Source organism: Stenella coeruleoalba, assembly GCF_951394435.1.
Source record: "Stenella coeruleoalba genome assembly, chromosome: 19".
Lineage (NCBI taxonomy): Eukaryota > Metazoa > Chordata > Mammalia > Artiodactyla > Delphinidae > Stenella > Stenella coeruleoalba.
The window spans coordinates 35,248,783-35,392,961 of NC_137165.1; the positions used below are offsets into that span (position 1 = coordinate 35,248,783).

A 144,179-nucleotide genomic window follows, 5' to 3' on the forward strand; every position below is an offset into this window, starting at 1 on the left:
AGAATTCTGTGAGTCTGAAACTTTTTTTTTTTAATTAATTAACTTTTGCCTGCATTGGGTCTTTGTTACTATGCGCGGGCTCTTTTTAGTTGCAACGAGTGCGGGCTACTCTTCGTTGTGCACAGGCCTCTCATTAAGGTGGCTTCTCTTGTGGAGTACAAGCTCTAGGTGCACAGGCTTCAGTAGTTCTGGCACATGGGCTCAGTAGTTGTGGCTCGCAGGCTCTAAAGCGCAGGCTCAGTAGTTGTGGCCCACGGGCTTAGTTGCTCCGCGGCATCTTCCTGGACCAGGGCTCGACCCCGTGTCCCCTGCATTGGTAGGCGGATTCTTAACCACTGTGCCACCAAGAAAGCCCGTGGGTCTGAAACTTAATGAATATTCCATTGTGAATATTTCCAAAATCTAACAATGGAAGGGCAAAAACGAGGCCCTTTGATCATTTTTCTTTTTTTCATGGCTAAGGTTTGTTTGACTAATACCATAACAGAATTTGGGACACAGCCATTTTGTAATTATCCGTTAACTGTGTATGAGAATAATGAATCAACTTTGCCAACTTAATGCTAAATTTTTTCTCCTAATTTACCTTCTTAATAATGGTTTATCATCTTCAGTGAAAAATGTAACAGCTTTTCCTTTATGCCCGGCTCTTCCAGTTCGACCTAAGAGAAACCAGACCATTAAAAAAAACCTACTTTTGGGAGGAATGGGACCTTCAAGAATCACATATACAAATCACTGGATTTTCACAGCACTAAAAACTTGAGCATGCTGAAGGGACTGGTAGTGGTGCTAAGAGAGGTGAGTAGAGGGGTGGGGCACACGACTCACCTATCCTGTGGATATATTCCACTGAGCTGGTTGGAAAGTCATAGTTGATGACCAGGTTCACACCTTTAAAATCGATCCCTCTGGCTAGCAAGGCTGTACAAATAAGAACCCAGATTTTTCCTGCTCTGAAGCTATGGACTGTGTTATCTCTCTGGTTAACAGAACATATATTAAATGTTTTAGTACCACTCTAGGAATGGAAAACAAGTACTTCATAAATTTACTGCCAATTAAAAAAAATTTAGTTGTTCTTTATTGCTTTGAAAGTATGCATTTGACTTTACCTGTTGCTGAGTTCTGTCTGCATGAATAACATCCACATTAATACCTTCATATATGAGCTCATGAAAAAGTTCTTTAGCCCTTTCAATGGACTGAACAAAAACAAGAACAGGTGGATTGAAACCCTAAAAGAAAGCATACATAATCCATAATCAAGAATATAACTGCAGTATTTCATATGATTTTAGTTCATTTTAATTTAGAAATTGACAAATTTCTTAGACCAGAGGTCCAAGCCTGCCTCTGTCTTCCTCACCATCCATTCTCTACAGTGTGGTTCGTTCTCTTGTTGTGGAGTACAGGCTCTCCATCTAATTCCAATAATCTTGTCTAATTAATTCCCCTTCATCTTTCTACAGCAATGGATGCCCACTCTTTGAAATAATCATCTGATTGCTTCTGTGCTTCACAACATTTTTGTTTCTTCTTAAAATGTAATAGCTGTCATTTTTTTAAAAATAAATTTATTTATTTCATTTATTTTTGGCTGCATTGGGTCTTCGTTGTTGCGTGTGGGTTTTCTCTAGTTGCGGTGAGCAGGGGCTACTCTTCATTGTGGTGTGTGGTCTCATTGTGGTGGCTTCTCCTGTTGCAGAGCACGGGCTACAGGTGCATGGGCTTCAGCAGTTGTGGCTCACGGGCTCTAGAGCGCAGGCTCAGTAGTTGTGGTGCACAGGCTTAGTTGCTCCACGGCATGTGGGATCTTCCTGGACCAGGGCTCGAACCCGTGTCCCCTGCACTGGCAGGCGGATTCTCAATCACTGTACCACCAGGGAAGCCCCAATAACTGTCATTTTAATCTGTTATTTATCCTAACTGTGGGTATTCCCCAAAGCTTAGTCCTTGGTTCTCAGTTCTCTCAATATAATCTTTATCTTATCAAGTTCCATAAAATCTCAGTTATCAACCAGCAGCCCTAAGCAAATGATTTTTATTTTTTACATTAATATCATCAAACCCCACCTCTCTCTCAAACCAGCTTTCTATATTTTTGACTGTCAGCATTAGGGCTTAACCTTATTATTTTGGTCCACGCACCCTTTCAGAATCTAATGAAAAAAAGCTATGAAGCTTTCTAACAGGCAACCACACATTCACACAAAATGTTACATATAATTTCAGAAGGTTCACAGAACTCCTGAAGTTTATACATGGCTAAAAATCTCTGGTGTATAATTCCATTTGAGTATCTGTGAAAACCTTAAATTTCCTACTGCCAAATGATATCCTTAAGAACATTAGTAAAACATGCACATAATAGCATTTATTATGTGCCAAGCACTATTGTAAGTACTATATTTCTATTAACTCATTAATAAAACAAAAAACCCCACTCTAGTGTCCTATTCATTAATGCCCCAGTTCTCTAAGAAACCAGGAGAGTGATGGGGGGAGATTCAGGGGCAGATATATACAGGCATACTTTGTTTAATTGCACTTTGCAGATATTGTGTTTTTTACGAATTGAAGGTTTGTGGCGACTCAATGTTCAGCACCATATTTTTCCAACAGCATTTGCTCACTTCACGTCTCTGTATCACATTTTGGTAATTCTCACAATATTTCAAACTTCTTCATTATATTTGCTGTTGTGATCTATGATCAGTGAGTGATCTTTAATGTTTCTGCTATGACTCAGTGAAGGCTCAGGTGTTGGTTAGCATTTTCAGCAATAAAGTATTTTTAAGTTAAGGTATGTACATTGTTTTTTAGACATATGCTATTGCACACTTAATGGACTACAATATAGTGTAAACATAACTTATCTATACACTGGGAAACCAGAAAATTCCTGTGACTCACTTTATTGTGACATTGGCCTTACTGTGGTGGTCTGGAACAGAACCCGCAGCGTGCTGGTGTGGAAAAAGGAGGCATTCAGGGCAGCAGGTAGGTCTTTCCCTGGCCTACCCCGAGCTGGGAACAGAAATCTTAATATATTCTGAGAGGAGAGCCTCTCCCCTTCGAGACAAGAGTTGCTCCAATGTGCTTCTTACTGATTTACCACTGGATTACTAAATATGACGCAGGAATAGCACTCAACCTCCCTTTTTTTTTTTTTTTTAAGTTTCTAAAACCTTTTATTTCAGCTTAAATATGGAAACAGCCAGGGCACGGAGGGGGGCCCACCCAGGAATCCTGTGGCAGGACCCCCTCAATAGCACACAGCTCAGCGACCCAGGCCACAGCACTGATCACCCTACCTGGGGACAGGGAGGAGAGCTGGGGGCCCTGCAGCCAGTTCTGGATGGGAGTTAGGGTGTGGGCAGGGAGAAGCTGGGACAGAGAGACCCCCAAGACTGCCAGCAGGAGGCAGGAGACCCAGCAGAGCCCCAATCAAGCGTCTGCCAGGAAGTTAAGTGCTCATAATAAATCCGTCTTCCAAGGCTAGTCATACAAGTAATTGCTAGTAATATTACACCTAGTAATACAAGGCTTGGTGAACATTAACAAAACTCACGAATGTAGTCCAAATATACCTTTTTAACAAGTTCTCTCATGGCCAGAAGTTTTCCAGTCTCAGACCCAACGAAGAGAAGCTCTTGTTCTACGGTCTCTACTGCAGAATTCCTAAGAAGAAAACATCCCTTGTAGTTTGCAAGAGCCAATTTTTGTTTCCCCCCTTGAATTCTAAATAAATGAAAAAATTTACACACAACTCCAACAGAATGACCTTTTCCACTGTCAATATAAGTACTGAATTATTTATATTTTAACTTAAAGACAAAGTTGTTATTTTTAAATATTTTATTCATTCTTTTTAATCCAAGTATAGTTGATTTACAATGTTATATTAGTTTCAGGTGTATGGCAAAGTGATTCAGTTATGTGTGTATATATATGTGTGTGTGTGTATATATATATTATTTTTCAGATTCTTTTCCATTATAGTTTATTACAAGATACTGAATATAGTTCCATGTGCTATACAGTAGGACCTTGTTGTTTATCTATTTTATATACAGTAGTTTGTATCTGCTAATCCCAAACTCCTAATTTATCCCCACCTCTGCCTTTTCCCTTTGGTAACTGTAACTTTGTTTTCTATGTCTGTAAGCCTGTTTCTGCATTGTAAATAAGTTCATTTGTATCATTTTTTAGATTCCACATATAAGTGATATCATATGATATTTGTCTTTCTCTGTCTGACTTACTTCACTTAGTATGATAATCTCTGGGCCCATCCATGTTGCTGTATGGCATTATTTCATTCTTTTTTATGACTGAATAATATTCCTCTGTGTGTGTGTGTTTAAGTGTGTGTGTGTGTGTACACCACATCTTCTTTACCCATCATCTCTCAATGGACATTTAGGTTGCTTCCATGTCTTGGCTATTGTAAATAGTGCTGCTATGAACACTGGGGTGCATGTATCTTTTCGAATTATAGTTTTCTCAGGATATATGCCCAGGAGTTGAGATTGCTGGATCATATGGTAACTCTATTTTTAGTTTTTTAAGGAACCTCCATACTATTTTCCATAGTGGCTGCACCAATTTACATTCCCACCAACAATGTAAGAGGGTTCCCTTTCTCCACACCCTCTCCAGCATTTATTCTTTTTTCTTTTTTTAATTTTTATTGGAGTATAGTTGATTTACAATGTTGTGTTAGTTTCTCTAGCATTTATTCTTTGTAGACTTTTTGATGATGGCCATTCTGACTGGTGTGAGGTGATACCTCATTGTACTTTTGATTTGCATTTCTCTAATAATTAGTGACGTTGAGCATCTTTTCATGTGCCTACTGGCCATTTGGATGTCTTTGGAGAAATGTCTATTTAGGTCTTTGAATGTTTTGTTATGATTATAAAAATGTTATCTCAAGAAAATTAAAAAAAATAAAGACATAAACAATAAAATTACCCACAATTCTACCATTTTAGAATAAACTTCGACATTTTGCTGTGTTCTAGTCATAAATTTTCATGTGTCTAATTACTTACAGAATCTTTCTAAAAGTAAAATTATTGGGTAAAATGAGAACGTTTTAAAGGGGGTTGTTACAGATGCCTAAATTTTTTTCTTAATGGTTAGCAAAGGTTTATTTATTGACAAACAGTTGGGGTGAGGTATCTTTAGGCTTTATTAACACTCTATACCATGTATAAATACTTTTTCCATTCTGTTATCTGCCTTTATAATTATGTTTATGGTTAATCTGTTCTATTTTTCTTTTTATACACAGGAGTTTTATGTTGAAAGTAGACAGGATATTCTTTACTGTTTCATTTGGCTTCTGTTTTACTTAACATGGTACTACAGGCACCTTTTCATATAGCTACAATCTTCACTCTGACCATTTCATGCGTTGCATTATAGTATATCAAGTGGCAATATCATAATTTCATAAGACTTTTCTCTATCATTTAGCATAAATGCTCCCCAAAATATTTTTAAAAAGCAATTATAAATCAAGTGGCTCAGTAACATCAGCTTCCTTCTCTGTGGCCCTACTTTGTTAAGCCATCAACGAGATTAAATCCTTTGGGTGGCCACAGAGCTCATGTCATACTTTGTGGATTGGAAAAACCAACTAAACGCATGAGGATAGGAATATTAATATGACAATATGAGAATCTCCCTTTGGATTATTCTAAAATAGAAAATGCTTAATCAATCTTGACTTTAAAGAATATATTTCTTTCAGTCAAACTCTTTTTATCAATCTTAACCCACACAACCTATCTCTTTTAGTCTAAAATAATGACTTGTGTTTTTTTAAAAAATGAGTGGGATAATGTGGAAGAACAATTACCTTGCTCCAATAGAAACAGTAATGATATTATCCAAGTTGAGTCTGCACCACTGCTCAACATCATAGGCAAAAGTTGCACTGAACATAGCTCTTTTGACCTTGTGGGATGTGCAGGCCAAGAAAATGGAAGCCAGCTGGTCTCTGAACCCAGTTTTGCCATCTTCAAACAGTTTATCTGATTCATCTACTACCAGCCATTCAACACTAAGAAATAACAAAAAAAAAACTTGTGGGTATTGAACTGAAAGATCCAAGATGCTCCACTACCTGTGGGAACAAATGAAGAAGTCCAACCACAATGATGCTTCTCAGATCTACATATCATACCAGAAAAAGTATAAGAAAAATAAGCAAGAAAAAGGTAAAAACAAAATAAATATAAATTAATGTACCTATTCCATTAGCCCCAAAGATATGAGGTTCCACTGGCAATGACAGAAGCTCAGATAAACCTTATGAACGCCATCACCATTGCTGAAAGATGTGAAAATTTCTAGGCGAATTCTGTACTAACTGCTTATCGGAATCTGTTAACTTTCTTCCAGACCAGGATAGTTACTTTTCTATGAGTTTAATGAAAACCATTTTTCTCAGCATCAACATAGCAAGCTCCAAAGAGCAATAATACAAGTAACTGAGGACAAAATATAATCAATTTAATGAAAAACACACATAAAAGACATTATTAAAGTAATGTACCTTGTTAAGTCTATTCCCGGAGGATCTTGCTTTAATAAATAGATTAGTCGATTTGGAGTAGTCACAAGAATATCTGTAAGGAAAAATAAATGGTACAAATTGCAAAAACAACATTCATCCCTCTTGAATTAGGGGATTAAGTCTCCTGAATTTCCGTTAATAACCTCAGGTGGGGAGAAGTGGTTATATGCACTACACCACCAACAACACAATAAGCTAATATACATATTTTTTAAATCCATCATAGCACAAACTACTATATCCTTACTCTCCTTTTATCTGATTTGCTTTCTCAGCTTCTAAGAGGCAAGAATACTATAATCCACCAATTTGCTTAACAAACATTTGTTTGTTTTTCAGGAAAATACTTTCCTTAAATGCAACTTTACTCAGAAGCTCAAGATAAAAGACAAGTAAAACAGATTCTCTGGCTGATCTAAGAGTAGGGATGTAAATCAATCTTATCTGCAGAATATTTCCATGGCAGATTAACAATCAATAGAATAAGCAGGGATTCTCAACCTCAGCACTACTGGCATTTTGGTTCAGACAGCTCCTTGTTGTAGGAGGCTGACCTGTGTGTTGTAGGATGTTTAACAGCATCCCTGGCTTCTGTCCCTATACTAGTAGCACCTCTCCCCAGTTGTGATGACTTAAAATGTCTCCAGATATTGCCAAGTATCCCTGGGATAGAGGGTGAGGTGGGGGTGAAGGGCAGAATCACCTCTGGTTGAGAACCACTGGTATATATTTATATATCTACTGGGTGGGGGTGAGGAGGAGATCTCTTTCAGCTTTTCTAAAAATCCAACTAACTACACTTGAAGAACTTCTAGGTAGCAATTAGGATACTTGTAATTTCTAACTCCCTTACATCTCAAGCACGAAGCCCCTTACCAAACTTCTTAGATGATTTAGGTCCAAATTTCTTGGCTGCAACTGCTGCTTTGTGGATCATGTGTATCCTGAATCCTGTTCCCTCAGATATTTTTACTAACTCTCGGTGAATCTGAAACAGAAAATGATAAAAACATTAGCTGCTAAAATACTTGGATAAGATGTATAGTCTCTTTTTCATTATTAACAAAATAAATCTAGTATCAACTCATGAATACCTGAAATTAAGCCCATAATAATCTGTAGATTAACCTGGAATCTCAGCATTTTGGAACGTCAATACTAAGTAAGATTCAGTAGTTTCTTCCGGTCTAGTAAACTAGTTCCAAGAGATAAAACCAAAACTCTTCCATTCTGTTACATATTGTTTGTAGAATACAGTACTGTTACAAAACTATTTCATACTTAGCATGTATTTTATATTAAGCACATTGGGAGGGTAGAGTGGATCATTGTATAGTTTTACTTTCTCAAAAACTGAGATGAGGTTTCATTTTTCTAGGTGAGGAAAAAAAGTTTTAGAGGGGAACTATATATGATAGTAGCCTTCCAACTTCAAGGATCTTAGAGCATATACCAAAGTATAAATGTTAAGAACAACATATTTTATAAAACTGAAAAGACTTAAAAGACTGGCCCACATGCAGTAAGACACAGAGAAGTGTGCTTTGAACAGAATATGTGACCATGAGAAAGACACGGGCCTTACTCTTTTGGACCTTTCTATTACCCTCAAATAAGAAAGATGACTGACAAACACAAACACAACCTCTTCAGAAAGTACCAGTCATACCTGGCTGGCAAGTTCTCGTGTTGGTGATATAATCAGGGCTCTGAAGCCTTTGTTTGTGGGTTGTTTCAGGTGCATTAAAATAGGAATGCTAAAAGCCAAAGTCTTTCCAGATCCAGTAGGAGCAGAAGCCAGAAGTTCTCGACCCTAAAAAGAGTATATTAAGTAAGAGTACATACATTTTTCAGAGCCCAGTCAAATAATGCTACCAGCCATAAAAATAACAAAATTATACATAATAAATCCAAACACTCACATTTCCATCACTCTTCTAACTTCTCCGATATTTGCTTTTCTACCCACCCCTGCTACAACCGCCCCAATAGAGTTTCTGAGCATTATTACTAAAGTTCATTTGAACTGGGTAAAGAAAGTAGATAACTAAAACCCAAAGATGATTCACAACCTTATTTCCATTATTTCAATTTTTCTTTCCCCTAAACCTCTTTATCAAAGCAAAATTACAAAACCAACTTTTTGACCTGATATCTGCATTGCTCCATCCTTAAAGAAGGTTTTAATAAATAACAGAATGGCTAAAAGTAAGAAATAAAAAGTGGTGAGGGCCTCCCTGGTGGTGCAGTGGTTGAGAGTCCGCCTGCGGATGCAGGGGACATGGGTTCGTGCCCCGGTCCGGGAAGATCCTACATGCCGCGGAGCGGCTGGGCCTGTGAGCCATGGCCGCTGAGCCTGTGCATCCGGAGCCTGTGATTTTTTTTTTTTTGTCACTGTGATTTTTAAAGCTTTAAGTTAAGGTCACTACAGAAACAACCTTAAATGAAAACTAAAAGCAAATTTACTATAATGTCAGTCAACAACATCATTCAAATATATTCTTATTTCAGTTCCCAAAGAAAATGAAAAGGGTTAGTATGGATGAGGAGAGAGGGAACTCATATCCTTTGGCTACTAGAACTGAAGGCCATCTTGGTTATGTTGGGGAAAAAAGTCAGCTCTCACCACTACAAAAAGAAACCTCAGAAAAACTTAATTTCCAAAAGTCTAAGTTAACTCATACCTCTATCAACAACACATAAACAAATTATGGTATATTCATACAACAGAATACTACTCAGTAACAAACTACTGATATATGCAACATGGAGGAATCTCAAAAACTATATTAGAGTGAAAGAAACCAAAAAGAGTAAATAATGAATGATTCCACTTACATGATTCTATAAGAGGAAAAACTAAAACATGGCAATAGAAACCAGAAAAGTGCTTACCTCTGGGCGGGGGTCAGGTGAGGACTGAATGGAAGGGGTATGAGAGAACTGGCTGGAGTGACAGAAATGCTACACATCTTCACTGAGTTGATGGTTACATAGGGTATGCACTGTTGAAACTCAATGAACTGTGCACTTAAAATCTATGCATTTTTTTGGTACTTAAATAGACTTCAATAATAAAAAGTACTGGGATAAAAACAAAGTCAGGTTATATACAAGAATTCTGTATTTCTGAAATAGTTCTTGAATATTACAAACTAAATCATGGATGAAAAAACAGAACATAGTCCCTATCCTCAGAAGATTAACACTCTTAGTTAAATGGAAGAGATGAATATAATTAATGCAAATCCATAGTAAAGTGTAAGACAAATGTTGCAAGAAAAAGAAAACACATGGAGAACTGGGTGGTAGGGGAAACAGTGTTGGTAAAGGAAAAAGATCACATCTAGCAGTAGTGATCAAGACAAATCTTACGGAGGCACAGGTATTAGAGACGGACCTTGAAATCAAGGGTAGGATTTCAACAAGGGGAGATAAGGCAGAAAGGAACATTTCAAAGACAGAGGAAAGAGAATGAACACACACACACATACACATGCACGCATACTCACTTACAGGCCTTCATACTCACATGCAGCATAACTGGAATGGTTTGCATTTGGATTGGCGTAGGTATCTGGAAGCCTGCATCTAGAATGTTCTGAAGCAGTCGAGAATTGATTTTAAATTCCTGGTCAAGTTGCTGAAATGTAGCAATTGGGTCAGGAAGATCAGTTCCTTGGACATGAATTTTATGTTTATTCCGGAAGAAGTTTATCTGAAAAGTGAAATAAAGGAGTCGCCATGAATGTGGTCAAATACCATGTCAGATGTTGTAAAGCAACAGTAACGGTTTCTGGGATAAGCTTTAGTAACATATGAAACTTTCTGGTTAAATTCCAATCCCTACAAGATACAGATATTAGGTATAATTCGTGCCCTTTCATAGAAGGAAGACCTTCATAACAATGAAACCTATCTATCCACACTTTCCTCATATTAATGTCAATGTCATGAATAATGTGTTATTCACATTAATGTGCTACTGTCACAGTCACAATCTTATATAAACTTCTAGAAGGCAGGCACTGAATCAATCTATTGTCTTTATGTGGCACTTAGCAGACAAGTGCCAATGCTTTTTAATGATTACCCTAAACTCTACTTATTAAGACTGAGTGCCAAAAGCAGAATCAAGTGATGCTGATTTTTTTGTTTTCCCATTCTCTGATCCAGACAGCCAAATTCTAGATTCGGGATTACTAACTGAGCCGAACAATACTCTCCATCTGCAATACAGCAGGAGAGCAGCAAACACGACAACGGCATATTTGTTGTTTCTTCTGAATTCTACTCCTCCTAGTCCCAAGTCATAAAATAGGTTTCTTAAGAATTCTAACTCTCAAATCCCTGTCGGAGGAAATCCTTCTAAACCAGTGTGAGCTTAACATAAAGGAGAAAGGGGGCCAATTTCATGTTTATCAAAAGGGAGTAAGAAATTTTAAAAATTTAATTCTAAACACATCATCAATTTGGACCTAAGTGTCAAAATTTCAAGATACTTTCAAGAATTTTAAACTTTAAAAATTTCAGCCACAGCACAAACACTACTTTGCTTTAAGTTTCCATTAAAGTAAAATCTAATCTAATGTAAGTAATCTTCTAAACAAAACCATACTCGCTTTTACCACCAGAATAACTCAAGGATAGCGAAAAAGTCATTAGGCCAGAAACACAATTGGGTGAAACCATTTTTCTAACCTTTTCTTTTCTGAGCTGCTCCAACTTTCCTGAAGTTAGTTTATTTTCTCTTTTAACTTTTTTATCTTCAATCTTTGCTTCCACAGATGATATCCACTGTATAGTAGAAACTTCTTGAGACGTAATTTCTAAAATATATTTTTAAAAAATTAAAAGATTTTAAGTGCAGCATTCTTAGGTGGCACACACAGGCCATACCTTACCTTCACACTAAACAAAAGAAAAAGTACGAGTGGTTGCAACTAGATGAAAGAAAGTAATAGGAGGTATAAAAATTGGGAAAGGAGGGCTTCCCTGGTGGCACAGTGGTTGAGAGTCTGCCTGCCAATGCAGGGGACACGGGTTCGTGCCCCGGTCCGGGAAGATCCCATGTGCCGCGGAGCAACTAAGTCCATGCACCACAACTACTGAGCCTGTGCTCTAGAGCCCGTGAGCCACAGCTACTGAGCCTGAGTGCCACAACTACTGAAGCCCGCGCGCCTAGAGCCTGTGCTCTGCAACAAGAGGAGCTACCCAATGAGAAGCCCACGAACTGCAACGAAGAGTAGCCCCTGCTTGCCGCAACTAGAGAAAAGCCCGCACAGCAACAAAGACCCAAGGCAGCCAAAGATAAAAATTAATTAATTAAAAAAAAAAATTGGGGAAGGAGAAGCAAGTTGTGTGTTGGTAAAATCAGAGCTCTGAAGCTCACTCTTTCCTTTTTCTTCTTTTTAGTTATTTCAGCTTTGTAATATGTACCTAAATGTACACTTGAAAACAATGAGGGATTAATTCAAAAACTATTTAAACAATAAGAGATGTCAATGAGGCAGCCAGCTTTTCTATATCCACAACCAGCTAGAAAATAAATACGATGCAAGAAAAGATTTCACTTATAATAGCAATAAACACAACACAATACTTAAGGACTACTCAATATTATAAAGAGAGCAATTCTCACTAAATCTGTAAATAACACTACCTCAATGAAAAGTAATGATAGGATTGTTTTGGTAACTGGAATAGCTGACTTTAAAGTTTATATGGGAAAATAAATATGTACGAATACCTAAAAAATTCTAAGAAGAGTAATGAGCAAAGACTACTTCTGGAATTTCTTTTAAATTTTTTCAACTTCACCGATGTACAACCAACACAATAAACCGCATATATTTAAAGTATACAACTTGAGGCGTTTTGACATTATGTATGCACCTGTTAAACCACCACCACATTTAAGACTATTTCTATCACTTCCCAAAATTTCCTTGTGGCCCCTTACAATGCATCAGTCCATCCCTAGGTAATAACCTGTATTCTTTCTTTCTTTCTTTCTTTCTTTTTTTGGCTGTGCCGCACAGCATGTGCAATCTTAGTTCCCTGACCAGGGATTGAACCTGTGCTCCCTGCAGTGGAAGAGCAGAGTCTTAACCACTGGACCACCAGGGAAGTCCCCTGTTTTCTGTCACTGTTGACTAATTAGCTTTTTTTTTTCCTGGAATTTTATATAAATGGAATCATATAGTATTTAATAAATTTAGTCTGGTTTCTTTCACTCAGGATAGTTATTTTGAGATTCATCCATGTTGGAGCATGTATCAATAATTTTAACTTTTTATTTACAAGTAGTATTCCATTGTATGGATATACAATTTGTCTATCCTCCGCTTACTGAAGGACATTTGGGTCATTTCCAGTTTTTGGCTGTTACATATAAAGCCACTATGAACACCTGTGTACAAGTCTTTGTGAGGACACACGTTTTCCTTTCTCTTGGGTAAATTCTAGGAGTGGAATAGGTGGGTCACATGGTAACTGCATGTTTATTTTTTAAAAACTCCTTTTCAATTTCTACCAGAAAAGTCTACTAGAGTTTTAACTGGGTTTGCACTGACTCTATAGATCACTTTAGGGAGAAAATATCCAGTTGCCCAATCAATAAAAAGAGTATGCCATACCACTCTACTGGAATTTATAAAGTAAGGCCACGTTAATTAACACAAGCTGGTACTGGTGTAGGAATACAGAATTAGAAATCAATGAAATAGAATAGAGTCGGAAGACCCAAATATATATGGGAGATAAGTTACAATAAAAGTTGTATTTAAATCCAACAGGGAGAAGATGTAATATCAATGTATTAGGACAATTAGCTAGCCATCTGGAAAAAAATTAATTAGTCCCGCATTCATTCCTTATACCAAATAAAATCCCAGAGGGTCAAAGATTTCAATATAACAAAATGAAACTACAAATAAGAAAACATGGGAGAATTTTTGAAAAATAAGCTTAATGCTTAGAATGTAAAAACAAACCCAAAAAACCATAAAGGAAAAGATAAATTTAACGCATAAAATGGCAACAAATAAATAAATAAAGACGATAAGTGACAAACTAGAAAACATATCTGTATACATAGTATGCTAGAATAGAGCTAACTTCCTTAATATATATAAGGCCTAACAAATTAAGAAGAAACAGATGAACAATGTTAACAGTAAAACGGTGCAACAGTACGTGAGGAGGCAAATTAATATAAAAAGGAAACTCTCGTACATGGCTGGTGGGCATCACCAATTGGAATGACTTCTTTTTTTGGAAAGACTTTTTAAAAAAATAAAATTTTGCTCCCTTTTATGAGACAGTTGGCATTAATAGACCTGAATCATTATTCATCCACAAGATCTTGAATTTTCCAATTAAAACTATATATATGTCTATCCACACTTGTTGCTAAATGGTTATAGGACATATCTGTGTGTTTCTGGCTGCCCAGGAAAACAGGGCAACCTAAGCTTGTGTCAGGTCTTTTTTCAATTCATCTCGGTGGAAGGCTTTATTAAACTTCCTTGTAGCCAGGAAAGTAACATGACTTGTTAACTATGAAATTCCACTTCTAAGAATTTATCAGACAGATATACTCGCACATACACACAAAGTAAAACATTTATTGCAACGCTGTAACAGTAAAAGTGAGGAAACAAACTAAAAGTCCATCACATAGGAACTTGTTAAATCACTTATGGAATGGACAATGGGATACTATGCTATGTTAAAATGAACAAGGCAATGTACTTCCTACTCATTCCAAACAATCTCCAAGATATATTGTTTTTTGTAAAAGGAGTAGGGGTAGGAAAGGTTCAGAACAGAACAGCATACAGAGTACACTATCATTCACGTTTTTTAAGCGAGGTATAAATACATGTGAATAGAATATCTCTAGGAAAATACCTAAGAAATTGATTAACAGTGGTTGCCTCTGGAGAAATAGGGGACTAGAGACAAAACAGTGGAAAGAAAATTTACTTTTCACCATTGTATAACTTTTTAAAACCATGTGTAAGTATTTAGTTTATTAAAAAGGTAAAATGGGGCTTCCCTGGTGGCGCAGTGGTTGAGAGTCCGCCTGCCGAAGCAGGGGACGCGGGTTCGTGCCCCAGTCTGGTCTGGGAAGATCCCACGTGCCGCGGAGCGGCTGGGCCCGTAAGCCATGGCCGCTGAGCCATGGCCGCTGAGCCTGCGCGTCCGGAGCCTGTGCTCCGCAAAGGGAGAGGCCACAACAGTGAGAGGCCCGCGTACCGCAAAAAAAATAATAAAAAAAAAATAAAAAAGGGTAAAATGGCTAGGAAACTTAATAGATGTAACAGACAAAGAAAAAAGGTAAATACTCCTATTTTTGAGTACAGAAAAAAACCTTGTGAAAAACAGGCAAGATGTAAAAACAAACAAGTCACAAAACTTGAAATGTAAATATCCAACAAAGCCTATGAAAAGATGTTCAACCTCACCAGTTATCAAGAAAATACAGGGGCTTCCCTGGTGGCACAGTGGTTAAGAATCCGCCTGCCAATGCAGGGGACACAGGTTTGAGCCCTGGTCTGGGAAGATCCCACATGCTGTGGAGCAACTAAGCCCATGCACCACAACTACTGAGCCTGCGAGCCACAACTACTGAGGCCGGCGAGCCTAGAGCCCGTGCTCTGCAACAAGAAAAGTTACCCAATGAGTAGCTTACGCACTGCAATGAAGAGTAGCCCCTGCTCGCCGCAACTAGAGAAAGCCTGCGTTCAGCAACAAAGATTCAATGCAGCCAAAAATAAATAAATTAAAAAAAAATACAAATTAAAAAATAGTTTCACTCATGAGATTGGCTAAAATGTTAAGACCAACAGTATCCAGCATTGACATGGCTGTGGGAAGTCATTTTGTATCTGTTCAAAGAAAGAAGTGTGCATATCCTTTCACATAGTGAATTCACATTTAGGATGCTAATTACAGAAATACAGCACCTGTACAAAAAGATATATGTACAGGTATCTTATTGTAGCAATATTCGTAATCACAAATACCTGGAAACAACCTGAATGCCATCAACTGACAAATAGCTGTATACTGTCTGAGGTGTAATCATAAGCTTGCATAATTTCTGTAATTGAAAAAAGAAAAAAGAAAAGAAAACACATCAAGCACTAACCTGAAGTCATCTTCTTCCTCTTTTTCTTGTTCTGCTCCCTCTTCCTTTCAGTTAGGCTCTCCTCATTTTTCTCTTCATCTTGTAGTTCCTGATGAGTTCTTGATGATTCACTCTCACCTGGGACAGACTTCTTGTTTCCAAAAAAGTCCAGTCCCTGTAGCACCTCCGAAGAATCAAAGTCATATTTCCTTTTTCCTATCTAAAACCCAGAAAATTTCAAATGAAATCTATAGACAGACTGGCACTGTTTTCACCCTAGCAGTGTTGGCAGTAAGGGTGTGGGTACAATGACTCCCCATCTTTTTTATCTTTCACCAAATATTTGTTTGAGCTGACAAGTGTGTGTTTGGGCAAATGGAATCCAAGATGATACCTTTTCTGACCTTATAAAAGTAATAATAATAGTCATAATAGCAACTAACACTTATAAGCATAACACATGCTGTCAGGCAGATTTCTAAGCATGTTTAGATATATTAAATTCCTTCTTCCTTCAACAACCCTAACGAAGTAAATAGCAATATTACAGATGAGAAAATCGAGGCATTAAGAGGTTAAGTAACTTGACCAAGGTCTCAAAACTAGTAACTGGCCGACCCAGGATTTTACCTAAATAATCTGGTTCCAGAGTTCAAACTCTTAACAACTACGCTATGCCGTCAGACAGAGAAAGAAGAAACACACGTGTTGCACACACACACACATGTCCCTAGTCCCAATACCAAGAAATCTTGATATTCAAGATTTTCCACAATTGGGCCCTAACTACTCCCGATTTATCACTCACTAATTCCCTATGTAAGATCTCCCATTTCTAAATCGCTCTTCTCATTGGTTACTTAACACGCCATGGAGTTGCGGGAATAAAAAAAAAAACATGCCCACTAAAGGCATACGCATGCCAAGACAAACCTGGAGAGACTACAGTGAAATCATCTGTTCTCTCCGTTTGGGATTTTTCAAATTCCTTTCCATCAGTTTCGGAAAAAAGATAACTTCTGAAAGTAGGATTCTAACTGTGCTTTGAATAAACTCAGAAAGGAGGCCGGGAGGAAACGTTTCCTTGCTAGACCCAACAAAGTCTACAGAATGATGGGAAAAAGAGTTCATTCAGAAGGCTGCAGTAAGCTGAACGCCAAGGGAGGGAAAATGCCCCACAGCCAGGCCACGGGGTCTCCGAGTGCCGGCTCCCCCAGCAGCCAGTTCCTTCTCCGGCACCTGCCCCTTCTCAGTTACTCAGGCTTCTGACACCTTGCACACAGTACCTTGAATCGGGCAGCGTCCGCCGAGAAGCGTCTCACGTCGAATTTGGCCCCCGCGCCGAGCCGGCGAAACAGATCGTGAGCATCCATCTTTTCCCAGAAAGCTCCGCGGTCCCACAGCGCCTGCGCAGAGGACTCCCCTCCCGGAAGGCTAGACCTTGGGCGGAAGTGGCTCCGGGGGGCGGAGCTTGGCGGCAGTGAGAGTCTGGGAGTTTTTATCGTCTTACAGTGCGTCGTTTTTTATTTGTTCTTTAAAAAAGTATTTATCAAGATCCTCTTAAGCCGGGCACTGTTCTACACTTTTAGGGATAGTTTGGTAAACAACACCCCAGGAATCTCACCTCGGGAAACATATTTTAGTGGGGATGGAAGATGTTAACAAATAAATAAGCAGAATAATTCCTGAAAAAGTGCTATGAAACAAAACAGTGTAATTGATAGAGAAAGGGAGAGGAGCCACTTTTAGGTAGGTTAGTTAGGTTCATTCTGATGAAGTGATATTTGATCTAAGAGGAGGCAGCGTTTCCCAGATATGGGAAACAGCATTCCAGACACAGGAAACATTGTCTGAAGAAGGAAAAAGTTTTGGAACATTGAGAAAATAGAAAGAAGGAAGGCGAGGGTGACTGGAGCCAAGTTGCAGTGAGGGAGTGGTACAGATAGGGTTGAAGCGACAAGTGAAAATCAGATCTCATAGGCTTTTTTTTTTGCGGTACGCGGGCCTCTCACTGTTGTGACCTCTCCCGTTGTGGAGCACAGGCTCCGGACGCGCAGGCTCAGCGGCCATGGCTCACGGGCCCAGCCGCTCCGCGGCATGTGGGATCCTCCCAGACCGGGGCACGAACCCGTGTCCCCAGCATCGGCAGGCAGACTCTCAACCACTGCGCCACCAGGGAAGCTCTCATAGAATTTTATAACAGGGTCATGGTAAGGAATTTGGATTTTAATCTAAGCATGCTAGGAAGCTATTCAAATTTTTTTTTACTGAGAGTGCAACATGGCTTAGTTTATTACATTTTGTATTTATTTTCATTGTATTTGTACTGTACAAAATTATTTACTTATGAGTTGCCTCCCCCTTCTAGAATGAAGTCTAGGAGCACAGAGATCTAATTTGCTTCACTGCTGTATCCCCAGTTCCTGTGTGCTCTCAATAAATATTTGATGAATGAATGAGTGAATGCTTTGTAAAAGATTACTCTGGCTATTTGGAGGATGGGCCATAGAAAGGGTAAGAGTGGAAACAGTTCAGTCAAAGTAGAAATGATGATGGTGGCTGGGATTAGGGTGGTATCTGTGCTGATGGAGTTAAATGGATAGATTTGGGGTATATTTTGGAGGTAGGTCTAAATTCACCTGATGAATTTCATGTGGAGGTGAAGGAAAGGGAGGAAATACTCCTAGGTTTTTTGTTTGAAATCCGGGGTAGGTGGCATGCCATTTACTGAGCTAGGAAAAACTGAAAGGAGAACAGCTTTTTTGTGTGTGAGGTTGAGGCATGGGGGGTGGAATCAGTTTTTATGTTTTGGGCATGTTAAGTTGCCTCGTTGACCTTAAGTGGAGATGTCCAGGTGGGTAGTTGATTCCATGAATCTGAAGCTCAGGGGAAAAGGTCAGGGCTAGAAAAATAAATTTAGGAGTCATCAACATATAAATGGTACAATGGAATCATACCAAACAAGCATTTAACTTATTAAAATTGAGTTATACATATTCAGCCAGAGAGTGTAAGAAATACTTTACATTGTGTGATTCCTTTACACTCAAGTAAAGTAAGTGTGGAGTGAGGATGAGATGAGAGATGTGAGTCTGCTGTACCCTCAGATGGAGTCAGTCCCCAATTCTCTCATTGTGGGAGCAGCTTGCTGTTCCAATTGTGTCTGCTCTTTAAAAATAAGTATTTTTCATGAAATGTGGCTCCTGAATGAAAGCCCCAAGTACTTTTTCATCTATTGCTCAATAAAAACAATTTATCTCAACATGGCAAGGGAAAAAAAATCAACTGAGTTTTTTAGGAAATGGAGTGTTAGTCTTCAGTTTGGCACATAAGTATGGCCACAATCATGTGTAAAATCAACATGTATGAAACCACAACTTCTGTAATTTATAAGTGATTTAAGTAGTTTCCAAGAGTAATTACACTTCATGAGTTTTTTTTTTTTTCTTTATGAGCCGACTTTAGAACCCAATCCCTATGTAAGTGGTCACAAACCCATATCTAAAAGCACCGTCATAAATGTGATCACTTAGAGACATTGTGTGACTAGGGAAGAGAAGGGGACCCAGAACTCACCTTTAGAGCACACCAGCATTTAGAGATTGGGTAGAGGAGGATATAACTATAAAACAAAAGTTTGAGAAGCAATCAGTGAGGTAGGAAGATGAGGAATGTGGTGTCCTGGCAGCCAGAGGAAAGTTTCAAAAAGAAGGTAGTGATCAGATGTTTCAAAGGCTGTTGAGAGGCTGAGCACGAAGAAAAAAGATCACTGAATTTGGCAACATGGAGGTCACTAGTGACCTAATATCAGTTTCAGTGGCATGGTGGCTGGAGATGATTGAGCGCTAGAGGTGGAGAAAGGGAGACTGTGATGAAGCCAACTCTTTTTTTTTTAATAAATTTATTTATTTTTGGCGGTGTTGGGTCTTTGTTGCTGCACGCTCTTTGTTGCGGTGCACATGCTTCTCAATGCAGTGGCTTCTCTTGTTGCAGAGCATGGGCTCTAGGTGCACTGGCTTCAGTATTTGTGGCTCGCGGGCTCTAGAGTGCAGGCTCAGTAGTTGTGGTGCACGGGCTTAGTTGCTCCACAGCATGTGGGATCTTCCGGGACCAGGGCCCAAACCTGTGTCCCCTGCATTGGCAGGCGGATTCTCAACCACTGCGCCATCAGGGAAGTCCCTGAATCCACCTCTTTCCAAAGGTTTAACTGAGAAGGAAAGCAGAGAAGTAGAGTAGTAACTAGAGGCAGATGTGGGTTCAAAGGTGAGTTTTGCTTTTTTTTGGTATAAACCTGGAGCAAGTTTTCACAAACTCCATCTTTTGGTTTGTGCCTTTTTCATACTTTATTACATTGTTTTTTTAAAAATCACAACAGCAGTATCAAAGACAACCTATGTACAAACATTTTACAAAAGAAATATTGCTAGTATCAGCTGTAATAAGGGCAAGCTGAAGAATAGATGCTGAGTTTCTGGGCCAAAGTCTGCCCTCAAAGACATCTAAAATGTGTTCAGGCAGCTGAAACAGGCTTCTTTCTGATGACAAGCATGTGTGGTCGGTAATATTAATACAAACGATGGTAAATGAGGATACTACTGGGCCCAAGTAGCGAACTCCTCATCAGGAAGGCCACCATACAAGTGGAGCTAATCCAATAACCTAAACCCAAGACAGTAAAAGCGCTGTTTCCCATCTGAACGCATTTAAGCCTTCAGCAATGATTGCGTCACGTGTAAACGATGCTGGGTTGTCATACAGACACTTGATTCTTATACATAACCCTATGCCAAACTTCCCTTAACTCTCGAGTCAGGTTTCTGGTTGGACCGAAAGGGGAGGAATTTTAGAAATGCTTCCTTCAGGACAGAAGTCAGAAAGAGAGGTGATCCTGAGAACAGGATCTATTAAATTTGGTGGCGGCGGGGGGAGGCAGGAATTTGGGAGGAGGAATGACTCCTTGGGGCCAAGAATGAAGCAGCGTGACTCACTTGGGTCTGGGACCTTGCTGAAATCTGATCCCCACCCCACCCCAGCCCCGCCGGTATCTACAAGCTCGGTTCCTTTCTCATCTCCCCCAGTTCCTTCATCTCCACCTTCTTGTACTTCCCCGACTTCCTCCGGTTGGTGATCACCAGGACGGTCACGCCGGCGACCAGGGCCACCACGACCACCGCGATGACGGCGATGAGGCCGCTGGTGAGGCGCTTCATGGAGAACTGGGGGGACTTCTCATCCAGGAGGTAGATGAGCGTCCGCTCCAAAAGCAGGGGCTCTCCGCGCACGCGCACGTCGAGGCCGCGGTGGCCGGTGAACAGCGACTCGCCCTTGACGTCCCTCTCGAAGCAGTAGGTGGCGTCGGCGATGTCAGCGGCCTCGGCGATGTCCACGTCGCCGGCGACCTTCTGCGACGTGTTCTGCTGCAGCTCGATCTGGATGGTGGGGTGCTCGTAGTGCACGGCCGCCACGAACTTGGGGTGCAGCGGGTCGCGCTCCCGTAAAAGCCGCCGCAGCTCGGCCTCCAGGTCCGAGGGGTTGAAGGCGCGGGCGGCCGGGCGGTGGCGCAGGTCGATGAGGATGGGGTGGGTGCGCACCAGCTCGTCGCAGCGCAGGCTCAGGTCGACCTTGTCGGTGCGACGCATGCCCACCGAGTTCACGCACCACCACACGGACGTCTGGTTGCACTAGCGCGCCTTGAAGCGGCCCTGCTGGTCGCAGTCCGGGTCGTACAGGCCGTCGTTGTCCAGGAGCGCGTGCTCGCTCGGCCTTACCAGGGCGCGGACGCTCTTCCGGGCGCTCACGCGCGCCTTGAGCAGCAGGCACTTGGATGTGAGCGTGGAGCAGTCGACCTCCAGGCCCGAACCGAGCACGCGGCACAGGCAGCGGCCCCCTGGGCCGCTCCGGTCGCACACGGTCATCTTGCTGGTGGGGCACGTGCACTTGTCCTGCGTGGCCGCTTGATCGATCACCGCCGCCAGTAGTAGGAGCGGCGGCAGCAGCAGCTACGGCGAAAGCAGCGCGAGGCCCGGACCCTGGGCCATGGTGGGGCGGGGCGGAGGAGTGCGGAAGGGGCGCGGGCTGGCGAGCGCTGGGGCCTCTTCCGAGCTCGGGCTCCGCTGTCTGAGAAGGTCTCCAGGTGTCTGGGGTTTTGCTTTTTGTTTTTGATGTTTTTAAGGATGGGTGCTAGGGAATATTTGTAAATTGCAAGGAATGGTCCAGTGAAAAGATGGAAATTTTGATGTAACAGAGAAGGGAGAAAATAATGGGATGGGCGTGAGATGAGATTTTGTCAGGGAGTGTTGGAGGGCTGAGGAGGGAAGAAATTATATGAAATAACATCCTCAAAGAGTGGGAAAATGAACTTACTGGGAAAAAGCAATAATACCGATGGGCAGTGAATGCTCATTTGAGTTGGAAACAATGAATTAAAAAAGAGACTAATCAGCGTGATTCAGCTACTTAGATAAGGGTGTGAAGAAGTTGTATTGCTGGATTTAGCCGGGGTTAAAGTATTTTCAGGTAAATATGATAGAGGATTATGGCAGAAGTCCTTGTGCGCCCTCTCCCGCCTCAAAAAGGTCCCCTGGGATTGATAGTTCAACAGAGATTTGACCTCCTGAAACCCAAGAAGAAAGGGGAAAATCGCTGGGAATGGCAGTCTTATTCAGAATAATACTCTGGGTTAGATTAATAATCCAACTTGCTTCCCTTCTTTCAGAGGAAGGAATTGTATGGAGTATTGAATATGTGCTCTATTTTACTTTCATAAGCATATAGTTAGAGTAAAACGAGTCTGAGTTTAAATTCCTCCCAGCCTCTCCACCTGCCAGCTGTGACCTGGTCAAATTAACCTCTCTTGGTCTAATTTCCTCATTTGTAAAGTGAGGATTATGATACCTACAGCAGGATGGTTATCAGCGTTAAGCTGAGCTCATAGGGCAATGGTGTATAATGGAAAAAGCATGGGTTTTGGGTGTCAGAAAGACTTATGTGTGAATCCAGTTGTATTATTTAATAATTTGACCATTGTAGGCAGGTTATTTCACTGTTCTGTGCCTCAATTTCCTCACTGGTAAAATGGGGATTATAGCATTATAATATCCTATAATCCTACCTTGAAGGCTAGGAGTAACACTGGTTCCCCACACAGAGATCAAAATGGTGGGAATTGGCTTAGGATTCTATCTGTCTATCTACATTTATCCATATTAGAAATATGTATTATATATATGTGTGTGTTGTATAAAGCTTTTGGAACAAAATCTCAAACACAGTAGGTGCTTAATAAATATTAGTCCTTTTCTTTCTTGCAGTCCATTCTCTTAGAGCTATAGTTCTTGGCCTTAACAGCACTTTAGAATCCTCTGAGAAACTTAAAAAACAAAAGAAAACTTGGTCCAACCCCCAGAAATCCTGGTTTCATTGTTCTGGAGGAGCTCTCTGGCCCGTAATTTTTGAAAGCTGCTCAAGTGAATCTAATTGCACTCAGGATTAAGAATCACTGCTAGAATTATCTTTCTAAAGCCCAAATGAGACTATGTTGCTTCTCTGCTTAAAAATTTCTCATGATTTTCCACTGTCTACTGAGTGTAGTCCGAGCTCCTGTGACTTGTACGCCAGACCCTTAGCAGTGATTCTCAACTCTCTCAGGACACATGACACACTCCCATAAATAACTTCAGCTTGAGTTCAACTGCCCCCAACCCTTTTACTTAGCAGTTGTGTGATCTTAGGCAAGTTACTTATCCTCTGTAAGCTTTAATTTTATCATCTGATTTTGCCTTTGCTTCTTCTAACTCTGAACCTTTGTACACGTTTTTTTTTTTTCTTCTTGGAATGTCCTCTCTCTTTTTCCTCTCTGGGAAATGCCTTATATTCTTTGAAATTCAGTTTATATGACTTATGGTTACCAAAAGGGTAAGGGGGGGCAGATAAATTGGGAATTTGGGATTAACAGATACACCATACTATATATAAAATAGGTAAACAACAAGGACCTACTGTAGAGCACAGGGAACTATATTTGATATCTTGTAATAACTTATAATGGAAATGAATCTGAAAGAGAATATATATATGTATAACTGAATCACTTTACTGTATACGTGAAACATTGTAAATCAACTATACCTCAACAACAACAAAAAATTCAGGGGCTTCCCTGGTGGCACAGTGGTTAAGAACCCGCCTGCCAATGCAGGGGACACGGGTTTGAGCCCTGGTCTGGGAAGATCCCACATGCTGTGGGGCAGCTAAGCCTGTGAACCACAACTACTGAGCCTGTGCTCTAGAGCCCGCGAGCCACAACTACTGAGCCTTCATGCCACAACTACTGAAGCCCACGCGCCTAGAGCCCTGCTCTGCAACAAGAGAAGCCACTGCAATGAGAAGCCCATGCACCGCAAGGAAGAGCAGCCCCTGCTCGACGCAACTAAAGAAAGCTGCATACAGCAATGAAGACCCAATGCAGTCAAAAATAAATAAATTTATTTTTAAAAAATTCAGTTTATATGTTGTCTGCTCTGAAGCTTACCCTGAATGTCCCCTCCTTGACATAGTCCCTCTTCTTTCTTTGAGTTTTCATGCCACTTTGTAAATGCCTCTATTTTAGCTCTTTTCCTGTTGCATTGTAATTTTGTTTTCCACATCTGTCACATACCAGACTTTAAGCTTTTTGAGGGCTGGGCCTGTATCTCGTTTATCTTCATATTATGTTGGCCTAGCATGGATACTGTTTCATACTTAAGTGGTCAATAAATCTTGTTGAATTAATGAAGTGAAATAAAATAGACAAAGATTCCTGAAACTGCCAACCGTGTGGATTTAGGAAAGGACCTATATCTTTTGCTTGGTGCTTTGTAATAAATTTTGGCTGAATGAGCGAATAAAGTCAAATGAAACTGTCAGACTGATATCATTTTCTACCTTGACAATGTCCAGCTGACTCATTAAGGGACCATTTCCTCTTGGGGAAAAAAACAAAGCAAAACAATTAAAAACCATCGTCAATAAAAGTGGTGAGGAAATTGAATCATGGTTTTGTATAAGTGGAATTTCTCCAAAAACCAGTATGGTCTGACTGGTAGACACACATGGTTTCTCAACTGTAGCAAGTGAGAACACAAATTTTGTATAATGCTGCAGTGGGAGCTGGTTGGGATATCTTGTTGTTATGGACAGAGTGATCACTTCATGTCCTAAAAGTATGTTTTTGAAAATCTTTCTCTCCTCCACTCCCTGCTTCTCATTCAACAAACTTTGGCATTGTTTTCACAGTGTGATCGGCATGGACTTGGGCTTAGAGATGCAGAGATAGACACAGTCCTTGCTCTCAAGTAGCTTAAAGTCTGCTAAGGATAGGGACTAAAGTCTGTTAGAGTCTGTTTTCAAACAGAGCAAGAAAATTCCCTAAGCACTGTATAAGTTATAGGAGGTAAGGGAGTGTTTTCTCAGTGGTGGTAGGATGGGATGGGCTTTGTAGGAAGTTAGGAAAGTTTTATAGAGGAAATAAAGCTTGCAAACCCTTAAAAAAAGATGTTGGCAAATTAGACAAGACGGGCAAGTCTCTTTTAAATAAAGGGAACAGTAGCAACAAATGTAAGAGGGTATGAAAATGCCTGTTGTGGGACTTCCTGGTGGCGCAGTGGTTAAGAATCTGCCAGCCAATGCAGTGGACATGGCTTTGAGCCCTGGTCCTCTGGGAAGATCCCACATGCCACGGAGCAACTAAGCCCATGTGCCACAACTACTGAGCCTGTGAGCCACAACTACTGAAGCCCGCACGCCTAGAGCCCGTGCTCCGCAACAAGAGAAGCCACTGCAATGAGAAGCCCGCGCACCGCAGCGCAGAGTAGTCCCCACTCGCCACAACTAGAGAAAACCCACCCATAGCAACGAAGACCAAGCACAGCCAAAAAATAAAGAAAATGCCTGTTGTGTTTGGGGATCTATTAGTGGTTCAACAAAACCTGAAGTGGATGATGCAGCAAGAGGTGGAATCAGACAGGTGGGTAAGGACTAGCTCCTGTACACCTTATGGGTACGCCAAAGAGCTTGGACTTGATCTTGTAGGCATTGAGAGCCATTAAAGGATGTCAAGTTAGTGATATAAACAGCTTTTTAATTTTAAAAGATCACTCTAGCAGCAACATGGAAGGGAGGCAAGCCTGGAGTCAGGGAAACCAGAAGAATATCACGGTAGTAGTTTAGTGAGGGAAGAAGGCAGTAGCAAAAGGGAAGAGGAGACAGGAGCAGATCTAAAGGACATTAAGGTGGGGACATTGATAGCACTCCCTTAGTGATTAGATGTAGGAAGACGGAGAGAGAGAAGCCTAAGGTAGCTCCCAGGTCTCAAACTTTGGTGACTGGGTGAGGGGGCCTCTGTTTATGGGGATGGGGAATATTGGAGGGCTAGGATAGTGTGAGAACAACATAATAAAGTTTAATTTTGAGAAGGTCTGAGTTTGAGATTTCTGTGGAACACCTGAGTGGAGTTTCTAATGGTCATTTGGAAATAGGAATTATTTCTTTGCAAAGGGAGCTAGAAACTTCTAGATCACAGCTTCAGGGTCTTAATTAAAAATAAGCTGAGGAGAGAGTGATTGGCTATAGATAATAAACACAGCAGCCATTCACACAGACAAAACTCTCACTTTCCCTGGGGCTAAGTTTTCAATATCAAATTCTCAAGCCTTACCCATAGTCTTGTACTTTAGAAATCCAAAGCAAGTACTTAAGGAATCCAGATTCTTACACTTTTTGTACATTTCTGTTTTGCCATCAAGAGTCCAATGTACAAAATGTTAAGAGTCAAAAGTATAACATGTTCTTTCCAGGCTTTAATGGAAGTTTAACGCAATATAAATGTAACCACTCAAATATGCTCGTAATCAGGACAGAATTCAAGTAAACATCGCCAGGACCAAAGCTGACCTCACGGTGGCACTCCAGTCTTGTCGGAATAAAGGGCTCTGGAATCATCTTACTAAACTCTTAAGTGGACAGTCCACTCTGAAGTAAAGAGTTGGCATAAACTCTGGGTCCATAGGCCACACAATTAAACTACCTGGGGAGAATTTACAGGGAAGGATATCCTTTTGTTTTTAAATCCGCTCTGACCTAAGGCTGGATCAACAGTACAGGGTATGATATGGCAGCAGGTCTCCATCCAAAAAAAGAAATTTCACCGGGGTTCAAAACTAACCAAAATAATACCCTCATTATTAGTTATTAATAGCTACCATTTATTGGTACCTACTGTGTGCCACATACAGTTCAGAGTGCCTTTCATATTATATGAGCTCACTGAACTCTCATACCAGCTCCGTGCAATTGATAATTATTCTCGTTTTTCTGAGGAAGAAGCTGAAGCTCAAAGACATTAAGTCACTTGCCTCTCAAGTCATCCAGGTAGTAAGTATCCATGCTGTATTTTGAACTCAATCTGTATGATTCCAAAATTTGAGGTCTTTAAGCAAGGCTGCATGGCCTCGTATTATTGATGCCAAAATTAAAGCAGTAACAAATGAAACTTTGTGGTTTTCTTTGGGTATAGACTGTTTGGATTGAGGTGGTTTAAATAATACTGTATTTAGGGAGATCTAGTGAGGACCCCTATTGTGAATTTGAGGCCTCTTCCTGAAACTCTTCACCACCTATAAGAAACAGGATATTTACATATTCACAAAGTATGTCCCACAAGGTATTTATTAATTACAAAGAGAAAAAGAGCAAATTTACAATGGAGAAATCTTGCAGATGCTATGTTAATACAATAAAGTATAAATGAGAAAGCAAATGTGGTAAAATATCAATATCTGTGCCACAGAGAGATTCTTTTCCTTTTACAGTAGAAAAAACAAGGGGACAGGGAGGTTCTGTTGACAGGATTGGTCAGCGGTGGAGCAGAGGACTAATTTCTATCTTTGATCTCCATCTGTGAAAGCCCAAAGCCCACAAAGGTTTCCAAATGAAATAGTTACCTTTCTAAGGGGTAGAGAATTATTGATGAATCCTGGACTCTATATAAAGGAAGACTCCCAAATGAAAGACACAAATAATAAAACTCCAGAATAATGTTATTATACTGATTATAGACGGTAGAGATGGGAGTTAGTTGTCCTTACTCCTCCAATGCTTAATCAAGAGTGTCAAAGCATATTTACAAAGCATTTTTTAAATGCCTTACAGACTTCAAAGCCATAAATAGCTTCTCTGTCTCTCTAGGGCTAAATGCCAGCATTTTTGTACATCCTCAGTCTAAGAGAATTAACCAATCTGTCTATTTCTTTAAAGAACTGTTCTTTTAGTGAGAAGGAAAAGATGTCTAGAGAAGCTTTTTGTTCAACATGTCGGTGTTCGCATGATTTACAGTATAATTAACCAGCCCTGTAGCACCAGCAGACCAGCTCCTTTTACTATTCATCATGTTTCCAGTGACTTCAGATCATCAACTCTGTTGGGAGGAAATACCTCCTCCTTAGAGATGTAAAAATATTATGTCCCTGATCATTCCCACAGCCAGAATGTGATCCATCCTCATATAAGTATTGTTTTTCAGATCTAAGGGATTCCTCCCCCACCCCATTATTTTTGCACATCATTACTCTCAGAGCTAAAATCTAATTAAATAAATACATGCAAAATCTAAAACTACTTAGGAAGAATTTTGTTATTCAATTGCTTATAATTACCAGAACACATTTGTTAAGATATGAAAGTCTGGTAACTCAAAATCTAAAACAAAATACCTATGTAAACAAATAGGTAATAAATGTTATCACAGATCTATTTTAGATCTCTATATTAAAACCTTATTAGGCATCTAAAAAACTTCAAAAGTGTTCACTTTGGGCCCAGTAATTCTACTTCTGAGAAGTTACCCTAAATATACACCTCCAACAATATGAAAGTACGTATGCATGAGGTTAATTATTGCAGCACTGTTTGTATTTGCAAAATAAGGGACACAACCTAAATGCCCATGTAGAGGAGAGATGTTGAATAAACTATAGTACAAGCACATAATCGAGCACTACACATCTGTAAAAAAGAGTGAAGAAGACGTTTGCAAACTGATAAGGAATAATTTCTAGGATATACCGTTTAGTGAAAAAAAGCAAAGTACGAAAGAGTATCTGTAGTATGCTACCTTTTGTGTAAGAAAAAAAGGGAAGTGAGAAAAATACACAAGTGCCTGCATTTTGACCAAAAAGCAAACCAGGAAGGATAAACCAGAAATTAATGAGATTACTGTTACTTACAGGAGGTGGTTGGGGATGAGTTGAAAGGGTAAGTAGAAGGTAGAAAGTGACATTTCTCTTGAATACTCCTTTTTATATAGTTCTGTCTTTTGGATCCATGTTAATAATTCATATATTAAGTAAAACACACACACACACACACACACACAAATAGGGGGAAAGCCTGAAAATGGAGCACAAACAAATCAACCTAATGGTTTTAAATGAATAATATAAACACATTGAAAAGCACATTTTTGTGTGGGAGGGAAAACTAACTCAAACCAAGTAACTTTAGAATATGATATTTTTTGCTATATACTCTCAGACTAAAGAAAAAATGAACTGTAAATGAATGTTAAAATGAAATTGGTTTGTTTTTTTGCAGTGGTTGGGTTTTGTTTCGTTTTGATAGCAATTCTAAAACTACTTTCTGTGTAATCTGAGATTGAGTGAAGAAGTAAATGTATAAAATATATTATAAACAATGAGATTCAATTTTCTCACTGAGAGAAAAGAGAGTTACAAATATGGAAAGAGAGAAGAGTAGAATGAATTCTATAGTATTGGATTAGAATTGGACATGACAGCCCTGTCCACTGAGAAAGCCCAGAAGCAATGACACCCCAGGAGCAATTTGGTTTCTAAACTCTGTTTGCTGCTAAATGGAGCCAGGGCCCCTTGGAGGACTGGCGGATTCTAGAGCTAGAGCTGGGAAAGAACAAGATGAACCTTGAACATCGTATTAAATTAGTAAATTAGGAAATGCTCAAAGAATGGTAGGACAGGTCAGAATGACAAAAAGAGCTGTACTGAAGGGATTAGTACCAGCCAAATCTGGGACAATTAAACATAAAAATAAATACTGATAGTCATGTATTACAACCCACCGCGTAAAATAAGAACACATAGGCATATAAATAAATGAAAGAGTAAATAATGTGGGGGAAGGGAAAGTGAGTCTCAATAGAATGTCAGCTAATAAATTTAGAAGGAATGATGGAATTAGAAAAATCACTATTTGGCAACCATCATAGTAATAATTGAATAATCAATGGATGGTAGAATGAGTAGGTGAAATCTGGATGAGGAACAGGATATTTACATAGCTGCAAAGCAAGTTCTCACAAGATATCATTATTATTATTTTAATTATTTATTTATTTATTTATGGCTGCATCACGTCTTAGTTGCAGGATCTTTCGTAGTAGCGCGCGGGCTCTTTGTCGAGGCGCGTGGGCTCAGTTGCCCCACGGTGTGTGGGATCTTAGTTCCCTAGCCAGGGATCGAACCCGTGCCCCCTACATTGGGAGTGTGGAGTCTTAACCACTGGACCACCAGGGAAGTCCTCTCACAAGATATTATTAATTACAAAGAGAAAAGTAGTAAATTTATAGTGGAGAAATCGGCAGGCGCCATGTTAACAAAATGATCAAAGTAAATGATAAAGCAAATGGGGTAAAATCTCGATATTTGGGAAATCTTGGTGAGATGTATACGGGAATTTTTGGTACTATTTTTACAACTTTTCTGTAAGTCTGAGATTACATAAAAATAAAAAGTTAAAAAGAAAAGCTTATTAAAGCATTTCTGAGGAGTTTGCTAGGCTATAGCAAAACAAAGGTTGTAATCAATGTATAGCAAGTTAATTCTGCCTGCCTCCTTGGCAAAATGGTGTATGGAAAGTCATTGTTGGGAAGTAGGAGGTGGCAGGAGGGCAAAAACCTTATTAGATGTTTCCTTGAACAAAATTTTTTCAAAAATTCTTTTTGAAAAGATGTAAACCTGTTGAAAAAGGGTTTTTGATAGCAATTTAAAAAACTATGCATGTATAACTGAATCATTTTGTTGTATACCTGAAGCTAACACAACACTGGAAATCAACTATACTTCAATAAAAATAAAATAAAATAACAAAATATGTAGCTAATTAAAAATGAAGTTTTTCTGTACTTAAAACTAAGCAAGAGAGTTCTATAACCATTTAAAGACTATTACTCACTCAAAATACTCTATATATAAAAAGAAAAGCACACTAAAACATAGGTAATTAACTGAAATAAAAATCAATGTGACATTCAAAAAAAATAAAATAAAAGGCTCTCTAGTATGTGGCAGAGACAAATTCTGTTTCTAGTTGGTAAAAAAACATAATTGGGTGAAAATTTAAATGCCAGGAGACATAAAAATCAAAGAAATAAAAAACTTTTAAATGGAGTAATTTCTGTTTTCTTCCCAGATAGTTCATTTAATAGAAATTTCTGATTATGATGGCAGTTATAAGTCTTTGATGTTACTGATGCAGAGACATACTCAAAACTGTTTTTTTTTTTTTTCTGTCACTTAGAAAGATTGAAAACCGTCCTAGGTAACAAATACTACTACTGCAACGACTTGCCAGATACTATTCTAAATATCGTTCGTACATTAACCCATTTAATCTCACTGCAACCCTGGGCAGTAGATACTATTATTAGACTCAGTTTACAGTTGAAAAAACCAAGGTTCTCAGACTTTCTTGATTAACTGTGCTCTTAGTGTCTTCAGTAGTTTTTTCATGGCAACTCAGGCCAAAAGAAATAACGTAATAATTCAATTTATTGAGTTGTTAGAGCCAAATCTCTTAACATCTATTTATGATTTCACAATTTAGTAGCCATTAAAAATACTTATGAATTGAAAGAGAAAATATATTCTTATTTTCTTGTAAAATAATCACGATTACTTGCTAATGGGATAGATGAGCCTGTTGAGGTCTGTACTTCTCAAACCATGAGCTCAGATCAGACACGGCCACACTCATTTTCTGTTCCACACCAATATTCATGCAGTACTTGCTTTTCATCACAACTGCAGAAAACCCAGCTTCTCAAAGACATAACAGCAAAAGGATAATGGTCTAAGGCTGAAACCATGATTTACTGTGTACTAGAAGTTCACATGAATTCTGACAGATGTTGAGTGTCACTGTGTTGCTCTTGAAACTTTAAAAAATATTCTATGTTCTCCCATAGGCTTGCTGCTGTGGCACCTTGTGGTGCCTTGGGGCACAGTTTGAGAACTGTAGAGCTAATATAGAATTATTATTCAGTCTGGGGGACAAAATTCTTGGGGGAAAATCAAAATCAGAATAGTATGAACATTAACAAAGTGTAGAAAGAGTTAATATTAAAAAAATCTTGTTCTCCATGCATCTTTTCAATGCATGTCTTTTGTTTTACCTGATTGCTTTGGGATAGATTACTTTTTAAAAAATTTTATTCAAGTATAGTTGACTTACAATATTTTATTAGTTTCAGGTGTACAACATAGTGATTCAATATTTTTATAAATTATACAGCATAGACTTCTATTTTGCAGATAACAAAACAGAAACAGAATCATCTGGAATGAACAATAAAATGTTCACATCATATAGGTCAAAGGTAAATGCTGGCATTTAAGGAGTGGGAAGGACAGTACACAATAAATGTTTCGGCTGATAATATATGTAATAAAAATATTTTATACCACCAAGTGCATAGAGTGAACTCAAGGAACTTGGCAAGTTTAACTGAACCTCTCTTTTAAGCAAATTTATTACTTGAAAACATGAATGTTTTAAACCAGTGTACAAGGGGCTTGATTATTTTACAAAAGAGTATTATTCAAGATTCCTTGGCACATCTAAAGTATGATGTGGTTCACTGAAATTAAAATGTATGCCGAACTGTTTTTGAACACATTAGTTTATGAAATATCTCTGTTGTTTACATTGCATTTTGAGTTTTCTGTCTTTTAGGAGGATAGACAGCAAAATATTCATCTCCTAATTGTCAACAGAGGGAAAATGAAGCACAGAGAGAAGCAATGAGTTTATTTAGCATCATGCAGTAAGAAATGAGAAGGCATCACCTACTCATCTGGGTTGTAAAAAATCATGTTAAAAAATCATGGATGGCATGTTAGTACCTAACGGCCATAGTTCTTTTCACAATAAGGTGATGATATGTAACAATCAATAAATAAAATCAAAAGTGCCCATTTGTACAAGATTTTGTATGAGAGTGTATGTGATTGTTGCCCAAGAATTTAAGTCTCAATTCTATTGACTATACTGACATAGTCAAGATAATGCCAGAGTATCCTGTGAGTGATGTGATGAAAATAGACTTAATGACAGATGGAAGGAACTGCTTACTCCTGTTTTACTCTAATGGCCACGATAAAGGGTTTATTTTGATTAGTGTAACTTCAGTTTATAGTAATAGCATGAAGAACCAAGAAAGTTTCACTTCACTTCACATCATCATTTTGACGGCAGATTGACTCAACGAAACTGGGGTTCCCGGAGCACTGAAGAAGATAACCTTAGCTATCTCTGCAAAGGTATCCTGCAGCCCAGACTGAAATACCTTCCTTGGGGACTCTACTATTTTGATTATGGAGAAATTCCCAAGCAATGCCTCCCATAGCCAACTGGGAGCTCCCTGTTGCTCCCTTCCTTTTCACTGTTCAGGCTGAGTACCTGGCATTCTTTAAGGTAGAAATAAAGGCATTTCCTTGGGTCCTGGGAAAAAGCAGGGGACTCTAAGATAATCCCAGTGGAGAGGTGGTCTTTTTTATAGATCTCAATACTAGGTCTGTTGTCCTGAACAGTTGTCTTCAAGACTGTGAGCCATAGTTCACTACCCAAAGTTTGATTTAAATATCATGATTAATTGACTGCAAAAAGAAGATGGGGGAGGAATGTGAAAGGGTCTGTATAACAAAGAACCATAAATCATCTCTGGTAGGGTGGGCCCCCTATCATGCAGCCTGTGGGCTTGCCAGGGAGCTACAGGGAGAAAGATGAGACAGAATAGGGTCTTCCAGCTGCAGGGCTGCCGGAGCCCCAGACCAGGAAAGCTGTTTACCCCCAACCAAGTCCTTCCTGAGGTATCATTCACTTATTCATTTAGTAAATATCTATCAAGTGAGTGCCTACTAGGTGCAAGGCACCATTCTAGATGCTGTTGAAGCGGGAGGGGGCGGGAGGGGGGAAGTAGGACCAAGATGAGTAAGACACAGCACCTGCCTTACTGTTTAGTGGACATGGTTATGACAAGGACTCTGCTCTCTTCTTTATCATAAACACTGGTACCTAATTAGGTATGTACTTCACTTTACGAAACAGATGTATTTCTGAGCCTTTCTGGCATTAAAGTGAATTTCCATCTAGTGAATTTCCCGTACATTCTCCATAAAGCTGTCCCTGTCACCCTCAGCTTTCCCTACATTCCTGGAACCCTCTTGTGTATACACTGTATCTTTCTCAGTAGGCCCTTTTGAGGCAGCTGTCCCAGAGTGGAAAGTGGAAAGAGCATGGGCTCTGGAGCTGAACAGGCTCAAATCAGAATCCTACCTCCACTACTTAATAGCCGTGTGTGATCTGGGTTAGTTTCACCGCTAAGCCTCAGTTTCTCTTGTAAAATGGGGATAAAAATAGTTCCTATTCATTAAGACTTTGTGAGAATTTAGTGAGATAAGGTATGCTGGCATTTAGAAAATGCCTGGCATATAGAAAGCATTCAGGAGTGGTTAGTCATCACTATTAGGTGCTTTACAGGTGATTGTTTTACAGGTGAGGAAACCGAAGCTCATTAAGATTTAATAACTTAGGTACATTATAACTTGGAGGAAATACGGCATAGCTTTTAAAAACTCTGGAGTCATATAGACCTCATTCACATTCCTTTTCTGACATTTATCATGTATACAATCCTGAACAAATAATTTGATTTCTCTTAGCCTTCATTTCTCTATTTGTAAAATGGAGATAATTGCTAATAATATCTACTTCACGCTTATTATGAGGATTAACTGAGATGATGTGTGTAATTGGCAAGTGGCAGGACCTGGATTTAATGGCTCTGAATCCCAAGTGCTTACACTTTTCTAATAAACTCACTCACCAGCTCCTTTGCTCTGTGAGCTAGAATTCTAAAGAGTTAGTGGATGTAATCAACACTTGGCAGATTTTTTCCGAGTGCAATAAAGTAGTTTGTTTTCCTCTTTTGATGATTGGTTTGTAGTTTTTCACAGATATGTACTCACACACCCATAATCTTGAACTAGCCTTTCCCCTCCCCATCGGTGGAATGTATATATATATATATATATATATATATATATTTTTTTTTTTTTTTTTTCCAACCTCATAGAGGAATAACCAACATCTCAAAGGAACATACTACTGCCTTCGCCCACATGGACTTTTCAAAATGCTTGCCTTTGAAAGAAATCATCAGCCCAGAGAAAGCATTACAGGGACTTTCTTGCATTGAGGAGTAGGACTAAAATTCAAGTTTGTGGAATGAAACCCAAGTGAAAGGAAAAGCAAGAGCTCGCCTTCTTCTTCCCAGCAAGCCCTGCCTCCAGTTACTGCCCCTCCCCACCCCAGGAAGGGGAGAGAGCCCAGCTGTAGGGTCAAGTAGTGGTGACCAGGTTAGCAACAAGGGCAACAGAGGGAGGAGACAAAAGAACAGAAAGTGGCAGCGGCTGGCTGAATGCCTGAGCATGTTTCTTTGCTGAAAGAGAATGGCGGGACAGCGATTCAAACTGCGAGAGAGGAGGGTGGAGGGGGAAGAGGACAGCTAATGGATGGGGTGGCCCAGCAGGGGTCAGAGGTCAGGAGGGCACTCAGGGAACTAATTGGCCACTCTTCACATATTCACTTTCTGCTTCTAGCCTACAGCTGGGCCTTGAGGGAAAGCGCTGGGGTTGGAGCTGGCTTTATTTTTTTATGCCCCGAGATTTGAGGCCAACTGGTGAAAAGCAAGTGAGACAAGAACCTTCTTTCCTTTTCTAGGAATAGCTGACCAGGGACAGCCTTCTGCAAAGGAAAATGCTGAAGATTCCACTTCACTCATTCATTCATTCATGCATTTCTTCTTCCTCCGCTTCTTCTTTTTCTTCTTCTCCTTCCTTTACCTTCTCATTCTTTTCCTTCTCATTCTTTTTTTTCTTTTTTCTCATTCTTCTTCTTTTCCTTCTTCTCCTTCTCCTTCTTCTCCTTCTTCTTCTTCTTCTTCTCCATCATCACTATCTCCGTATGTTAATTGGATGCCCCAGGAAATGTTATGCTGGGCACATTCATAAGATGGGAAAGGATTATAGACACCTTTAGCTTGGATCATAAATGATTAGAGTTAGGCCTGGGCTTTAGGGGTCATCTAGTTTCATCTTGTTTCAGACTTATGGAAATGAGGAAAGCAGTTTGCTCAAACTCACAGAGAAAGGAGTAGAGAAGGGAGTAGAGCTCAGGTCTTCTCCCTCCTGGTCCAGAGATTTTTCCATGACACTCTTCTCAGAAACATATTAACTTTGAAAACTTGGGCAGACTGGTTAACAGCTCAGCCTCTGGGTCAGACAGCCTGAGCTAGAATGCTGGCTACTAGCTCTGGGACCTTAGGATTATTACTTAATCTTTCAAAGCAGCAAGTTGCTCATCTGTAGAAAAACAGGGTTGTTATGTGGATTAAGTGAGGTAAATGCATGTAAAGTGAGGATATGCTTCAATAAATGTTAACTATTACTACTGCTATTTCTTCAGAGCCCAGCATAGACTGTGTTTATGGTGATAAACACATAACACAATGAATACTGCCTCTTTCTTCTCTTATAATCTCCACGGGCAACCCATTCCAAGATGAAAATTCTCATTCCCCCTTAGTTGAGAGACCTGTGAGGATCGGAGGGACATTTTGGAGTCCTGTCTGAACCTTCTTCTGAAGGGCTGGCCAAATTTGGAAGGAGCTGACTTGGGTCAATACATGCAAAGGGCTTAGAACAGTGCAGGGCACCGTTAGCACTCAGTAAAGGGCAGTTGTTGTTGTTATTATTATTGGGAAGGAGGGAGCTTTTTGCCTCTGCAGAGGGTCAAGCATTAGACTGGCTTACCCTTTGTCAGGGATGTTGGTTGGGACATTCATGGATCAGATGGAGGTTGGCCAAGATGAGGTCTGAGTTCTGTGAATTTTCTTTCTAACTTCTGTGTAGTTTAATAGAATCAGTTTGCCTAGCTCTGCCCAGAGTTCTGAAGCAGACTGTCACTCTGGTACCGCTGCACGTGGACTCTGGAGCAGATAAAAAGATGAACATACGAAAGAGACCTAGATCATCTATGAACATTGGCTCTCCCACCCCAGAGTGGGGATTTACATCATGGACACCACAGGGTCACAGAGTGATATGAGCTTCTATCCAAAACATAATTTTGAAGTTCCCTTTTGCCACCTTTCCTTTTCAATTCATTGATCGATTCATTCATTCATTCATTCATTATTGAAGTATAATTTAGACAATAAAATGCAGATCTTAATGTTCAGTTCAGTGAGTTTTGATAATTGTATACACTTATGTAACCTCCACTCAAAACTAGGTAAGGAACAGCTATATCACCCCAGACAGTTCCCTCTTGCTCCTCTCCATTCAACGCCCCCAGGCTTCCTCTTCTCCTTGCTAGGCAATCGTGACTTCTATCACCCTAGTTTCATTTTGCCCGTTGCCAGACGCCACACGTTTTTGTATCTGCCTCCTTTTGTTAAACATGTTTTTGAGGTTCATTCACATGGTTCATGTATCAGTAATTCATTCCTCTTTTTAATTGAATACCACTCCATTGTATGAATATACCATGACTTATCCATTTTCCTGTGATGGACATGTGATTTTTTTCCCCAGTGTTTAGCTGTTGTGAATAAGGCCTTTATGATTATTCTTATATATTTTCCTGAGCCCCATTGCATTTATATTTTAATTATAAAATATATACAGAACAGTCCAGAGATTATTCCAGATATTCATATATCACCACTTATATTTAATAAATGTTAACATTTTGCCCTATTCAATTTTTTTTTTTGAATAAAGTTTACAGATTTGGTTGCAACCCACTCTGCATCCCTCCCCACTCCTATTCTTCACCTCTCATCCTTCAGAAGTAACTACTTTTCTGAAGTTTGTTTGAATCCATTCTGTGTTTCTATGTGTTTGATAATATGCCTGTGTGGATGGACCTGTTTTCATTAACATGCTAGATACTTGGTGGGCCCTTTCCATCTGGAAAGTCATGTTTTACTCCTAAGAAAGTTTTCTTGGATTGTTTATCTGAGAATTTCCTCTCTTTTGTTTTCTCTGTTCTCTCTTTCTGGAACTCCCATTACTCAGATATTAGACCTCCTGGATTGGTCCTCTTATTTTATTTTCTCTTCTGTTTTTTTTTCTTTGTCTTTTTATTCAACTTTCTGGGAATTTTTTCAACTTTATTTTCCAACTCATTCATTAAGTTTTCCATTGATGTTATCGTATATATTTAAAATTTCTAATTTTTTGTTTTTTTAAATTGTCTGAATGTTCCTTTTACAGTTTCCTGCTCTTGTTTTACGGATGTACTATCGACTCTTACTTCTTAAGAATAATCATCGTAGTCTTTTTCATTTGTTTATATTTTGTTTGTTTATTTGCTTTTAGCTTCCTTTTCCTGAATAGAATCTGTTTTCTCCAGGTTGCTTTTTCCTGTTTGTTTTGGTCTCTATTGTTCATGTTAGAGGTCTTCCTTAGGGGTCTGGTGATTCTTGGATGCTCTCTAATATTTAAATATGGGCAACTTAAAAACTGATTGAAAGCTCTGAACTTGAGAGTTGGGCTTGCCAGTTATGGGGCTCACTGTAGATTTACCTGGCTGTGCCATTTCCTTGGGTGAACCCCTGACGTCAGAAGTGTTAAGCTTTTTCTCTTGGACTAGTCAGAATCCCTAGGGGAGCATTGCCCAACCTCCTTCCTGGAGGGTAAACGCTTCCTTCACTTCACCAGCATTTGGTATATGAACATGCACTTAATCCTCTTGTTCTCCATATAATAACCTGCCCTCAGCTTTGTCTGTTGTTTGCTTTTCCAGAGACTCTCTCTTTTATTCTCTTCAAAGTCCTGGCTGCATGAAGCAAGGAGAAAAAAATCTGGGAACCTATTGGCTTTTGAAAGATTTCCATCTGCTCTAGATATATTTCACTCCATCTTCCCTCATCCTCATTGTTTGAATTACTTGGTAGAATAACATGGGTTACTTCCCAGCTTTCTCCACTTCTGGATTGGGATTCAGCTTTCTTAGGTTTACTGAGCCAGTTATCTCTCAATTATTTGCTTTCCAGCTTCCAAAATTTCCAAAATTTGCTGTAGTCTCCTTTTCCTTTCTCTTTATCCTTGTGAGTTTATGCCTTTTGTAAAAAGAATCTTTACTGTCATCTTAGTGGTGACAAAAGTCTCTCTTATTGTGATTTTAAGTTACATTTCTCAAAATATTAGTGAGGTCTAGTACCTTTGCATATATTTTTTACCCATTGGGTTTCCATTTCCACCTGTTCATATTCTTTGAACATTTTTCTCATAGGTTGTTGGTCTCTTTCTTATTGATTTGTTAGAATTCCTTATATAATCCGGAACTCATCCTTTGTTAGTAGCATTCATTGTAAAGATTTTCTTCCCCTCTGTGGTTTGACTTCTAACTTTGTTTGTAGTGTTTTTTCCATTTCAATATAATTAATACATTAAACCTATTTAATGTATTAAATCTTCATTTTAATACAGTCAAATTTATCCTTTATAGTATTGTGCTTTGGAGGTCTTACCTAAGAAATCCTGCCCTACCCCAAGGGCACAAAACTATTCTCCAATATTTTCTTCTAAAAGCTTTAAAATTTTGTCTTTTTATATAAAAGGCTTTAAGTTGCTCTTTATATATAGTGTGAGGTAGGAAGCTAATTTTATTTTATTTTTCCTTTTTTTTTTTTCTTTTGCTGTACGCGGGCCTCTCACTGTTGTGGCCTCTCCCATTGCGGAGCACAGGCTCTGGACGCGCAGGCCCAGCGGCCATGGCTCACAGGCCCAGCTGCTCTGCGGCATGTGGGATCCTCCCGGACCTGGGCGCAAACCCGCGTCCCCTGCATTGGCAGGTGGACTCTCAACCACTGTGCCACCAGGGAAGCCCTATTTTTCCATTTTGATAATCAATTGCTCTGGTACCATTTATTGAATTGTCCATCCTTTTCCCAGTGACGTGTGATGCCATTTCTATAATATACCAAATTCTCATGTTCATGGGTCTATTTCTGAGCTCTCTATTCCATTCCATTGGAGCTACTTATCTCTCTGTGTGTCAAAATCATGCCATTTAAGTTATTATAGCTTTATTAAAAGATTTTTACATGTGGTAAAGCAAATGCCTCCTCCTTCTTCTTCAAGATTGTCTTAACTATTCTTGCCTCTTGTATTTTAAGATTAGCTTTGTAAGTTTCCTATACACAGATACAGCCAAGTTGGTATTTTTATTGGAACTGCATTGAATCTATAGAGTAATTTGGGATCAAAATATAATATTGGGGGACTTCCCTGGTGGCACAGTGGTTAAGACTCTGTGCTCCCAATACAGGGGGCTCAGCTTCGATCCCTGGTCAGGGAACTAGATCCCACATGCATGCTGCAACTAAGAGTTCGCATGCCACAACTAAGGAGCCTGCAGCAACTAAGGAGCTGGCAAGCCATACCTAAGGAACCCACAAGCCACAACGAAGGAGCCCACGTGCCACAATGAAGGAGCCTATGTGCTGCAACTGAGGAGTCAGCAAGCTGCAACTAAGGAGCCTGCCTGCCGCAACTAAGACCTGGTGCAACTAAATTAAATAAATAAATAAATAAATATTTTTAAAAAAGAGAGAGAGAGTGTCTCTCCTAAATAAATAAATAATATTGGGTTTTCCCATCCATGAACATGGTATATTGCTCTATTTATTTAGACCTTCTGTCAGTCAATAAAGTTTTATTTTTCTCCATATGGATCAACACTTCTTTTATTAGATCCGCTACTAATACCTTTTAGTTTTTGTGGATATGGTGACAGAAACTCCTAAAGATTACATTTTTTAATTAGTTTTTTCAGGTATATAGGAATGCTTTTGATTTTTTTGGTATGCTGATCCTGAATTCAGCAACCTTGCACAATTCTTTTAATAATTCTGATAAGTTATCTACAAATTCTCTTGGATTCTCTATGAGGACAATCATATTGTCAACAAATAGCAGCAAATTAATTTTTTTCCTTTCCAATCCTTATACTTTTTGTTTGTTTTTGCCTTAAAGTTTTGTCTGGGATATCCAGTAAAATACTGAATGAAAGTGGTAAAAACTGATAGCTGTTAGTCAAAGGAACATACTACCTGAACTGTGATATGTCACCAGAACTATTGGCTCTAGAGCTATGTTGTACCTACTAGATCTGTACCAGCAAAATGTCTTTGGTGTTTGAGAATAGGTATTTTTATTCTCTTTTAATAGATGAAGAAACAGCAACTCAATGAGGTAAATAACTTGCTTAAGACCACACAGTTAATGAGTGGGAGATTCAACCCCAAATCTGATTCCCAGTTGAATGTTATTTCCATGATTTTCCTTCTAGCTATCTATTTGTGCTAATGTGTCACCTTTCTCAGATAATGTACTGCATTTAAAAAGAGATATTCCAGAGCAAACAATGCCTTTATTCAATTAAATGACTCTAATAGTGGGAGTTTTAGGCAGATATTCTGTTTTGCCTAAACAGAAGACTTGGCCTACTTACAGTTTTTTACAGATTCATAGACTTTTAGAGTTGAATGGTTTCTTATCTTATCCAACCCCTTCTTTAATGAGTTATGCCTATACTACATTCCTGAGAGATCATCCTCCAGCCTTTACCAACTGTCAGGGTGGGTTCACCTCACTGTCAAACAGTTGAATAATTCTCAAATGGATCCACAATCTGCCCACTGGTCCAGAGAGCAGTGTGTTTTCTCCTGTCCATAACACCTGTCCATGTATCTGTTCTCCTTAGGTCTTCCCTTTGAGACTATTCATTTCTAGGATATTTGCTATTGTCTGAATGAGATAGTTTCCAGACTTTTCATTATCCTGATTATTCTCCTTTCAATGCTTTCTAATTGATCCATGTCCCTTTTGAAAAACAATGCTCAGACTTTAGGGTGGGGTCTGACTGCAAACAAAGTGGGACTCTTATGTTCCATGATCTGGACAGTTATCAGACACACCATTGATGCAGTCTAGAATTTTGTCTTTTTAGCAACTATGGCACATTGCACACTTAAGTTTAGGGTTAGCTAAGCCCACACATTTTTCATCTGAACTACATTACTGAAAATGTGTTATTTGTATGTTAAAAGAGAGAAAAGGGACTTCCCTCGTGGTGCAGTGGTTAAGAATCTGCCTGCCAATGCAGGGGACACAGGTTCGAGCCCTGGTCTATGAAGATCCCATAGGCCACAGAGCAACTAAGCCTGTGCGCCACAACTACTGAGCCTGTGCTCTAGAGCCTGTGAGCCACAACTACTGAACCTGCATGCCACAACTACTGAAGCCCGTGTACCTAGAGGCCGTGCTCTGCAACAAGAGAAGCCACTGCAATGAGAATCCCACGCACCTCAACAAAGAATAGCCCCCGCTCGCCGCAACTAGAGAAAGCCTGTGCACAGCAATGAAGACCCAACACAGCCAAAATAAATAAATAAAATTTTTAAAAAGTGTTCCTACTTCATAATCAACCATCTATAAATGTGCTAAAGCTTGCTCTCCGTATAGTGTGAGGTGTGGACTTGGAAAATGCAAGGAAGAGTTGTCCTGAATTACTAATCATTTAGGCCAGCAGCCATGCTAGGTTTTTTTTTTTCTTCCATCTCCTATACCCTCTCCTGGAGCTCTCTAGGTCTAGGTCAGAGCCAAGTCTGTGGGGAGGGAACCAGGACAGAAATCTACTCTGTTATGGAGACAAATAAGGCATCACCTGCAGCTTGGAATCTGCCAACAGACTACCAGGAAACACCTGGTTGGTCAGGGGTGGGTGAAGTCACTTGGGACTGCTGTCCCAGGACAGGATAAAATTCAAATTTCAGAGCATTGGTACTTTGACATTTTTGATTATAGAGTTACAATTCAATTTCTTACACGAAACCAGAAATCTCATGATTTTTTTAAGAAATGATGGAAGGACCGTAGGAAGGGAAGGGGAAGCAGGAGTCAGAGTCCTCTGCTCAGCTTTATATCACCTGGCTTAGTGGGGTTACCATCCACCCCTCTATGTGACTATCAAAAAGAATCTCAGGGTATGTCTTTGAGACTGAAATCCTAGCTACCCAAATCTCCCTTGCCCTTGTTCTGCTCACAAATCCATACTTACAAACTAGTAAACTTTCTCCCACCCCAACACATATCCCTCATCTTCACCAAATATTTGTAATTTTGCCTGGACTGTATTTACAAGGGCAGTGTTGTGTGACTGCAGCATTGACAATGCAATAATAAAAACTGGAAACATTCAATGGTACTTACTATATGCCACCCGTTCTTCTAAGCACTTTATATATGTTAACTCCTTTCGCCTTAACAGCAGTTCTTTGTGGCAGAGACTGTTATTATCCTTGTTTTACAGATGAGGACACTGAGGCACAGAGATGTGCTTGCTCAAGGTCACACAGCTAAAAGTGGCAGGTGGGAGCAGACTCCAGGCAGTCAAACTCCAGTGTCTGGGCTCTAAACCACCATGGATGCTGCCCCTCTAAACTGTGAAGGGAGCTGCAGTGGATACCATACGTGTGAGAACTGCAGCCCCAAGCCTGCGTTTCTGCCCCAAAGCTATTCTTTGGTAAACGATTTCCTCTTATTATAATCACTAAGAATATTCTTAGGGTAGAATCTTCCAGTAGGTTTTAGCCCCTTTACAGACAAAGAAACATAGGTTCAGAGTGTTAAATAATGTTCACATAGGGAGTAAGTGGCAGCATTAGGATGTGAACCCCACTCTGGGTGCCTCTATCTATCATCTATCTATCTATCTATCTATCTATTTATTTTATTTTGGCCGTGATGCGCAGCTTGCAGGATCTTAGTTGCCCGATCGGGGATCGAACCCATGCCCCCTGCAATGGGAGTGCGGAGTCCTAACCACTGGACTGTCAGGGAATTCCCTCTCGGTGTGTTTAGTGTCCACATATGTCCCCCAACCCTATACCGCCTCTATCATGGGGCCGTATCTTCAGAAAGAACCTGTACACTCTCAATACCCTCTTTTGCCTGGGATGGACAATATGTGGGGACCATTCTTCAGGGAAAAGTCATCATCATCATAATTATTACCAAAAAAATCCTGTTAAAGGTCCAGCTGGGTGCTGGATGCTACAATCTGGGATCACTGTTCAGGCCTCAAAGTGAGGATCCCTGAAAATGGGAGTGTTTCACCATTGACCTGGTGGAAGTAAGCTGAAGGGTAAATAAAGCCTAAGTAAGAAAATAAGTCCTAAGATAGGTTTCTCCACCTTTGGAGCTGATGGGTTGAATCAATTTCCTGCTTCTCATAGACCCAAAGACATAGAAGACAAACTCAGTGCTTCCCTGGTGGCGCAGTGGTTAAGAATCCGCCTGCCAATGCAGGGGACACGGGTTTGAGCCCTGGTCCGGGAAGATCCCACATGCCGTGGAGCAACTAAGCCCGTGTGCCACAACTACTGAGCCCATGAGCCACAACTACTGAAGCCTGCGCGCCTAGAGCCTGTGCTCCACAACAAGAGAGGCCCCACGATGAGAAGCCCATGCACCACAACAAAGAGTAGCCCCTGCTTTCTGCAACTAGAGAAAGCCCACACGCAGCAACGAAGACCCAATGCAGCCAGAAATAAATAAATAAAATTCAAAAAAAAAAAAAAAAAAAGAAGACAAACTCATAAGGAAAGGGCGGGGGAGGGATAAATTAGGAGGTTGGGATTAACATACACACACTACTATATATAAGATAGATAAACAACAAGGACCTACTGTATAACACAGGGAACTATACTTAATATTTTGTAATAATCTATAAGGGAAAAGAATCTGAGAAAGAGTATACATATAGATATAAATATATATAGATATATAACTGAATCGCTTTGCTGTACACCTTTCATTGAATTACAATTCTGTACAACATTGTAAATCAGCTATACTTCAATAAAATATATTTTTGAATAAAGTTTTATATTAAAAATTTACTGCTTCTCATACACCATTTCTGCTCTTGCTTTTAGATCAAGCATAAGCATTTGTCTTCAGGGCTTCCCTGGTGGCACAGTGGTTAAGAATCTGCCTGTCAGTGCAGGGGACACGGTTTGATCCCTGGTCTGGGAAGATCCCACATGCTGCGAAGCCACTAAGCCCGTGGGCTACAACTACTGAAGCCCACATGCCTAGAGCCCGTGCTCCACAACGAAGAGAAGCCCCCGCTCGCCCTAACTAGAGAAAGCCCGCGTAGCAACGAAGACCCAACGCAGCCAAAAATAAATAAAACAAATAAATAAATAAATAATTTTAAAAATCTTAAAAAAAAAGAATTTGTTTTCAGAATATGAGTCAAGGGCATGGTTCCTAGAGAACCGTGGGTGGCATCTGGGATCACTGAGACATGTACATTCCTGTGCACACGCTTGCGCGTGGGCACACACACACCTGGCCCAGACAAGCACACTCACTACACCACCACGTTTGTGATGAGCAGGGCCTGGAAACAAGGGTGGCCTTTGGGGGAGCAGCAAGTTCACGGGCTTGTGGTCTCCATTCCCCAGTGCCTTGATGTGACCAGTTACGCCCTGCTGCAGTAGGGTGGAGCCTGCCTTCTCTGAACTGAGTCCCGGCTGGGGCAGTCTTTCCAGAGGTTCGCCCAGGGGCCTGGGGACACAGTTCCTATTCCCTGGTCTTGGTCTGCCAGGAGTGCCCACCTCACAGCCCCCTAAGCAGCGTTCCATGTTCCAGGTCGGCGCCCAGGCCAGCCGTCCTTCAGCAGCGATGCTTTTGTAGGTCAAAAGGGAAAGCATTGTTGCTGCCCTGTGGCCGGGCAAACAAGCAGCTGGCTTTGAAGTCCCAGGGGGGATTTGCTCAGGCTGGAGTGGGGAGCCTGAAGGAGAGGGCTGCGAGCCTCCCCCGAGCCTGGCTGTGTTTGTTAACTCCGCCCGGCCACCCAGGCCTGGGGTGTTTGATGTCTCTCCGGAGAAGCAGGAGGAGGGAGGCCTGCCCGGGGGTCCTCCCAGGGACAGCTTTCAACTCCTGCTGAGCCTGTGACGGAAGGAAACACCTAGCCCCCTCCATTCAGGGTGGGCCACGGGGGCGTGGCCCAGGGCGGCTGGCAGAGTGTGCTGTTTCCCTCGGGCGCTGTTTCTTTTCAGGTGGCATCAGGTAAGAATGAATGGCAAGGGGAGACTGGAAGAAAGAGGTGACAAAGGCAGCCCTGGTGCCTTCAGTAGCCACAGGCCTGAGGGTCCCACCTGAGGATCAATCTCCTCCTCCCTTCTCATCCTCCACCAACTGCTTCCCTGGGTCTCCGCACTGTGCCTCACCCTTTCTCCCCCATCCCCAAAGCAGTGCAGGGGGCAGTTTGCCTTCCGCCAGGGGCAGCGCTGCTGTGTTCCTGCCTCAGAAGCTCTGCTCCCCAGCCTCTCCTGCAAGCAATAAAATGCATTGGGTGAGGAACCCTGGTGGGAGGTCGGGGGGAGGGGGGTGGAGAAGTCTCTAGAAACCTGGGTAACACAATGCTCCCACTGGGCTGGCTCTCAGGGCTTGCCTTAGGGTTCCCAAAGCATGTTTGTAACCTTTCAGGCCTGGACCACAGGGAATGAGACAAGGAATTAACCATTATTATTAACCAGTTCAATGTCCTATGTACGATTAACCACGAACAGGTCCATTTCTGTCTCCTTCTTTCCCTCCTAAATGTCCCTCTTCTGCTACAAGCAAAGGAACACATTTCTGCTAGAGTCTCACCTCCAACACCGCTCCATCTGGTCTGTCCCTACCTGCCTCCCCCCCGCGCCCCCCCCACACACATGTTGAGATTGAGAAAGAGCTTGTTTACGATAAGACCTTGAAATCTGGAGTTATAAATCCTTCCAGGACGGCCACCCTATCTCCGTGCTAATGCTTGTGGTGCCGTCCAAAGGAGGCTCACCTGATTGTGACCCATCCCCTCTCACTCCCCGGAGCCCCCATCTCCTCCTCTGCAAACATGGGACAATGGGCAAATGGGAGTTACCTGTCTCAACAGGTGTTAGCCTGGCCTCACTTTCCTACAGGGTGATGCAGAGGTCACCTCTAGCCCAGCCCTCTCTGGGCATTCTTGTGATCGTAAAAGCCCACCTTGGGACGTGACCTTCCTTTTGGTCCCCCATGACTTTAGCTGCAGCAGGCCGAGCCCACCTCAATGGATTTAGAAGTCCTCACTTCAGGGACTTCCCTGGTGGTGCCGTGGTTGGGCATCCACCTGCCAGTGCAGGGGACACGGGTTCAAGCCCTGGTCCGGGAAGATCCCACCTGCCGCGGAGCAACAAAACCCGCGAGCCACAACTACTGAAGCCCATGCACCACAACTACTGAAGCCTGCGCGCCTAGAGCCCGTGCTCTGCAACAAGAGGCGCCACCGCAACGAGAAGCCCGCGCACCACAATGAATAGTAGCCCCCGCTCGCCGCAACTAGAGAAAGCCTGCATCCAGCAACGAAGACCCAACGCAGCCAAAAATAAATAAATTTACATAAAAAAAAAAAGAAGTCCTCAGTTTAGCTGCTGAGGCCACTGGCTAGAGTGCAGGCAGCACCACCATTGTCTGGGGATGCGGTGTGTGTGTGGGCGGAGGTGATGCCACTCAGTTTGTCCGCACCGTTCATAGTCCCTATTAGCCTTCCCTACTAAGCCATGAGCCGCTTGAGGGAAGAGATTTTTTCTTATTCATCGTTGAATCCCTATGCCCAGCAGACTGCACAGGACATAAATATTTGGTAAATGACTTAGCCTAATGCTGTCATACTCATCACCAGCAAATATTTATTGAGGGCGTCTTCTGTGCAGCGACTCCGCTAAGCAGTGGTGGGTACAAAGATGAATGAGACACCATTCCCACTCACAGCGGTTTACGCTAGAGTCAGAGAGACCCAGAGAAGCTTCACTTGCCAGGAGGTCAGAGGAAGGAGCTGGGGCTGGAGACCCCAGGGAATCTGGCAACCAAAGTTTCCCAAAAAGTAAACTTACTGTGGATACCCCCAGACCCAGAAACCCATTCACTGCGGATCTCTGTAGATTCCAGAGTGGAGCTAACCACTTACCAATTATCTGCACGTCTAGCTTTTCCCTATGTGACTTTGTCTCAAAAATGTGAATAAAAAAGTAGTGTCTCTACTTGGGAAGGATTTCTCAACCATTCAGTCCTGGGAACCATGGAAGTGAAACGTGTCCCCACGGGGACTCCAACCGGAGCCACACTTTTTAGCTGTGCCCGTGCTGTTTGGTTTGGGCTCCCCAGGGATGTGAGGCCAGAGCTGTCACTGCCCTCAGGAGGAAGGAAGGAAGGAGATGGAGGCACCTGTCTGGAGTTCGGGCCATCCCAACACAGCTCAGCACATCTGTGCTGGCCACCAGGAATACAGAAAATGACAGCAGGGTTGTAACTCCTCCTCTTATATCTCCGAGAACCTGGGAGAAGAAGGACAGCAAGTTGATCTCTTAGGGTCCCAGGGGGGCCAGATAATGTGAGCGGCCATTGCTGTACCAAGGCCACTGTCTCATCAAGGGGACCTTCAATGCATGGACTGGGGGTCTAGCAGCGTGCGTGGACAGTAGAGGCACTATCACTGGGTAGCATTTTCTGCTTGACTCTTTTAAGCCAGTGCTTCTGAAACTGTTCTACTCAATTGCCATGTGGCAGGGAAGAGTGAATTTCACATTTCTCAAGGAGCCTGGGGTTTCAGATCACTGCAAACAGGACATTTCTTTGAAGACCCATATTTGATCTTAAAAATGCATGTAAAATTTGTATTTTCTACCACGACCTATCAATTTGCTTTGATATAAAAATGCAGTTAAAATGACTTATCTCTGAATAAAATGGATGCTCCGGGAAGACAAACTATCTTTCCTGTGGCTTCTTGGACCCCCTGACTCATTGCCCTGTACCCCACTTTGAGAAGAAGCATGCCTCTTAGGACATCAGGCCCATACACATGTTCCAACCCAAAGTGGGCCCATAACATACTTGCATGGCCCATGACCTTGATCCCCAAACACTCCTCTAGGTCTGTCCTGTGCTGCCCTGTCCACACGTTCCTCCAGTCTGACCCTGTGGGATCATCCCTTCACCTCTGGGTTTATCCTGCTGCCTCTAGCAGAATTTGGAGATCAGGTGGCCAGTAACCCTATTCTTCAAATGTCTAGGGGCAATGGCTCTAAACCTTTTCACAGCCTCTTTCACAGAGAATGAGCAGGGCAGTAAGTATGAGATCCTGAGGTGGGTTGAAAATAACTACTAAAATGGATACTTAATGAATCAATTATTTAAAGGGTCCTCGGCTAGGATTGTCCTTGCAATGGCCTCGGTAGGCTTTGCTTTCCCTGACACAACCGCTCCACCTGTACAAGGAAACTAGGAATCAAGGCTGTCTGCTGATGTGATGACGCGCAAGTTAGGTGATCTGAAGTCCGTAGTGGGTTTGTTATGGATTCACTCTATCAATGGATTTCAACTTTTAAAAGAAGTACCACCGATTCACTTATTCACTCATGCATTTGCTTATTCATTCAACGAGTCTTTATAGAGAATCTACTATGCACCAGGCGCTACACGAGGTACTGGAGGTACAGTGGTGAACAAGAGTAACATGGTCTGGGCCGCCTTAGAACTTGCTAGGGGGAGACAGAATTAAAGAAATGGTCTCCAGGAAGCAAATAGAATGAGCTCAGATGGGGCAAGCCCAGGGCCTTCCGCCATTGACCCCTCCTGCCTTGGATGTCATGCCCAATAGCACAAGGGCACAGTGAGTAGGTCCGGAACTAAGTCGGGGTCATGGTGAATTGCCTGCAACTCCTCATAGGAAGGTTAAAAACACATAGAATGAAATTCCCCTCCGAGTCCCCTGACCTGCCCAACTGCCCCAGAGACAATGCACTAAGTGTGCAAACACGCCTGAGAGTGAGGAAATTCATGGTTTCACATAATCCTCACCTTCGAGCAGCAGTGTGCACTGGCACCAGGCTCTCCCCCATGTCACAGATGCAGAACCCGAGGCCTTGGAGAGGAGAAGCAGCCTGTGGAATATCCCCTGGCTGGGCCAGGACTGCGATGGGGTTTATGGGGGGGGGGGTGGCGGGGCCGGGGGCGTAGGGCCCAGGCGTGGCTCTTGCTTCTACTGAACAGTGCTGGGCTGGAGCCTCTAGTAACTTGCCAGACAGACCCCCATGGTTCTGGAGACTCTGGCCACAGCCCTTTATCTTTCCTCCCCATGACCTGTGCAGATCTGATGGCTCTCGTTCTGAAAGATCTGGACTCTAGAACTCAGCTAAGAGCTGGTGGGACAATGGAAATGTGGGCTTTGGAATGTATCTAAACAACCCACAGCCCTGTCCCCTCCTCCCCAAAGAGTGACCAATGACCCCTAAACCCCTGGATTGTTCCTAAGAAACCTAGTGTGGCTTTGGCAACTGCCTGGACTGTCACCATTTCCACCCTTCAGTGCTGGAGTATCTTCATCTTAGCCTGTACTGCCATGTAAAAGAAAACGCAACCGAATCTGGAGTCAGTTAGATCGTAGAGCTAATCATGTGTAGAGTCACCTTCTTATGACATTAAGACCTCCAGGAGAGCCACTGAAAAGTCTTGTGAGGTCTGCTAATTCCTCTGCGAGTGAGGAATGTGTTTATTCTTCCAAGGGGCAAAGATCCCCCACTCCAAGTGACGCTGCCACATTGTGTAACCAGGAACACGGGTTGTTGCTGATGTAAACATCGGCCCGGGGCAGACCTGCCGGGAGCCTGGGCTCCTTTTCCCAGAGGTGTTTCTTATGAATGGTTGTGTCCAGTGAAGCAATTTCCTGCCTTGTAAATTTCTGCCCAGCAAACCACATCTCCTATCTATCTGCTGCCTGGCTCTGGGTCATAAAACAATTCCCCAGAGACCAATCAGAGCCCGATCAGGAGTCCTTGAGTAACAGGAAAATTACCCTCCACCTGCAGACGTAATGACACTCTGCAAGCTAGTGGCTTTGCAGTTTCTGAACGTAAACATCACATGCCTTACGCCATGCCTTACCTCTGCTCATCTGAAATGGGGGGCCCACATATTTGATTCTCAGGCCCTGGTTCACTCCTCAGAGGCACTGGCTGGCTAGTGACCCATTACCTTGACCTGAGGACCCTGCAGCCTGGAGAACATATTTCACTGTGTCAGATCACGATTTGCAGAGCCGGGGCAAGAGAAGTTCAGGCAGGGGGTCTCAGGCACGCAGAGGACAGAAGATTTGGGCTGAAACTACATTGGAACTGATTTGGACATTCACTTTGCATTTTATGGGTCCTCAGCCTGGAATGTTTTCTCCCCACCCCCTCCCCCATCTGCCTGGTGAACTGACATTCATTCTTTCTATTTTATTTTATTTATTTATCTATTTATTTGGCTGCGTTGGGTCTTTGTTGCTGCATGCGGGCTTTCTCTAGTTGTGTCGAGCAGGGGCTACTCTTCATTGCGGTGCGCAGGCTTCTCACTGCGGTGGCTTCTCTTGTTGTGGAGCACGGGCTCTAGGCGTGCGGGCTTCAGTAGTTGTGGCACGCAGGCTCAGTAGTTGTGGCTCGCGGGCTCTAGAGCGCAGGCTCAGTAGTTGTGGCGCACGGGCTTAGTTGCTCCGCGGCATGTGGGATCTTCCCAGACCAGGGCTTGAACCCGTGTCCCCTGCATTGGCAGGTGGATTCTTAACCACTACGCCACCAGAGAAGTCCCCTGACATTCATTCTTTGTGATGCAGTTCAAGTGTCCTCCGAGGAAACTTCTCTGACTTCCACCCAGACAGAATTTCCTCCACTGTCCTACCACTCTGCCTTCTAACACCAACACAGCACATTCATTGCAATAACTTGCAAAATTTTCTGTCTCCCTGGCCAGGCTGGGAACTCCTTCAAGGCATCTTGGAATCCCCAGCACCCACCCCTGTGCCTGGCTCAAGTCAGTGTGCAAAAGAGGGTTGTTGAATAAATGAGTGAATGGGCATCTATTATGTGTCTGTCTACCACACTTAGATGCTTTGCATATGGAAAATGCACAATGGATATAGTCAAAGGGATGAAGCTCTGGGTTAGGCCAGTAAAGACAAACATAACCTAGGGCTCCTGTCCTGGAGAAGTCTGCAATCTGGTTATGTTTCTATGGGTGATAGGAATATTTGCAGACGGGATATAAAGATCAGATTCACAGATAGACAGAAGCGGATTGTTTTTGTTGTTGGTTTTCCTTTCTGAGGGCCAGCTCAGAAGCCAGAATGGGTTCCAAGCTCGTCTATGTAACCCTAGTACTGCACTAGCCATAAGGCGATACCTAGGACCTCCATTTTCATCTCTTTCCTTTCTCCTTGTCCCCATTTATAGCAGATATAACAGTGACTTGCTCCTTCCTTTGAAGCTTGGGAGGCCCCAGACAGAGGTGCTGAGGGTGGTGGTAGCAGGTGCACACTGGGGTCATTTTCCAGTTGTAAAACTAGTAAACTCCATGACACACATACACACATGCATTCACTCAAAAAATATTTACTGAGTGCCTAATATGTACCAGGTACTAGATGCTGGAGACAAAACAGTGAATAAAACTCCCAGGTCCCTGCTCTCATAGAACTTACACTCCAGTTGGGGGCAGGCACTCAGTGATGGCGGGGATGGGGCCCATCATGTTCTCTCTCACATAGTCCGAAAAAACTGGACGCAAATAACTAATATTTAGTGCACACTTTCTCATGTACCTGGTGAAGGACTTGATCCACCTCGTATCTCATTTAATCCTTACAACAGCCCCATTTTCAGAGAAGGAAACAGGCTCAGAGAGGTTAAGTAGCCTTCCCAAGATCACACAGCTAGTAAGTGGTAGAGCCAGGATTTGAACTTCGATTTGCCTGACTCCCCCCAGCCTGAGCTCCTCACCATGACTCTGTACGGCAGCAGTAAATATTTACCAGGTGAACAAAGGAGTGGATGAATGGTTAACCGTCACTACAGTTGCAGCCCGTTGTTTTGCTTCCATGATACAAACGTGAGCACCACGTTTAAGTTTTTCATTTACTTATTGATTCAAGCTTTTCCAAAGGGTGGCTCCCATAGAGAGTAGATTTCATAAAGATGAAGAAACAAGCATCTTTCTCGTTATCATCTGTGTTTCCCGGGCAAGGCAACCTATTTTACACAAATAATCAGGAATTATCATTGAAAAAGTTATGCCAAAGAAACTGTCCCCTTCAGTTCTCTTTTCTGGGTTTGTGGTAAAGTCTGTATTAGGCTGCATAACGACCCCCAAAGATAGCAGGTCTGAATCCTTGGAAGCTGTCAACCATTATCTTAAAAGGAAAGAGACTTTGCAGATGTGATGAAGGAAGAATGTCCTGGATAATCTGGGTGGACCCTAAATGCAATGACATGGATCCTTATGAGGAGGAAGAAGAGGGAGATTTGACACAGGAGAGAAGGCAATGACACCAGGAAGGCAGGGATTGGAGTGATGTGGCCACAAGCTAGGGAACCTGGAAGCCACCAGGAGCTGGAGGATGCAAGGAGCAGATTCTCCCCTATAACCTGCGGAGGGAGTGTGGCCCTGCTGACCCCTGGCTTGGGCTCAGTGATACTGACTTTGGACTTCTGGCCCCCAGAACTGTGAGAGTATATATTTCTGGTGTTTTAAGCCACTGAGCTTGTGGAAATTTCTTATAGCAGCCACGGGAAACTAATACAGTCTTCTACAGAAGGAGGCAGCAGGGAGAACAAGTCTTTGACCACCAGTGTAGGTGATTCAGAAATACACTCTCTTTTAAAACTAAAAATAGAATTACCATATGACCCAGCAATCCCACTCTTGAGCACATATCCAGACAAAACTCTAATCCAAAAAGATACGTGCACCCCTACGTTCATAGCAGCACTATAAACGGTAGCCAAGACATGGAAACAACCTAAATGTCCATCGACAGACAAATGGATAAAGAAGATGTGGCACATATATACAATGGAATACTACTCAGATATAAAAAGAACGAAATAATGCCATTTGCAGCAACATGGATGGAACTAGAGATTATCATATTAAGTGAAGTAAGTCAGAAAGAGAAATACAAATACCATATGGTACACTCATATGTGGAATCTAAAATATGACACAAATGAACCTATCTACGAAACAGAAACAGACTCACAGACATAGAGAATAGACTTCTGGTTGTCAAGGGGGAGGGGGTTGGGGGAGGGATGGAGTGGGAGGTTGGGATTAGCAGATGTAAGCTTTGATATATAGAACGGATAAACAACAAGGCCCTACTGTATAGCACAGAGAACTATACTCGGTATCTGATGATAAGTCGTAATGGAAAAGAATACAAAAAAAGAATGTATATATAAGTATAACTGAATCACTTTGCTGTACAGTAGAAATTAACACAACATTGTAAGTCAACTATACTTCAATTTAAAAAAAAAAAAGAAATGCATTCTCTTTTTAGTCAGGATGCCCCCAAGAAATCCCACCTTGGAAAGCAAGGGGATCCCCCTACAAAAATGAATCCACCTCCTTCCCAGCTCCCATCCCCTCCCTTGGCTTTGTGTTTCTTTCCATTGCCTGTCAATCAATACCTGGCATACTGTATATTTGTTTATTTCGTTATTGTTGGCTCCCTCCCAGTTGAATGTAAACTCCATGGGAAGAGTAACATTTTTTAAACTGCTTTTCTTTCCATACCTAGAAGTGTATGTAGCACATAGTAAGCACTCAATAAACGCTTGTTGGATGAATGATCAAATGTCAGGTTACTGCCACCTGGAGAGTTCTGGCATCATATCAGGGACATGATAACAGCAGACATCACAGCACGACATACTACCCAGATGCTTCCTAAAGTACCACTTTACAAGATGCCTGAGATAAGAGTCTTTGCCCAGGTAATATTGTTTTCCATTTTCTATAACATCAATTTCTATTTCCTGATTTGTCCAGGCCTCAGACCTTGGAATCCTCTTTGATGCCACATCTAAACTATCAGAAAACCCTCGTGCCTTCAAATCCTCTCCCTTTAAAACCACATCCACGATCAGACAGCCTCTCGTCACCTCCACCCCCACCCCCTGGTCTCAGGCTCTGATGATGCATCGCTTCCTGATGGTCTCTTTGCCGTCACTTTTGGCGCCTCCCTACAACTCAGCAGTTAGAGGGATTCTGTTAAAGCGTAAGCCAGATCTTGCCCCTGCTCTGCTCACAACTTTCTGATGGCCTCTAGCTCCCTCAGAATAAAAGTCCTTCCAGTAGCTTATAGCAGTCCTTACAATGGTGACAAGGTCCTTGTCATCTGTCATCACCTCCCTGCACTCTGCTCACACCCTGACTCCCACACTCCCGCTCACTCAGCTCTATAGCTACTCGAGCCTCCCTGCCGAATTTTTCATAGATTTAAAAAAATCATCTGACACGCACATACACACACTCACACATTTACTACCCATCTCCTTAACCAGAATGTAAAGCTCACGAGGGCAAGGATTTTTGTCTATTTGATTCACTGATGTATCTTCAGTGTCTAGAACCATGGTGCCTGGCACACAGTAGGTGTCAGTATTTCTTGAATAAATAAATGGGAAATGTTATTTTGGACTAGATGATATTTCCAAAAGCAAAGGGATATACAGAAGGCTAAGGCCTTTTGGCTCAGGAAATCAGGCATGCTTTCCTTAGAGTGCGATTTTTTTTTTTTTTTTTTTTTTGTCTTTTGAAAACTAGCTTTGGACTTCCCTGGCAGTCCAGTCGTTAAGACTCCACGCTTCCACTGCAGGGGGCACGGGTTCAATCCCTGGTCAGGGAATTAAGATCTTGCATGCCGTGCAGCGAAGCCAAAAAAAAAAAAAATACTAGCTTTATCTTTTTATCTCTTTCATAATTAATTGGGAATCATTTAATATAATTGGTTTACTAAGGATGTCTGGACAATTGGCCACAGGAAGGAAACCTGCCTTTGGGGACTATAACAGTGTGTATCTATTGAGAAAATTAAATGTGTGGAAATGGAGAAGAAATTTCGGGTGATCTGTTGGAATAAACATATTTATACATATGCAGACTGCATGAAACCTGCTCTGAGGAGTCCTGCTTTTGATGTTGTCTCCCCTCATGTTTGTTCTGCTCATTCTTCCTTAGAAAGTATTTCCTCTATATACATGCAGATACCATTTTATATACACCAGGAAAAAAATGGTCATCCAGGTGTGTGAGAAGCCCTGCATGCCCCAAAGATTCATTTATAAAATACTGTCATGTTATAAATCTTGGCTGACAATCTAGTATTTGCCCAGCTGGAATGACCTCTGTACGAAAGAGAGACAGAGACAGGGAAAGAAAGGGAGGGAGGGAGACAGGGAGGGGCTTTATAGGCATTTGGTTTAGCTGATTGCAACTTCTCGTGAATATTCAGTCTGTTTGATACAGCTGGGATGTGTTTAAAGTATTCAAAAACATGGATTTGTTATATGCCACTATGTGGTCCATTACTGGCAATTGCTTATTTTCCAGAACAGATTTCAATGGCATTTATTTGAATTACTTCCTCATTCAAAGGGGACGCATCAGCTCTGATTGTGCTTGGGAAGAAGTTCACTCCTGCCTCTTCCTGACCCACCCCCTTCCTTGCTCTCTGTATTCCTCCTCCATGACCGCCCCCTCCCCAACCTTTAGGGACATGAAGCCACCTTTAGTCCCAGCCACCTGGCTCTCTGTGGTCCTCCCACTCATCACCACATTTTTTTTTTTTTTTTTGCGGTACGCGGGCCTCTCACTGTTGTGGCCTCTCCCGTTGCGGAGCACAGGCTCCGGACACGCAGGCTCAGCGGCCATGGCTCATGGGCCCAGCCGCTCCGCGGCATGTGGGATCCTCCCGGACCCGGGCACAAACCCGTGTCCCCTGCATCGGCAGGTGGACTCTCAACCACTGCGCCACCAGGGAAGCCCCATCACCACATTTTACCTTCTTCTTTCCCTAAGGACACAGACTCCCCAGTCAAGCCTTTCCGTTCTCCTCAGATCTCTCCTCCCTGACTCATCCTCGGTTCACTGCTTGATTGGTCATATACCATAGACATGAGCAAAATCATTTCACCAGCGATTGGCAGTTTTCTTTACCAAGCGTCACACTGGTGATGAGGGTGTCTGGAAAGATCAACCAAGTCCAGAAGACTGCATGAGGAGGCACTCTGGGATGAGAGGATGCTAACACACACGCTCTCACAACGTACCAGGCCCATGTCTAAGCGTTTAACATATATGAACTCAATCACTCAACAACTGTGTACAGTAGGTACTACTATCACCCAATGTTATGTAGGCAGACAATGAGCACGGGGTTCAGTGGTGAAGTTGGAGATTCTAACCAAGGCATTCTGGCTCCAAAATGAATATCAAAGACCTGCCCCCCGGGGCTTCCCTGGTGGCGCAGTGGTTGAGAGTCCGCCTGCCGATGCAGGGGACACGGGTTCGTGCTCCGGTCCGGGAAGATCCCTCATACCGCGGAGCGGCTGGGCCCGTGAGCCATGGCCACTGAGCCTGCGCGTCCGGAGCCTGTGCTCTGCAACGGGAGAGGCCACAACAGTGAGAGGCCCGCGTACCGCAAAAGAAAAAAAAAAAAGACCTGCCCCCAACCCAAAAGCTCAGTTCCCTGGCTGTCTACACTGTGTTCTTATCCACCTGAATCCAGTAGCTAACACTCCAGTTATTTCTGCCTTTGAGGGGAGATGATCCACTGTTTGGCATGGACAAGTCAATCCATTTTAGGGCAGGTTTTCATTACCGATTTCATTTCTTATCCACGGGTGTGAAAATGAAATCTGCCTTCCTCAGATCTCACCCTAGAAGACGGAGGCAGATCATGGTAAAAACAGAACCATCTGTCTGTTAGCCTAGGCTCAGGGTGTAAAGAGAGACCCCGGAAATGTTGGTCCATAACATGCTGGAGGAAGGTCTGGGGAGGTTTTAGTTGCAAATGAAGCTTCAGAGTGGGTAATGCCCACCTGAAGGCACACACAGTGAGCCTCCTTGCCCCTCTTAGGGCCAGTGGGAAGGGAGATTTGATTTAGAAGGGAGGTGTTCTCAGCTGTCAGGGTCACCTTCTACAAGTCTTGGATCACGTAGGGTTTGGTAAAGAAGACTCCCTAGAGATTTCCCCCTACCTGCCCACCCCCAACTCCCAGATGGCCTCTCGGATGGTTAAGACCTTCTGGATTCTCAGGGTTATGGCAATAACACAAGACCTAAAATCTATCAAATGCAGATACTGGCTGTCCCAGAAACAACGTGAGTCCAAACACAGGGCTTCAGTTGAGGCCTGAGCTCGAGACCTACATTCCCGTCCTCTTCCTGGAACTCACAGGAGCCAACCAACAGGACATCTCAACCAGAGACAGCCGATCTTGGCCTCTCTTGATACATGGTGCTCGGCCTTGGCCCCAGTCCTTTTCAACCCAACCATGAATTTTCTCTTGACCACTTTAGCCCAAATTACATTGTCTGGGGGAGCCAGGAGCCAAAGGAGGTCAGCGTTTCCAAACCTACCCATCCCTGCCCCGGGCACTCAGTACATTTGCCCGGCTCACTAAGAATTACGTCTTCCACTACACTGAGATTTTGAAAAACCTGTTGCTTGGGGCCTCGTTGGCATGATGCCCTTGCTTACACCCAGCTTGGGAACTGCTCTGTCTAGAAGCCAGAAACCACATGCTGGTAGGTCTACGCTGCACGTAAGAGGAGACGGCAAAGAGGACAGGTCCAGCCTCCTTCTTCCTGGAGTCAACACTGGATCATCTGTGGCAAAGTCCCTGCTGGCAGAGTGTTCAGGCCTCTTTTGGCTTTTCGCCTTCCTGCCTGGGAAGGAAGAGCCATTCTCCTGACTAACAGCCCTACGGAAGGGAAGAGAGCTGGAGTTAACGCTTAAAAGGAGGTTGAAAATGTCACCCACGGGGATTCCACTTTTCCTACTTTTTCTCTGTTCCTGTGACCAACAGTCACCAAGAGTTGGCTCCATGTCTACTTCTGTGAGTTGCAGAAAGACAAAGGTATTAGAGTCTGACTGGGGTTACAGCCTTTTCTTACCTTAGCGGTAAAGCCGGCCTGAAGACACTGGGGCATGCAGCAGCGAGCCTGGTGGAGTAAGTGGAAAACTCCAAGGAGACCAGAGGCCGGGGGTTCTTGGAGGAACCGTGGCAGGGGAAGAGTCAGAGACAGACAGAAATATGAGACTCTGGGCAGTGACAAAATAAATTGTTTTAATGGGAGGTTTTCGGAAAGGGCAACTTTTCCTTGTGCTATCAAACAGCCAGTGTCCCTGTCTTGGGGTTTCCTGGGGAGGTACTGGCTGATCCCCCAACCCCACCGGAAGCGAGGACGTTACTCTGACACTATGCTCAGCCCTTCCAGGGATCCAGAGGTGTGTCTTAACATCAGGAGATTGGAGTGAGCTAGCAGACAGTCCAAAATACACAGTCCCTGCGTGTGCCCGGGCCCGAGGAAGGGGGCAGGGGCTTCACTTCCACCTTAGATACTTCTCCGTGGGGGAAGACAGAGGGGGCAAATCACTTTGAAAATTCAACTCTGACCTTTACGAAGGAAACGGATAGACACTTTAGTATTATACACAGGGCAGAGGGGAGAGGAAGTAGAGGGGAAATTGCACTTAATTACAGTAGTTTATAGTTTACACCCATTGGACAAATTTACTTCTTTAAAAGAAATTTCCAGATCAGCCGGGAGGGGGGCGGGGGAGGGAGCTGCTGATATTTACAGTGCGTTTGGCTCAGTTCAATAGCACGTGTCCTCCTCGCCTCATTTCAGTAACAGATTCAAGTTTTCACATCAGTTTGTTCGATGAAGGAGCATAATGTAGACGCTCCGGCTTTCTCTCTTCCTCTTCCTCGGTTTCTCATCTCCCGCCTTTAGGACAGACCGGACGGGAGAGCTTGACGTCTTGGGAGAGGCATCGTGACAATACTGCATAGAAGGGAAGCTGGGCTCCGGGCCGCGCCTCTCAGAGCGGATTGTCCGAGGCGCTGGCAGGACGTCAGGTGAGCAGGGACCTCTCGCAGGTGCTGCTTGTCAGGTCACTGCGCTTTTCCGCGACAGCTGCCTGGAGGGTGATGGTGTGGAAAATAGGGTCCTTGTTGCTGTGCACAAAGTAAGTGATGTGTGGGCATCACCAGGCTTGGAGAGGACACTGCAGAGAGAGAGGAGAGACGGCTCAGCTGTGTACATCTGCTGGGACCTGGGCCATTAGTCTGGCTTCTCTGGGGGAGCTGAGACCCAACTCAGTCAGCAAAGAGCTGAGGCTGGAGGCCTGGGGACCCCGTGCCTGCTGAGCCTGAAACACGCTCCCTTTAGGAAGACCTAGGTGCCGGCTTCCCTGGCTACTTCAGAAGAGAGAAGTGAATTGCCGCCGACCTTGAAATAGTCATAACTCGCCGACCTTTATCCTGAAGTTGGGCTCCTCTTCCTGTGAGTTTATAAATAAACTGCTCAGTTTGGTGGCAATGGCAGCTGGATGGGGAGCTCTTGCTTCTGGCGGAAATAAGGATCTCTTCCTAAGTCCTCTAAGAGCAGGGGTTCCCCTAGACCCCTTCCCAAACTGTAATGGACCCGTGAGTGGCAGAGATCCTGTTAAAATGTACTGATAGATTCTGATTCAGTGGACCTGGGGTAGGCCTAAGAACCTGCATTTCTAATCAGCTCCCAGCTTGGGCGGATGCTGCTGATATATTTTGAGCCACGAGGCCATAAAGTGCATGAGAAAATCACCACGTACTCACAAACGATCCATCAGGGAAGAAGCATGGGGAATTGCAAAGTGCTTTCTACAACATTTGTTACCGTCAGGACAAGAGCTCAGAGGACCAGGATCTAAGGGCTGAAGGCCTCTGATGCCAGGCTTCCCGGTGCGTCGGGGCAGGAGACCTACCCAGCATGGAGGAGCCTTTGAGAGGAGCCAGACCCCCATCCGAGGCAGCCTCTGCTCCCAGAGCCCTGGGCCTTGCTCATCTCAGCTGTCTTGGGACACCACTGCTCGCCCTTGCCTTCCAGGGAGTCCTTTTTCTCCTCTCTCTGTCTCCTCCTTCTCTTTCCCCTTTGTTGTCATCTCAGGGGAAGGTTCTGCCCTTTGGCTTCGTGGCTTATTTTCTCAAGACCTCACCCAACACACGCGCGTGCGTGCCCGTGCGCATACACGCACACCTCCCACTACTATTAAAGGCCCATTATCCCACTGTTATCTCATTAATCAGTGCTCCCAGCCATAGCCTTGTATGAGGCTGCCATTATGTCCATTTTACAGGTGAGGAAAACAAGGTCAAAGAGAGTCCATGGATTGTCCAAGGTTTCAGACCTAGGAGAGTGTGGGGATTCAAACCAGTTCTGGGAGACCTCCCAGCCCGCGTTCTTTCTATTACGCTGAGGTTAGGAGCCTTCTACTAGCTTTCTTCTTGGTCAATCTCCTTTCTCTGAGCCTCGGTTTCTCCACCTATAAGATGAAGGCCGTTGGGGGATCAGAGGGGCTGCTCTGTGTGCAGTACTCCGCACGGTGCTTGGTGTAACTGTCCTTGGTAACACTGGGCTGCCCGGGGTGCCCCCTCCAGAGCTCCTCGGAGCAGGACTGAGCTGTGCGTCCATGGGAGGAGACGGCTTACTGGCCCTTCTTCATTCTTGAGGCCCTGGTCAGGGTCCTCTGATACCCTTTGCCTCCTCTTCCTTCCCCCACCCACCCCCACTCTCGAGTTTCTTTACTCCCCGCTATCAGCCTTTTTCCAATTTTCAGATTTCAGGTGGAGGAGAGAGAAAATGGCTTGTGACCTTGCAGGTTTCAATAGAAGAGCAAACACCAAGAGCAGATAAGGAGACGCCAGCAAGATTCTATGACCTGTCATTAGGGATGGGCTTCCCAGCTATCAAATGTTTGCTCACATAATAAAATGGTGGCAGAGCCCTAAATGTTGTCAAAGGAACTAGGGTTATTTGCCCCCTTCAGAGTCTAAACACAAACATCTGATAAGGGGTGCACTGTGCTCCCTCAGAACGGAGGCCTGGCTCACCCAGCGGTGCGGGGGCCTTGCCCGAGGACCTCTGAGTGACTACAGAGCCCTTGTCTGGAGGGTGTAGGGCTGGGGGATTGTTAAGGACGTCCTCACCCTAAGAAGATTTGATCCGTAATGGGGAAGAGCTGACATTTATTGAGGTCCTACTGTGTGCCGGGCTGCACCGCTAAGTAAGGGCTTGACACGCATCATGGCATTGAATGCTCACGTCAAGCCTCTGAGGTAGGTAATTCATTCATTTCACACGGTTTGGAGGTCCTTCCATATGCTTAGCTCTTTTTTAGGCACTGGGTGTGTGTGCAGTTGTGAACAAGACCCTGTCCCCATCCCCACTGAGATTACATTCTAGTGAGGGTTTTGAACAATGAATGAGTAAAACAAAACGCATAACATAAAAGTTTAGGAGGGGATGAACACTCTAGAAAATTAAGCATGGTAAGAGGTTTCAGTGACTGGAGGGAAGAGGCAATAAATTAGGGAGGGGGATCGGAAGGTGATCCCCCCACTCTTTGAGGTGGTGATGTTTGAACTGAATGAAATGAACGCAGGTGAAGATATGCATTAAAGAATATTCCAGGCAGAAGATACCGCAGAAGCAGAAGTCCTGTGGTGGGATTGCTTCAGCTCTGGTTCAGCTGAGGCTGAGTGACAGAGGGAGAAAGGACCGTGGTCTGACCACATAGGGCCTTGGAGGTCCCTGTTTCAGTCTGGTTGCAACGGGAAGCTAGTGGAGCATTTTGACAGGGGAGCGACATGATGGATTTCCCTTTTCCAGAGATCACTCTGGCTGCTGTGTGGTGAACAAAGCACACCCACCCCTGTGGGGCAAGACTGGAAGTGGGAAGTTAGGGGCCGCTGCAGGAGCGAAAGACTGATGCGGTGGTGAGAAGCGGTCCGACTGAGGATGCATTTTGAAGGACCCCCTAGCAGAACTTATTGATGGACTGGATGTGGGATGCGGGGTATGAAATGATCCAGGGTACCCTCAGGAATCTCACCGGAAGAACTGGTATCATGTTTGGAAATGGAGAAGCCCAAGGCGGAAGCAATTTGGGTCAGGAGGAATTGGGACAAAATGAAGAGCGGCAGGTTCACTTTGAGAGCTTGTCAGGTATGTTAGGTATGCATCTGTATGTGCCAAAGACGCAACAGGTTTGTGAATGGACCCTCAGGGGAGAGGTCGGTACTGGAGACAGAATGATAGGATCCATCTTTGTGTCCACTTGATCCAAAGCCCTGGGACTGGAGATTGCCCAGGGACAAACATGGAAGAGAAGAGGCCAAAGAATGAGTCCCAGTGCCCTTTGACAAGTAAATGTCGCAAAGACGAGTTGCCAGCCAAGGAAAGGAGGAGTGGCCAGTGTCATAGGAGGAGAACCAGGAATGGGTAATGTCCTAAAATCCAAGTGAAAAAAGGAGGGAGTGATTGGCTGTGTCAGAGATAGAGCTTGAGAGATAACCACTGGATTTGGTGACAAGGAGGTATCAGTGAGCTGGCCAAGAGGGGTTTCAGGAACGTGGGGACAAAAGCCAGACTGAAATGTTCTCAAGAGAGGTATATATACAATGCGGGGGGGGGGGTATATATACAATGTGGGGGGGGTATATATACAATGCGGGGGGGTATATATACAATGGAGTACTCCTCAGCCATCAAAAAGAATGAAATTTCACCATTTGCAGCAACATGGATGGATTTGGAGGGTATTATGCTTAGTGAAAGAAGTCAGACAGCGAAAGACAAATACTGTATGATATCACTTATATGTGGAATCTAAAAAATACAACACATGAGTGAATATAATAAAAAAAGTAACAGATTCACAGATTATAGAGAACAGACCAGTGGTTACCAGTGGGGAGAGGGAAGGTGGGTGGAAAAGAAAGGAGATTAAGAAGTACAAACTACTATGAATAAAATAAATAAGCCACAAGGATCTGTTGTACAGCACAGATATTGGAATACAGCCATTATTTTATAATAACTATAATGGAGTATAACCTTTAAAAATTGTGAATTGCTATGTTGAAACTTATAGAATATTGTAAGCCAACTATACCTCCGTTAAAAGAAAAGAAAGAAAAGAGACCTGGGGGTGAGGAAGTAGAGACAGTGAGTACAGATTATCATTAAGTTAGATTAATTATAGCTCTATTAATTACAAGTAAAGATTATACTTCCAGTTTTGTAGATGAGGGAACTGAGGCTTACAGAGGTTTTAAGTGACGTGCCCAGGGTCTCAGGACAGAAAATTCTGTGCTCTTACCCACTACGTAAGATTACTGCCTTTTCTGCGAATATTCTCGCTGTTCTGATTTTGTAATAATCAGGGCAGGCTAAACATTCACTATATTAAGACCATGCATGTGTCCCCAGACCTAGTTCTTTTCCTAGGTCTGGTTTTATAAATGCTGGTGATAAACCAAGTCTGATTTATATGATGAATCTTATGTGGGAAATGTCTGTGACTCTAGGTATCCGATCAACCTTGAGAAATGGTAGCACAGCTAGTGTAATAACTTTTGAAGATAACCATTGCTAATGTGATGATTACCCGTTGCCATTAAATGAATTGTAAAATGTAAAAAAAAGAAAGATTACTGCCTTTTATCTTGAGTGGGACACCAGGGAGAAATAAATGCCCTTTGCCATTTAAAATCCTCCTTCCTAAGCTCGAGAGACACTCAAGGTTACCATCAGGGAAAGCCAAGATTGACCCAGCTGCCACGGACTGGGTGTTTCCAGCCAAGCGCTGAGCTGAGTGTTTTACAAGTTTTATTGTGTTTTGTCCTTTCAATGATCCCATGAAGGAGGAATCGTTATCTTCATATTAAAGGTGAGGAAAGTGAAGTTCAGAGACGCTAGACTTTTCCCTTTGGTCACACAGGTAGACAGTGGCAGAATCTTGAGCCCGGGTCTGCCTCGCACCCACGACGGCTCTTCATCAGCCCACACTGCCAGTGGGGAAGGTTGGGAGGGTAGGGGGCAGCTGCAGGGCATTTATGACGACGAGGCTGCCCACCTCCTTCTCGTCAGCACCCCTGACGGTGACTGCTCCGGGGGTCCTCCCCTGACCTCTCTCTATGTAAACTAGGAAGTGGAGCGGTGGGTAGAGAAGTTGTGGAAGTAGGAGTGGGCTCACAGCCCGCCCACACTCGTTCTAGCCAAGGCTGGTGCTGGTTGTGGTCTGGTTTCCAGGCTGGCAGGCTGTCGTTTTGCAGGAGGCTCAGGCAGAGACCCACTTAGGTGGTAACTCTCCAGCACCCAAGGGTTGAGAAGGGGGGGATGGGGCATAAGCTCAGGAAAGGACGGAGGATTCCCAGCAAGAAAGTTCCAGCCTGAGGTTCCCGAAACATGATCCACGAGGCCCTGGGGCATGTCTGTCTTGACAATGGAAAACACTGGGATCAGACAGCTTCAAGGTCAAATGCTGGCTTTAGCCTTATACTGGCATAACCTTGGGTCATTCCTATGAGTACTTTAAAAATGGATCTTAGGACTTCCCTAGCAGTCCAGTGGTTAAGACCCCATGCTCCCAACACAGGGGGCACGGGTTCGATCCCTGGTCGGGGAAGATCCCCGCATGCCGTGTGGCATGGCACAGCCAAAAAAAAAAAAAAATTAAATGTTAGAAAAATGGATCTTAGAAGGTGAGTGTTGTTTAATGGATGCGGAGTGAGAAGAACCAAAGTCTGGAACTCCAACTCCAGATTTACCATCATGTGAGTGTGGGCAGATTCTTCCCCATCTTTGAAGTTCACGTTTTTGCTCTATAAATCAGGCATACAAATTTCTACCTCGCAGGATGGGTGGGAGGATTAGCCAGGAAATTAAGATGGACAAGCATCTGGAGTGCTGTGTGGCAAACGGGAGGCAGTCAAAAAATGCTAGATCTGAATTCATTCATTCATTCATTCATATTTAGTGAACATCTACTAAAGCCCAGGCATTTGGCTACACACAAAGGGCTTGGGTGCTTTGAGAGGCCCTGAACTATTTGCTTCTCTCCTGGGAGATGGGTGAGAGGGCATCCTTGTGCCAGCAGGAGAATGGGAAGCAGGGATCTGGAGCCTGGGCCCGAGAGGCAGGATGCGCTCCAGAGACGGTCCTAACCCTGAGAAATGTTATTGTCAGAACCTCCTTTGATCACATGCAGACCAAGCAGTGAGTTAAATATTGAAGGAGCTAATGGAAGGTGTCTCCTAAAGGATCACAGACAGAAAGGGGGTAGGAACAGGGAGGAAGCTATCACTTCGAGCACGTGACTCTGTACTATGCATGGTCTTCAGACACTTTCAATATTCTGTAAGAGGGAGGTGGGATTTTCCCCTTTAGAGATGAAGAAACTTCGTCTCACAGCCATGAATTAACTGCCCAAGGTCGTGTAGCAGGGGTGAAGGAGCTGGGATTGGCTCAGGCCTGTTGGGTTTTCCTAGCATTCTACGATGTCTCTAAAGCAGCATTGCCCAGTATGGGTCTCTATTCACTGCCCACATCAGCACAGGAAAGATTCTGAGATGCCCTGCCCTGTGGGATTTCTGTTGAGCCCAGCTGTTTCCCCAACAAATTTGACCATGGAATCTTCTCCTCATGCCATGGGCCCCTGATTCCTAGCAATAGCCTTGAAACTCTTTTTGGAAAATACTACTTTAAAACAACAAAAAAGCAGAATGCCACCAATTCTCTTCCAGAACTCACTTCTGACCCTTTGCCTTTGGAACAGAGTTTGTACAACTTTTTTTCACCTTGGGTTCCTTCTGCTGCCAGGAGACAGCATCTTTACCCTCTTTTTACTTCATTCTGTCTTTCCTATTTCCTCTTCTCCTGTAGTTTGCAGGAAGAAAGTTTCCTGACTGGAATACAGTATGTGGGCTTAATTTTTACTCATGTTCCTGACCAGTAAAGACCACAAGAGCAGCGATCACCATGGGTGTTTTAAAGATGGGTATTGGAAGACAAGTATTATTTAAGTGGAAAGAGTCCAGGATTTAGAATCAAAGACCAAAGTCCGGAAGTTTGGCTCCCGAATATCATCTGTGTGACTTTGGGCAGGTGACCCTGCATCTCTGAGCCTCAGTTCATTTCTTTGTACTTCTTAGGAGGTTTTGGTAAAAAAGAAAATGGTGAGATAATATTCATGAGAAGTATCATTGTAAACTGTAAAGTGCTATATGAAGTTTTATCCTTACTAAATGTTATCATCATCCTAGAAGTGAGTCCATCATAGACTCCTGAAATGTCCAGGGACTCGGAAACAACTTCACAGTAGTTCTAGAGGGCCGTCCAGGCGGCTTCAAGGTCGGTTGGCCACTCTGTCCGGTGGAGGGGAGAAGCCGGCTGGGGGCCGGTGCAGAGTCTCAGAGAGCATCTCGAAGCATTTTGATTAAGAGACCATTTCCTGAATTCAGAGGACTTGTTTCAACAAGCAAGCATCAAAGTCAACTTGGGAAAGACAGGAATCATTAATCACAGCCCCATCTAGGGCTGACCAAGCGGCAGATGGATTGATAAACCTTTCAAAGGGGAAGGTATTCCCAAGCAGGGCTGCTGCGCCTGGCTGCCCCCCTGACTGAGATTTGTGAGCACAGATAAATGTTTTCCCTGCTCGCTACAAAGAGTGGGAAATCACATGGGAGTCGAAGGGCAGGGCGATGGGGGCTGTCCTTTCATCTTCCAATGGGTGAGAGAAGGGTAGCAAAGCAGGTCCCACACACCTCTCCCTCCCCAACACCCCCAATTCCAGAGCCTGGATGCCTACGTTGTATTCAGCATCCAAGATGTGCCAGGCGCTTAATCTACACGACATCATCAAATCCTCAGAACAAGCAGATGTTATGACTTGTTTTAGAGATGAAGAAAGTGAAGGCTCACCGAGGTCAAGGTCACCAAGCAAGTGGCAAAGCCAGGAACTGAACCCACCTGTCTGACGCTGGCGGACCAGGAGGAGATGGGGGCAGAGGAAGAACAGAGAAGGCTGAGCCCGTGAAAGAACTTGCTCAGAAACACACGGCGCTGGATGAGGTGGGATTTGAGGGAAAAAAAGACCGTCAACAGCACCAAACCCTGCCGAGAGCATCGGACATGAAGTTCAAGGTTGCCACCTACTTATCTAGCAATCAATAAAGGCCAAACAGTTCCCACACTGCACAGACCCCAGCTACTAAAAGGTCCTATTGTGTTCCTCTGGAATTGTGACCTGTGTGCAGACATCTTGTCCTGTTCTCTAACTCTCAGCATCTCATTCCAGTCCAGCTGTCCAGGCTGCAGCCTCAGCGTGGGTCATCTTGACTCCCCATCCCCTCTATGCGGAGGTGGGCATTAGTCATCAACTGACATGGTGACTAAGCCTCTGGATTCCCCACTTTCAGTGCACCAGGAAGTGGATTCTAAGTTTCTCTGTAAAACACCAAGTAAATGCAGGTCCCTGGCAAGGCCAGGCTGTCTACTGGGGAGTCCCCATGGGTTGGCAGAATTGCATCATTCTCTAGAGCTTACAGAGTTGGGGGTCCAACATGGGTCCTGGACTGGGTGAATCAGCCTGAGGACTCACTGGTCACTTTCTCTATTGGTGGGAAATCCTCAGGGATCCTTCTTGCAAAGCAGGGAACTCCGCAGGGGGTCTGACTTTCTGAGCCCTCCTTGGAAATACCTTTGCTGTGGCTCACTGATCAATCCATTGGAGATACTCAATCTCAGTGCCTACAGGCTCTGTGTAATCCAGTCTCTAGCAACTGATAAAACTTCAGTACTCTAGCGCTCTCGTCAGGGATGCTGGGGGGAGCAATAAGTCCCTCCCCTTCAGGCTGTGGCCCATCTTCTTTGCCCTGTGACCTCAGGGATTCCTTTAGCAAGTACCAGGGGAGCCTCAGAAGGATCACGCTTGTGGCTGAGTCCACACTTGCCGCACTCTCTGCACGTGAGTAGCCATAGTCATCCCTCCCCTCCCCCCACATCTTCTTGCCGGCATTACCTGTTTACTGGAAGACATGTTGGTGAGCGTACTGATGCTGCTGGTATCTGTGACCACCATTGCCGATGGAAACCGGGAGGTGTGGGAATACTGGGGGGGTTCCTGCTTGTGTGCATACACTAGAGAGACAGAGTGAAGACAAAATCAACGTGTAGATCACACAGGCGTGAGCATAGCTACAGACCCCCGCCACCTCCAGCCCACACCACTGCTCCTGCTTCCCCAGGCAGATAAAAGGAAGGTGGTGGTGGTGGTTATGTCTGGCAAGGCAGTGCGATGTGATAGAAAGAACGGCCATGCGTTTAAATCCTGGCTCCTTAATCAACTCAGTTAGCCTCAGTTTCCTCACCTCTAAAATGGGAATGATATAGGATTAGAAGAGCTTGTGTTTAAAGCACTTCATACCAAATAGATCAGCAGCTTTGCACAGTGCCTGGTGTGCAGTGGTGGCTGGCACTTCTGGGGTGGGAGCACTTCTTTCCCCCTGACTTTCAACAGAGTATCAGACTCCTGGGCATCAACAAGTGATCCTTAGGCATATGTGGTACATCTGAGAACTTAGGGCAAAAAAAAGTTCTAAATAGCTGGCAAAATGAAGGAGCTGGCCTGTTTGCCTACTGTGTCTGCCGTGACTCAAGTGCCAGGTCTCGTGCTAGCAACTGTAGATTAATTAGTAATTGTAAATGGACACGGATGTCATTACTTGTATAATTCTGGGCTGTTCCGGTTTGCACTAGAATGCCTTATGACATCACACAGAGACGAAGGCTGATGGACAAAATGAGACTAGATACCAAGAAAGCCTCCAGGAGCATGTGGCCCACTTTTTGTTTTTCTAGCATGTGTCCACCAAGTCTGGAACCTTTGACTCACGCTAGTTCGTCCATAAGAGTCATGGAAATTCCAGGTCACGTGACCAACCCAGAAAGCATGTGGATGTCTGGCCTTGAGGGAGGGACCAGCTTGTTCTACCAAGGAGTCCTCCAGTTGGGAATGGGGGTGAAGGTCACAGCCCCACGCCTCAGCCTGCCCTTCCCTTGGAGGGAGGCTGGTTATTTCCTGGCCTGGGGCAACCGTGAGCTATCTCTTCAGAGCCAGCCAGGCCAGCTGGGCCATGGCAGTCCACAGGTCACTGGTGACCACTCTCCGACTGTCATACCCGGGCCTCGCCACTGAGGAATCCTGTCCAGGTGAGGGGTGGGGGCAAGTGGGGAGTATACTGGCCCTGGACGGAAGGGCAGTGGTACACCTGTGGTCCCAGACTCTGCTACAGGCTGTGGTAGATTTTTTTAAAGCCTTGAAAATGTGATTGGAATGTGAGATGGTACTTAGAAACCAGCTCCGCAGGCCTGGGAATAGAGCCCCGAGCATAGAAGAAGGCTGAACTTGGCTGGTCTCCCTCAGACCCACAGCTCTGCCTGAGGCAGCCGGAGGAGAAACTGAAATCCTCTTTCCCATCCCTGCCTCCTTCTATTAAGGAGTCCCTTGATAAATAATCACTTGCATTTTTACAACTCTTAACGCTTACCAAACACAGTTCATACCTATTTTTGTTTCATTTCCCTAATCACTCTACATGCGCACTATTTCCATTTTACGAGGATGAAACTGAAGCTGAGAGTAGCTAGGGAACTTAACAATGGCTCCCTAGCTGGTAAGGCTCAGAGCCAGGATTTAATCAGACAGCTAGGTCTGTCTGACCCTAAGGCTATCACTCTATTCCACAGACGTCCCTGGTGTCCCTGTGGTAACTGTGCTTGAAGCAGGGAAGCCATCCTTTCCATGATTTCTCCCCAAACTCAGAGGCCAGGGACTACGGCCTGACGTGGCCAGAGGACTGGGGGTCTGGGGCTCAGGAGGGGGTAGGGGGAGAGACACGGGGGATGGGGGTGGGTGGGAACTAAATGGTTGGAAGGTAGACTTGGGGTAGGTGTAGAAATTGGAGGTGGGAAGCAGCCTCTGTGTGGTGGGCAGAAACTTTAATATTCCTTGTGCAGGATGATGTGTAGGCGGTATTTTCTGCCCATGTTCATGGTTCTTGATGGGAGATGTTTGGGGTGTGGAAATTGGAGGGTGTGGGGACTCTGGAAGATTTTTCAGTTTCAGAGAAGGCAAATAGGAGGCAAATTATATGCCAAGTCTGATCATTTGGTAACAGCTGCCTGGAACTTTGAACTGAAAAGGCTAAGTTGAGGCTCGTTGGGAAAAGGGGCTGTGCTTGACTGGGGGTCTCTTCCGCGGGGGCCAGGGTGGGAAAGGGGGCATGAGTTCGCTCCACATCTAAGCTACCCTTACTCTCTATCTCCAGCTCCCCTTTCCATATAGGCCTTAATTGTCTTCATCAAATCTTCCCCCAGGAATCCTGGGGGTAGAGAAGAGGACCAGAAAAGGCACAGCACTGCATAAGAGTTATGCTTGAGACATTGGCTTTGTTGATCACAGGTAGGGAAAAGTGACCAGACCAATAAGCTTCCAAGAAGCTTCAGACCCATAGAGGGAAGAGCTCGGCTGCTGAGGTCCCTTTGGGCTCCCTCCCCGACTTGCCCGTGTCCTTACTGTGTGAGTTCTGCAGCTGCGTCACAGCGGCCATGAAGGGCTGCTGGGCCATGTGGCTGCCCGGGCTCTGCTGCATGAGGGGCTGCTGGTGAGAGCTGTGCAGCTGCTGGGAGAACTGGACGGGCTGCAGGGCTGCCAGGCTGCCGGCCACGCTGTTGATGACAGGGACGCTCTGAGCTTGGGAGGAGTTGAGGCCTGTGTGAACAAGAGGGAAGATTAGAGATGGCTTCAGGGAGGAGGACAGGTGAACAGATGTGAATGGTCATCAACGGAGGCCCTGTTATTTGCCAGGCACTGGGCTGAGCCTGTTACGTAAGAGACTGCACAGAAAGCAATTTTATAGACCAAAAAACTGAGGCTTAGAGAGATTAAGTTGACTTGCTCAAATTCCACAGCGAGTTGTGGATGCAAATGGGCTTTCAACAGATCTGAAGGAGACCTGAGAGTCTCCCCAAGTTGTCCTGTGACCTCCCAAACTTAGCTCCCTTGAGGTTGCAGGGCCCTGCGCTTGCCTGCTCCATCCATGCCTGGCTCTGAGGGAGCAGGGTTAAAGGCATCCACACCAAGGTGCAGATTACTGCCCAGATATATCTGTCCAGCAGGGGGCAGGAGTGTTCAGGGACCCACATTTGGATAAAAAGCAAAACCCCCTCCACAGTCCCGGAGGTATGGAGCCTGAAGCCCCTCATTTAGCGGGCTGCGCAAAACCCGAAAGAGGTCAGATGCTCATTCTCTTGCCTGGAACAGAGAGGGGATAAAACACTGCAACTCAATCAGTCTATGAAAAGGGTATATCTTATCTGGCAGCACAGGGCTGCTGGCCTCAAAAGGACCAGGTATTGGAAGGAGTAAGCAGTAAGTTGAAGGTTGGCAGTTCCAGTAGGTGTTGCTTTCTGTTCTGGAAGGATGAGGGCCTCCGTGGTTCTGTACTGTGTCTGTATCCTAAGGTCTCTTTAGAACTGGGGCCAGCACTGCAAAGATCAGGTCCCTGGTACCCACCCTCCATCGTCTCCCTGGGCGGGACTCTGGGGAAGGCACCTGAGGCAGGGTGGGAGTGGGGATGTGAGGATCAGGGGAAAGACACCCCGACCTCTTTCCTGGAACTGCCAAGGTTCCTTTGACCTTGCTTTCTGGGAAGTGGGGGGAAGAATGCGATGAAGAAGGAATCCCAGAGAAAGGTCTCTTTTAGGCAAATGTGGAAAAGACACCTAGAGAGCCTTTCCTGAGACGGAGAGGGTTCCATAAGCAGGTTCACAGGAGGAGGCAGTCCTCCGTGGAGATAGCACAAAGACCTCAACGGTTGCCTGCTCAGAACCCAGCTGATGCTGTTATCAGAAACCTAAAAGGTGAGACCCATGAGCAGAAGGGAAGAGGAATAAGCCCCCTCCTGGCTCTCCTGGCTGGGACTGGGGAGGTGGGGTCCTCTGAGCGCTCAGAATAGTGCTATCTCCAATTCCCCAGGGGTTCGGCTTCTCCTCTAGGCAGTGTCTCACCCGATACCATGATCTCCTGTTTCCCTTTCCTACCTTCTCCGTAAGGTCTCAGTACCCGAGGAAGCCCCATGGATTTGCTGTTATCTCCCTGAGCCCATTGCCACTGCTCTTTTTAGGAAATCTCTGCCCAGAAAAGCAAATTATGCTGTCTAGAGTGGATGACAGTGGAGGGCATACTTCTGCAACCTGCCTGTGTTTTAGAATCATCCTGGGGAGCACTTTAAGAAATATACATTCCTCGGCCTCACCCATGACTTAATGAGTCAGACACTTTAGAGGTGAGGCCCAGGAATTTTATTTTCAACACAGTCTGTGACCCTGATATGCCTCAATTCCAGGATGGAGAGCCACTGATGTCATTCGAGCTCCTGCGAAGTGTGACTCTTGGCCTTTCCATCTGTTTTCTGGGCACTGATTCCTGCTTAAGAAGCATGTTATCCAGTCCAGTAGGTGAGTAGAGAATGAGGAATTGGCACTGCTGGGTAATCTGTTATCACATTCTCCTTGGGCCTCTGCAGTCGCCAGGCAGGGCTCACATACTCAACAGGACAGGAGTTGGCTATTCCTTGCCCCAAAACTCATCTCTCGGTTTATTGGCCTGTCGTGTGGAGAGCAGTACAAGTTTGGACTCGTAACTGATTCTTCATCCTGACACTCCATGGGGTAGGACCACTGCATCTCAGCCACGTTTTCTGGTGACCCTCATCGTGCTTCAAGTACACACACACACACACACACACACACACACACTTCTAAGGTCAACGTACTCTGGTGTTGGCTGTCTGCAGTAGGAGATTAAGATTATTGTAAGAAGGTAGAGAAGTATGGGTGAGAAAAATTAGGAGGAACAAAACAGAAAAATATGTAATAGCTCCAGGGAAAATTTTAATTCCGATAGTGCCTAAGAAAATATATAACTGTGTGTGTCAGCCAAAGCTGGATGTGTGAAGAGAGAAGGTAAGTGGGAGAGTTTGTGTATCATTTTGGTTGTAAAAATATAGGTGGGATATCTTATCCGTAGGCCTTTTCAAATCATCTAGAAGGTAAGCAAGTTGGTTTCAGTTATCCTATCTCATTCTCAAACCCTGGTGCTAGCGTGGTTACCATATTGCTGGAGAGGGCCCCGTGAAAAGGCAGCAAATTTTAAATACTTGATTTTGTGAGTTCTCTAAAGGCTTCTCCTTTCCCACTTCGCTTTACAGAACTCAATGGGGAGGGCATCAATCTCCCAGCTGCTGAGGACAGAGAGAGCCACACTGATTTATTCAGTAAACTCCTGTGTCTCCTAGGGGCCTAGCCCTGTTTTGCCCTCAAGGAGAGCACAAGTCCTTCTCTTCAGAAGTGATCTGAGTTGCTACCCTGACTAGAGATGGTTTAGGAAGAGAGGCGATCCCCAGGGTGAAAGAAAGATAAGCAATGTACTGCCCTTAGATCTTTCCCGAGACTTCTCAGGGATGCTTCCCTGGGTCACAAGGAAGACTTGGCCTGAGCTGTTACCGTAAGGCTGAAATATGCTGAATACACATCAACGTTATTACTCTGAGAGAGACATCCACTGGCACAGCCGTGTCAGCCTTCCTGTGGCCTGAAATGGCCCATCTGTGATGGATGGGGATGGACTCTCTGTGGGATGCGAGCTGCTGGGGCTGGAAGGACCTGACCCCTCTCCCTGTCTTCAGTCCTGGGCATACACAACCTATTTCTCCTTAAATCTGTCAAGGCTCAGAGATGCTGTGACACTTTCCTGCAGAGTCCCTTCTCAGTATGTTTTCACCGTGGGCCAAGGAGGTCTCGTTCGACCACACAAAATTCCCCTTTAAGAAGGAAGCCCCTCATGTCTTGCTCCATCTTGGCCAACACAAAGAAACATCAACACAACCCAACCTCCTAGAAAACCCACCACATACTTAGGGATAGGAATGAACACCAGACAAAAGTATAAGCTACAATATTACACATACTCATGCTTTATCGATTTACAGGCATGTCTACACACACGGTCATTGGATTGCCAACCCATTTTACAGATGAGGAGACTGACCCTCATAAAGCTTCAATGATTTGACCCACAATGCACAGCTGGTGAGCTGTGGCCAGGATTCAACTCCGTTCCATAATTTTCTCTTATTTTAGGCTAAACAATCCAAATCTTGTTGAGGAGAGAAATAAGGAACGAAACGAGTTGAATCAAACCTACAAGTGTCGGGTGAGTTTTAAGGGGATCTTCTTTAGTTCTTCTGTTTTTGTTTTTTTAAAATCAGGTTGACTCATTTCCCATGCTGCTTCTCCCTGCCCCCAAGTTTTCTGACCAAGAACAGAGCTTACTTTGTGCAATGGCCATGACTCCAGAGAGGGGGGTCATGATGAGGTTTTGAGATTGCTGGGGATTGTGGTGGGACAGGCTGTGGATATTCGTCAAGGTGCTGACCGGGGGCAAACCTCCTCCTGAGACTGAGATCTGCTGGAGAGAAAAAAACAAGAGCAGCATGAGTAGAATCAGGGTTGCAAAGAGCAGTGTCCAAAAGGACGTGGCTCAGCAATTCCTTGGCACGGCTAATTCACTGGTTCATTCATTCATTCATCCATTCAGGAACAATTATTAAGCACCAAGTGAGGGATAGGCACCGTTCTAGGTACAGAGGATGGAGTGGTAAGTAATATTGACCATAATCCCTTCCCTCATGTGCCTGCTTGTTGACTACCTTTGAATTACTAGCTTGCCTTAGAGATTCCTCAGCCCATGTGTATTATGTGATTGTCTCTGGCTCATGTTGAAAGTATCCTCTGTTCTGCTCTATGCCCTCTATAGTATTGGTGCTAAAGACATGTGATTGCTAAAAATAGTAGCTGAAGAAATGCCCTGGGATTCCCTAGCGTAGCAGATTAGGGCCCAGGCAGGAGCACAGGGAAGCTTTCACTGAGTACAGGTTCTAGGAAGCACTGCTCATGCATTAACTCACAAACCTCACTAGAGCCACGAGGCAGATACTTCTGCCATTTCCATTTCACGGATAACAAAACTGAGGCCCAGAGTAGTTGTGCATATCGCCTGAGATCCGACAACTAGTAAATGGTAACTCTTGTGTTCAAACCCAAGTCTGTCTGACTCTAATATTCAAGTTCTTACTTTTTACAGAGGACTTTTACCCGATAATTATTACTAAGGTTTTTCTGGGGGAGATCAGCCATGATTGGGCTTCTCTACTTTTCCCAAATCTCTACTATACATTTAAAAAAAATTTTTTTTTTTTTTTGGGCAGGAAGCTACTATTGTAATGACAAAGCTACTAAATGAGGCTTGGCTCCAGGTACCCCTACTCTGTTTCACCATTATATGTTAATGACAGATTAGTAAGAGAAACCTACTGAGTTTTGTGTATTTTTGTCCAAGGCCACTCTGAGTCCTTCTATTTATTCCTAATAGTGTCTTTTCCTTATCGATTTTCTTCATTTTCCCAAGTGTATATATAACGGCATCACAGGCCTATAATGCTAATTGGGTCTCTTCCTTGCTAGTGCTAATACGTCTACATGTCATATTGCATTGGTTAGAATTTTCCCAGTAGTATTAACCAGTAACAGAGGTAATAGATGTACTTACTTTGATTCTGTATTATCAGAAATGCTTCCAATGTTTCTCCATTAATTATAAGAAGTTTTCAGTTTTACACACACATACACACAACAAACTTTTATTCATGATAAAGTAGCTTACTATTTATAGTTTTAAAATAATTTTTAGAAGTATTACTAAGAAAGGGACTGTCCCCCCTCACTCTGAAATAACTCAGACATTCTTGATGGCATCAGGAATGCTGACAGGTGGGTTAGGGCTGGGATACATACATCAGATGTTTGAGTCGCCCTCTCCTTCTTCCTTCCCTTGTGACCCAGAGCTCCTTAGACTATAGGTCTCACACCAGCACCCAGAGGGGAAGACACTCTCTCTTGCCTGCCCTTCTGATCAACCCCATAGCTTCCAAGGTGAATTTGAAAAGGAAAGAAAGAAAAAACCAAACAGGTTTGTTTGTGTTTTTAAAATGAGCATCAAGACATGAGTTAGGGGTCACATGACCAAGAAGGAATTCTGACCACATCAAACAAGAGAGAACCAGCTTGTTTGCTGGACTTGTTTTTCAAAATGTCAGAGTCATTAAAAAAAAAAAAAAAGTCAGTGACCTGCCTTCAGACTTGCCCTGAGTAATGCAGTCCTTTGGAGAAAGTCAATGGAGTGACAGTAATCTCTGCCATTTCAATGTCTGGTTTTAACGGTGAAGGAGAAATGTGGGTGCTAATGATAAAAACAATTTAAATGTGTATGGTTTTTGCGCTTGTAAAGTGCTTTCACTGATTGTTCTCAATAGTTAATGGCACACATAGGGAAGGCGTTATGATTATTGCTCTATGGTACAGGTTAAGAAACTGAGCCTCTCTCAATGGAAGAGAATGTGAAAAAATATATATTTATACATGTATAACTGAATCACTTTGCTGTACATCTGAAACTAACACAACATTGTAAATCAACTATATTTCAATAAAAATTTTTAAAAAAAGAGAAAGAAAGTGAGCCTCAGAAGAGTTGTGAGAGCAGCTCTGTGTCACCTGACTCGTAAGCGAGGAAGCCAGGATTCAAACCCAGTGCTGCTGGGCTTTAAGTCCCGTCCACTTACTATTTTGGGGGGCACCTTGGTCAAGCTCCTTCCCACTCTAAAATGCAACCATCATCTTCTATTTGCCTTCAGGACTGATGGAAGCCAGGGAGCTGCCAAGAATATCTGTCATGATCCTCACAGGATAATCCAGAGAGTTTGAGTGGTATCAACGCTGCCTTTTGCAGTCCTTTGCTTTGTGCTTCACACACCTACCATCTACAAGGTTGGTACTATTAACTCTCCTTTGCAGACAAGACGACGGAAGTTTGGAGAAGTTAAGAAATGTGCCCAAGTGGTACAGTGGCCATGAAGAGCAGGCGATCTGCCTCCAGGCCTGAGCTTTTCACTATTAAGCTCTACTGCTTTGATACTGTGGAAGTATCCAGCATGTGCTTTTCTAAAACACAAGGTTCAACAGACACAGACTGCAGTCTGAAACCTGGCCAGCTCTTTGTGGACGCATGCCATTTGGGCATGGGGTGGGGGCCAAATAGAACAAAAGAAAGCTCAAATGGATCACCATTATTTCCAAAACCAATCCCTGTGGGAAGATTTCAAATGCACATCCTACCACAGGTCAGCACACGAAGACTGTCATTCCCTGGATGGGTCTTATCCCCAAAACGGCAGAGTTATAGGCAAGCCTCACACCACCCTGGTGATGCAGGCATTGTTATCCCCCATTTTCCAGATGAGGAAACTGAAGTTAAGCGACGTCCATCCTATGGCTGATAAACAACAGAACCCACGACGTGGACACACTAGTTCCCTTGCTGCGTTATTTTAAACCATACTCCACTCCTGTCTTTGGTGGACCAGGATCTGTGATGGGCTTGTTATATATTAACTGAAAACAGACTCTTGAATTTGGGCATCCAGTGATAGTGACATAACATATGAGCCAGGGTGTTGGAAACTAGAGAAAAGCTGGTCCCTGCAAACAAGCTTCCAGGTGTTTGCTAACGTTGAGGTGTGCTGTCTTGGTCAATCATCAATCCAATAACATACTGCTCATTAGGGCGCTGCCGAGCAGAAGAGGAAGAAAAAAGCGTCTCCTGCGGCTGCCTTTGGAGCGCCCCGGCCTGGGTGAGGCAGTTTGCTTGTTACGAGGAAGGGCGGGAGGGCTCACAGGGAAACCCCAAGGACCTTCAAGCAATAGGAGAGGAGACCTGTTTCCTCCGCTGGGAAGTCAAGATCTCTCCCGCAAGCCCCGCCCCCCTCCTCCAGGGAAGTCTGGGCAATCCTTTAACTTATTTGGGTCTCACAAGGCAGCCAAAGAAGAAGCTTAAGGGATGAGAGGTGGGCAAGGGGGCTGCAAAAGGGCTCCCCTAGGAGGATCTTTTGTTTCCTTTTGCAGAGACCACTACCAGGGATTGATCAGCTCAAGTCCCCAAACTAGAGTTGGCCAGGCCTGGCGCTCCCCTCGGATATTACACTTTGTTTTTTCCTCCAGGGAGCTGGGGACTCAGTCACCTGTGACTCACCATTCCTGTGTTGCCTACAGGGCACACACGTCAAGGTCTAGAATGGCATCGGCTCCCTGCCCGCCACCCCCCACCCCCGCCTCTAGGTCAGACACCTTGAAGGAAGGCATACGGCTCCACCTTGAGCTTGGAAGCCAGGAACCCACGGCTCCTCCCTCCTGTGAAACACAGAGCATGACCCAAAGAATCAAGTTTTCCACGTTCTACCCTTCCTAGTGTCGTCATGCTGCGTTCTCTTGGAAGCCGCCCTCCCCTGCTGCACTTGTGTTGCTTGAGGATTAGAACGTCGAAAATTCAACATCAACTAGTCTATTCCTCACCGGGCGGGGCTGCTCAACTGACATCTGGGGCTGGGCTGTGGTTATGGGTATAGACAACTTCATTTAGGGAGAATAATACTGACATTCACCTAACAACAATCGCATTGTCGTTCATTGAATATTTACCGTCCCCAACACCGTGCCTCTCGTGTTATCACCTTTGTTCTGCCAACAACCCTAGTGTTATTACTTTTTATAGATGAGAAAGAAAGAGCTAGAACCTGCCCAAGGCTACACAGCTATTAAATGCCGAGCTGGGATTTGAACCCGGGTCACTGTAACTTCAAAGTTGGTGTTTCCCACTCACCCTGCAAGCACCGCCCCACCCCACCTGCCATTTTGTGCTGTGATCTTCACTGCCGTCCAGTGTCCTTCAAAACCCCCGTGCCAGAAGCTTCCCCACCTCCCGCCATCCACTCAATCCTGACTTAACTACCCTCCTCGCCAGGACCAGGGGGGCGTGAAGAGGAAGAGGGGGCTTGTTTCAAAGTGAGGTGCTCTCTGGGTTAAAAAACTGGCTTTGGAGGCCCTGGGTTGGGGGGGATGAATGAGCATTTTATCAACTCAAATGTCACTGGCAGCCCCAAAACAAACAGTGTCCCACCCGCTTTGCTCCTTTATGAGGCATTCAATCAATAAAACGAGAGCAGGGCTCTGTCAGATTTATTGGCTGGGTTCAAACCGAACACCTCTTCCACCCGCCAAAGGCTGGGTCACCGGCTCTACCTTTCCGTTCCAACTCTGGACGGCCCCCATTTTCCCCTGTGGGGCTACAATGGTTCATTGTTTGAGGCAGGCTTTGTGAGAAGTTGTGTTTGTTTTGCCTCTTATCTTATCAGCTCCAGAGCTACAATGGCCCAGGTGTACTCACCATTTTACCATCAGGTGAGAGGAGATTGTGGCCGGGGTCCAGGCTGGCTGGAGAGACTTGCTGTAAAACAGACTGGCTAGTCACCATGGCGCTGTTGCCATGGTGACTGATTGTTGAGGAGGAAGTGACCTCATTGTTTCCCTGCTGGCTGTAGCGCACTCCTGCAAAACAAGGCAGACCCAACAGCGAAGATTAGTGCCACCTGACCCGAGAACGCTTGCTTTCTAGGGTGGATGACAAGGAAGAAAAGCTGCCTTCCATCCGCTGTCTTTCTCTAGGGTAGAGGTTGCATGGCCTCTGCTTGAATTCTAGAATGTAATCTCCATGAGGGCAGGATGTTTTTATCTGTTTTATTTTGTTCATTGCTGTATTCCCTCGGTAGCCACTCAATATCTGTCAAATGAATGAACGAACGAATGAACAAATGAATGGATTCTGATTCTTGTTGCTTCAGCATAGTTCGTTTAGGATTCAGGGGCTTCTCTTTCTGGCTGGCGTATTTCTTTTGTTCTTCAAAATGCCTTCTAGAAATGTTTCCCTGGCATCGCTTGGCCAAGTAGGGCTTCAAAGCATGAGTTGAAGGATTTTACAGAGAGGGACTGGCCCAGCAACCCTTATAAGGGCCACAACAAAATGCACCAGACTCTGTGCACCACCATTTTGGCCAAGCCCAAGAGGCCAGGGGGACACAGGCGGAGCAGGGTCAGGATGGGGCTGAAGCTAGGAGTCTTCGGTTCTGGAACTCACATTCCTTTGGTGGGGTCCCATTTGGCTGACTTCCAGGGCCCAGGGGAAGGCGTGTCTGCTAGGAGGTGGGGCAGGCAGCAAGCACAGGCAGGAGGCGGATGCCTAGTAAACTACTGCAGTTTGGTCTGCAAGGGAGGGGAGAACCAAGCATGTGTACAACGTCACTGCTCTGACCCTCCCTCTCGCTCGGGAACCAAAGCGCAGATCTGTGCTCAGGAAAGGGCCAGTGCTGGGCAGAGACCAGGCGGCTGAAGGGAGCTGAAGGGGGAAGAGAATCTGGGCCCAGTGTGCAGAGTCCAAGTCCTGCTTGATGTGTCCGTGAAACAGCCAAAGACGAAGCCAGGGGTAGCTGGGGCATCTCACCCTCAGCTCAAAGCTGAGAAAGACAGTGTTCTGGTTTATGCTTTGGATTGGACAGAAAGGTTCGGGGGACCCTGTTCCTACCTGCAAGGGATGGAGACCAAATGCCTTAGGCATGGAATTATTTGGAGAGGAGGACCAACTTCTCCTTCGTTTTCCCTTTTGCCCAGTTCCCCAGGATCAAACATCACTGTATCAAGTATCCGAGTTCTGTCGGTCCGCTTGCCCCCTGCCCTGCCTCCTGCCCCACCTGGGGCCCCACCTGCTCGAGGAGCCTGCACAAGTCCCCCTCCGCACCCCCGGGAGCCAGGCAAGCTGCCCTAACCAGCAGCCTCTTATTCACGAAGACAAAGCTTGCCAAGAGGAGATCCAAGCTGGTTTTCCTTGAATTGTGCAAAGGACGTTCCCCAAGGCTGATGTGACCTAGAGCTTAAGAGGGCTGGGGAGAAAACAAACAAACGCTAGGGCAGGGTTCTAACCTTCAGGAGCAACTTGTTTGACTACGAAGTGGCTTGATGCATGCTCTGTGGGCTTCTTCTATCGGTTGTTTCCCCATCTTTTGATTCAAGGGGCTGCTGGGGGTGGGGGTGTTGGCAGACGGCCGGCACTGGAGTTTGGTAGTGATAGGTCTGGAGCACTCTATTTTGGTGGTGGTGGTGAACAGGAACCATGAAGCTAAGAGGAAGAAAGACTTCCACGTCTCCAAGCCCACACTGCCTGCCCAGTCCTGTCTGACTTCCTCTGCACCTACCTGTAGCCCCTAGGTCTCCTCTTTACCACCCTCTACTCCATCCCGTTGGGTTAAATTAGGTCCTTTTTCTCCACTCATATTTGCCACCGGGTTCCCAGCAAGATACTTATTTAGGAGAAGAGAGATCTGGAACTTGTGAGCTCAGAAGGCAGCTGGGTCCAGTAGAAAAGGGGGAGACAGATTTCAGATCAATTAAATGAAGGATTTTCTAACAAGGAGGGCTAACGGGAAGATTGTGTGCTCTGGAGCTGGACAAACTCGGGTTCCAATCCTGACTTTGCTCTTAACAGATGCGTGATCTTGGGAAAAATCACTCTCTCCCTCTGTGGCTGTTTCCTCTCATAAAGTGAAGAGGACGCTTCCTTAATAGGGCTAGTTTGGATTAGAGATAACATCTATAAAGCTCTCAGCAGAATGCCAGATAAACGGCAAACACGGCTAGCGATGCTGCAGGAAGGGAGCTGGTGTAGGGATGGAGCCCAAGATATTTGCCCTAAGACTCTAGAATTCTGGACAATGAACAGTAGGTTCTAACTACTGAATGGAATTACCTTTCCACGGAGGATCATTTCCAAAGAATCCAACTCTGCTGCAACCACTGATGCTTTGTCCTGGAAGCAACTTGGGAGGGAGGCCTGGCCCCTGGCCCTCTTGTTCTTTCCTTTTGGAGAAACTGGACTTCACCCTGTTTTTCTCCGGCTTCCTCTGACTCCCTGACCAGCTATTTACCTCCCCAAGATGCTCTGCTCCTGAGAGAGCAGTGATAACGCTGGGAGTCAGGTGTGTTTTCACCTCCCAGCTTGTCCCCATCATTGATTCAGTCTCAAGTCAAACAGACGCTCGTTTTCGCCTATTTAATTTGGCTGAAGGAAGAGGGCCAGTCCTCTGGTGATCGAATATGGGTCGTGGGGAGACTTCTCCCCTATCCCAGGCTACATAATTATTTATTTAAAAATAATTAACCAAAGATATCCGCAGGAAACAAAAGCCTTCTTCACAAGGGAGCCTGGCAGGAGGGAGGCAAGAGCCATTTGTTAGAATCCCGGCAGCATAGCCCAAGGCTGCTGTGCTTTGTAAACCTTGTTTTCTCCCCCAGCGGAACTTCATTATATGAGAAATATAATGATGGAGCTGCTCTCTTCAAAGACAGATGGGCCTAGACCTCTGCACCTCCCTTTAAGGACCTCTGGTTGAGAGATAGCGTCTGGCTGGGGATTAAGGGAGCCCTGTTTTGAACTCAGCTCTGCCATCAGTGTATTGGGTGAGCTCTAGCTCCCTCATCTCTCAGCCAGAGGAGTGCCTACTGTGGGGAGGGGGCTATCATCACCACACTACTCTCAACAGAGTGCGGTGAGAGCTGGGCACGAAGCTGCTCATCCGCTCCAGGTGCACCTGTAGCTTTTCCCACTGACACTCCTCTCACCAGGAATTTGGCAATCACTCAGGCTCCTGAGAGGGTGGCTGTAATCAGCCAGCCGCCTTACAAGGGGGTGCGGAGGTGGAGGGTGTATCACAAGATCTCTGCCTACGAGACCAGAAATCGGTGTTCTCGTTAGAGGAAGGAGAGGCCAGGTCCTTGTGTATTTCACAAACTCAGAAGAGCGCTTGAAAGGAGAACCAAAGTAGAATAAGCTCTGGTGCCAGGTGACATGGGTTTAAATCCTGGCTCTACCACATAATAGCTGTGTGACCTTGGGGGAATTACTTAACCTCCCTGAGCTTCAGTTTCTTTATTGTTAATGATTTCCATCCCTTTGGTCATTGGATGAGTTATGGGCGTGAAATTACCCAGGCCACGCTTGGCACACAACAGTTACTCGAGACACATCTGTTCCTCCTATTTGGGGATTGTCTTTGTTTAAAAGACATTTTTAGGAAGGCTGAGTTCACAAAACTTCATTGAGCACCTATCCTGTGCCAGGCATTGTGGCAGGGAGCCTGTAAGAAGTGGAATGGCATCTTCCCTTCTCCCTTCACCATTGCAGGCTCTGAAAATGAACATACGACAAGGGCTCTGGTTTAATAGTGACTGACCGAAGATGCCAGGCTAATAGCCACAGAGGTCCCGCAGGAGAAATGACAAAGCCAGAAGGTGGTCATGTACTTTCCACTCACTTCCTGGCTCAAGTCACTCATTGGCCACATCCTATCAGCAGCCCTAAGAACCACAGCAAGTATGTCCAGCAGCAAAGGCATCTTAGCTGGAATCTAGAGACAGCCCTGAGGCCTTGGAGAGGAGATGTCTACTCTCACCTGTTCCCAGGCCTCAGCACCGTGGGTGATGATGCCATTTCCGAACTCCTGACAGCATGTGGGACAGAGACAAATCATTTGGTTTCTATCCAACATGACTGGTCAGAAGTGACAAAACATGAAGGAAGCTTACGGTTCCAGAAGCCGGCCTCTCCATACGCTGCCTTCCTGTACCAGCACCCAATCCAGGGCACTCTTCACACTACTGCAGGCTGGGATTTCTTTCTAGAACAAAATTGCACCATGTCACGGCACTCTTTGGAAACCTAACGCTGCTCCTCACTGCCTTCTGGAAAAGCCCCAACACCTCAATGGCAGAATTGGGCTGTTGTGACTCCAGTCTGCCTTGTTGGTATCATCTGTCACCACATCCCATACAGCCATGTCAGAGCCCTGCCACTCCCCAGCCAGACCCTGCCATCTCCTGCCTCTGTGCCTTTGCTTATGCTGTTCCCTGTGCCTGGAGAGCTCTTCCCTTCTTCTCCATGTCCCATCATTTAAAAGGGCTAAATGTCACCTCTTCTGTGAAGCTCTCCTTGATTCATCCTGGTAGTTATCTGTTCCATCCTTTGTATTTAACATACAGTAGAGACTCTTACAGCAGGAGCCGGTCGCCCTGCACTAAAATGCCCTGAGGATATGTTTCCTTCTCTCTCCCTCTTAAAGAGATGGCTTTTTACTCATTAGCGCATCCTCAGAGCCTAGCAGAGGGGCTGATGTGTGAATATTCATTGAATGAGGGAATAAGCCCTCAGGTGCTTTGAGGATCCTTGCCCCAGAGAACAAGGGAGCATCCCTTCTGGCAGAAGGAGAAAATACAGTCAGTTCTGCGGTCATATTGGTATTAACAGTGTGGATTGGTTCCAATTCTATTGATATATTAGGGAATAACTTGAGTACAACATGAAGTTCATATTTGAGGGATTCAGAAATCTGCACCCAGCTGAATGGAGCCACATAGGAATAACTACAATTGCTTTTTTGTTTGTTTGTTTTTTAAAAAATTGAAGTATAGTTGCTTTACAGCATTGTGTTAGTTTCTGCTGTACAGCAAAGTGGTTCATTTATACACATATATACATTCTTCTTTATATTCTTTTCCATTACGGTTTATCCCAGGATATTGAATATAGTTCCCTGTGCTATACAGTAGGAACTTGTTTATCCATTCACATAGGAATACACTAAATGCACACACACACACACACACACACACACACTCTCTCTCTCTCTCTCTCTCTCACACTCTTCAAACATCTACCAGCTACCATTAGTTCACTGCATGTACTGTAAGCCACATCTGTCCCCCACCTCACAATAACTCACCAGCTGCAGCCCTTCCGATGCTCACTTCAATGGGCAAACTTTAGGCCTTTTTCAAGGTAAAGAGCCATATTTATTGTTGTACAGTGTTTATGTATTTCTTAGGCATTTAACAGGTGTAAAACTCTGCTAATGTTTTTATTAGATTCTTATCTTTTTTAAAAGGTGTCAACGACAAAGCTTTTGAGTATTGTGCCCTTAACCCCATTTTTTTCCCATAAGCCCTGTGGTTTTTATTGTGTGACTTGCAAAGCACGGTGGTTTTTATGATGGGTATGTTGGGTTCTATAGGACTGACTGTGCCCCTGTGTTCAAAGGTGGAAGCAACTGCCTCCCAGGAGGATCCCAGAGAGGAGCTGTCCAGGGTGTAATTAACTACAGAAACTTTTCATAAACCTGTGCTTCAGGGGCTTGGACTACCCCATAGAGCCCTGGATATCTAATCCGGCTCTCTACGAGCTTCAAAAATCAGTTTAGGAGTTTGGGATTAACATATACACACTATTATGGGACTTCCCTGGTGGTCCAGTGGCTAAGACTCCACATTTCCAATGCAGGGGGCCCGGGTTGGATCCCTGGTCAGGGAACTAGATCCCACATGCCGCAACTAAGAGTTCGCGTGCCGCAACTAAAGATCCCGCACGAGGCAATGAAGATCCCATGTGCCGCACCTGAGACCCGGTGCAGCCAAATAAATAAATAAATATTTTTTAAAAAATACACACTACTATATATAAAAGAGATAAACAACAAGGATCTATTGTATAGCACAGGGAACTATACTCAATATTTTGTAATAACTTATAAGGGAAAAGAATCTGAAAAAGAATATATATGTATAACCGAATCACTTTGCTGTACACCTGAAACTAACACAACATTGTAAATTAACTACACTTCAATTTTAAAAAATGGTTTAAAAAAACCAGCTGAGGGAGTTCCCTGGCGGTCCAGTGGTTAGGACTCGGCGCTTTCACTGCCGTGGCCCGGGTTCAATCCCTGGTTGGTGAGCTAAGATCCCGCAAGCCATGTGGTGTGGCTAAAAAAAAAAACAACAACCAGCTGAGACCCCAATTCCACAACTCCAGAAATCAACTGGGCACCAGTGTCCAGGCACTTTAAATTCATACTCTCTCATCTCTCTGCTTTGATTCTCTGATGGTTCTGGGCCAGTCAACTTCTGGGCCTTGGCATTTTTATCTGTAAAATGGGCATACAGATCTCCCTTCCTCGGAAGCCAGAATAATGAATGAATAAAATAAGGTTAGAGAGGCACTGGGTTCTCCTGAGAAAGAAAATGCTGGGCAAACAGAACAGCAGCGTCAGCCCAGAAAGCATGACCAGAATCGCTCTTTTAGAAAGAAGCAAAGAGGGAGGTGGGGGTCTCCTGGGCAGTGGGAGGCTCAGCTTGACCTCACGTGGCCTTTGAGCCTGAAGCCTGGGGGTCCCTTTCACTGGGGTCTGTGAGCTGCACCCAGAATCTGGTGGGCTGCCTTTCACTCTTGACATTTCAAAGCCAATCTCCCATCCCTGATAATGCAGGAATGTTCCTCTGGCTGGTGGACCGCTGCCAGCTCGAGTGAGCGTCCCAGCCACCAACAGAGTAAACATTACTCAACGGGCCAGGGCTCTGTCACACACATTCTTCCCCTGTGTTCCTAACCTCACGCAGAGTGCGGCCCAGCACTGCTGGGTCTGGAAACTGGGAATTTAAAATCAGGCAGGAGGGAGAGCGCAAAGGAGAAAGCTCTTCCAAAAAGGAAACAACCGTGTCCATCAATTATAAGTAGACAGAGCTGTCTTTCTTATGAAGCCAAAACAGAGGTTTGGGGGTAGGGGCACCAGGAGGAATGAGGCCAGTCTTGATGGGTCCAGCACTGCATCCTTATAAACCCACTCCCCCTTTTCCCCAAAACGAGTCACTTTCTTGAGGAGAGAGGCAGAGACACATGTGATTCAGTCTAGTGAACTTTTAGGATAAAAGAATGTGAACAATTCCCCCAGCGTGAAACTGGGAACTCCAAAAATGAAAGCTTTCAAATAAGCTGGCACTGCTGCCTCAGTTTCCTCATTCGTCACGCAGGACTATTGCCGGTTCTTTTTAATATTTCCTTCTCTCTGAGGATAAAGATGAATGTTTGCCAAGAGTTGAGGAGATTAAAAATCTGAAAGTCTGGGAGGAAAAATCTGAAGCAAGATGAAAGCAGTTTAAACATGGGGCTGGTTTCAATTCCAGATCCCTTTCTACCCGAGGTGGCTTAGTTAGGAGCCCAATTCATAAGAGGAGAAACACAGACAGGCCTGCGGGGACGGTAAACACTCTTGAACTCAAGGAGTAAAAGTTGAGTGATACTTGAGGGAAGCCCACAAACTGGTTTTCTTATAAAAATCAAAGCAAATGTAACCAAGAAAAGACAAAGGCTTCCATCAAAAGCATCTCGGCTGAGAACAGAAATGAATGTGCACCTGAAAAAATGGCACACGTGGGGAGGTAGAAAGGGCTGCCTGTCCTTCCCGCTAAGCCCATCTCGGCTACCACGCCTGCTCCTTAGCAGAGAGTTGGTTTCTGCAGGCAAACAAGAGAGGGTTTGCAATGAACACTTCATCCGGGAGATGCTGCTACACGTGAAAGAAACCCAGCCAACCCTCGAGTACCTGAGAGGGCCTCACCTCTGTAAGTGTTTTACACAGTCTGCTTCTCAGTGTGTCCCAGATGCCCATTTGACAGAGTGGAACACTGAGGTTCAGAGAGGAAGAAGTCATTTCCACCATCTCTTGCTAAGGGTCTCCCAGCGAAGCAGTAGTATCCCGAAGCTGGCCCCTCTCGCTCTTCCCCGATAGCCCCACATTGACTCCACATATCCTGAGCCTCCCATCGTGATGCACTAATAGTTTGAAATGATTTCATTTGTTTTCTTGGCGGCATCTCTCACTGGAATGTAAGCCCAGTGAGGGCAGGACCTCATCTGTCTTCTCCATGATCTCCTTCCTCAGCACCTTGTACAGACTATGCTCTGCCCCCTCGATAAGAGCATGTGATGAATGAATGAATGAATGGCCTGCACTTCAACTCTGACTGCACTTCAACTCTGACTGAGCAATTATAAATGGTATAATTTATTCGCTGATCTCCCGGGTTTTCTGAGGTTGACGGGAGGCAGGTATTTTTAAGGAGGAGTAGCAGAGAAGGAGAGAGGGGAAAGAGAGATTAACATCTAATCAAAATGAAGAGATAGCATGGATGCATTTCAGCAACTTCATGCTGGAAGGTACGAGGTGGAGGTGCTGAGGAGTAAGTATGACGTCGCAGCTCTTCCTTTCCACACCGGACACCTTGGACAGTGCTTTATCCAGAGTGCAAAGGGCCAGTGGGATGCCTGCAAGGACCTACCTATTCCCTACTTCTTGAGGCCTAAGATCATACCTGTTACCTAGGGTCCTGATGGGCTGACCATTTCTAAAGGGTTTGGGCTGCTGGTGGGAGCCCCAAATTTAGACTTGCCGTGTTAGAACCCAGTTTTAGGCCCCTTGGGTTTATTTGGGGGTCAGTAGGATCAATTACTGGGGATTTACTGTGGCAATCTGAGTAACTCAAAGGCCTTTCTCCAAAGGAATCTAGGGTGAAACTAAGAAGGGTTAATGATGGACATCGTTAGGCTGAAAGTCTGTGCAGGCAGACACAGCCCTGCCACCGTCTGGCTCCTGGGGTGTCTTTTCTGAGGGGCTGCCTTTGCAGGCAGGGGGAATGCGGCTGCAACAAAGGCCCCCAGGCCTGGCTGACGAGGAGAATGACGATGTTCCTAGTGGGTCTGGGGAACGGGGGAGGCTATAAAGTCATCAGCAGACTGAGCCACTGGGTGTCCACATAAAAGTGAGGTCCCATAAACAGACATCTGTATTGTGACTGAAGGGCTAATAAAATTGCCTTAGAAGAGAGAGGTTTTCCACTGCGACCTATTCATCAGCAGGACCCTACTGGGAAGTGGTGCCCGGGGAGAAGATCCTTGGAGGCCCGGCAAGTGTCAGAGCTCATTACGGGCGCTTGCCCGGCCACACCTCAGCCTCTTCATCACCGTCGTGGAGGGCAGCTCCAGCATCATTATCATCATCATCATCACCATCATCATGACAGACAGCCACTGATCACCCGGCAGGCTCAGGGATGCTGGCCGCAGGGAGCAGCAGGTGTTGGGCACTGAGACCTTGGAAGGTGGATGACCACTGGCTTCCATTGACCAGGAGCACCAGTAACGTGCTTAGGGGTCCCCCCAGAGACCTGGTGGCAGCCCAGAGCTGGGGAGTTTCCTTCCCGTTTCTCCAAATGACTGATTTGCAATAAGTCCAATCCCTTTTCTAGTTCTCAGTTGCTCAATAGAAACTCAGGAAGAGTAATTCTTGCTCTTTGCTTGCCCAAGGGATGCTGGTAAGAGATTATAAAAGGAAGTAATCTAGAGTGAAGTAAGTCAGACAGAGAAGGACAAATATCATATGATATCACTTAGGTGTGGAATCTGAAAAAAAGGGTACAAATGAACTTATCTACAAAACAGATAAGAAACAAAACTTAGGTAGAAAACAAACTTATGGTCACCAGAGGGTAAGGGAGGGAGAGGAGGGATAAATTGGGAGATTGGGATTGACATATACACAGTACTATATATAGAATAGATAACTAATAAGGACCTATTGTATAGCACAGGGAACTCTACTCAATACTCTATAATGGCCTATACAGGAAAAGAATCTAAAAAGAGTGGATATATGTGTATGTATAACTGATTCACTTTGCTGTACACCTGAAACTAACACAACATTGTATATCAACCATACTCCAATAAAAACTTTTTCTAAAAAAGGAAGTAATCTAGTAGAACTGAACGGAACGAGTAATCTAAACTCAGCTAATACACTAAACAAGGAGAAGCTAAATTAGTAGAACACAAGGGAGAAAAAATAATAACATGTTCCTTGAAAACTTCCTGGTAGCATTTAACGTTGAGGGATTTTTTGGTGAACTGTATACTTTAGTTAGGCAGTATTCATGGAGGTGGAACTGAATGACTTGTTTCTAGAAAGGGGAGAATATGCTTTACATAATAATATGTACATACGTTGTGTAGAATGAAACGAATTCCACGCTCAGCTTGAAAGTGAATAACACACTTATAAAGCAGGGGATTTATGCATGAAGCTTTTGGACAGGAAGCCCTCTACAAGAGAGGTTGTCATTCCACAAATATATGAAAGGTCTACCACGTGCCAGGTACAGGGCTTTGGGCTAGAGACTCAGTGGTGAAAAAAGCCAAAAAAAAAAAGTCACAGGGAGCTGGATTTGTAGAGACTTCAGGGACTACCTTTTTCACGGTGAGAATAAGACTTTCTTGGTTTTTTTTCTCTGTCTTTGACAGGTAGGGATGCAAACCCTACACTCTACCTGGCAGTGGGATTCTCAAGACGACGGAGGAGAAGGCTCATTTCTGTTTCCATCCGTAAGACACCTTGAGATACATTAAGCACCAATTTTGTGCTCACCATGCAAACTGATGTTCTCCAAATGGGAGATGCTGTTCAGAGGTTTCCCATCCTTGCTGAGCAAGGACTCACTGGACTTCGTTGCCAGCCTGATCCAACAGGTGCCGACTGGAGAGAGGCACCCTGTGGTGGGCAGGCCTGGGCAGTCAGGCTGCCACTCAAAGGCTCCGAAAGTGTTAACCTCCAGCAGTTATAGGTGCCTCGTTTATACCCATTTTAAATCTGTTTATTGTGACTGGCCCCACCCAATCTGCTGGTGCTGTAAAGCTCTAATGGTCCCTAATAAAGGTGGAAGGCACACAGTTCCTGAAATGGGGAAGAAGTGAGGGAGTGAGGGAGACCAGGAGGGAGAGAGACAGATGATGAGCTTCACAATAAAGTATCACAATGGCAAAGCTCCCTCTGCTACTTCAAACAGCAGAGCCCTGGGCCCCAGCGTCCAAATAATAACCTGTCAGGGCTGAAAGGCCAGAGCTGAAAGGTCCCATTTGCCAGACTCCCGGAGAAATTACGTGATCTGCCCAAGGTCACCCCTGCCCCTCAGTGCCTCAGGGCTCCTGGATCCGAGTCTGGGGCCCTCAGTCCAGCTGCCTCATCTCTTCTACTTCAGCAGGGGACCCTCACGACTGTCGCCAACCCCTTGAGACTCTAGCCTTCTCTCATCTGGCCTATGATGTCCAGCCCTGATTGTATATCCACATCTCTTAGGGAGTTTGTTGAAACTTCCCATGCCTGACCCCTTGTTCCAAATCCTGATTCTAAAAGGTGTGGATGGGGGAGACATGGGTACTTTTAATAAACTCCCCAGATGCCTTACATGTGGCCTGGGAAGGAGACCTGAGAACCACAGATCTTGTCAATACTTGGGTTTCACTGTTCCTGATGTCTCAAATGAAAAGCAGGGTTCATAAAAAGGGTAACTCTTCTAGGGTGAAACTGCAAACCACAGCCCGGTCAAGAACCCAGGGAGAACCAAAGCTCTTCCTCTCTCTGGACGCCCTGAGGGCTCCTGAGTCAACCTAATAACGCCTTCTGGGTCAGGCACTGTGTGGGGCACTGGGCGCACTTTATCACCTTTAAGCCCCTCCGTAGTCTGAAGGAGATAGGTATTACGATCCCTACTTTATGGATGAAGAAACTGAGGCTAAAAGAGGCTAAGTAACTTGTTTGAGGCCACACTGCCAGACAGGGACAGAACCACAATTCAAGCCCAAGCCTGTTTGGGGTGCTACACCTTGCTACCCAGACACACCCATCTGAGTGCGGTCCTGGCAATGGACTGCCTGTGACCAGCTCGCCTGGGGGGGGATGTGGATTTCCCTTGGGAAAGTCATGAAATGCTAAAGATCGTCGGCATGCATGGTGTGTCTCCAACTTGGGAGGGACATGCAGTGGTCACGTCCTGAGAAATGTCTTGACTTCCTGAGAGCACTAGAGAGACTGAGCCTCGCTGGTCAGCTCCTCCGTGGCTGAACTCACACAGGTGTGCTTTGGACGGGGCTGCTGAAGCCAGAACAGAGGGTACTGGGGAGGTATCTTAAGCAGATGCCTGCTCTCAGGTACAGGAATGTCGCTTCCAGAAAATCAGCCCTCAGGAGCATCTGAGGTTTCCTGCGTTCACTGCGGGAATCGTGTCTACCCCACCCCTTCTTACTGCTCTTCTGCGTGAAGTTTGGGGGAGCTTCCTTCCAAGAACAAAGGTCATGAAGCTTCTCAGATTTGGCCTCCACCAGGAAAGTACCACACCCTCTCTAAGTGGCAGGTTCCCAGGGCTAACTACCGATGAGCAGGGGTACTCACACCTCCTTTCATTAAAGGAGAGAAATGCCTTATTAGGTACAGGAAATTCAGGGTCATCTTACGTACCTGACCTTGCTACACGGTCATGACCTGCCATCCCCTCCACCATCCACGGTTCCTCCCAGCTTTCTCTCACTGTTTAGTGTCTTTGCACTGAAAGCCTATGGCGCTGGACATGGCACTTGTAAATGCCTTCTGGATGTCACAGAGCAGTCCTTCCTGGAAGCATAAGAGCCTACCTGAGACTCAGTTACTACAAGAAGCCAGCCTGAGTCTACTGCAAACACCAAGATGAGTATCTAGTAGACCTACTCAAATTGTCTCAAAATTGAGGTTGAAATAAACCTGTAAGAGGAACAGAGGGAAAGAGGAAAAAGAAACCCAAACCACTGGGCTCCGCAAGGTATGGTAATAGGTACCATTTATGAGAGCCTGCTACATCTGGGGTGTTTTGCATATGTTATCTCATTTAATCCTTCCCACATCTGCATGAGCGGGTGTCTCCATTTTATGCACTGAGAAACTGAGGCTCAGAGTCCAGAGTCACACAGCTGATCAGTGGCCAAGTTGAGGCTGGGATTCATGTCGACCTCCATACCCAGGACTTTGTCGCTACGCCCACCTGGATTTATAACAGCATTTCTCCAGAGTATCTTTAGCATATATTAAATGTCGGTATTGTTGACGGTCAGGCATCTATGGTACAGCCCAGGCACTGGGATTTTTGGAAGTCTCCCAGTTGATTCTAAGACGTGGCGAGATTTAGGAACCGTTGTCCTAGAGCACGGGTCAGCAAACTGTGATCTGCAGGCCAAGCAGCCTGTTTTTGTATGACCCACGAGCTCAGAATGGTTTTCACATTTTTAAATAGTTTTTAAAAATAAAAAAAGAATATTTTGTGATATGCAAAAGTCATAGGAAATTCAAATTTCAATCCCCATCAATGAAGTTTACTAGAAGACAGCCATGTGCATTCGTTCACATACGGCCCATGGCTGGTGTGTTCTCCAAAGGCAGAGCTGAGTAGCTGCGACTGAGACAGTATGGCCTGAAAAGCCTAAAATAGTCACTATCTAGCTCTTTACAGAAAGTTTGCCATCCCCTGTACTACAGTTCTTATGCACAGCTAGGATGATAACCAGGATTGAATGTATTTGACTTTATTTTGGGGCTAGGTTTCATATATATATATATGTTTCATATATATTTATTTTTATGTTTCATATATACATATTTTTTTCCCCTCTCCCCGTTTGTGTTTGATCTTGTGGCTTCCCGGCCAGCAGTTAGCTTCATAGACCCTTGCATAGCTCTCTGCCTCTCTCCCTCTGCTTAATTCTCTCCCAGTTCTTGTCAGTTTCCATCAAACCTTCAACAAACAGACTCCAAGGACACTTCTCCCATAACCTGCGGGCTGGGGCAATGTGCTTGCGGGCAGCTTCCTTCCTCCCCGATCGGACAGGAGGCATCAAGGAGTCCTTGAATTCTCGAAGGGTCCTTCAGGGGGATTAGGCACGCAGGTAGGGCTGCCTTCAGTGATAGAACACCGGTATCTCCTTGGCCCCTTTGTGAGGAGGCTGGAGTCCCACCAGCCCGGGCAGCCGGGGTTCTTTGTATGCAGACCAGGGTTGGTCCGCTATCAGGGGGAGGCTGCCAGCAGAATGCTCTGAAGGCTGGGCCTCTTAAGCTCATTAGTATCCTGATTGTCTTGCCCAATCTAGTGGCAGCCGGGGGGTGGTACCCGCAAGATAAAATGACCTTCGAATTCAACAGATAAAATGGCAGTCAGATAAAGTCCCTACAAGGAGAACATTGGAGCCGTGGCCGCCACGGAACTCCACATCAGTATAAATGTGTTTTCTACAATAGCAGATGACTCAAGGCAGGATCTGTTTCTCTTCTGAACTCAAAGAACCTACTACTTAGGGACAATGGGGCTTATTTACTGTGGGGGTCTTTGCTGCGGAGATGAATATTTTTACAACTGCCCTCATAAACCCCCTCCACTCGTCTGCTGCCCAGGGAGTGGGCGGGGCTCCAGAGGTGAGCTGAGGTGCCTGCACTGTCTCAGAAGCCCCATTAAGTTGTTAAGGCATTTAGTGCCCCAGACGGTGCCGACTGCAAGGGCAGTTCAAATCCCCACCCAGATGGGGATGGGGTTGTGAAAGAGGGGGCTTTGATTTCTTCCCTGGGCAGGGCACAGAATCCACCTTGGTCAGGGGCAACAGTTGGTGGCGGGGTGGGGGGAGGCTGAGAGGGAGGCGGAAGCAGCAAACTAGCCAGACTGGGAGACCCCACCCTTAACCCACCTCGCAAAGCCCCTTTGTCATTCAGAGGGGAACAGTAAGAATATAGGAGAAGAAGGAACTGTGGGAGGATTGTGTGTGTGTGTGTGTGTGTGTGTGTGTGTGTGTGTGTGTTGATTTCCGTGCCTGAAAGTCCTTAGCATCTGCATAAAGCAAAGTGAAAGTCAGTGTGTAACAGCTCAAAACCTGTCTCTGCCACTTACAAACTATATGAACTTGGGCAAATTACTGACATACGAAATATCTCACCTTCCTTGATTGTAAAAGAAGGGGTAAGGTTATGGATGGTGTCTACCCTACAAAGTTGTGAGGATTAAATAAGATGACGCATGTACTCAGCCCAGGGCCTGGTACCCAGGAAGCGCTGGCTCAGCACTAGCTGTTCTCATTATTCAGATTTACTCACGACCCCGCCACTGGGCCCTTTTGAGATTTCCTTGGGTTCTGCAGGTTTCAGTGTCAGGGAAAACCACAGCGACCACATGATATCCTGGCCCAGAGTCTGGTTTCTAAGACCCAGGGTTAGATTTCTGCAGGCAAGTTAGGAGGAGATGTAAGAGGGGTTCGGGGGGAGGCAGGAGGCTGGATTCTCAGGTCCTCAAGCTCTGATCTGACCATGGGGGCAATCACAGCCCCTGGGCTTGGAGAGGCAGGAGTAGAATTTGAAGGGAGTGAGGAGAAAGCAGCCACAGAAATAAACGTCTCCTCTTCTTGGGTAAAGAGGCTGCGTGGCTCAGGACATCCAAAGGTTATCCTGGTAGGGCTTGTTCTCGCCTCTGGGCCTCACTTTCTTACTAGGAGAATGAGCCTCTATCTCCTTCTCGAAAGATGATACAAGAGGGAGGACATTAGGTGTGGGGTGAATGAAGGCGGATGAAGACCTCTGTCCCTCTCTTGCTGTCGCAAGGCGGCCAGGTGAGTTTGCTGGAGGTGACCAGGCGAGTTTGCCACAGACTGGAGCAAAGGGGACAGTACCCAAGGCCACCGCAGATCGTGCAGCCGACCCCAGGGCTTGGGCCAAGGCTAGCCCAGCTTCCATCCCATGCCAACTTCCTCCTCCTCGAGCTGATCAATACAGGCACCAGTCTCCAACCAGTCTGCTTCCTGGCCACAGCCCTGCTCTCTGACCTTTGGGGGGCCTTTCTCTTGATTCCGCTCCAGAATGGAGGTCGGGGCCATCACTCCGGGCCTGCTCAATGGCCTCAGAATAGGCTGTCACAGGGCCTATAACCAGGGACAGCTCCTGCTGGCGAGAGCTGGGATGGGGAGTGCAGATAAAGGCCTTCCCGGCTGAAGATAAATGGCTGCCCGCAGCCTGCTACAGTAACTCCAGGCCCCCAAGAAGAGCAAACAAAGGGTGCCCCTGTGACACTCACTGGAAAGATGAAGCCCCATCAGAGGCAGCCAGGCTGGTTCAAAGACTCAACTTAATTGTCAATTAAGCATGCATGAGGAAGACAAAGCCATGACAACCCGGGGCTGCATGCTGGCGTGTGATTGTAAAGGCGGGAGGGGCGACGCTGAAAACAGCTGATTCTGCTGACCGTGTGTTTGTAGGGCACCTTGTAACCAATCAGCCTCTGCTGACAGAGGCAAAGGGCTCCTTCTGCCACTCCTATTGTGCTGGACATTCCAGGACCAGGGTCACACTGTGGTCACCGTGGGCAAGTGGGCCACAGCACCGTAAGCGTGGCTGGGAGGGAAGGGGCTCAGGTACAGAAGGGATGCTCTCCTCTCCAGGAAGAGGGGTCAAGGGAAAGATTTGTCTCAAAGGTGCCTCCTGTCCTCCTGGCTCAGAGACTGGTGTTTGGAGGGGAAAGTGGGGAGGGGGTGGGGACCTCATCTCCCCAGCTCAGCCTTAGGGGCTGCTAGTGCTGACTCGGGCTGTTGGTTTCTCCTCGGCCACCACAGAGCCCTTTTCTGCATCCAGGTAGGTTTGGGGCTTGGTTAGAGACCATACCTTGGTTGTAGGGACCGTGCTGGGAAATATATCGTGAGAAGTTCAGATCAAACCTTCCCTGCCGTCAGGCTGGCCCTGGGTGCACTCCCTAGGAGCCTGTCACAACCCATGCGCTGCCTCCACCAGCAGTCTGCGAGGGGGCCAGGGCCTGATCCCAGCATTTGCACCCCAGCCCCAGAACACACCTCACTGCCTCTTAGGAACAACGCCCGTGTATGAAATTGAAAAGGAAATAGATTTCTACTGCCCGTCACTCTTTCCACTGCCGCTTGTTTAGCCTTCTGTGATAATAGTAATGATAATAGTAGTTATGGTTTATTGGGAAAGATGGTGTTTACACACTCTCTCGTTTAATTCTCACATGGCCCCTATGAGGTAGGTACTATATCTCCATTTTACAGATAGGAAACTCAGACTCAGAGAAGTTATGTGAATTGGCCACACTGCAGTTATGGGAATTAGAACCAGGTTAGAATCAGGATTCAAAACTAAGTCCAGAGAATCAGTCCCTGGACTATTTTGATGAACCCTGAATGAAAATTAAGGGAGAAGGGAAGGTAGCCACTGAAAATACACAGTGGCCCATAATTATTGCTCCATAAATTGCTAGAAAGACGCACAAACTCCCCAAAGATAACCTTGATCCCCAGCCAGTTCTAGGGACTCTACGGCAGCAGGAGGTCTTCCCAACTAGACCATAAGCCCCCAGGGGCAGAGACGCGTGCGTGTCTTACTCATCACCAACGTGGTGCCCAGACTCAGCGCCTGTCTGTGCTGCGGGAAAGTACAGGGTGGGAATCGGCACGCCTGGGTTCTAGCCCTTGTTTTGCTACCGTCGCCCTGTGGAACTCTGCAAAGTCACTACCTCTTTCTGGGCCTCAGTTTCCTTCTTCCAAGTTCCTCCCGGTTCTAATATTCACTGATTTATAAAATGGTTGCGACTTCCTGGGACCCTAGAGAATCCACTTCCAGTGGGATACGCCTCCTCAGAGGACTCGGTGGTGTCTCAGGGCCGTGTTTCCCGCCCGACCCCTGCCCTGTCCCTAATACCTGCTCCAGCCCCTCCAGCCCCGCCTCTCCGGGTCTCCTGTCACCATACAGAATGCCTAAGCCAACAACCGCCTGGTGACCTCACCACAACCCCAGCTTGTCAGAAAGCTGCCGGGCCTTTGTTTGGCTTGCAGGCTCCCTGACTTTGGTGTGGAGATCACAGGTCCCAGCACAATAGCCATTGTCTTCTCAGTAACGCCCCTAACCCCAGCCACGCCCCCCGGGAGCTCCCCGCTCCAGATCCAGGGATTACTACTGCACAGGGGTAGTTACTTTGCCAGTGTCAGGCCAGCGTTCATCTGGAGGTTTGTCTCCCTCTCAAGAGTAACCCCAACTTTCTTCTCATGTGGCTGAGCCCTCCCCTTCCGTGGCAACGGGACCCAGAGAAGCTCCCCTCCCTGGCCCCCCAGGCTTCGCGCTGGACAGTAGCAGGCTCCCAGAGACACTTGAAGGGGTCATGCTGGGCGGATGAGGTGCAGTGTGGAACAGATGCTTGGAGACGGCCCAGCTGCTGGCTCTGAGCCTGTGCCCCCAGCACTTAGGTCAGCGCCCAGGTCTCAGGCCTCTCCCATCAGAAGGGCAACCAGCAGGTGAGGGGACGAGCAGTTTCAGAGCCGTCCCCCGAGTTAGAAATGGTGCTCGGCTCTCCTTCTGCAAACCCTTCCCCAGAGCAGGCAGCAGGCTGTGCCGCAGTCTGTCTACACAGGCACCAAACTGACCTCAGTAAACACATGCACTCCGGGAAGCCGGCTTTCCTGGGAGGACGAAGCCCCAGGGGAAGATGTACTCATCCCATCCCCAGCCTATGCCCGAGGCAGCCCTCAGCCTAGGGGGGTGCTTTCCCACCAGGAAGGTGTAGGATTCCATCCTGACAAGCCCACAGCCCAGAGCAGAGGCGCCTAATCCCGGCCGGGGGCCTGGCACACGGCAGCACACACAGGTACTCAACCAATTGTGTCCAACTCATCGCCGCCAAGATTCCAAGTGACCCGCCCCGCCCTAACTCTGCGGAGCACAGACGCCAGCAAGCAGAGTGGCCCTTCCCCAGAGGGCCCTGGGCTCCTCCCGCTGCAGCTGGACAGAGCCCTGGGGGTGCACCTGGATGGGGCGGAGGGGCGACCCCTCTGCCTGCGGCGTGGACCGGCACACCCGCGAGGCAGCCTGCTCCGTCTCATCCGTTGGCGGCCCTGACCCGCTGAGTCAGCAGCCGCAAGGGCAGGAGAGAGGAGCCTGCAGAAGAACGAGGCGGGCGGAGGGCTCCCCGGAGGCCGAGCGAGGAGTTAGAGCAAACCCAACTAGAGCCACACGCTCTTCTCACGAGAATATTCCAGCAGCAGGAGGAGGCCAGCCCTAGGACCATCCAAAAGCACTGCCTCCTCTGAGACACCCTGAGAGCCGTGGGGAGAAGCCGGAGGGTCTGGTCGCCGAGGCTTTGGGGCCCGGCTTACCTGGCAGCTTGTTGGGAGGGGAGGTGCTGGGCTGGTGGGGCGGGGAGCCGTGGGAGAGCAGCGGGTTCAGGCCGTGCGTCTGGCTGGAGCTGTAGGCGTCCATGGCCAGCTTCTGCCGGAATGCCTCCTCCTTCCTGCGGTTTGCGAACCAGTTGTAGACGCGGACCTCAGTGACCAGGTTGGAGCCCAGGCCGTGGGCCTTGGAGGGGGAGACACCCCGCTGCAAACATTCCGCCCTGAGAACAGGAGGGAGGGGAGGTGGTGAGCAAGGGCGGCTGGGGCCGGCCCGCCGGCGTCTTGCCCCAGACGCACAATCACGGGGGGCCTTGGCAAGGAGGGTGAAGAGGCCACGGATAGAGTGGGGGAAAGCCTGTCCTGAGAAAAGGCCAGCCCGTGTAGTTATCTGATGAGATGGCAGGAGTGGGGCGGAACACAGGAATGGAGCAGGCTCGCTGCCCCGGGAGTCAGGGGTGCAGCCTCTGGTGTGGCTCCCGAAAAAGAGAGGAAGCCGTGGGGCAGGCAGCTCAGGGAGAAGGTCCAGGTGGGCCTCCTGACTCCTCCTGATGTGGTTATTCTTCCCACCCTACAAAAGGCAAGCTCCCGGCTCTGTCTAAGCCCTTCCAAAGCACCCTGGAACGACTCCTGGTCTTCTGGGGTTTGGACATCCCACACAGGTACCAGGGAAGCGAGATTCCTTATTCACACAGCAGAACCCCCTCCAAGGGGCAGGCTGGGTGAGGTATAAATGAAGCCACGCAAAAGACGGCTGGTCTCGAGTTTTATCAACTGCTGATGAAACCCCAGTGCCAGGCGTGAGAGAGATTCTCAGACACCAGTGGATACTGGGGGGTCCTTCTCATCAGCAGGGGGCCAGAGCACAGCTGAGGACACTGTGACATGTATGGGTGGATCGTTTCGCCTCCCCACTCCCCAGCCTGACCTCCCTGGCTGTATCCTCCCACTGCCAGAGCCAGTCCAGCCCAGAGAGAGGTCTTAACCAGAGCAAAGAGCAGATTTTTTAAAAGTCAAGGTTGGAGTCAGGGAGGATGGGGCAGGAATGAAGCAAAAAGATATCTTGAGGATTTCTAATAGTTTTCTTTAAAATTCCATGTCATTAAGAACAAATGAACTCTACGAAAAGGATTCTAATCAGTGTGGGCAGAGTGGAGGGAAGATCTGAGTAATTCTTGCTCTCCTGCTAAGTTTCCTTTGAACCAATGTGTGTAACATTTGGTCAAGGCCAAAGCCAGTCTGTGGCTAAGGGATAGCTTTTCCCTGGTCTGTAAGGGAGGTCAAACACATGATTCTCCCTTCACTGGCATTATATTTTAGACCAGCATTCTCCAGCATTCTCTGGGATAATAGTTCATAGGGGTATACCACAGAGAGACCTCCCATGGTTAACAACCAATTCAGCAAAGTGAAGTGGGTTTCTTGACTGCAGGACTTCCCAGAGCAGCCTTTAAAATATTAATGTATGTCGTAACTCCCTAAGAGGAAGTATGCAGAATGATGCTTCTCAAACTGATTTATTAATGGCTTGAAATGAGGGTTCCATGGAACACACTTTGGGAAACCGTGACTTGGCCCCTTATCTGGATAACTAATGTCTCAACATTCCAGGACTGAGGGGATGGAGCTCGGGTCCATGTGCTTGCCTGCCTGCTCGGGTGAGCTTCTGGTGGTGTTACCTGTTGCACTCCTCCACTAAGGCCTCCCTCTCTTCCTTGCTGGGGTTCTTTTGCCGGTCGTAGGCCTGGTACAAGATTTGCTGGGACGCGGGCCCCCATTTGAACCGGTTGCGACGCATCTTCTTGTTGGTGGGCTCAGAGCAGGCATCATCGGACTGCCCAGGCCCCTGGCTCTGTTGACTGAACTCTGGAAAGAGAAACAGCAGCTGATCCTGACTGCTTTTGTCTGTCAAATTTCCAGAACTCTGGACTGTCTGGTTGAATTCTGAAAAGAGAAAGGAGTAGATTTGATAGGGTCTGTAGCCTTCACTCAGCAGACACACAGACAGATAGACCAACGGAAACAAACACCTTTATTCCTCTCCCCTGAGCTTTGGGACCTGCTGTTACTGCGGATGGGGGCGCAGGGGGTAGGCTCGGCTCAGGCCCCTCACTGCCCACTTCTGATGGCCCCACCAAAGCCACCCCTTTCCTTTCTTTGGAGGAGCTCAAACGTGGCCAACCATTGTTTGCAGGACAATTTATTATTATTATTATTTCATTGGCTCACTGGCTCTCAGACATGAAGCAACACTCTGAATCCTGAACTCTTGTGTTTTGATGTCAAGGAGATGAACTCCATCAAGTCTCGGGTCTAGGGGAAAAAATGCTCAAAAGTACAATCTGCACTTAGACAAAGTGTTTAGAGGCTGAAAATAGCTCCCCCCACCGCTCTCCTCATAATTCCTAGGGATCAACATTATAATGTTATGCTCTTTGAAAAACCCCAAACCCCAAATCTTTTGACTACTGCTTTGAAATAAATATAACTGGAACTTTGTATTGGAAAGAGAAGAAGCTCTTTAGAGCTCAGATCATTTCGGAGGCAATGGTGTGTGTGTGTGTGTGTGTGTGTGTGTGTGTGTGTGTGTGTCCAGGGGTCCGTTTAGGAGGGAAACAGCCCAAGAGGGAAAGGTCTTACAGACCTGCCCTCACATTTGAAAGATGGGAAATGCAGGAGATAGCAAACACAGGACCTTCCTGGGAGTGGCATTTAATGAGTTGGAGAAGGGTAAATATAGATGGCATGATGTCCCTTGTCAGTCCAATTCCCAGGACCCAGGCACATTGTGACCCTCAATATATTTTGGTTGAATGAATGAATGGAAGACGGCAGTTTGCCTGGTGGTGATTTCCTAGCCTTTATGGTTGCAATGAGATTTGATATTTACTCATGGAAGAGGTAGCCCCGTTGTCCTCTTCCTCACATGTGCGTTAAAAAGGGTTCATCAGGGTGATTAATTCCATTTTACAGATGAACAAGCATAGAGGCCAAGGACCCTGCTGAACAAGGACACGTAACAGATTCATCTCCTAACTCCTGGTCCCTGGGTTCTGGACCTTGATGTTTTTCTTTCTTGTTTCCTGGAGTCATCCTCACAGGTCTCAGAAAATCCTCAAGGTCCAAAGTCAGGCCACTACTTAGTGCTTGAATCCCGTCCACAACACCCTACCACGTGGCCTTCCAGCCCATCCAGCTCCAGCAATGCGAAACTTACTACCATCTAAGGATCCGCTTCCATTTTGGTCCATCACAAGGAGCAGTGGGCCCCTAACAAGCCTGTACCCCAGACGCAGGTGGTGTTGGCCTTTGTTTAACCAGTTGCCAGTCGGCCAAGTTAACGAGCTGTCTCCCAGGTAGATGGACTGAACGTGTCACTGGGACCTTTGATTTGGGCCCCGCCCACTTTGGATGATTCTCAGGCCACTTAGGGCTCTGTTTTCACTGGTTCCCAACAATCCCTTTAGATACCTGAGAATGTCTCTGCCAAATTTACTGGCAGGAAGTTACTGACTCAATGAAATAATGTAGGGCCCCAACCAAGTTCCTTAATTCCTGGTCCCTCAGCTTTCCCGCCTGTGGAATGGGACTGGGTGAAGACCTACGGGCACTAAATAGTCTTTTAGAACATCTGCCCCTGGTCAGGATAACGGCGATGATAATGACCATCACCCAAGTTCCGACGGAAGTTACACTTTTCAAAGTGCTTTTACACGTCCTGTATTATTTGGTCTTCATAGCAGCCATCTAAGTACAGTGACTCTGGGGAGGATCCTAGTGGGAGAAGGAAGTCCCCTGCTCAGTGGGTGTCTGTCTCAGTGACTCCTCTCCTCCCTGTGGCCCTGTGGAGTTACCATGAATAATAGCCAAACCAGTATGGGTGATCCCAAGGGCCCAGGATCAGTATGAGGTTCCTCATTTGATGTGAACAGATGTCATCACAGGGAACATTTACTGAACCATTTCTACAGTGAGGTATTATACAAAATCCTCCAAATGTATCCCTTCATCTAATTCTCACACCTCTCTGTGCAAGAAGTATTGTTATCCCCATTTTACAGATGAAGAAATTAAGGTTCAGACCAGTTAAAGTTTCACGGGCTTGGGGCGGGAGCCAGGACGTGAACCCAACCTGTAGACGCTAAACTCATAACCATTGCATCGCCTCTCGCTTGAAACAAAACCCAAACAACACACCCACAAAACCTTCCAATCGGCCTTGGGTGGAGGTAACTGAACTGACTCCTGAAGTTCTGCCTGTGGTGGGTGCGAGACATGCCCGCAGTTGCCCACGCTGTGGGGGCTGCCTCTGGCTGCTGGCTGCCTGTTTTGAAGAACTAGACTCCCCCATGTCCTCCATCCACCACCAACTCTCCCCGACTTCCTTCCAGATTAACTGGGGGAGGGGCACAGAAAATGTTCATTGCCCATAAAAATTAACTTGAAGCAGTTGGCTTTGGCAACCTCTTTACAGGCTCAGGAGCCTGCCTGGACAAGGAGTTTCTATCTGCATAGATGGGTTCATGAATATTACCATTTATTATTTTTAGTTTCTCAAGAAAATTTATCACGTGTCATCTTTTTTTATCTTCCCCACTCTCACCACTTGCCACGTTCACTTGTGTCCCTCTTTTATTCATCTCACTTCCTATATTTTATCCCAGGCGTGCATGTCTTATATTCATCCTTTAAGAATTGGTTGAAATGTCGCCTCCTCTAGGAAGCCCTCCGTGATGTCTCTAGGCAATTTAGCAATTCCTCTGCTGCCCCTTGTGTATACTTTTATAACAACGCTTAGAAAGCAGCTGTCATTATTTTTTCAAACATCTCATCTCCCTCATTAGCTTGTAAATCCCTGGAGAAAAGGACGTGTGTATCTCACAGCCCAGCAAGTGCTTGGCACCTCATAGGTGCTCATATAATATTTACAGAATGAAGGGATGCTTCGTAAGCTTTATGTCTCATGGGACTTTAAACAATAATAATAATTTTAAAATCCTTTGCAGAGACTGTCATACATTTTTGCAAAATGTCATTCTCAAGCATCTTGAGAAACTTTTGGGGACTTTTGTCTCTTTAGAAGCTTCCGGCTGTCCTCCTCCTTTCTGAGGGAAATCCCATGGCACGCAGAGAGGAAGCTCAAACTGGAGATGCTGCCTGAGGCTTGTATTGGAGTGAGGCTGTGTCCCAAGGGTTCTCTGGCCTTTGGAGACTATGGCTCCTGAAAAATTTTTCTTAGGCTTTCCAGGAATTACAGGGAGTTGCTTCATGTCAGACACACAAATCCTTAAAGACCTAGTCACCATGGATGGTGGATCACCCCAGAGTTTAAAAGGGGCCTCTTCCCCTCAGTAGCAAAGAGCTCTCACTTTGCTTCTAACCTACCCATCTAATGGTTCCAACAAAAGAGCAAACCGCGACAATAAGAGATGAACCCTTAAACCCTTTCCCTCCACCTTGAAGTCCTTTCCAGCCCACAGACATTGAGACAATAAATACTGAAACAATCACTTCAGGTCAGTGTGTGACAGAAAACAAGAGTGATTTTAAAAAGTAGCCCTCCAGTGAGAGGGGAAAAACCCAGCCCAGAAAGTGGTAGAAACTCATATCTTGACAGAGAAGCCCACCGCCCAGAGGATAGTGTGTGGGAGGAGTGAAAGCTCATATAAATTTTTCCTAGAAAAAGGGCTGGATCGAAATAATCAAAGTGTAATGTAAAAGTATACCTTCCTAAAGTAAAAACAGTAGGTCACTGATACTCTTATCATTGAAAGGCAGTTCAAACTTCCCTAGACTTCAAAACAAAAATCTTTGTGTTATTGGGTAGAAGAAATCTTGGGACAAAAAGGAAATTGGGGAATGACAATGGGAATGACAAGAATTCATGGGTCAGAGTTGCAAATGCAGATGCTTTTAGTGTGTCCTGCTTTAGCCAGGAGCAACTTCTTCCTCCATCCGATAGGCTCACCGGCTGGGGGTCTCAAAACTCCACCGATTTTGGTAAATGTGAGCAAGCATCTTAAGTTGCTTCAGAACTCAGTTGCACCCCCCTACCCAACCCCCCCAAATAACAGGATCGGGTTCTGAATATATCTATATATACAAATGCCTTCTAATTTTTATACTCTTTTCAGAGAGGAGGAAAATAACGATAATAGTGATCAATGTTATTGATTGCTACTAAATGTCTTCCTTGGAAACTGACCCATGGTCATGTATCAAGGGGAGATGCTTGGCTTACTTTGGGGACGATACTCCACTGTTACCTACTCGGTTTCAAAGAGAAAGATGTTGGAAGCAGGGACCAAAATATTCAAGGTGCACTGCACACACTGAAGGGCTTGTCAAAGCAACTGGCTGGGTACTAGGGGATCGTGGGAGAAGAAAATGATATAAGTCGACCCATTGTACAGCAGCGCTGAAGGCCAAATCCACATGCCAGCTTCCTTATATTTGCCAAGCGCTACGCAGACCTTGTTGATGAAGAGGAAACTGAGGCATTCCACAGGGGTCAGAGTTAGGGCAAAGGTCACTCCTGGTTGAGGCAGAGGCAGGATGAAAGCACTTACGTCGGAGGATCTCCCGTTGCTTTCGGACGTACCAGGTGTACAGGGCGGCGCGCTTCTGGGTCTTCATAGGGGTGCCCTTGTTGAGATGCTGGGAGAGGTGTGACTGGTTCAGGCCGGTGACATCGACCACCTCCCTCTGGGGGATGTTATGTTGCTGCATGTAGCCCTTGATCATTTTGGCAGCCCTCCAAGGGTCCTCGCTAGACAGATAAGCAGATGGTTAGGATGCTGGTAGAAGAGGTCGGGGAGAAATACCCTCTTTCTAGAGGTTTTACCTAAACTCTGTGGAAAACTCTGACCTTCCCCTGTTTCTCCTCCTGTCCCAGTTACATCCTGGGGAGAGGCCAAAATAGAACCTAAACAAAAGAGGAGATGAAAGCTCCTATATAGTGTACTCCATCCCTTTCATCTGAGATTAGGAGGGCAAAGAGGAAGATGATTTCCCTGCTTCAGGAATGGGAAAGCACCCCAGCAGTGTCTCTGGGGAAGCAGAAAGAGAAGTTCCTGCTTTATCTTGCTTTCCTTCACTTTCCTGGAATGTGAGAGACTTAAACAAAGGCAAGAGGCCCACTGGACAGTGCAGGTGCCATTAGCTTGGGGCTGGGCTGGCTGATCCGACAATGACAGAGGGCAGAATCTCTAAATTCACCTGGACTGCCCCCCCATTATTTTCCTTCAGAATGGGTGTCTCCGTTTCTTGTCTTCTAAAACAGGAGTAAAACTTTTGTGTCCACCTCCTGAGAAGCAAGGAGGACTTCTTAGCCAAATGTTAAACAGTTTTCAGAGTTTCAGAAAAGTTTTAAGAAATGATGTTCCCCCCTGGGGCTGAAGAATCACTGCACTGAGGTGAGGCCAGTAAAGTTAAAAAAAAAAAAAAAATCTTCACAGCCCCGCCTCTCAAATAAGACCAAAAGGAGGGAGAATAATTTCAATTTCTGAATAAGATATGAATGATTCCAAATGCCATGTTTTCCTGTATTCTTACATTTCTCCTCTGACGGGGTAAGAGTGTCTGGAAGTTAATCTTTCTCGTAAATTTTAAACTTGGGATAAGAGCTTACATTTCTCATAAACACAGGTAATGCAAAAAGCTTCTTTAGAACACTGTATTAGTGCCTTTGAATTGATTCCAAATGTTTTCAACTTTGCCAATATCTTTTCTTGCGTATTGAATAGGTGACTTAAAAGTGAGAGATATAATTGAAAACAGAAATTAAGAAAACAGTGCACAGTATAGAACAAAAATATTCAAGAAACAATACATCCACATACTATTCGTTTAATGCAGCTACATATTTAACTTAAAAAAAACCCAGCATCCCTTTACTGTATGTTGATGTATATAATAGCCTGACAGAACATGAAAAAAAGTGAAGGGAAAAAGTAGTTTCAGAGGTAATAAAACACAATGCTGAAAAGCAACATTTACAGTGTTGCAAATGAAATAACCGATTTGTTTCTAAATGGTATCTATAACATGTCAACTAAAGTTATGTTTGTGTAATGAAGTTTTAAAAATCCAGTAATTAAACTGAGATTTTTGTAAGCATTTGAAAAATTGTGATCATTTTAGCAAGTCTTTAATATTAAATTTATGAAAACACGGGCTTTGATAGACATGTTTTGAGAAATACAAACAAAAGATTAATTACATATAGCTTAATATATTTCTCAAGTATTTATAAAGGTACTTCCATGTAATACAAAATAATGAACTAACAACAGGAACAAAAAATGAGGAACTGCGTCCCAGTTTCAAGCATGGAGAATTCACCTTGAGTAAGAGGAAAGTAATGTAACATTTTGCACATACCCGTGTAAACATCAGAGCTCATTTAAAATCTTATTTCTGGTGAATATTTCCACAGATATTTTCAGGGTAGAAAAACACCTTCAACGGATACCAACAATAGCTTCAAAAGTTAGAAAAAGTATTTGGATTTTAAAAGTTAATGCTGCTTCGACAGATTCGTTGACTTTTTTAGTTTTGCTTAATATTTTTTTACTTGTATTTATTTCGTGTGTCTAAGAAACCTAACAGAAATTGTGTAATGTTCTAAAAGCGAATGATTCCGTTGTTAAGAGTGAATTAGCTTAACAATTGGGAAGGTTTAAAAAAAAAAACCAAACCAGTAAGACCTTATAAACCATAGCAAATCTTTCAGCCCGCGTTGAAGGACCAGAGTTGGGGATAAGATGGCGTAGTTACACCTTTACAGCTCTGACCACAGAATTCTCATGCATTCACCGGATAGAGCCCCGAGAGTCGGTTACGTTTTGAAATTTGAAAATACAGCCCGTGATCAGGGGTTCCCAACCCCGATAAACACACAAAACGGGAGAAGCGCGCCCGGGCATTGTGCTCAGGACGCAGGTGTCAAGCGGCCGACCTCGGCGCCCGCCTGGCCAGCCCAGCACGCTCCTTTCCAAACAATGCCTCGGCCGCCCACAAGCAGAGAGGTCCTGGACCCCGTCTCAGATCGCTGTGATTCTTCTTTAAGAAGCCTCAAGCCCGGCCTCTTGGGAGCAACCAACTTTCCAACTTTCCACCGCGCGCCAGCCTAGAGCTGGGGCCGGGGACCCGGCAGCGCGCAGCCCCCGGCCTGCTTTTCTCGCCTTTCTCTTCCAGGAGATGGAAAGAGCGGCCGGGCGCTCCCCAGAGTGACTTGCCCCGTTCTTTTCTTTCCGCCTTAGGGGAGCGAGGTGGGCCAAAAAGGGAGTGCGTGCGTCTGGCGGTCAGCAGCCGACTGTGCAGTGACCTGGGGACCGCTAGCGATTTCTTGAAAAATTACTTTAATCAAGTCTGGCCACTCCCGAAGTTGGGGGAGGGAAGGCAGCAACCGCTGGGGAAAGGGAGCGAAACCTTGGGGTCTGTCCTGCGTCCCCCCGCCTCAGCGGGGGTCTCGGGCCCCCTAGTCTCGCTCCCCGCCCCCTGGAGCCGGGGGCTCTGCTCAGCGAAGAGCGCTGAGGTCCAGGGCTCCGGGCCGGACCTGGCTCTCTGCCCGCCGGGCCTGCGGCGTCGGCGGCCCTGGGGCAGCCCGGGTCTGGCGCCGGGTCTCCGGGCGGCGCGGGGGCTCGGCTGGGAGGGCCCGGCAGCGCGGTGCGTGTGCTCGGGCAGCAGCGAGCGGCCCCGCGTCCGCGTTCTGCTTTCCTTCCCCCTCGAAGCCGCCGCGTTTACAACTTCACCAATGAATAACCCGCCTCTCCGTTCAACCTAATCACGACTTTTTGTGTATCTTTCTGTTGATGATTTATAGAAATAAATTAATAACACCCGAACTCCACGTGCTGCAGTTTATATTACATCTCTGCCGCGTCCAGACCGGCGTGGGGCTGGGTGCCGAGGGGCGCCCCAGGTCGCCTCGGGCTTCCCACGTCCTTCCAAATCCCAGCTGGAAGGCGGGCGCCTGCGGCCAGGCAGATGGGCCTAGGTACCGGGGCCGGGGTGGGGGTGGGCCCGCCGGTGGGCGGCGGGAGATCGGTCGGTCCGCCGGGCCCGGGTCAACCTCCGGGCCGCCCTGGCGCCCCAGCCGCTCCTCTTCAGACCCCTCTCACCTTCCTGCACCCTAACCCCGGCTGGGGAGAAACCGCCGCCACGGGCGAAACCGCGAGGGAAGAACCTCAAACCTCAGAACTGTAGCAACATAATTTCCGGAAGTAAAAAAAATCTAGAAATTCCCCTGACTGTTTTGCTAGAGAGTAAGCCGCCGGGTCCCCAGGTAGCAAATTCAAATGCAAGGTCATATCCCATCCCAAACTGCCACTGCGGGCGGGTGACCGAGGCTGCCCGAGTCCCTGGCGCGACTTTGGTCCTGGCCCTGTCTAGGGACCGCGGCTCTGAAGGGTCCGAGGCCAAGCGAGGGGCTTGGTCCTAAAGCAGAGTGGCCGGGAGCGACGTGCGGTCTAAGGGGACCGCTCGGCTCCTTGGATAATTAGTAACCAGCTGTCAAAGCCCTGGGCCGCTCGGGGAGTTTTAGCAAAAGACCCGGGGCCGGGAGATAGACCTCCCGCCAGCCTGCTCGGATTCCCCAGGGACGCCGGGGTGTCGGCGGCGAGATCCGGAAACGCCCTCCTTTCTCCCACCAAATCCGCTGCGAACTGGGGTCTTGGCCGCATTTTCCCCTCGCTTGCTTAGTGACGTGGTTTCTTTTGCCGCTTGAGGATCCACCCTAACCTGACAACGTGCAAACATTTCCTTTCGCGAATCTAAACGGGCTTTGGGGATTCCGGATAGCCCTGGGGTCTTGCACGGGCGCTGTAAATGGGAGCGCACTCCAGATAAGTCGCCCCCCAGATCCCGGCCCGGGTGCCGCCTGTCCCTCTGCCAAGAGAGGCAGGACGCCGTGTCCCAGGCCGGCGGCGTTTCCCCGGACCGCGGAGTTGGTACCTCGGAGAAAGGCTTGGCCTGGGGCTGATGCGGGCCCGAGCCTGGTCTCCTGGGAATCGCAGCGGTTTCACTGCGCCCACTCGCACCTTCCGCCGCGTGGGCAAACCTCCGGGCAAAGGGCCCCGCAGCTCGGGTTCTCCCAGGCCGAGCCCCAGCCCGGCCGGGAGGGCCCCGCGGGTCCCGGGCGCTGGCCTGGGCAGGCGTTCCTGAAGCCTCGGGGCTCGGGCCGTCCAGTTGAGGGACTTGGACGGTTCCAGGTGTTGGGAGAGAAGCGGAGCGCCCCCCGGGGGACTTCTCTGGTGGGAACCAGGCTTGGCAAGAGCGGTCGCGCGCAGTGTCGCTCAGGCACAAGGCCGGGGGCTCAAGGGTCTCGGGCGCACACTCCGCACCTCGGTCCGCGCCTACCTGAGCATCCGGTCCACCTCCGCCCGCTGCTCCGCCGCCTCCTCGGTGTTGAGGGCTTGCAGCTCCTTGAGGATGGGAGGGGTGTCATAGTCGTCCCCGTCCTCGGAGCCCTCGTCCCCGGACAGACGGCCCTTGGCGTGGCCGTTCGTGAGAGTATGGAAGACCGGCTTGGTGTCCGGCTCGGCCCCGCTCCCAGGGGACAGGGGCAGCGTCTCCAGCTTCACCCCGAAACTCGGGGATGGCAGCAACTCCTCCAAGGCCTGGACCAGCACCTCCTTGGTGACCCCGGAGCTCAGCAGGGCGCTCAGGAGTTCTTGCTGGAGCGACGTGAGCTTGGACACCATTTTCCAAGGACAGAAAAAGAAGGGGGTGAGGGGGTGAGGGGGTGGGTGGGTGCGAGAGAGGAGGGTGGAGGGGAGTTTCACAAGCGAACCCCAAGTCCAGGAACCCCCCCACCCTTCAGCCTCCAAACACCTGTTACTCCCCGGGGTCCGGAGTCTCCTCCGAGAGGAGTCAGAAAACTTCTAACTTGCCATGATCGCCACCATTAGGCCATATAAGATATGCAAATTAGCGGGGAGGGCCCGGCTTTCGGCCCGATGCAAATGGTCGTGGGGAGGGGGGAAAACCGAGAGAGGGAGAGCGTGAGGGGCAGACGGGGAGAGCAAGAGACCCGGGCCGGGAGCGGGGCTGCCAGGGTCCATTGTACTCACGCCAGGGGGCCGAAGAGATTCTTGTCCTGGTTCTGTTTATCAGCCAAACTTTAGCTGACCTTTGGACTTGTTAAACAAGTAGCTTGCAGCCTAGTGTGGAAGGCTCCGGGACTTTTCCACCGGCTGCGGGTCCGGCTTTAGTCCGGAGAGAAGAAGAAACTGCGCTTCGGGGGTTCAGGTGAGAGCTGGAGGAAGCTGGGGCGCTCTTGGAAGAAGGAGATGGAGGAGGATGCGAAGAGCAGAGACCCTCCGACGCGTCCCAACCGACGCAGGCGATGGGCCGGGAGAGCCAGGCGGGCGGAGGATAAACTGACCGCAGGGGAATGGACGCGGAGACCTGGGGGAAATGGGGCGTATTAGGTGGGGTGAGTGTGGATTGCGGGGGCGGTGGTCCCATTTACTTCTACCTGAGTTACCGCTCTGCGGACCCCAGGCCCTCACCAGCTGGGTCTAGCGGTTTGGATTTGCACAACTGCCGGCCCGAGAGCGTAGGCCAGCGGGAAGGAGGTCCGGAGAACACTTGGGAGGAGGAACCGACTAATTTATGACCAGAGGGAGTAGCCAAAGTTGAGCTCCCCCAGCAGCGGGGCTGCACCAGCACCCAGCCTGGCCGAGCCGCGGAAAGCTGGACGCCTGGGCCACTGGGTTCCCCGGTTTAAACCAGGACTATCAAAGCGCCTCCGCTTTCGGGGCGAAACTAGGATTGCTGGGCCTCCTTTCTGGCAGTGAAAGCAAAGCTTGGCCTGCAGCTGGATGGACAGTTGGAGCTGCACGTTCTCTGGGCCCACTGATTTCTGGTTTATTCGCAGCTCCAGGACACAGCGGTTCCCGGGGCCAGGGGCGGTGTTCTGCAGAGGCGAGGTCAAGGTGGCCCTGGCAGGCGTCTCCCACGCCAAGTTGGGAAGGCGCGGACTAAGCCGCCGGGGGAAAGAAGTATTTTTCCACGCCGGCCTGGCCCAGGAAGGAAGCCGGGAACCTTTCAGCACTATTGGAGTTTCACCTGCCTCTCCCTGAGGCGCCCAGGGGAAGGAAGGATGCAGGAGTCGCACCCAGACCTACAGGCTGGACTGGACCTGCAGAAGAACAGGGGCTTTTTAGGATCCATCGCTCACAGTCCCATAGTTCCTGGGGCAGAGAACAACCCCCTCCCCTCTCTAGGCCTCACGTTCATCATCTGTGCAATATTGAAACCTAAAGTGCAGGGGATGGGGCATTGTACACAATGAATGAGACCACCTGTGAAACCCCGTGGTCTAACAATAGCGTTCACGCTTTTCCTTCCGGGAAGGTAGGAAGCCAGTTTCCAGTAGTAAAATCTAGCCCCTCTGGAGGTTTAGGATTCTCAGAATCAGGCAGATCCAGTGCTGGGGTTGGAGGGACCGGGAGATTCAGAATGAGCTGGGAATTTGCAAAGGAGCTTCTAAGCAAATTCTCCTCCCTTCCCACCTTTAAAAGACAATTAGGAGGAAGGGGTAATTTCAGCACGGGTTGGGGTGGGGAGGGTCTGCAGCCCTGTCTGCTTGTTTCCAGATCAAATCTCCCAGGTGTGTGAGGGCTGAAACTCCAGATGTCAGGCTGCTAAGGAGCTAGGCTGCCTCTTAAATACGGGGACTGCTCCACTCGCCTGGGCCACCCATGAGAAAGGGGTGGTTGTATGCACAGAGCTCTGGGGGACCTTTACACCGTCTCAGTGTCTTTCCCGGAGAAAGGGGTAATAAGTTCATAGAAACGAGGGCTCTTCATTTCACCTTATTGTCTTCTAGTTTGTTGTGACATACGGCAGATCCTTGCCCCTCACAATTCAGCCCAATGGGAGAACACTTTCTGCCAACCCAGCTCCCCTCAACAGGGATAATGAAGTGTTCAGAGTAAATGTCCCTGGAGAACAATCGCTTTTTCTCTGTCTCTCACTGACTATCAGGATAGAAGCAGTCAAGTGTAATGAAGATCAGTTTCTGTGTTTAGCTGGAAAACCCATTAAAAAACCAGCCATCACTTCCCTTTTAACAACAAAGCTTTGATTTGTAGTTCCAACTGCTGTGTGCCCCGTCCGACTCTCAAGCTTCCTTACCTCTCAAAATTCAGGTGTCAGAAAACCCATTCTTCCCCCTACCCCAAGCCAACTATGGGAATGTACAGGAAGTTGCACAGAGTACAGGGAAACTTCCTATGCGTGTCCAGATAATCTGGCTATTAATATCCAGCAACTTCCTGTAACCCTCCTGTCCAGATCTACCTTGTATACACCACCTGATGCAATGTGGGTGCTCACCAACCAAGTAACTGCAACTATGGATCTGTGAGCAGATCCAATATCTACCCCTTCACATGGAAATTTAAAAAGAAAAGTGTAAGTATCCCACTTCTCTTTTTAAGGATGTGGGTCACAAATGCTAACCAAATGAGCTATCGCAATAAACCCTTTGGTTAAGCTTCCCCTAAACAGAGGAAGCCAGAGTACAGCTGAAAAACCCTTGTTTATGCTTCACGCAGGATAAAGTAGTGACGGGCTGATATAGTAGCCCCATTTTAAAGAAATGGGAAAAGAAGACATAGGACATTTGAAGGAGGTGGCTTGGAGCTGCTGTAATAAGTTAATGGAAGGGTTGAGACCGGGGCTCAGGACTCTTGAGCAGGGCTTTAGGATGAAAGAGGAAGGGCTCCAGTTTCACTGCTTTGGGAGATGGGAAGTTAAAAGGGGGAATTCTGCTGTGATTCCACGGCAGAGAATAGAGAGCAGATGTTGGAGTCAAACAGACCTAAGTTTGGGTTCTCCAATCTGCTTAGCCAGCTGTGCCACTTGGGCACACTATATAATCCTTCTGAGCCTCAGTTTCCTTAGGTGGAGAATAATGATAATACTCTACTGTGTTTTTGTGGAGATTAAATGAGTTGGTAGCTGCAGGTTCCTGGATATCACATGTTTAGAAAGAGGCAGCACATCATGAAAACACGCCAAGAAGAGAGGCGGCCGATCTCTTTGGTCTCTTTTATTCCCAGCTTGTTTTTTTAAGAGTTACTGAATTCGAAGAGACCGCATTAGGTTCTTCTACTCAAACAATGAATTCGCTGCTCAAATCCCAAGATTTTCTATGGGAAATGTAGTCCCTGATCCAAGATAAGTTAAAATCCAGATGGCTCATTACTGTATAAAGGTTTTCTGGGCACCATCTTGGAAGTTTCACAGAATGGCAAGTGTGACTGCCATGGACTCAGTCTCTCCTGTAACTTCACGGCATAAAGGATATTTCTTTCCTGCTCTTGTGCACACAATCTTCCCCCTACTTTCCAGGCTTACCCTGATTTGCTTATAGCAGGGAGAGCCTGGTCCCCTCCGTTCTCTGCTGCTCTACTCTCCAAGGCTTTCACATTGATTCGGGAGAGTCTCTAGAAGGCCTCAAAATGAAATCGTCTCTAGAGGAAAACATGAATACTGCCCTATCCTAGCCAGAAGGAGGCTGGGAGCCTTACTGTTAGAGAGCAGTGTTGCAGCCTAGAGAACGTTTTAGGCTGTGGTGTTAGAGCCTGAGTTTCCAGCTCTGGATACAACACTCTTTTCGGGATAACCCTTCACCTCCAAAGGCTCGGCTGGGCACCTTTTCTGATTCTGCTTTTGAAAAATGGCCGGTTGGTCTGGATGACCATTTAAGTTCCCTAACTTTTCTATGATTTGAAATTCCGGAATTACCAGGGTGTCCATTGCCAGGCCTTTGGGCTGATGATCCATGACCTCAGGCCAGAACTCTGGGTAGTGCCAGACATGGGACTGTTGACTAGCCTGTGAGAAAAGCCACCACAGACAGTAAGCTCCGAGAGGGCAGGGACCATCTCATGCCTTACTCCTCAATGCCCGGAGAGGTGCCTGATCCATAAAAGATGCTCAGTGAAACCCTTGTTGAATAAATGAAAAAGTGATCATCCCTGCATGATGCCATTAAGGGTGATTTTTTGTGTGTGTGTGGTACACGGGCCTCTCACTGTTGTGGCCTGTCCCGTTGCGAGCACAGGCTCCGGACGCGCAGGCTCAGCGGCCATGGCTCACGGGCCCAGCCGCTCCGCGGCATGTGGGATCTTCCCGGACCAGGGTACGAACCCGTGTCCCCTGCATCGGCAGGCGGACTCTCAACCACTGCGCCACCAGGGAAGCCCTAAGGGTGATTTTTGTGTCCTTATTTATACTTCTCAATTTTCCAAGTTGTCAGCAATGAAGTTGTAGTTTAAATACCTTTCCCAGACACAAAAGGGTATACACTGTGTGATTCCATTTATATGAAGTTAAAAAGCGGGAAAAACTAATCCATGGTGATAGAGGGTAAATTGGAGGTTATTGGGGGATGTATTCACAGGGATGGGTAATGAGGGAGCTTTCTGGGGTGCTGAAAAAGTTCTATATCTTGATCAGAATGGTGGATACATCGTCAGGCTACACACTTAGGATTTGTGCATGTTGCTGTAAATGATGACTTAGTAAAAAGTAAATAAGCAATTCCAAAGTGTAAACATTGGCAGCCACCTCCTTACTGCCCCCTCTGTTTACAGCTGATGTGTGGCCCTGTACATTCTTTCCCAATCTCCATGTGTAGTTTATCACCATTGAAACTTGTAGACTAGCATATTCCAGGGGTGGGCAAACTTTTTTTACGAAGGGCTAGATAGTATTTTAGGCTTTGTGGGCTTCTACTCTGTCACAACTACTCAACTCCGCTCTCACAGACAATGCGTAAGTGATTCGTATGGCTGTGTGCCAAGAGAACCATTCTTAAAAGCAGCTGCGTGGCTGGATTTGGCCTGTGGGCCACCGCTTGTCAACCCTTGGATAAAGCACCGGTGTAGGCAGAGGTCCATATACCGGAAAGAGACCTGAGGGGCATCTCACTTCACTTCTTCATCGTTGGGATGAAGAAGCGGATTCAGGGAGGAGCAGATTCAGGGAGGAGAAATGACTTTCCCAAGAGATATCAATATTAGCACAGGGCACTGGGGAGATCCTGGCTTTGGAGTCAAATAGAGCAGTTGTTTGTGGGTGTGGCTTTGGGCAAGTTACTTAATTTGAGTCTTTATATTATCACCATGCGTCAATGGTGATAATAATGGAATTTCTACCTCCTAGGGTTACTGGAAGGATTAAATTAATTAGATAACACAGCAAAACACCTTGTAGGGGAGCTGGCACAAGCTGGACTCGGTTTCCAATCAAGTGCTTTCTCAATCATAGCACACGGCTCACGGGCTCCCTGCCGCCTCCCTTCCTTCCCTCCTCCTAAAGGCAAGACTTCTGGTGTAAGTTCACTGACAAACACCACTGGGTGTGTACTACCTGTGAAGCCCTTCAGGGATAGCTACAAGCTTGTGACAAATGGATACAGGAAGATCTCAAGTACTACCACCCCAGCCCTCAACTTCCTTTCTAGAAATCCCTTCCAGCTCTGTGCTTTTATTTCCCAAACAAGCTGCTATCAGATGATCTTTGCCAGGAAAACTCCTAAGGGTAGAGGAGATTTCTCTCATTTTGATTCAACAACCTACCTCCTTCTGCCGGTTCAGTTTTAGAAATAGGGTGTTCCCAGGAGCTTGTAAAAGATTAAATTAAAAATGAGAGACCTAGTATGATATTAAACTAATAAATACTACACCTGGCATAGACAGCCTTCACTCTGGAGCAATAATCTAGCCCTTCTACTACTACACACATGAAAAGTGAGATTGGCAGAGGCCCAGCATACACCAGGGGCTCCATAAGTGTTTATTGAATCAACGATACGGGCCAGGCTAGTGTTCAGAAAAGAAAGAAAAGCCATACTCTTTACTAAGATTTCCTGGGCTCTGCTTTCGGATTAACATTCAAAGAAGTGTTAGCGAGGTGTCTTTGCTATACTCTCCCCTGTATACCTCCCACAAACCTGTGAGCTGGGCAGCGTCAGCCCCGCTTTAATGATGACGAAATAGAGGCTCTAAAAGCGTAAGGATTGGCCCAAGGACCCACAAACAGTTAAGGAGTGGACCTTGGCCTTGAACTGAAGACCCCCTAATTCCATATTAAGTGCCTTCCTTCTGGCTCTTTTGCATCTTCCAAACCCAAAGAGAAGGGGGAGCATATAGAAGCACCCTGAACAGTCTCAGTGCAGAGAAATCTCGTGATTGTGTGCGTGTGTCTCTGTGTGTGTGTGTGTGTGTGTGTGTGTGTGTGTGTGAGAGAGAGAGAGAGACAGAGAGACAGAGAGACAGAGAGACAGAGAGAGAGAAAGAGAGAGAGATCAAAGTCTTCTTTCCTGTCTGAGGACATACCAACCACGTAAAAAGCTATAACATTTGCACAGCATTTTATGATGTGCAAAGAGCTTCCTCCTCGTTTGATCCTCAGAATAATCTTGCAAAGAAGGCAAGGCAGGCATTAGTATTCACATTTCACAGACGAGGAAACTGAGATTCAGAAAGGAAAAAGGACCCACTAAAGATTCCAGAACCACCCTCTATTTTTTTAAAAAATAAACTTATTTATTTATTTAATTTTATTTTTGGCTGCATTGGGTCTTCGTTGCTGCGCACAGGCTTTCTCCAGTTGCTGTGAGCAGGGGCTACTCTTCGTTGTGGTGCGCAGGCTTCTCATTGTGGTGGCTTCTCTTGTTGCGGAGCATGGTCTCTAGGTGCGTGGGCTTCAGTAGTTGTGGCACGTGGGCTTCAGTAGTTGTGGCTCGTGGGCTCTAGAGCGCAGGCTCAGTAGTTGTGGCGCCCGGGCTGAGTTGCTCTGTGGCATGTGGGATCTTCCCGGACCAGGGGTCGAACCCGTGTCGCCTGCACTGGCAGGCGGATTCTTAACCACTGCACCACCAGGAAAGCCCCAGAACCACCCTCTACTGACTCAAGTCTTCTGAAGCTGTTCTCCACTGTCCTCTCTACAATATTGTGTTTGTACAATAACAAGATTAGTACAAGGCACAGCCCAGGAACAGATACAATATCTAAGATTTAGACAAAATAATATACCCCAATTCTAGTCCCAAGGTCATGCTCAAGCAATGGATAGCTGGAAAGATGCCAGGAAAGAAATTGGGTCCACTCCACGAGTTAGGAACCATTGCCCACTTGGTGTCACCCTGTGCCTCCCCACCTGCATCTCCTCTCCTCTCATGGTGGACCCGCCCCTGCTCTGCTTAGTGCTGTCTGGTCAGGAGCGCCGTCTGTGACATGCACTTGGGCGTGAGAGTGGCCCCTGGGCCTCAGGTAAGGGAGGACCAAGGTCTTCTTTAATGCTCTGGTGACTAGACACAGACCCTGCTCCCAGCCCTGGGGGTGAAGAGCGTGCAGGGCTGCTGAGACAAAGCAGCAAACATTTACTGAGCACCTACGGGGTGCTAGGCACTGCGGTAGGTGTCTAGCACTGCTGGGATGAATGTGATTTAATTCCTGCTCTGAAGGAGTTGGTTTTGGAGGGGGAGAGATAGACACATACACACTCACTTCTATTGCTAGACAGGATGGAGCAGCCTTTACAATAAGCGCGGTGCTGACCGCTTCACATAAAGCGTCTCATTTATTCATAACAGCCCCATGAGACAGTACTATTATTCTACTTTTGGTTTTCTTAATTTATGCTCAGAAAGCTCAAGATTTACATTGAGATTTAGTGCTGTCTGGCTTCAAACATTTTCTGTTCCTGGCGAGAGGCGGAAATGACAGGGGACTCAGTGTGGGACCTGGAGTCAGGACGATCTGGGTTTGCGACCCGTCTCTGCTGCTTCCTAGATGTGACCTTGGGCAAGTTCCTACTCTGAATGTCAATTTCTTCAGTGGTAAAAGGAAAACAGTGTCGAATTTGGCAGGAAAGATAATATATGTAAATCGCCTGGCACAATAAATAATTAGAAGCGTGTGCTAATAATAGCAGCGGAACCAGCCAAGTTCTATGGGGGCTCAGATGCCTTGAAGGGTAAGTAGAATTTTGACAACAAGAACTCAGAGAACATTTCAGGCAGAAAAAAGCATTGAGCAGAGGCTTGGAGGCATGAAAGTAGGTGAGGAGGTGATGGGGGCAGAGGGCAAGCTGAGGTGTCTGGACCATGGAGGGATCTTGCTCATGATGATGCTGGGAAGTTAGCTCAGGGCTGATCATAAGCAAACATTGGATGCCAGGCCTGGGACTCTGAACTTCTCTCCTTAGGCAATGAGGAGTGTTGGAAAGTTTTCAAAGGTGTGTGTGTGTGTGTGTGTGTGTGTGTGTGTGTGTGTGTGTGCTGTTATTTATTGATCATTTCTTGTTTAGAATGCTTATAACAACAACAGTAGTACTGCTATTTATTAAGTGCCTACCTCACTGTGCTAAATGATTTCCACTATTGTACCGTATGATCGTCACAATTATCTGAGGTTACTCTCATTACCTCCATTTTACAGATAAGACAATTAATTGAGTGAAGTAATTAACTATGAGGCTCTGGAGCCAGAGTGCCAGGATTCAGATTTTGAGTTCACAACTCACAAACTGTGTGCCCACGGGCAAATTCCTAAACCTCCCCGTGCCTCAGTGTTCCCATCTTTAAAATGGGGATAGAGATGACATCTACCCAACGGGGAAGCTGTAAAGAGTAAATGAGTCAACACATGTAAAGCGCTTAGAAAAGGAGTAGTTGTCAATAGCTCTCAATAATTCTTAGCTGTGATGATTATTATCGTCCAAAGTGACACACCTAGGGAGAACACTGCCCTGTGTGTTCCCTGATGGATTCCCTTCAGGGAGCCTTTGCCCTTCTCCAGGCAGGTGAGTGATGGTCTGTAGTGGGGCAGGAGCAGAGGGGATAGAAACCAGAGCACCGAGGAGGGTTGCCATAGAAGGAGCCTCTTCAAAGATGCTAATGGTGCACCCACCCAAGCATCCATCCCCCAGGGCCTCAGGAGGGGCCAGGCACCGCACAGCACACAGGAGGAGGCCAAGAAGTCCAGCATCTTACCAGAAGCCGCAGCGGAGCAAAGGGAAAGTTCAGAAATAATCAGAGTAAGATTGAGACACCCCCATCCTCAACCCCCTTACCCTGCCAGTACCTTGTTAATTTCCACTTCTGTACCTTCTCACCTGCCGTTTCCTCCACCTGGAAGGGTGCCTTCCAGCCAAACCAGATTCTACAAACTTCCCTGAAAACTTGGTTTAAAATTCATGAGCTACAGGACTCTTTCCTGATTACTTCTGTCCCTTCTAATAATTATTTTCCCCTGTGACCTTCTGGGATCAGCTGAGGGTTCAACTCCCCTTAGGAAGGCCCCACTCAACCCCAGGTTGAGCTCAGAGGTTCTCAGCTGAGGGTGGTTTGGCCCCTTGGGGAGACTTGCCAATGACTGGCGGGACTAGCTTCATGGGTGCGCTTGAAGTTTAATGCTCTGTAGTTGCCATCTTGAATTCTTAATAATTTTATTTTTGCACTTTTGTTCATCAGGGCAGCCTGATGGGAAAATGGAGCGTGCGTGGGGGCTCGGCCCCTTAGCTCAAGAAGCCCTGCCTCCCGCTGCCTCCTTGACTTTCTGGGGTGGGTTTGGGGCTCCAGCTCCTGGCCCCGCCAGGCCTGTTTCTCCCTAACTCCCATCCAGCCATCACTGCTGCCCTCTGCACCCTTAAGGGGTCTGGTGTGGGCACAGGGAGCTTGGGATAGGGTGCTGGAGTCCCATGGCATCTCAGGGACATGACGGTGGCCATCCCTGATCCAAGCTGGAAGTGTCTGTCTGCCATGGGTTGGAGCAGCAGCCCTGGGAAGGGGAGATGCCTGACCTGACTTCCACGCCCTCAGCTGGGGCACAATGCATTGGTCCAGTGGCTGGTCAAGGGGGAAACTGGCAGCTGGTGGGCTGGGTGCCCATGTGTGTACTGAATCACAGGGCGAGGTCCCCAGACACTAACCCTGTTAGTATCTCCATTCCCCAGGGAATGCGGCATTAAATAGAAAATTTAAAAACAGGGAGAGGAAGAGAGAGAGAGGGAGAGAAAACAAGAGAGGGAGGATAGACCACAAAAGAAATGAAAAATCTTTGTATTTTAGATCTTCAATGACACTTTTTTTCCTGGTTTTTGAATAAGGGAGCCTCACATTTTCATTTTACACTGGGCCTCACAACTTCTGTAGTTGCTCCTAACGTCTGGAGACACTGTGTGTCGTCATGGCTGGGGGTGGTTACAGCATCCAGTGGGTAGAGGCCAGGGATGCTGCTAAATGTCCTACAATGCACAGGACATTCCCCAGAGAACAGAGAAAGATCTGGTCCAAAGTGTCAGTAGGGCCGAGCTTGAGAAGCCCAGGCTATTTGTTCCTCCTTTCTGCTCCCAGCATCCTCTGTGCTCATCTCTGCCCCAGCTCTTTGCCCGTGTTGTTGAAATGACCTCACCATCTGTCTAGACCAGAAGCCCCTCCAAAGCAGGGCTGCATGTTCACTAATCTTTGTGTTTCCAGGACCAAATGCAGCGTCGGCACAGAGTAGGTCCTCAATACTCACGGGCGGGACCGGCTGGCAGGGCCTACAAACCTACCTGATCACATTTTAACCTATTATTTTGTGTCTGTTGGAAGCACGAATCCACTTATAGCTATTCTAAATCATTATGTGATTGTATGTTTTCTCTCCCCTAAGTGGACTGTAAATCTCTACAGCACAGGAAATAAACTTCCCACATTTTCTGTTTTGCTCAGTGGTGCTTAGAACAGTACACAGCAGGCCACAGGCACTCTGTAAGTGCTTGCTTAGTAACTCCATGTGCTCGGTGCTCCCTCCACCTTTCTGCATGTCCAAGGCCCAGAAGACACTCACTTATTCATTCATTCAACAAACATCTATTAAGCATTTACCATATGTGACATGCTTGGGATTTACAGATGTTAAAGATACAATTCCTACCCTCAAGAAGTTCAGTCAGGCCAGGGAGTCAGAGGGTATTTTAACTCAGCATAATTAAGCATCACGGTGGCTATGAAATTAGCCTTTGGAAGGCAAAGGATAAAAAAGAGAAGATCCAGGGACTTCCCTGGTGGTCCAGTGGATAAAACTCTGTGCTCCCAATGCAGGGGGCCTGGGTTTGATCCCTGGTCAGGGAACTAGATCCCACATGCCGCAACTAAACATCCCACACGCGGGAACGAAGATCCTGTGTGTGGCAACTAAGACCGAAAGCAGCCAAATAAATAAATAAATATTAAAAAAAAATAAAATGCCATTTTTCAAAAAAAGAGAAGATCCAGTGACCCCATTTCCAAGGAATCCCCTTAAGCCATGTTTGGTCTAACTCAGTCATTTTTTTTTTTTTTAACATTATTCTTTTTTTTTTTTAAATTAATTTATTTATTTTTGGCTGTGTTGGGTCTTTGTTTCTGTGCGAGGGCTTTCTCTAGTTGCGGCAAGCGGGGGCCACTCTTCATCGCGGTGTGCAGGCCTCTCACTGTCGAGGCCTCTCTTGTTGTGGAGCACAGGCTCCAGACGCACAGGCTCAGTAGTTGTGGCTCACGGGCCCAGTTGCTCCGCGGCATGTGGGATCTTCCAGACCAGGGCTCGAACCCGTGTCCCCTGCATTGGCAGGCAGATTCTCAACCACTGCGCCACCAGGGAAGCCCCAAACTCAGTCATTTTCAGCCCTTGGTTTCTTGGCTCATTGGGTACTTATCTGTGTCAGGCACGATTCTCGATACTGGAGATACAGCAGCAAATGAAACAGACGAAGGCCCTGTCTTCACAACCAAACCAATGAACGAGGGAGTATATCGTATGTCGGGTGACAGTGTGCCATGGAGAAAAATCATAGGGCGGGGAAGGTGAAAGGGAGTAGGGGGACACTTGTAAGTGAGGAGTCTTCCCAGGGAAGACTTTCCAAATCAGTGACATAGGACTGAGACTCAGACTCCATGTGGTCTGGTGACAGCTACTTCTCGGGATGTCAAGCCTCAGCCCTCCTCACAGCTCAGGCCCTGTGTGTGCCTGGAAGCCCCCCTCTGAGTGTAGTCAAGGCACTGACTGTACATAGGGATGCGCTGAACCAGGTATTATTAAATTTTAAGGGTCTTTTCTATAAAACTGTAATCTGTAAATGTTTCCCTCAATTTCTCCTCTCAGTTAAAAAGGAAAAAAGTTTAAGCCCCTCAATACCATTATTTCTATTAAGTAACTAACTTACCACATGTGCTACTGTACCGATATTTCATGCTCATTATAAACCAAAGATGAAAATAAATAAAAAAAATAATAAACCAAAGACGAAAATTAAAAGGCCATGGAGTTAACATAAATGTAAAAGTCAGATCCAGTATTTTCATCCTGTACCCACAATATATCACCTTGCACACTCCCCTTTGGGACCCGTGCTCTAATGTATGAAAGTAGTCCATCTTATTTTATTTTTTGATAAGCAGGAAACTGGCTACAGGTCAGCAGATATCTGCCTCTCCGGAATTAAGATTTGGAAAAAAGAGGAAATTGATTGGAGGTGTAGGATGAGAGAAAGGAAAAAAGGAAGAAAAGAAAAGGGGAATAATGAGAAAAAGAGATAAGATTAATAAAATTTTAAAAGGAAAGGAAGAAAGATAAAAGGGAAGGAAAGAAGGAAGGAAAAAGAGATGAAAGATAGGAAGGGAGAAAGGGTGAGAGAGAGAGAAAGAGAGAAAGGGACAGAGAGAGAGAGAGGCAAAGAGTAAGGGGAAATGTCCCCAAGATTCCCCTGAACTGAGGCAGTGTGCATTCTCCCTGCCGGCCTTTGCCCAGACCTCACAGCGTTGTAAGAGTGTTCCGTCACAGTCTGTAGGCTGGACCTTGGCCTCTTTCCACGCATTCAGAGTCACCGGCTAATGAAGTGGATATTGTTTTCTGGTCCACCTCTCTCACCCTATGGCTAGTTCCCCTCCGTGGCCCTCGCTTAGCAGTGGTGTCAGGAGTGATGTAGAGGCTGACCGTTTCCCATCACTGTCCCGCACAGCTCATTAACCTCTCCTTGCAGCTGGAGGTGACCATTATGGATTAGAAAAGCCGGCAAGCTCTTCAGAGAGCAGAGGGACCCACAGTTTCCCAGAAGTTCCTGACCCACGTGTTCTCTCCTGTAAGTCATGGGAGACAATCCTCTGGGTTATAGAGACGTTGGAAGAAAGCCATGTTTGCAGCTCTTAGAGAAACCTGAGCACTTTTTTTTTTTCTTTTTAGAGACTTGCTTTAAAAACAAAGGAACAGATCTAAAACATACAACAACAAACTAGTGAATGTAACAAAAAAGAAGCAGATTCACTGATACAGAGAACAAACTAGTGGTTACCAGTGGAGAGAGGGAAGGGGGGAGGGGCACTAGATAGGGGATTGAGGAACAAACTATTAGGTATAAATTAATAATAAGAATATTGTACAACACAGGGAATCTGGCATATATTTTATAACAACTAAAAAAATGATTAAGATTGTAAATTTTAAGTTATGTATGCTTTACCACCATAAAAGTTTAGAAAGAAAAAAAAAATGAGACTAGGGTGCTTCAGTGTAGAACTAATTAGAGAATATAAAACAAAAGAATACAAAAATACTATACAAAATTATTTAAGAGGAAAACTGAAGCATTGTTTGTTGAATGAAATGTCCCTATTTCAAATTTGATCTAACCCTGGGCCAGCAGGCATGTGATATTTGTTGAACGGATGAATAAATGAATGGTGAATTTTCATGATAATCCTGTGATGATTCAAGGTGTGTAACGTCTTCAGGTAAACTGAGGAGACTGAGGCTCAAGAAGGTAAGCGCCCAAGGTCACACAGTGAGGAAGCAGGTGGCAAAGTCCTGTCCTCCACTGTCACGGGGGCACCTTTTCCAAGCAGTCCTTTTGTTTCCTTCGAGATCTGCCACTTGCCCAGATGCTCTGGTGAAGTCATCTCTCAAGGGCAATGGGATTTAGAGCATCTATACTGACCACCTACAAGAAGACAGGTACGGTGCTGGGCACGGGCTGGGATGGAGGATTAGGCTGCCAAACTGACCGTGCCCTCAGGAAGGGCACCGCCCGACAGGTGTTCCTGGTGCCCACGACAACCCCACTGATCCTGAAGCATGTCATTTTCACCATTGTCTCCCATGTCTCATTATTAAACATTTTTCTAACCTATGGGAGTATTCACTTAAAAAAGCTTTTGTGTTCTAAGTTACAAAACTAATAAACATCACCATATGATCCAGCAATTCCACTTTTTGGTACATACCCCAAAGAACTGAAAGCAGGGATATTTGCACACAAACGTTCACAGCAGCACTATTCACAATAGCTCAGGTGTGGAAGCAACCCAAGTGTCCACAACCCAAGTGTCCACAGCAACTCAAGTGTCCACAGATGGATAAGCAAAATGTGATCTCTACAGACAGTGGAATATTTTTCAGCTTTAAGAAAGGAAGGAAACTCCAGCAAATGCTACAACATGGATGAACCTTGAGGACATTATGCTAAGTGAAAGAAGTCAGTCACAAAAGGACAAATACTGTACGATTCCACTTACATGAGATACTGAGAACAATCCAATTTATATAAGAGAAAGTAGAGTGATGGTTGACGGGCAGGGGGAGTGGGGAATGGGGAGTTATTGTTTAATGGGTGCAGAGTTTCCGTTTTGCCAGAGGAGAAAAGTTCTAGAGAAAGATAGTGGTGATGGTTGCACCACACTGTGAACGCACTTAATACCACTGAAGTGTACATTTAAGAATGATTAAGATGGTAAATTTTATGTTTGTTTTACCACAATTTTAAAAAACGTAACAAACTTTACAAAAAATTAAAATGATCAAAACTGGATAAAGTAAAGAGTCTCATTTCTCACCTATTTACTACCTTCTTCCCAATCCCCAACTGCCTCTTTCTCTAAGCATTTGCTATTCAGTTTATCTGTTTCCTTCCTGTATGCCCACACAGGTGTGTGTGTGTGTGTGTGTGTGTGTGTGTGTGTGTGTGTGTTGTACTTTAAAAAACCAAAACAGGATCCCTGGTTCCTTCTTTTCCGTTGGAAGCCCACGGCAGTGGGACAGATTGCTGGGTCTGAATTTCCATTCCATCCCTTACCGACTGACACCAGGGGCTAGTGACTTAACCTCTCTAGATCTCAGTTTCCGCATCTGAAAATGGGTACACTATTGTTGGGACTTAATAAAAAGGAAAGTGGCAGAAGCTTGGCACGTGGGAAACATACAGTGAGGGCTGAGTGTGGTTGTTGTTCTCTGGAAGTTTCTTCCTTGACCTGGGCTCTGCGATCAATCAGGGTTCAGGGAAGTCTGCAGCCAGGGAGGGGAGGGAGGACCTTCTAGGAGGTGGCATGCGCATACTTGCAACACGTGTTTCATCTTTCTGCAGAGGGTCTAGCTAGGAACAAGTTATCTTTGTCTTTCTAGCAATTGAGAGCAGCTGTTACAATACAGATATCCTTTTCAAAATAGTAGATCCCTGGAGTGAAAACTCAAAACGTAAACTTTAAGAAGAGGTCACAGAGCAGAATTCAGAAAATATTTAGGACCCGGAGCACGTGGATTGGTAATTTTAGGAAGATACTTGGGGTAGTGGATTACGTGAAACACTTGGAGTCAAGATGCCCAAGTTCAAGTTCTACCTTATAGGAACATATAACCTTGAGTCATACATACTATAAACTTCGCAAGCCTCAGTTTCCTTGCCCAGAAAGTGGGCATCATATTTCATATCATATAGGATTACTGTGAAGATTAAAGGGATATAGTATGCAAAAGTGCTTTTCAGACCATAAAGTGCTAAGCAGATGCAAATGATTATTTCTGACTTTTTGTGACAATGGATTTGTGTCAATGTCCTGCCACACAGGCCTGTGCAGTACCAAAATCTTTTTTTATTTTTTAAAAATGAAAGTAACTTTCTTGTTTTTTGTTCTCAGTAATATATAGTCATTGTAAAAAATTAAAGCAAAATGAGAAAGTGCAATTTTCCTTAATCGCAGCCGCTGTTGACACTTTGAAATCTTTATTTATTTAAAGAGATTTCAATATATTAAATGAGGAAAAGGTTTCAAACATTTTTATAGTATGATCCTAGTTATGGCTTATGAATTACTCCCAATCAAGTATCAGTGATGGGAAGAAACATGCAAGTTACTAACTAAGATCATACAATCTTTTAAGACTTGTATAATCTGGAAATGCTACCAATCATTTACAAAGAGTCTTCATGTATTTAAATTAGAATAATGTACTAGTTAGGACCTAGGTTCTACATGGGTAAAAATGGAGATAACATAGTGTAAATTCATAGTTTTGGTGAAGATTAGAGAATGCACAGTGTTGTCACAGACTGAGCCTTCAGTAAATGTTGGTTGCTCTTATTGTCAATAATACTACATTATGGTTACTTTGTCCCCGGCTTCTGATGACAATTGAGTAGTTGATCTGACGAATCCATGATCAGCTGAGATAAACAAAGTAGATGAACTAGGATTCTCAATTTACAACGTTTGAAGGTAGAGCAGAAGTAAGGATGATTGTAGGAAGACTATTTGAAGGTCAGGGAGTGATAGATGGTAACTGGTAGGTAGTCAGGCTAGGCAATGGTCCTGGGACTTCTAACATGTGGTTACCACCGTGGCTTCTTTGGTCTAAACTTCAACTACTACTATCACTGAGATTTCATGTGACTTTCTCCCCATCTCCCTGTCCAAAGCTTCTTTACTGCTATTGCCAGGTTTGCTAATGTGTGAGGGAACAGTACTTTTCTTCCCTCTGCCAAAGATGGGAAACTTGTTACAGGAACCATCTCATAATTCCAGAACAGAACATGTTTTTTTCCATTTAATCTAATTCTAAAGTCTTTCCCCTATCCCTATCAGATAGGGGTTATTAACATGTGGTACATGCAATGCCTGGGATAGAATGAGAGGCAGATGTTTTTTTGAAGTTTAAAAGTTACTTTTTAAAACAGTATTTGCTACCACAGGGAATTTCTTCTGTATCACGGAAAACATACACACACACACTCCTCTCCCAGTTTTCAATGAATAGTGTAAATAACATTTGTGACTTTAACCACAGCAAAGATGTGTCACCTTTTAGGTGGTCTTTGAGGTTTACCTTTTAAAAACTATTTCAAGGATCTCAGTTTTGGTTTTGCTTTTTTCCTCTGGTCACTGCTGACTAAGGACTCCAGGCTGTTTACACGGGAGAGCTTTAGATACGGTTATTTGTGTGGCATTGTATCAAGGCCTTCAAATATTTGCGGGGAGGTTTGGTGGAAAATGTCTAGGCCAGTGCAAATACTGCCGGCCCCAGAGAAATCCAGGAGGCTCAGAGGACCATTCCAGAACCCCTGCTCCGTCCTATTGTCCCTACGAGGAAACCCTCTGAATCTTTGTCAGACTGAATGAGCCCACTGAAGAGACTTATGTGGGTTCACGTCATGAGATGCCCCTGATTTAGCCACGCTGGATTTGATCATTCCACATTTATGAGAGGTACAGTGGAAAGCCACTGACCTCACAGTCAGGAACACTGAACACCAGCCCTCGGTCTGCTACTCACTTGCTGGGCCACTTTGGCAAGTCACTGGCCCTCTCTGGGTTCTGATTTTCTTAATTTTAAAAGGAGATGATTGAGCAAAATGAGCTCTAAGATCCCCTTCTTTGATCCTACCTCTCTATAAAGTACCTCTTCGGTGTAGTCATTGGACCAGTCCGGCAGTGGCGGATACAAAGAAAAATAAGATAAGATCCTTTGTCTCAAGAAGTTTTGACTGGATGTTTAACCTCTTTTATTATTTTCTCAGCTCCCAGCAGTTTCCTGGAAGCTCACAATCTCAGAGAGTATACACAGGGTGGCCACAGGCACATAATAAATTATTTATTAATATATTACAATGCATGTTGAAATAATATTGTCTGTTTCCCTGAAATGATATTGTCTGGCCACCCTGAATTTTTGTACAGGTGACCACACACTCAGAAGGCCAACATATAAATAAGTAGACCTATAATAACAGTTACATTTATGTGTAGTAATGGCCATAATTTATTGAGCACCTACTGTGTACCAAGCTCTTTGCTAGATGCTTTAACATTTTTATCTCAAGAATCCTCATGACAATCTTGTAAGGTAGGCTGTGTCATCTCCACTTTACACACGAGGAAACCAAGGCTTTTAAGAGGTTGAGAAACTAGCCCAACCTCTTATTTATAGTAAGAGGCTTCACATCCAGTTCTTTGTGGTTCCAGAGTCTGGTCTCCTAGCCCTGTACCTCTAGCTTTGGGTGTAATATTTTGCATTTTACATATATATGTGTGTGTGTGTGTGTGCGCGTGCACACACACACACACACGCGTGTGCATGTGTATACATATCTCTGCAAATTTTGAAGATAAGTAGATTCAAGCATAGAGAGCTTAAGTAACATGCCCCAAATCCCTCGGCTAGAGAGTGGCAAATACGGGACTCGAAACCAGGTGTTCTGACTCAGAAAACCAGAACTTTCCCCACCTCGCAACATTGCTTGTGCAGCATTCTCTGGCTGACTTGCTTTTGTAAGATTTTTTGAACCACCCCCTTCAGGTGGGGCAGGCATGCCACATGTATCTCCCCCTTCCTACTGTTTATACACAGCTTCCTATTTCCTTCCTCAAAGCTGCTTTTCCTGCAGTCTCTCCCAATTCTGTAAATGACAAACCCATCTTTCTACCTCCTTGTGCCTCCAAACAAGGAGGTATCCCTTTTGCTTATACCTGTTTCTAACCCTTCAGCAAACCCTGCTGGATCTTCCTTCAAAATAAACCCAGAATCTGACCACTTCTTGGCACCTCCATCAACATCCTCTCAGTCACCCCAGGCATCTTTCCTATTGCCTAATCTTGTCCCTCTGCTTCTGCCCTTGCTCCCTAGAGTCTATTGTCTACAGAACAGCCAGAGGGATTTTGTTAAATCTAAAGTCAGATCATGTTCTTCTCTGCTTGTAAATATCCTGGTGGTGTCCCATCTCACTCAGAGCAAAAGCCTGCTGTGAGGTACTTGACTCCAGCCATAGGGCCTCCTTGCTGTTCCTGGAACCCACCAGACACATTCCTGCCTCAGGGCCTTTGCACTTGCTGTTTCCCTGCCCTGGGGCACTTCTTCCCAGATATCTCCCTCAAGTCTCTACTAATTTGTCATCTTCTCCATGAGGTTTTTCCTGCCCACCTTTATTAAAACTGTAGCCCACCCCCTGCTTGATATTCTTGAGCCCTATTCCCTTGCCTTTTCTCTTCGTCTTCAAAGCATTAGTCATCACCTGACAACCTATGTATTGAACAACTTAATTCTGTTTATTGTCTGTTTCCTCAACTAGCTATAAGCCCCAGGAAGGCAGGGCTTCTATTTTGGGGGTGGGGGGCAGCAAGGTCTGGTTCATTCACTGCCATAATCCCAGAATCTAGAACAATGCCTGGCACTTATTGGTTTCCAATAAGTGTTTTTTGAATGAATGAATGAAAGAATGGAACTCCCCCGGTGTTTGAATTTCAGCCCTGCTGGGTCTCATCTTTTCATGATCTGCAGAGCAGATCATTTTTATCTCAGTCACATGGCCACTTCCAAGGCATGGTTCATTTATCACTGCCTCTTCACCTGAGCCCAGCTCCTACCCAAGAAGCTCTCCGAAGAGACTTGGGTGACGCGCCGCAGTCATGGGAGTTTCTGACCTAATCCACGTTCTGTGACTGTAACAAGGGACATGGACTCAGGTGCCGTCCTAGACTCCTCCATCAGATGCTGCCTTCTCCTACAACACTCTCATTTTTAGGAGTCACTCAGCTGCTGAAGGTCAACCATTCAGCTTATTGAATATTAATTATTCAAATGTGCCTGGTCGTATGGGAAATGTTCAGCCAGCAATGACATGAGGGTGAATCAGGGAGAGAAAGAAAGCTCATATTAATACCCATCTTTTTCCCCCTCTCTAGAGGGGTAAATGCCCTCGAAAGAGCCCCTGTGTTTCTGGACGGAAGAGAGGGCAGGCGCACAGGAGGAGAGGCAAGGCTATTCATTTTGTAATTTGTGAAAAAGGAGTCAGTTATGCAAGTTTCTGCTTGAGATATTGAACGATGGAGTTGCCATTCAAAGTTTCTTTCAGGGTAACATTGCCGATTGAAAATGAAGCATGTGCTACCATTTTGTGAATGAGGAAACAGACATCAAGGGACAGTTGTATTTGCCTCCATCTACCTGAAGTGCCCCAGACTGGCTCTGGAGGGGGTGTGTCATTATGAAATTACCCAGCAGTGAGAGAAAGAGGGAGAAGTGAAACTCCCTACTCAAGCCCCCCCACAGTGTGGAGTCAGGGGTGGCAGCAGAGAAGGCAGGGCTGGGAAGAACCTTAGAAGTGACATCAGAGACCCAGCTGGAATGGTCCCTAGAGCAACCTTAGAGGTCATTTGCCCATGTAGAAGCTGGGGGGCAGAGAGGATGACTCTGGGTCCTGGTCACACGGGGAGTTCGTAACTGGAGAGGAGCCAGAATTCTGCTACCTTCAGGCTCCACATGGAGCCATGTCCAGGGTCCTCAAATGACCTTGGTGACCAGCTGGTCTCATACCCTCATTTTCCAGATGATGAAACAGAGACCAGTAAGGCAGAAAGAGCAGTGAGGCCGAGGAGGATATTTAAAATGGACCTTTGCCCCTTTGGGTTCTCCTGAGTTTATGTAAGCAGGACTTGCAGTTCTTTCTGTCCTTCAGTGTCAGAGTAACTGATACATCAATTCTGTCTAGTCCCCGAAGAAATGGTCTTGAACTTGAAAAACAAATGCCTAAATTCACTGGACCAAGTTAGTCTCTTGTACTGTCCCTTCTGTTCCATGTCAGTGTTCCTGTCCAGAAGTGGGGTCGGTTTGGTCACAGCAGGGGAAGGAGGTACAATGGACCCCCCAGAGCCATCGCTTAGCGATGAGGAAAGAAGGACACCTAGGACAGTCTCCCCAGAGTGGACTACCCCAGTATTCTGGGCATACAGCAGATGCTTACAGACGATTGTTGGAATGCCTTGTTAGATGCCATGGTGGAAAACTTGTAAGCTATCAGGTTCACAACTGACCAATAGATGAGTTCACTGATCACCCAAATACTCTATGTGCAGAATTATACTCGGAATTGTGCAAGAGTCAAGAGAGATATGTGTGTTTTTATTCTTACCCTCAGGGGCCTGGAAATCTTGTCCGGAAGTCGGTTCTGTCACACGTGACACAAATTGAGCGAAATAGAAGACAGTTCCCGTGTAAGACCATATAACTGATAGGACTGGGGGAGTGGATGTAAAAGCAATTTCTCTATCATTGTGCTGATGGAATAGTAATCATAGTAATAATAATAGCTGCCTTTCTCTGAGCAGTCACTGAAGTTACCATCTGCACTTTACAGATATTGTCTCATCTAATCTGTACAACAACACTACCAGTTTAGTACTAATGTTATTACCCCCCTCGTCTGAGGTCTCATAGCTCCGGGATGAAGCTAGAATTTGAACCCAGATCCATCTTGCTCCAAAGCCACCTTCTCGGTTGGTGTTGACACCCACAGCAAGTACTCAGCCTTCAGCACATACTTTACACCTCTGTGTGTGTGTGGCTTCTTTAAATACGACTCTGAGACCTTTTAAACCCTCTCCTCATCCTCTGGCCACCATGTCTTTCCACACCACTGGTTCTCAAACTCCCATATTAGGGTCCAGACGAGTGAGAAAGAAATGGGAACTGCTCATAACCTGGGGCCCACTTGCTTCCACCCCAGCTGGCAGTGAGGGGCGCGAGCGAACACTGTCCCAGTGTTACCTGTCAGGTGGAACATCACCCCTACTGCTGTGTTCCCGCTTTGCCCCTGCCCTTCCTGCTTTCCTCTGTACAAGCTTGCTCTCGTGAAGTCTGCCTTAAATGCTAGGAATAAAATTGTCTCTAAAATGGTCTCTGTTCCTAACCCACGTGTGTTTCCCTGGGGGGTTCAGACACTGTGGGTCCTGAGTCACTGCTCCCCTCTATGGTTGTGCCTGGGAACTGCAGCTCTCCTATTCCATTCTCAGGGCCTCCAGTGTTTAGGTGCTGGGTTTCTTTCTTTCTTTATTGTTTTTTGGCTGAGCCGTGCGTGGCATGTGGGTTTTCAGTTCCCCGACCAGGGATCAAACCCACACTCCCTGCGGTGGAAGCACAGAGTCTTAACCACTGGACTGCCAGGGAAGTCCCTAGGTGCTGGGTTTCAATTCCACCCTCTCCCACTCCTGTACTCACTCAGTCTCCAGGTTAATGTGGAAGTACACCAAGTTGACAAACCCATTTGACCTCCTCAAATTACTCCCTTGGCTTCTGGGTACACTGAAATTAAAATCACCCTGATATTACTACTACTACTACTATCACCATTACCACTACTATCACCATTACTACTACCACTACTGCTACCACCACCACCACCACCACTACTACTTCTGCTACCACTACCCCTACTACTACTACTGCCACTACTACTATCACCATTACTACTATTACCATTACTACTACCATGACTGCTACTACTACTACCACTACTGTTACTACCACTATTAGTACTACCACTACTACCACTATCACCACTACAGCTACTGCCACTATTACTATTACTACTATACTATCACTATTGTCTCTGTTAGCACTGCTACTACTACCACTATCACTAGTTGCTATAGCTACAACCACTATTAATACCAGCACCACCACTACTCCTCCTCCTACTGCCATCACTACCACGACTACCACCATTAGTACCTCCACTACTACTACAATTACTACTATTGCCCCTGCTACGGCTGCTGCTGCTGCCGCAAACGACTTGCTGTGTGCTGGGCTCACGGTATTTTACTTAAATTGTTTCATTCCATTCTCACAACAATCCTTGAGGTGGGAAATACTCCCATCCCTATTTTACAGATAAGCTAACTAAGCCTTGAAGAGACCCATGAGTTGTCAGAATTTCCACTGCTGCTAAGAGTCGAGTCAGGCTCTGAATCCAAACTGTCTGACTTTCAGAGCCCATGCACTTAACCCCTATGCTCAGTGGTCTGCCATGTAAGGAGGTGACATTGGCTTTGGAGTCAGGGCGGCCTGGGTTAGACTCCCCACTTAGCTGGGTAACAGGCAAGTTAGTCTTATCTGTAAAATGGGGCTTTCACTGACACGTACAGAGTTCTTTTGAGGATTAAATGAGAGGATGTATATAAAACACGTAACAGAGAAGCTGCACATAATCTAGCCCGACTCCCAGGGAGTCTAAGAGACCTTCTGTCTGTGACTCTCCTCCCACAGCCAACAACAGGTCCTCTGCAAACGTCTGCAGAATGACTCACTCTCCACTCAGGCCATACAGACTACACGTTAATCATTCATTCTTTCATTCATTCATTCACTCATTTATCACACAATTATTGAGCACCTACTGTATGCCAGGTACAGTGCTCAGGCCATGGGGGATAAGAAGGTGAGGAAAGGAGATATAGTCACTGCCCTTGCAGACCATACCCTAGTGGAATTTTCTCTGTACAGACTCCAGGGTACGCAAAGGACAGTGTGGACAGGCAAGGCACATAGATGCTGGTGGGTTGGGAAAGATAGGTAAAATAAGGCCATCAAGATGAAGAGGACATCACAGTGAAGATTAAGATAAACGTCTTAAGACGTTTATCGTAATAGATAAATCATAGATAATAGATAAATCAACAAATGGGGAATAGAGAGCTGAAAGGGAGAGAACTCCCATCAAAGGAAAGAGAAATTCCACTGGTGGATGGATCAGGCAAAGTTTGTGAAGGGAAAGGAAGGGGCCAAAGGTAGAAGCCTGGAGGTGTATGCCAGGTGATTGCTGCCTTATTATTGAGGATAGTAACCAACTCTTCTCTCCTAGCAGTTTCACGGAAGAGGGGCCACTGAGACAGTAGAGGTTCCTGTAGAATCAGTAAGGGACAGATTCCTAACCAAGTGAAAATACTCCCATCCCAGGCCAGGCACTGGACTGGACTCCAATCCTAACCACTTGTGAGTGGGCCCCCATTTCACAGATGAGAACATGGAGGCTTACAGACGTTCAGTCACTTGAATTCAAGTTACCGAATGGGGGAGTCAGCATGCAAACCTGGATCCATTTCGTTCCAAAGGCCACACTCTTTCCATCATAGGACACATTGCCTCTTTCTTTTACTGAAAAGGCAGGAAGCTCAGTGATCTTTCTCACTCAGATCTGATAGCTCAGGGGAGGGGGTCTGAGGCAGTGTTTCCTGTGATCTAAAGGAATGGCAGTGTCTTCCATATGAAGGAGGCAGTACCTGGTGCCACACAGGGTCATTGACAGGAAGAGGTCAAGGCCATCGGGCAGTGTGGCATAGTGAGAGGCTGCAGAGAACAGCGGTTGCTGTCAGGCAGACCTGGGCTTGAATCTCAGCTGGGCAAGGTTTTTTTTAACCTCTTTAAGCCTCAGTTTGCTCATCTGTAAAGTACAAGGTAAACCAGTAGTACTTAGCATAGGATTAAATCAGTTAATACAAGAGGAGCTCCAGCAAATGCATGTATATGGTAAGCAGTCAGTGAGTATCACTAGTTATCAGCGTTCTTTTACTAGAAGGTTGTAGGACAGTGCTAAGTCCTCAGGATGCAGCGACTCTGCTTCCTTTTTTCCAGAGCCTGACAACATCCTGGCCACCATACCCCTAACCCATGAGTCAAGTGGGTGCTTCATGGGCTTATGAATTTTTATAAGGTTCTATTTTTGCAATTTCATGTAATGCTCCAGTGCCACTGGACACGTCAGCTCCTGACCTTTCAGCCGGTGGAGCGCTTCCCATAAACAGAGCCATAAAAGCCCACTGGTTTTCTCCTTGGCATGTGAGTGTGTTTGGTGCTCTCCCTCTCTCCTTCACTATTTGAATAGTGATGTCATATTCCAATATCCTCTCACCTCTACTGAAAAAGCCCTCCGCGTGATTCCCTGCTGAGCGCTCAGCAATCCCCAGAGGGGAGGTTGTGGTTTCAACAAGGTGCAGGCATCATGAAACCGAGAGAACTGGCAGGGTGGAGAACTTACTCAAAGGTAGGCGACAGAGAAAAACACCCACGTGATTTACAAATCCCCAGTCAGTGGCCAGTGGCCGAGGCAGGTTTTTTGTTTTTTTTAAGGCTTGCTGCTAAGACTCTGGCATAACATTTCAGGACATATAAATAGAATAAAGCACGCACCCATTTCCTCCCCTAAATGCGAGCCCAGCTAGTTTCCTCTGCGACTGCTTTCAGTTTTTCACATAACTTTATGAACTTTATAATCAAGCTGTGGGTTTAATTTGCAGTCCTTCTCTGGTCTCTTAATGTCCTTTCAGGAGGGATTCTTCTGCATTTGCTGCAACACCTTCACACTCATCGCGGAGGCTGTGGTGTCCAGCTTCATTCCTGAGACTCACTCGCTCGCTCCAGTGTCTTGGTCCTAAGCAATCCTAGGGATGAGTGGAATAAAGTCTTTGGTTCAAGCCTTGGTTCTGCCACACTAGCCATTTAGTGACTGCCTAGTGCTCCGAGCCTTGGTTTCCACATCTGTGACAGAGCTGCTGTGAGGTTTTGAAGCAGATCCAGACCTGTCAGAGAACTGCTTCAACAAATGGTAGCTATTAATAGAGATGTGCCGTGGTTTACCTGTTGTTGGCTAGTTCTAAGCAACACCACGATGGACATCTTTAATAAATTTTCTTTTCCTTTTGACTTTTCTTTTATTTGGCCCAAGGGTACAGACATCTTTGTGGCTTTTGATATGCAATGTCAGTTTGCCTTCTAGAAAGCTGATACCAATTCACAGAGTTGGCAGTGTAACCTGCATTTGATCCAAAGCTAGCAGCAAAGGAAGGTGCGGGGACTAGTAACGTTAGTAATGTAGCTCAGCAATAGGCAGGTTCTTTAGGAACCAAGGTGCAGCAGTTAGTGGAACTTTTGTGCTGGAAGCCAGCAATTGGCAAGGCAGTGTGGAGGTCGTGGAAGTTAGGCTGGGCATAGTTACAGACCAACCAAAGGCAGATATTTATTTTCTGGGTGTTTGTTAAAGCAGGTACTCCAGTAGGGCTCAAGTCTTTGATATTAAAACGTGACTCTTACCAAATATATTTCTGGCGTAAAGCCTAAACAAAATTTCTGCTTAAATCTTGCCTTTATGGTTAACTCTCTTCCTCTAATTGCTGCATCTCTAGTTCTTTCCATGGGGAGTTAATTAACCTGTTAAATAGAAATTGCTCCATTTATCTATTCTTGATTTTTATAATACATTGAAGCTATTGCTTTGCTGGTTTTTATATTCCACTTAGCTAGACTGTAAACCTCAGTGCACAAATACTGTTTTCCCATTTGTGGGGTGGGAAGGTCAGTGCTATGATATTTTCATTTATGCTTTATGACTTAACACTATACCTCTTCAGTGGGGTGGAGAGAGCACTGAGTTGAGAATTGTTTGATCCAGGTTCAGGGCCCTGTTCTCTCATTACCTTATAGTGTAATTTGGGGCAATCACTTCCTCTTCCCCAAATTCTGATCCTTCCTTCCATGGAGACTCCCTGCTGTGGGGGCCATGTTACAGGTGACTGGTGGGAATACAGCCCTTCGACCAGAGTCTCCTTAAATTATTTTTCATTTCTGGGACTTCCCTGGTGGTCCAGTGGTTAAGACTCTGCGCTTCCAGTGCAGGGGGCGTGGGTTCGATCCCTGGTGGGGGAACTAAGATCCCACATGCCGGTGCAGTGCGGCCAAATAAATGAATAAAATTATTTTTCATTTCTAAGTGTTAAGATGATCTGAATTCCTAAGTTCAAGGGCATGGTTTCCTTGACTCTGCCCTGTCCATCATCCACCTATAATGTTCTACAGCCCCATGGGAACTGCTGCAAGAATTCACACCTTTAAATTGAAGACACTGAACTAGGTAATATTGAAGGTCTCCATCTAGCCCTTATTTCCAAAAAAGATTTAGAAAATGTTGGAATTGACCCAGGAAAAACACTTGGGCAATGAAAAGTACTAAGGTCATTATTCCTTTTCTTAAGTTTGATTTACAAAGGTGATAACTGGAAACAAACCTAATGTCCAACACTAGGGGATGGTTAAGCAAACTGTGGCACATTCACATCATGCAATGTTTTGGGGGCCATTAAAAATATGAGTTTGAAAGAACATGGAAAAAGACTTCTGGGATAATGTTCAGTTAATAAAATCAAGTATGACGTCAACTAAGTACTAAAAACATGGCTGTGTAGAGGAAAAACAAAAACTGGAAGGAAATATCCAAAGTGCCTATAATGATTTTTTTCTGGGTATTCAGATTTTGAATGATTTTATTTTTTCAACTTTTCTATATTTTACCAAATTTTATATAATTTATTTATATATTTTTAATAACCAGAAAAAAATTTCACTCCGGTGTTATAAAATCTTTGAGACTACTTTAATCTAACCAGGAATCAAATTACCCCAAGGTTTAAAACTTTCTAGTATTAGAAAGTAAGGTCAGGGCTTCCCTGGTGGCGCAGTGGTTAAGAATTCTCCTGCCAGTGCAGGCGACAAGGGTTCAAGCCCTGGTCCGGGAAGTTCCCACATGCCGCGGAGCAACGAAGCCCGTGAGCCACAACTACTGAGCCCTTGCACCACAGCTACTGAAGCCCGCACGCCTAGAGCCCGTGCTCCTCAACAAGAGAAGCCAACGCCATAAGAAGCCCATGCACTGCAACGAAGAGTAGCCCCCGTTCGCCGCAACTAGAGAAAGCACGCATGCAGCAAGGAAGACCCAGCACAGCCAAAAATAAATAAATAAAATTAATTAATTTTAAAAAAAGTAAGGTCAGAACAGTCAATTATGACATTAAAATAAAAATGCGAATGAGAAAAACGGGCAAAATTTCCTGCTTCTTACAAAAATAAAACTACTCAGCATGATATATAAAAGTGTTTTGGGCTTCCCTGGTGGCACAGTGGTTGAGAGTCCGTCTGCCGATGCAGGGGACACGGGTTCGTGCCCCGGTCCGGGAAGATCCCACATGCCGCAGAGCGGCTGGGCCCATGAGCCATGGCCGCTGAGCCTGCGTGTCCGGAGCCTGTGCTCTGCAACGGGAGAGGCCGCAACAGTGAGAGGCCCGCGTAACACAAAAAAACAAAAAAACAAAAACTGTTTTGAATATGAGTCAGAGAACATGGGTTCAAATCCCAATAGAATTCTGGCTAAATGACCTTGGGCATAATTAACTAATATTTCTGTCAGTTTCATCTGGGCCATAAAATGTACCTCTCAGGGTTGCTGTAAAATCAAATGAGACAACGTCTGTAGAACTCTTCTGTAAAATGTTAAGTTTAATAGGGGAGGCTAATAACTGGGAGAAAAAAGGGAAGGGGTGCTTCTCTGCTTTCATTTGAAGGAATAGAGCAAGATTTTTCAAACCGTGGGGCCTGACCCATTTAATGGGTTATAAAATCAATTTATTGGTTCACAAACAGAAAGCAGTTATTTTATTTTATTTTTTTTGTGGTACGCGGGCCTCTCACTGTTGTGGCCTCTCCCGTTGCGGAGCACAGGCTCCGGACGCGCAGGCTCAGTGGCCATGGCTCACGGGCCCAGTTGCTCCATAGCATGTGGGATCCTCCCAGACCGGGGCACGCACCCGTGTCCCCTGCATCGGCAGGCGGACTCTCAACCACTGCGCCACCAGGGAAGCCCGAAAGCAGTTAATTTTAAAAGAATCTGATTGTATGGCAGAGTAATGGCATTGTTTTGTGAAGTATACACATCAGATGATAATGTAAAACATGTATCTTACTGCCCTGAGGACCTAAGGTGACTGCATAGGGCCGGAGAGTCTTTGGCTTTGAGGTCAATACCCATGGGGAAACCAGAATAGCAAAGGCCCCTTTCTCATGTCTGCTGCCTGAAACTCAACGGAATTAATGTCTGGTGGCTCGTGAGTTAGTTTCAGGAGAAGAGGGGAAGTTAAAGAGGGGGATGGTTTACTCTACTGCCTGACAGTAAAGTATTTACATTTGTAACATGCTCTGCCATTTGTAAATATTTTAGCGCATAGGATCCATCCTTCTTTCCTTCTTCCCCCGCCCCCCCCAAAAAACCCCACTTATTAGGCACTCAGTGTTGTGGACTGAATTATGTCCCCCTCAAATTCACATGCTGAAGTTCTAACACCCAATAGGACTGTAACTGGAGATACGAACTTTAAAGAGATAATTAAAATTAAATGAGGTCATAAGAGTGGAGCCCTAATCCAGTATAATTGGTGTCCTTTTAAGATGACGAAGAGAAACCAGGGGTATACACACAGAGAAAAGGCCTTGTGAAGACATAGTGAGAAGGTGGCCATCTACAAGCCAAGGAGAGAGGCCTCAGGAGAAACCAAACCTGCTGATATCTTGATCTTGGACTTGCAGCCTCCAGAACTGTGAGAAAATAAATTTCTGTTGCTTAAGCCACTCAGTCAGTGATATTTTGTTAAAAGCTCTAGCAAACTTATACAAAATTATACACTACTATGTGCCACATTTGTTCCTAGGTCCTGGGGGATCCAGAGGTGAAAAGATCAGGCCCCTGTCTTCCTGGAGACAGATACACAAATAAGTACTTAAAACACAATATATTAATTGCAGTATGATGCTAAATGCTGCTCAAGGTTCAAAGGGGCTCAGAGGTAGCTGTCTCTAAGTCTTCCCAAGGGAGTCAGAGGAGGAAATTCTAGAGGCTTTTTCATTCATCGTATTTTCTGACACTGTTAATACCAGATCAAAGTACAGCTTCCTGATTTGGATACCTTTATTTCTAATCTCTGACTATACCTATAGCAGACACAGGGTCTCAGATTGTAGGTATACCTGTGACACCTACACAGGAACTGCAGTGGTCTTAAAGGGACATGTGGAGGGGACCACCAAAGGCTCTAATGGAGGGACATTCAGGGCTGATGTAGCTTGCTGAATGCATGGAAGGCCCAGAAGTGACAGAGATAGCTCACAAAGACACGGTTCTGACTCTCTCCACACAGGGAATTAATCCTTGCCCTCTCCACACATGGTCCCCTGTAAGCCTGTAGAGAATTTTCTTCATGAGTGATGTGTCTCCCCCCCACCCCCCCTTGGAAGTTTCTAGCTTTAGATGGCAAAGCCTGGGATCACTTCCAACATCCTACTCCAAACCTTTATTCTCTACGTGAAGGGCCTGCAAGCTCTTTCTGTAAAGGGCAAGATGGTAAATACTTTTGGCTCCGAGTACCATATAGTCTGTCCAACTGCTGGACTCAGCCATTGTAGTATAAAAGTGGCCATGGTTAATATGTAAACAAACTAATGTGGCTGTGTACCAACAAGATTTTACTTATCGACACTGAAATTTGAATCTCATATAATTTTCGCATGTCATGAAATGTAATTTTTTGTTTGTTTTCTTTTCAACCATTCAAAAATGTACAAACCATTCTCAATGCATGGGTATTCAAAACAGGGGGCTGTAGTTTTCCCACCCCTAACTCACATGGTCACATATATTTTTCATGAATTTGATGCTTTTTTTTCCCCCAAGTGAATCCAGAGAATCCTAATAGTATCAAGAAGAAAGTTAAGGATGGTTGAGTTTGCTTTACAGCTTTTGAGTTTTCATAAGTCAGTTCTGAAGTTCTTTATGACAATAGGCCAAGGGAATTTTAATAAAAGAACTTATCCCTATATTTTAATAAATTCATTTAAAATATCCCAGGGGGGGAAAATAATAATAAAATAAGATACCCTAGAGGGGGACTTTCCTGGTGGCGCAGTGGTTGAGGGTCCGCCTGCCGATGTAGGGGACGTGGGTTCGTGCCCCGGTCTGGGAAGATCCCACATGCCGCGGAACGGCTGGGCCCGTGAGCTGTGGTCTCTGAGCCTGCGCGTCCGGAGCCTGTGCTCCGTAACGGGAGAGGCCACAACAGTGAGAGGCCCACGTACCGCAAAAAAAAAAAAAAAAAAAGAATCCACCTGCCAATGAAGGGGACACGGGTTCGATCCCTGGTCCAGGAAGATCCCACAGGCCACGGAACAACTAAGCGTGTGCGCCACAATGACTAAGCCTGCGCCCTAGAGCCCGTGAGCCACAACTACTGAGCACACGTGCCACAACTACTGAAGCTAGCGCGTCTAGAGCCCATGCTCTGCAACAAAAGAAGCCACCGCAATGAGAAGCCCGCACACCACAAGGAAGAGTAGCCCTCGCTCGCTGCAACTAGAGAAAGCCCGTGTGCAGCAAGAAGACCCAATGCAGCAAAAAATAAATAAATAAATAAATTTATTCAAACAAACAAACAAACTATAAAATACCCTAGGGGTATTTGCATAGTGACTTGGGGCAACTCTTCCCCTGACTGGGCCTTGGTTTCCCCATTTTTAAACAAAGGGGCTGATTTAGGCAACTGCTCAGGCCCCTCCCTCTCCAAAATTCCAGTGTCCTGGAAAGAGCTACCCCACTCCCATCCCATGCTAATGTTGAGGCTTGCCACCATCCTTGTGCTCTGCCTCTGAACATGCACTTGGGGTCTGTGGGCTTTGAGGCATTCTGCTCAGTTTAGCTCCCTTTCCCCTGTTAATCTTTAAGAAAGAAAGGATTAAATACACAGAATTGGAGAGCTGGGCCCTTTGCATCTTTCTTGGCAACAGCACTTAGGTGGCCCCTTCGAGGAACCTACTTCCTCATCTTTTTTCTCTTTCCCAGCCTATTTCAAAGAACCCTTTGGAGAACTTGCTGTCAGATTTGTCATGCCCATCCCCATGGGGAACGGGACAGACTCTGGGTACCCATGCAGCTCTGGGCTGGCTCAGGGGACCCCATCTCAGTTTCTCTTGCAGGAAGTGATTATGGCCTGAGGGCCCTAGACACTGTTTATTGGCCACAATCATTGCCAGTGAAAGAAAAATGCCCAGGGCAATGTAATTAAATGTAAATGAGATTATTACTGGAACAAGGTTTTTTTTTTGCTTTTGTGTTTTTCCTTCTTTAAGAAAAAAACCCCAGCAGGTTCATGGAGTCAGAGTAGCAGAGTTAAGGGCC

The 144,179-nt window shown here is 45.6% G+C and overlaps 4 protein-coding genes across 12 annotated transcripts in view; all 4 read right to left on the bottom strand.

Annotated features, from left to right (window-relative positions):
• DDX52 (DExD-box helicase 52) overlaps positions 1-17,140 on the bottom strand; it is a gene marked incomplete at its 5' end in the record, with an annotated part of 23,441 nt that extends 6,301 nt beyond the window's left edge. For 2 of the 4 annotated variants that reach the window (XM_079903561.1, XM_079903560.1), the window contains 12 exons: positions 587-662; positions 832-982; positions 1,116-1,238; positions 3,594-3,684; positions 5,873-6,076; positions 6,572-6,644; positions 7,469-7,580; positions 8,262-8,405; positions 10,125-10,310; positions 11,294-11,421; positions 15,750-15,948; positions 17,015-17,103. In XM_079903561.1, the coding sequence (XP_079759687.1) occupies positions 587-662; positions 832-982; positions 1,116-1,238; positions 3,594-3,684; positions 5,873-6,076; positions 6,572-6,644; positions 7,469-7,580; positions 8,262-8,405; positions 10,125-10,310; positions 11,294-11,421; positions 15,750-15,948; positions 17,015-17,101 (1,574 nt within the window). Of the gene's footprint in view, positions 1-586; positions 663-831; positions 983-1,115; positions 1,239-3,593; positions 3,685-5,872; positions 6,077-6,571; positions 6,645-7,468; positions 7,581-8,261; positions 8,406-10,124; positions 10,311-11,293; positions 11,422-15,749; positions 15,949-17,014 lie in introns of all 4 variants that reach the window. The other 2 variants (XM_079903562.1, XM_079903559.1) reach the window with 2 other exon arrangements.
• A 3,631-nt stretch (positions 17,141-20,771) lies between these two features.
• Positions 20,772-21,406, bottom strand: LOC307177935 (tumor-associated calcium signal transducer 2-like). Its single transcript, XM_079905494.1, has one exon. The coding sequence runs from the start codon at positions 21,365-21,367 to the stop codon at positions 20,774-20,776; it is 594 nt and encodes a 197-aa protein (XP_079761620.1). The 5' UTR covers positions 21,368-21,406; the 3' UTR covers positions 20,772-20,773.
• A 3-nt stretch (positions 21,407-21,409) lies between these two features.
• LOC307177936 (tumor-associated calcium signal transducer 2-like) lies at positions 21,410-21,643 on the bottom strand (the record flags this gene model as incomplete). The annotated part of the gene is made up of 1 exon (XM_079905495.1): positions 21,410-21,643. The coding sequence occupies one exon, from the start codon at positions 21,641-21,643 to the stop codon at positions 21,410-21,412; it is 234 nt and encodes a 77-aa protein (XP_079761621.1).
• Positions 21,644-60,180: 38,537 nt separating this feature from the next.
• HNF1B (HNF1 homeobox B) lies at positions 60,181-112,122 on the bottom strand (the record flags this gene model as incomplete). Of its 6 annotated transcripts, none has more annotated exons than XM_079904956.1 (9): positions 111,414-112,122; positions 106,622-106,821; positions 101,732-101,918; positions 100,041-100,276; positions 80,511-80,671; positions 75,506-75,638; positions 71,688-71,882; positions 69,132-69,250; positions 60,222-60,293 (listed from the first exon to the last, which is right to left on the bottom strand). In XM_079904956.1, exons 1-9 carry the CDS (start codon positions 111,755-111,757, stop codon positions 60,273-60,275), a joined length of 1,596 nt encoding a protein of 531 aa, XP_079761082.1. In that variant the 5' UTR covers positions 111,758-112,122. The 6 variants fall into 6 exon arrangements, with proteins under 6 accessions (XP_079761080.1, XP_079761083.1, XP_079761082.1 ...); XM_079904955.1 differs by having other exon boundaries at positions 75,506-75,641; XM_079904953.1 differs by having other exon boundaries at positions 101,732-101,996.
• Between the last annotated feature and the right edge of the window lie 32,057 nt (positions 112,123-144,179).

Bases quoted from the DNA above. Each gene is read 5' to 3' on its own strand.
- LOC307177935 (XM_079905494.1), bottom strand. From the start codon at position 21,367: ATGCGTCGCACCGACAAGGTCGACCTGAGCCTGCGCTGCGACGAGCTG.